At 40.4% G+C, this 123267-nt stretch overlaps 3 protein-coding genes and 1 long non-coding RNA gene across 5 annotated transcripts; 3 read left to right on the forward strand and 1 right to left on the reverse strand.

Moving 5' to 3' along the window:
- Positions 1-6881: 6881 nt before the first annotated feature.
- On the reverse strand, positions 6882-19730 carry LOC124271273. 2 transcript variants are annotated; one of them, XR_006896992.1, is made up of 2 exons: positions 19662-19726; positions 6882-6948 (listed from the first exon to the last, which is right to left on the reverse strand). It is a non-coding gene; the product is annotated as an uncharacterized LOC124271273 (long non-coding RNA). The 2 variants fall into 2 exon arrangements; XR_006896993.1 differs by lacking the exon at positions 6882-6948 and adding an exon at positions 9596-9662 and having other exon boundaries at positions 19662-19730.
- LOC124271272 (interferon-inducible GTPase 5-like) lies at positions 16038-19240 on the forward strand. Its single transcript, XM_046706375.1, has 2 exons — positions 16038-16227; positions 17888-19240. Exon 2 carries the CDS (start codon positions 17888-17890, stop codon positions 19130-19132), a length of 1245 nt encoding a protein of 414 aa, XP_046562331.1. The 5' UTR covers positions 16038-16227; the 3' UTR covers positions 19133-19240.
- A 24115-nt stretch (positions 19731-43845) lies between the features above and the next one.
- Positions 43846-119784, forward strand: LOC124271271 (dynein axonemal heavy chain 8-like). Its single transcript, XM_046706374.1, is given in 45 exon segments — positions 43846-43979; positions 45840-46027; positions 46633-46767; positions 51700-51790; positions 52371-52522; positions 54478-54670; positions 55646-55809; positions 56495-56785; positions 58220-58327; positions 59320-59568; positions 60367-60564; positions 66987-67063; positions 67808-67901; positions 68306-68425; positions 68966-69101; positions 70223-70410; positions 70986-71066; positions 71466-71582; positions 75202-75321; positions 79247-79397; positions 81268-81475; positions 83622-83724; positions 85856-86027; positions 86728-86909; positions 93621-93747; positions 93940-94175; positions 94913-95017; positions 95952-96065; positions 96663-96725; positions 99291-99529; positions 100022-100262; positions 101642-101841; positions 103413-103612; positions 104312-104458; positions 106227-106466; positions 108096-108454; positions 108784-108939; positions 114347-114510; positions 114934-115036; positions 115303-115407; positions 117130-117291; positions 118076-118300; positions 118983-119155; positions 119567-119726; positions 119728-119784. Coding segments are annotated over 44 exon segments (7062 nt in total). The 5' UTR covers positions 43846-43979; positions 45840-45871.
- On the forward strand, positions 62968-64452 carry LOC124271275. Its single transcript, XM_046706376.1, has 3 exons — positions 62968-63190; positions 63445-63592; positions 64222-64452. Exons 1-3 carry the CDS (start codon positions 63079-63081, stop codon positions 64436-64438), a joined length of 477 nt encoding a protein of 158 aa, XP_046562332.1. The 5' UTR covers positions 62968-63078; the 3' UTR covers positions 64439-64452.
- Positions 119785-123267: the final 3483 nt, after the last annotated feature.

The raw sequence follows: 123267 nt of genomic DNA on the forward strand, positions 1-123267 counted from the left end.
GTACATTCACCAGGATATATTCCACTCTGCTGACATTAACTTGCTGTATCAGACACGTGGTACATTCACCAGGACATACCCCACACTGCTGACATTAACCTGCTGTATCAGACACGTGGTACATTCACTAGGATATATTCCACACTGCTGACATTAACCTGCTGTATCAGACACGTGGTACATTCACTAGGATATATTCCACACTGCTGACATTAACCTGCTGTATCAGACACGTGGTACATTCACTAGGATATATTCCACACTGTTGACATTAACTTGCTGTATCAGACACGTGGTACATTTACCAGGAAGTACTCCACACTGTTGACATTAACTTGCTGTATCAGACACGTGGTACATTCAGCAGGATATATTCCACACTGATGACATTAACTCGCTGTATCAGACACGTGGTACATTCACCAGGAAATACCCCACACTCCTGACATTAACTTACTGTATCAGACACGTGGTACATTCACTAGGATATATTCCACACTGTTGACATTAACTTGCTGTATCAGACACGTGGTACATTCACCAGGATATATTCCACACTGCTGACATCAACTTGCTGTATCAGACACGTGGTACATTCACCAGGATATACCCCACACTGCTGACATTAACTTGCTGTATCAGACACGTGGTACATTTACCAGGAAGTACTCCTCACTGCTGACATTAAGTTGTTGTATCAGACACGTGGTACATTTACCAGGAAGTACTCCACACTGTTAACATTAACTTGCTGTATAAGACACGTTGTACATTCACTAGGATATATTCCACTCTGCTGACATTAACTTGCTGTATCAGACACGTGGTACATTCACCAGGACAAACCCCACACTGCTGACATTAACCTGCTGTATCAGACACGTGGTACATTCACTAGGATATATTCCACACTGCTGACATTAACCTGCTGTATCAGACACGTGGTACATTCACTAGGATATATTCCATACTGCTGACATTAACTTATTGTATCAGACGCGTGGTACATTCACCAGGAAGTACTCCACACTGCTGACATTACCTTGCTGTATCAGACGCGTGGTACAATTACCAGGAAGTACTCCACACAGCTGACATTAATTTGCTGTATAAGCCACGTTGTACATTTACCAGGATATATTCCACACTGCTGACATTAACCTGCTGTATCAGACACGTGGTACATTTACCAGGAAGTACTCAACACCGCTGACGTTAACTTGCTGTATCAGACACGTGGTACATTCACCAGGATATATTCCACACTGCTGACATTAACTTGCTGTATCAGACACGTGGTACATTCACCAGGATATATTCCACACTGCTGACATTAACCTGCTGTATCAGACACGTGGTTAATTCACTAGTATATATTCCATACTGCTGACATTAACTTCCTGTATAAGACACGTTGTACATTCACCAGGATATATTCCACACTGCTGACATTAACTTGCTATATCAGACGCGTGGTACATTCATAAGGATATATCCCCCACACTGCTGACATTAACTTGCTGTATAAGACACGTGGTACATTCACCAGGATATACCCCACACTGCTGACATTAACTTCCTGTATCAGACGCGTGGTACATTTACCAGGAGGTATTCCAAACTGCTGACATTAACCTGCAGTATCAGACGCGTGGTACATTTACTAGTAAGTACTCCACACTGCTGACATTAACCTGCTGTATTAGACACGTGGTACATTTACTAGTAAGTACTCCACACTGCTGACATTAACCTGCTGTATTAGACACGTGGTACATTTACTAGGAAGTACTCCACACTGCTGACATTAGCCTGCTGTATCAGACACGTGGTACATTTGCCTGGAAGTAGTCCACACTGCTGACATTAACTTGCTGTATCAGACACGTGGTACATTTACTAGTAAGTACTCCACACTGCTGACATTAACCTGCTGTATCAGACGCGAGGTACATTTACCAGGAAGTACTCCACACTGCTGACATTAACTTGCTGTATCAGACACGTGGTACATTCACCAGGATATATTCCACACTGCTGACATTAACCTGCTGTATCAGACACGTGGTACATTTACCAGGAAGTACTCAACACCGCTGACGTTAACTTGCTGTATCAGACACGTGGTACATTCACCAGGATATATTCCACACTGCTGACATTAACTTGCTGTATCAGACACGTGGTACATTCACCAGGATATATTCCACACTGCTGACATTAACCTGCTGTATCAGACACGTGGTACATTCACTAGTATATATTCCATACTGCTGACATTAACTTCCTGTATAAGACACGTTGTACATTCACCAGGATATATTCCACACTGCTGACATTAACTTGCTATATCAGACGCGTGGTACATTCATAAGGATATACCCCACACTGCTGACATTAACTTGCTGTATCAGACACGTGGTACATTCACCAGGATATACCCCACACTGCTGACATTAACTTCCTGTATCAGACGCGTGGTACATTTACCAGGAGGTATTCCAAACTGCTGACATTAACCTGCTGTATCAGACGCGTGGTACATTTACTAGTAAGTACTCCACACTGCTGACATTAACCTGCTGTATTAGACACGTGGTACATTTACTAGTAAGTACTCCACACTGCTGACATTAACCTGCTGTATTAGACACGTGGTACATTTACTAGGAAGTACTCCACACTGCTGACATTAACCTGCTGTATCAGACACGTGGTACATTTGCCTGGAAGTAGTCCACACTGCTGACATTAACTTGCTGTATCAGACACGTGGTACATTTACTAGTAAGTACTCCACACTGCTGACATTAACCTGCTGTATCAGACGCGAGGTACATTTACCAGGAAGTACTCCACCCTGCTGACATTAACCTCCTGTATCAGACACGTGGTTCATTTACTAGTAAGTACTCCACACTGCTGACATTAACCTGCTGTATCAGACACGTGGTACATTTACTAGTAAGTACTCCACACTGCTGACATTAACTTGCTGCATCAGACACGTGGTACATTTACTAGTAAGTACTCCACACTGCTGACATTAACCTGCTGTATCAGACACGTGGTACATTTACTAGTAAGTACTCCACACTGCTGACATTAACCTGCTGTATCAGACACGTTGTTCATTTACCAGGAAGTACTCCACACTGCTGACATTAACCTGCTGTATCAGACACGTGGTACATTTACCAGGAAGTACTCCACACTGCTGACATTAACCTGCTGTATTAGACATGTGGTACATTTACCAGGAAGTACTCCACACTGCTGACATTAACCTGCTGTATCAGACACGTGGTACATTTACCAGGAAGTACTCAACACTGCTGACATTAACCTGCTGGATTAGACACGTGGTACATTTACCAGGAAGTACTCCACACTGCTGACATTAACCTGCTGTATTAGACATGTGGTACATTTACCAGGAAGTACTCCACACTGCTGACATTAACCTGCTGTATCAGACACGTGGTACATTTACCAGGAAAGACTCCACACTGCTGACATTAACTTGCTGTATCAGACGCGTGGTACATTTACCAGGCAGTACTCCACACTGCTGACATTAAGTTGCTGTATCAGACACGTGGTACATTTACCAGGAAGTCCTCCACACTGCTGACATTAACCTGCTGTATCAGACGCGTGGTACATTTACTAGTAAGTACTCCACACTGCTGACATTAACCTGCTGTATCAGACACGTGGTACATTTACTAGGAAGTACTCCACACTGCTGACATTAACCTGCTGTATCAGACACGTGGTACATTTGCCTTGAAGTACTCCACACTGCTGACATTAACTTGCTGTATCAGACGCGTGGTACATTTATCAGGAAGTACTCCAGACTGCTGACATTAACCTGCTGTATCAGACACGTGGTACATTTACCAGGAAGTACTCCACACTGCTGACATTAACTTGCTGTATAAGACACGTTGTACATTCACCAGGATATGTTCCACACTGCTGACATTAACTTGCTGTATCAGACGCGTGGTACATTCATAAGGATATACCCCACACTGCTGACATTAACTTGCTGTATAAGACACGTGGTACATTCACAAGGATATACCACACACTGCTGACATTAACTTCCTGTATCAGACGCGTGGTACATTTACCAGGAGGTACTCCACACTGCTGACATTACCTTGCTGTATCAGACACGTGGTACATTCACCAGGATATACCCCACACTGCTGACATTAACTTCCTGTATCAAATACGTGGTACATTTACCAGGAAGTATTCCACACTGCTGACATTAATTTGCTGTATCAGACGCGTTGTACATTTACCAGGAAGTACTCCACACTGCTGACATTAAGTTGCTGTATCAGACACGTGGTACATTTGCCAGGACATATTCCACACTGCTGACATTAACCTGCTGTATCAGAAGCGTGGTACATTTACTAGTAAGTACTCCACACTGCTGACATTAACCTGCTGTATCAGACACGTGGTACATTTACTAGTAAGTACTCCACACTGCTGACATTAGCCTGCTGTATCAGACACGTGGTACATTTGCCTGGAAGTACTCCACACTGCTGACATTCACTTGCTGTATCAGACACGTGGTACATTTACCAGGAAGTACTCCACACTGCTGACATTAACCTGCTGTATCAGACGCGAGGTACATTTACCAGTAAGTACTCCACACTGCTGACATTAACCTCCATTATCAGACACGTGGTTCATTTACTAGTAAGTACTCCCCACTGCTGACATTAACCTGCTGTATCAGACACGTGGTACATTTACTAGTAAGTACTCCACACTGCTGACATTAACCTGCTGTATCAGACACGTGGTACATTTACTAGTAAGTACTCCACACTGCTGACATTAACCTGCTGTATCAGACACGTGGTATATTTACTAGTAAGTACTCCACACTGCTGACATTAACCTGCTGTATCAGACACGTGGTACATTTACTAGTAAGTACTCCACACTGCTGACATTAACCTGCTGTATGAGACACCGTGTACATTCACCAGGAAGTAGTCCACACTGCTGACATTATCTTGCTGTATTAGACACGTGGTACATTTACCAGGAAGTACTCCACACTGCTGACATTAACCTGCAGTATCAGACACGTGGTACATTTACCAGGAAGTACTCCACACTGCTGACATTAACTTGCTGTATTAGACACGTGGTACATTTACTAGTAAGTTCTTCACACTGCTGACATTAACCTGCTGTATCAGACGCGTGGTACATTTACCAGGAAGTACTCCACACTCCTGACATTAACCTGCTGTATCAGACGCGTGGTACATTTATCAGGAACTCCACTCACACACTGCTCACATTAACCTGCTGTATCAGACACGTGGTACATTTACCAGGAAGTACTCCACACTGCTGACATTAACTTGCTGTATTAGACACGTTGTACATTTACTGGTAAGTTCTCCACACTGCTGACATTAACCTGCTGTATCAGACACGTGGTACATTTTCCAGAAAGTACTCCACACTGCTGACATTAACGTGCTGTATCAGACGCGTGTAACATTTACCAGGAAGTACTCCACACTGCTGACATAAACTTGCTGTATCAGACGCGTGGTACATTCACTAGGATATACCATACACTGATGACATTAACTTGCTGTATCAGACACGTGGTACATTCACCAGGATATATTCCACACTGCTGACATTAACTTGCTGTATCAGACACGTGGTACATTCACCAGGATATACCCCATACTGCTGACATTAACCTGCTGTATCAGACACGTTGTACATTCACCAGGATATACCCCACACTGCTGACATTAACCTGCTGTATCAGACACGTGGTACGTTCACTAGGATATATTCCACACTGCTGACATTAACTTGCTGTATCAGACACGTGGTACATTCACCAGGATATATTCCACACTGCTGACATTAACTTGCTGTATCAGACACGTGGTACATTCACCAGGATATACCCCACACTGCTGACATTAACTTGCTGTATCAGACGCGTGGTACATTTACCAGGAAGTACTCCACACTGCTGACATTAACTTGCTGTATCAGACACGTTGTACATTTACCAGGAAGTACTCCACACTGTTGACATTAACTTGCAGCATCAGACACGTGGTACATTCACCAGCATATATTCCACACTGCTGACAATAACTTGCTGTATCAGACACGTGGTACATTCACCAGGATATACCCCATACTGCTGACATTAACCTCCTGTATCAAACACGTGGTACATTCACCAGGATATACCCCACACTGCTGACATTAACCTGCTGTATCAGACACGTGGTACATTCACTAGGATATATTCCACACTGCTGACATTAACTTGCTGTATCAGACACGTGGTACATTCACCAGGATATATTCCACACTGCTGACATTAACTTGCTGTATCAGACACGTGGTACATTTACTAGTAAGTACTCCACACTGCTGACATTAACTTGCTGTATCAGACGCGTGGTAAATTTACCTGGAAGTACTCCACACTGCTGACATTAACCTCCTGTATCAGACACGCTGTTCATTTACTAGTAAGTACTCCACACTGCTGACATTAACCTGCTGTATCAGACACGTGGTTCATTTACTAGTAAGTACTCCACACTGCTGACATTAACCTGCTGTATCAGACACGTGGTACATTTACTAGTAAGTACTCCACACTGCTGACATTAACCTGCTGTATCAGACACGTGGTACATTTACTAGTAAGTACTCCACACTGCTGACATTAACCTGCTGTATCAGACACGTGGTACATTTACTAGTAAGTACTCCACACTGCTGACATTAAGTTGCTGTATCAGACACGTTGTACATTTACCAGGAAGTACTCCACACTGCTGACATTAACTTGCTGTATTAGACACGTGGTACATTTACCAGGAAGTACTCCACACTGCTGACATTAACCTGCTGTATCAGACACGTGGTACATTTACCAGGAAGTACTCCACACTGTTGACATTAACTTGCTGTATCAGACGCGTTGTACATTTACCAGGCAGTACTCCACACTGCTGACATTAAGTTGCTGTATCAGACACGTGGTACATTTACCAGGAAGTACTCCACACTGCTGACATTAACCTGCTGTATCAGACGCGTGGTACATTTACTAGTAAGTACTCCACACTGCTGACATTAACCTGCTGTATTAGACACGTGGTACATTTACTAGGAAGTACTCCACACTGCTGACATTAACCTGCTGTATTAGACACGTGGTACATTTACTAGGAAGTACTCCACACTGCTGACATTAACCTGCTGTATCAGACACGTGGTACATTTGCCTGGAAGTACTCCCCACTGCTGACATTAACTTGCTGTATCAGACACGTGGTACATTTACTAGTAAGTACTCCACACTGCTGACATTAACCTGCTGTATCAGACGCGAGGTACATTTACCAGGAAGTACTCCACACTGCTGACATTAACCTCCTGTATCAGACACGTGGTACATTTACTAGTAAGTACTCCACACTGCTGACATTAACCTGCTGTATCAGACGCGTGGTACATTTAGTAGTAAGTACTCCACACTGCTGACATTAACCTGCTGTATCAGACACGTGGTACATTTAGTAGTAAGTACTCCACACTGCTGACATTAACCTGCTGTATCAGACACGTGGTACATTTACTAGTAAGTACTCCACACTGCTGACATTAACCTGCTGTATCAGACACGTTGTTCATTTACCAGGAAGTACTCCACACTGCTGACATTAACCTACTGTATCAGACACGTGGTACATTTACCAGGAAGTACTCCACACTGCTGACATTAACCTGCTGTATTAGACATGTGGTACATTTACCAGGAAGTACTCCACACTGCTGACATTAACCTGCTGTATCAGACACGTGGTACATTTACCAGGAAGTACTCCACACTGCTGACATTAACCTGCTGTATTAGACACGTGGTACATTTACCAGGAAGTACTCCACACTGCTGACATTAACCTGCTGTATTAGACATGTGGTACATTTACCAGGAAGTACTCCACACTGCTGACATTAACCTGCTGTATCGGACACGTGGTACATTTACTAGGAAGTACTCCACACTGCTGACATTAACCTGCTGTATCAGACACGTGGTACATTTGCCTGGAAGTACTCCACACTGCTGACATTAACCTGCTGTATCAGACGCGTGGTACATTTATCAGGAAGTACTCCAGACTGCTGACATTAACCTGCTGTATCAGACACGTGGTACATTTACCAGTAAGTACTCCACACTGCTGACATTAACTTGCTGTATTAGACACGTGGTACATCTACTAGTAAGTTCTCCACACTGCTGACATTAACCTGCTGTATGAGACACGTGGTACATTTACCAGGAAGTACTCCACACTGCTGACATTAACCTGCTGTATCAGACGCGTGGTACATTTACCAGGAAGTACTCCACACTGCTGACATTAACTTGCTGTATAAGACACGTTGTACATTCACCAGGATATGTTCCACACTGCTGACATTAACTTGCTGTATCAGACGCGTGGTACATTCATAAGGATATACCCCACACTGCTGACATTAACCTGCTGTATAAGACACGTGGTACATTCACCAGGATATACCCCACACTGCTGACATTAACTTGCTGTATCAGACGCGTGGTACATTTACCAGGAGGTACTCCACACTGCTGACATTAACTTGCTGTATCAGACACGTGGTACATTCACCAGGATATACCCCACACTGCTGACATTAACTTCCTGTATCAAATACGTGGTACATTTACCAGGAAGTATTCCACACTGCTGACATTAATTTGCTGTATCAGACGCGTTGTACATTTACCAGGAAGTACTCCACACTGCTGACATTAAGTTGCTGTATTAGACACGTGGTACATTTGCCAGGACATATTCCACACTGCTGACATTAACCTGCTGTATCAGAAGCGTGGTACGTTTACCAGGAAGTACTCCACACTGCTCACATTAACCTGCTGTATCAGACACGTGGTACATTTACTAGTAAGTACTCCACACTGCTGACATTAGCCTGCTGTATCAGACACGTGGTACATTTGCCTGGAAGTACTCCACACTGCTGACATTCACTTGCTGTATCAGACACGTGGTACATTTACCAGGAAGTACTCCACACTGCTGACATTAACCTGCTGTATCAGACGCGTGGTACATTTACCAGTAAGTACTCCACACTGCTGACATTAACCTCCATTATCAGACACGTGGTTCATTTACTAGTAAGTACTCCACACTGCTGACATTAACCTGCTGTATCAGACACGTGGTACATTTACTAGTAAGTACTCCACACTGCTGACATTAACCTGCTGTATCAGACACGTGGTACATTTACTAGTAAGTACTCCACACTGCTGACATTAACCTGCTGTATCAGACACGTGGTATATTTACTAGTAAGTACTCCACACTGCTGACATTAACCTGCTGTATCAGACACGTGGTACATTTACTAGTAAGTACTCCACACTGCTGACATTAACCTGCTGTATGAGACACGTTGTACATTCACCAGGAAGTAGTCCACACTGCTGACATTATCTTGCTGTATTAGACACGTGGTACATTTACCAGGAAGTACTCCACACTGCTGACATTAACCTGCAGTATCAGACACGTGGTACATTTACCAGGAAGTACTCCACACTGCTGACATTATCTTGCTGTATTAGACACGTGGTACATTTACTAGTAAGTTCTTCACACTGCTGACATTAACCTGCTGTATCAGACGCGTGGTACATTTACCAGGAAGTACTCCACACTCCTGACATTAACCTGCTGTATCAGACGCGTGGTACATTTATCAGGAAGTACTCCACACTGCTCACATTAACCTGCTGTATCAGACACGTGGTACATTTACCAGGAAGTACTCCACACTGCTGACATTAACTTGCTGTATTAGACACGTTGTACATTTACTAGTAAGTTCTCCACACTGCTGACATTAACCTGCTGTATCAGACACGTGGTACATTTTCCAGAAAGTACTCCACACTGCTGACATTAACGTGCTGTATCAGACGCGTGTAACATTTACCAGGAAGTACTCCACACTGCTGACATTAACTTGCTGTATCAGACACGTGGTACATTCACTAGGATATACCATACACTGATGACATTAACTTGCTGTATCAGACACATGGTACATTCACCAGGATATATTCCACACTGCTGACATTAACTTGCTGTATCAGACACGTGGTACATTCACCAGGATATACCCCATACTGCTGACATTAACCTGCTGTATCAGACACGTTGTACATTCACCAGGATATACCCCACACTGCTGACATTAACCTGCTGTATCAGACACGTGGTACGTTCACTAGGATATATTCCACACTGCTGACATTAACTTGCTGTATCAGACACGTGGTACATTCACCAGGATATATTCCACACTGCTGACATTAACTTGCTGTATCAGACACGTGGTACATTCACCAGGATATACCCCACACTGCTGACATTAACTTGCTGTATCAGACGCGTGGTACATTTACCAGGAAGTACTCCACACTGCTGACATTAACTTGCTGTATCAGACACGTTGTACATTTACCAGGAAGTACTCCACACTGTTGACATTAACTTGCAGCATCAGACACGTGGTACATTCACCAGGATATATTCCACACTGCTGACATTAACTTGCTGTATCAGACACGTGGTACATTCACCAGGATATACCCCATACTGCTGACATTAACCTCCTGTATCAAACACGTGGTACATTCACCAGGATATACCCCACACTGCTGACATTAACCTGCTGTATCAGACACGTGGTACATTCACTAGGATATATTCCACACTGCTGACATTAACTTGCTGTATCAGACACGTGGTACATTCACCAGGATATATTCCACACTGCTGACATTAACTTGCTGTATCAGACACGTGGTACATTTACTAGTAAGTACTCCACACTGCTGACATTAACTTGCTGTATCAGACGCGTGGTACATTTACCTGGAAGTACTCCACACTGCTGACATTGACTTGCTGTATCAGACACGTGGTACATTTACTAGTAAGTACTCCACACTGCTGACATTAACCTGCTGTATAAGACACGTTGTACATTCACCAGGATATATTCCACACTGCTGACATTAACCTGCTGTATCAGACACGTGGTACATTCACTAGGATATATTCCACACTGCTGACATTAACTTGCTGTATCAGACACGTGGTACATTCACCAGGATATACCCCACACTGCTGACATTAACTTGCTGTATCAGACACGTGGTACATTTACTAGTAAGTACTCCACACTGCTGACATTAACTTGCTGTATCAGACACGTGGTACATTTACTAGTAAGTACTCCACACTGCTGACATTAACCTACTGTATCAGACACGTGGTACATTTACTAGTAAGTACTCCACACTGCTGACATTAACCTGCTGTATCAGACACGTGGTACATTTACTAGTAAGTACTCCACATTGCTGACATTAACGTGCTGTATCAGACACGTGGTACATTTACCTGGAAGTACTCCACACTGTTGACATTAACTTGCTGTACATATCAGACACGTGGTTAATTTAATAGTAAGTACTCCACACTGCTGACATTAACCTGCTGTATCAGACGCGTGGTACATTTACCTGGAAGTACTCCACTCTGCTGACATTAACCTGCTGTATCAGACGCGTGGTACATTTCCTAGTAAGTACTCCACACTGCTGACATTAACCTGCTGTATCAGACGCGTGGTACATTTACTAGTAAGTACTCCACACTGCTGACATTACCCTGCTGTATCAGACGCGTGGTACATTTACTAGTAAGTACTCCACACTGCTGACATTAACCTGCTGTATCAGACGCGTGGTACATTTACTAGTAGGTACTCCACACTGCTGACATTAACCTGCTGTATCAGACGCGTGGTACATTTACTAGTAAGTACTCCACACTGCTGACATTAACCTGCTGTATCAGACGCGTGGTACATTTACTAGTAAGTACTCCACACTGCTGACATTAACCTGCTGTATCAGACGTGTGGTACATTTACTAGTAAGTACTCCACACTGCTGACATTAACCTGCTGTATCAGACGCGTGGTACATTTACTAGTAAGTACTCCACACTGCTGACATTAACCTGCTGTATCAGACGCGTGGTACATTTACTAGTAAGTACTCCACACTGCTGACATTAACCTGCTGTATCAGACACGTGGTACATTTACTAGTAAGTACTCCACACTGCTGACATTAACCTGCTGTATCAGACACGCTGTTCATTTACACAGATGACATGGAGGTGCCGTCTCAGATCCTTCTTTTGCGGATTTATGCACAGGTGAGCAAACAGTCAGTGGTTAGGAAATTCAAGATACACGGATCTGTACTCATTGATATGCACCGAACCATACATCAGAACATGAGGAGAATGTCTCAGTCGACAACGACGTGCGTGTTTGTTCATCAATATATCGAGAGCTACACGCGATATGTGCAGTGGACTTGACTTGTGCAGTAGACTTGTACGCAAGAGTCGTCATGTAATGATATGTGTTCTGCCTGAAATGTTTGATTTGTTTGACACCACACACACGCACGGACGTACGTACGAACGCACACAAGGATGCACGCACGCACACACACTGTGTACTAGCCTGCATCTTCGATAATCTCCAGGGTATACGTTACGATCACTCTCCACTCCAGGGTATAGTGGAGAGTGATCGTAACGTATACCCTGGAGATTATCGAGGATGACTACTAGTGGTGGTCCGATTAATTGAAATAATCGAAGATTGGTCGCAGTGGCCAAACGACCAAGCAATCGATCACATTTTCTCATAATCGAACACAAACGATTTTGGAACCGCTGTAATAGAGTTTGAAATACTTGATGATAGAACATATGTAGGACGTTGTCAGGGCCTGAAAACGTGTTTATTTCTAAGAAAACTCACTTCACTTTCTGAAAAGTCATGACTGAATATTTCGTGAAGAATCTGGGAAGTTTATGTTACACTGGAACTGAATCATTTTACACTGGATGTGAAATTTACAAATGTAATTTGTGCAGTTTCAAAAAACAACAACAGAGAACCAGATGTTTTTTCTTTATACCTATCTGCAACTACAACCTGAATAGGAAAATCTAAAAAAATGACGCCAATTTTTTTCGATGATTGGTCGTTGGTATTGAACCAATCATCAATTGTGAGATTTCAACCAATTCCCAACACTAATGACTACCCTGTAGAACTGTGTAAAACTGTGTTTGTTGTGCCGTGTTGTTGTCTTGCATGGCACTGGTTCACCTCCTGATACTTGCTTGTACTGTGTTAACTGGCCATGCACGTGTGACGTTGTCATGTTTCAGTGGCAATGAATACACGAAGCAAGGACTCCAGCAAGGGCTCCCACAGAGACAGCCGTGAGGCTGCCGGGGAAACTCTTTATAACGTGGGAGTGATAGGCAAGTCGGGCAACGGCAAGTCCAGTTTTATCAATGCCTATCTTGGTTTACCACCCAAGGAGGGATACGCAGCCAAGGCTGACGTGGTGGAATGTACATCTACTGACCACCCTTATCACCTACCCGGATCAAATGTTGTGCTATGGGATGTACCCGGATATGACACCCAAAACGTCCCATATGGAGACGAATATCTGAAGAAGATTAACTTTGCAAGTTATGATTTCTACGTGCATGTATCATGCACAAAAATTGAAGACACTGAACTTCTTCTTCACAGCGCTATTGCAGAACAAGGGAAACGCTATTTCTATGTGAGGACGAAGATTGATCGTGACCTTAAAAATCTGAAAAAGGCCCATCCAAGAACATTCAATGCAGATCATGAGAAAGAGGCCATCAGGACGAAGATCGAAGAGTGTTTCCCTGACGTGCCCGTGTTCCTGGTGAGCTGCCCCGAAACAGAGAGCCACGATCTGCCAACTCTCAGGAGTCTTATGGCTGATGGTGCCAACTTCTCACTGAAGTCGCACAGAGACATCGTCAAACGAAAGCTTCAGGGAACTGGTCGAGCAACAAGACCTTTCTTGGAAAATTTCTGTGCACTGCAGTGACTGACGTTCCGTACACTGAACACACGTTTGTATGCCATAGTCACACACGGATTAGAGTTTGGGATAAAATGTAAACAAACTTATGAACAGCCTAAGAGCGTGATATTCTAGAAGAATAAGGAACATTGGGATACCTTAAGGTAGTGTATACAGAAGACGAAAATCATGAAGGTCTTACCCTCCTAGCCTAGCTATAGTTAGACTACGTGCCCCATCACCATGACTACCACTGTGTACTGACTTTACACATAGTGTTTCTTGCATGTAACGCCTGATTTTTGTTGGCTGTTTCAAGCCGCACTCAACAATATTCCAGCCATATGGCGGCGGTCTGTAAATAATCGAGTCTGGACGACCGGACAATCCAGTGATCAACATCATGAGCATCGATCTACGCAAGTGGGATACGATGACATGTGTCACTCGATCTCGTTAGTCGCCTCTTTCACCTGAATAAAGCACACCTGTATTTATATCACACCATCGGCTCCATGTTGTCACTCCCTTCCGAGAACCTTACACAATCCTATTCAAATATTTGTCTACAAAGATCTTGATCAACGCTATGTGTGCCCAGCACAATGACAACATGTCCGTTATTACTGTCATCGTTAAATTTGCATCATTACAATCGATATCACTAAACGTAAGCGATTCTTATGTAAACACGCAGAACACCTCAGTATCATGACACCACCCGACAAGGCTTTTGAAACATTTACCCATGGTGCGCCTTGTAAGCAGTATTGTCAACATACGCAGAACCACATGTTAACTATACCTCTGGATTTGAATAGAGTGAGTGACTGAGTTTAGTGTTACGCCGCACTCAGCAATATTCCAGCTATATGGCAGCAGTCAGTCAATAATCGAGTCTCGACCAGACAATCCAGTGATCAACAGCATGAACATCGATCTGCGCAATTGGGAACCGATGACATGTGTCAACCAAGTCAGCGAGCCTGACCACCCGATCCCGTTAGTCGCCTCTTACGACATGTATGGGTTACTGAAGATCAATATTCTAACAGTGAATGCACATGTGTTTAATGTGGCCATCATTTGTGTTAGGAGTGTTGTGGGGATTTCTACCTCAGTGACTGTAATTGCATGCATTGTTGCTACATCTGTGTGCTCATGGGTCATGCATAACCAACAGATGACAACTACGTTTAATGTAACGCATGAAATGACTGGTAGCGCCTACCCCAAACACGAGATATATTGAACTTACCACCAAACCTATACCAATACAACCCACTGCTGTGAAAACGGTACATAATGTTTACTTTTGCATATCGATGACCGGTGATCATGTCGTCTGACTCTCATTTCCTGTGAATGTGACATCATATTTGTATTGCGGAGACAAGCAGTTAGCCGAGGTAACGTTGTTCACAAATTACACATATGAAAGGTAGAAATGTATCGACTATGGCTTCGTTAACATACGAGTGCATACACAAAGACGGGCATTAAAGTTTAACATGGCAGCATATTTTATGTGTTGCACCTTAAGGTAATACGTCGAATCATGTGCATCTGTGGAAATAGCCAAAGGCAATATTGCGCGAAGACATTGTGAATTAACAAACGTCCATTGTGTTGTGCCACACAGTGCCAGGAAACAACATTGTGATGTTTGTTGATTATATGCGAGTTAATGAACAAGTCGGTATTTGGGTCAGAACATATGTTGGTACATGCATTTACCAAACGTATTATTACATGATAGGATGGCCTTTTTAAGCGAACAAACGTTAAACACTACCAACATGATACCATGCGTCACTCGGATAACCTGCATTTATACTTTGAAGATTGAAATATAATTGCATCTTTAAAGTATGGAACGCTGATATAGAGATGCATATAGCTGGGTTGCCATGCTCAACAGTTGCTGTTATTTTTCTGTCAACAGGTGTAAGATTTTTACTGGATTCCAACTGACGGAAATCCTTTTCTCCCGTCGTGAGGGCACCTGTCAGCTACTAATACCAACACCAGACCAACCTCTGGGGTCAGCGGGGGATTGAAGTGACCTGTTGCACGATTTGACTGTTGGCTGCACTATAAATGTGAGTCCCTTTGAGGATGGTCACTCCAGAACGCACCAGTTTGTGAAGCCTGGGGGATAGCGGGTGTTTGTTTAGTGCAGAGGCCCAGATAAGCTGCGTATCCGGGTAAAATACGCAAAGAAAATTCCCATTTACGCATTGAAAAAAATTGTTGCGTACCAATTACACATTTAAAATGTTAGATACGCAAAAAGTTAAAACAAATGCGTACGGAATATATTTATAAAAATTGTGCGTAATAAAAATGACATCGATTGCTATCAAGTTGTACTGTTAGTATAGGGCAAGTGTTGTACTGTCAGTATAGGATGAGTGATTTCCAGTATAATTAAGTTGGTTTTGATTAGGTATGACATAAGGCAGAACATACCTGCTTAGTATACTTACTCAATGACATAATACTTAGGTGAGTAAAATGACTGAAATACGCACATATTTGAAAGCAGTGGGTAACGGAAATTGAAATACCCACTCAACATTCATAATACCGACTCCAAAATAATACAGTGGGTACAGTACCCACATGAGCTAAATCTTATCTGGAGCTCTGTTAGTGTTTAGTCTATGTAAAAACAGAACTATATAACTCCATTCATATTGGAAATATGTTTCTTTGGGGCAATCTGAGGAAAGCTGAGGAAAATATACACGCTTCGTTCAAAGCTTTTTCACTGCAGAAAGGGCTGAGTGTATGGGTAAATAATGTGGTTCGGGGACTGTTAGGCTAACTTGAAGCAAGCGATCGCACACGGCAAACGTTGATGTCAGGCGACTGTATTACGGTATGGGGAGAAATGCCAGATAAATGAGTATTTAATTGTAAGTTTTTCTTAGCATTGTTATAACTTCAATAATGCCATGTCGTGCATAAGAGATGATACTGTTTTGTTCTGGTTATTTCAATATTCCCTTCTTGACCTGATATGAAAAGGTTTGAAAAGTTTGCTGTTTGCACAAGTCATACGTAATTCTAAAGCGTGGAGCAGCCGGGTTTGCAGTGCTCGTGGTACATTCTCTATGCATTTGAATCGATCTCTTAAAAGGGAACACAATGCTTTTCACCATGATGCTGAGAAAGGGTAGTGAGGAAATAGAATTTCAAGTTTGTATCATATACTCTCCCCAAAAAGATACGCATCATGAAAATAGCAATTTCATGTAGCAATGAATTAAAGATGTTTCAAAATAAACATAAAAATACAGTTGAAATTCCTATATGCGTTTCTTTTTTGGGAGAGTATATATCAAGATTTAATGAAATTGTACATTAAGTCTTACTATTGGAAAAATCTACTAGTTTTCAAACTTGTCCAGCTCTTGAGTATTCAAAATGTTCAGCAACTCTGTAATCTGGGTAAATTCCTATTCAAGGCTTCACAGTTAAGACTAATATTTTACTGTAAAATGTGTTTGTATGTTCTCCTTGTGTTTATATCTTGTACCAAACCAACCACCCTGTCTGTAGTAGGAATGTATATTTTCATGTTCACAACCGATTAGCTACACAGCTAAAGGTAAATAAAGAATTGAATTGAATATAGCAGCGAGAAACGTTGAAAATGTAAGACGAAAAACACACATCAAACTACCTACTAGCATATTTCATTTATTTGTAAAATATATATATATATTTGTAAAGACAAGAGTCAATATGTTACAGATGGACACGTTCGAAGACATAAGTCAAGATGAGATTGACGAAATCCGCCGCCACGTTGATGAACATGGGTTGAGTGGCTTACCAGGAATAGTTCAAGATAAAATGAAGGACTGGAGAAATGTGCCATTGTCTATAGCAGTTGTTGGCGAGGCGGCCGTGGGAAAGTCATCGTTCATCAACAGCATCCGTGGTCTGACAGCAGATGATGAAGGAAGTGCGGCTGTGGGGACAGGGGACACGACACAGGAACCAACCATGTATCGCCATCCCTACAATGAAAAACTGGTGTTCTGGGATCTACCCGGAGTCGGAACACCCAGGTTCCCACAAGACGAGTGGTACCTTGGACGGGTTGGGTACTCAAAATACGACTTCTTCCTCCTGCTGTCGGATGACAGATTCACCTCGAAGGACATCTGGTTGGCACGGGAGATAGAGTCTTTGAAAAAAGATTACTTCTTCATCAGGACAAAGATTGATGATGCTATGGAGAGTGCTGAGAACAGCGAACGCGATTTTTCAGAAGGTAAGGTTCTCGAACGAATCAAGAAGAACTGCTATGACAACTTTAAAGCGGGGCAGTTGGCACAGAGAGCAGTCTACTGCATCGATTGCTATGACAAATTTAAGTGGGACTACACAGAGCTAATGGAAGACATCCTAGTTTCACTACCTGAACTGAAAAGGAATGCACTTGTGCTGTCACTGTCACCACTCACAAAAGGCGTCATCAAGTCTAAGACGATGATTTTAAAGACACGGGCGACAAAGATGGCACTGGTATCTGGAATCCAGGGAGCAGGTACCTCGCTTATACCAATTCCTCTTCTCGGAGGCGCTATCAGTGTATCGCTAGATATTGCCCTTCTAGCCGCAGAGGTCACTTTCTACTTGAAGCAGTATGGACTGGATGATGAATCATTACAGGAACTCTCTTCCAGGACTAATACAACAGTGGAATATTACAGAGATGCCCTGAAAGGAGGGTCCGCCATCATGGCTTCCCGTCAGTCTGTCAAAACATACTTGATGAATGCGATCAAATCTGAGGCAGCAGAGCAAGCTCTCAAGCGAATTCCCATAGAAATGTGCCGTTTTATACCATTTGTAAATGCTCTTGTGGGTGGAGCAGCAAATTTTGCCACAGCCTACTACATGCTGTACCAGATGATCGATGACTTGGAAAAGGATGCCATGAAAGTCCTCGATGCTCTAATTCAGGCTACAAGCTCAGAGGTAGACTAGTAGTAATGTCACGCTTCACCGCGATACCAGGAAGTACTCCACACTGTTGACATTAACTTGCTGTATTAGACACGTGGTACATTTACCAGGAAGTACTCCACACTGTTGACATTAACTTTAATTAGACACGTGGTACATTCACCAGGAAGTACTCCACACTGCTGATATTAACTTGCTGTATCAGACACGTGGTACATTTACCAGGAAGTTCTCCACACTGCTGACATCAACTTGCTGTATACTTTTTTTGGTAGTACATTTACCTGGAAGTACTTCACACTGTTGACATTAACTTGCTGTATTAGACACGTGGTACATTTACCAGGAAGTACTCCACACTGTTGACATTAACTTTAATTAGACACGTGGTACATTCACCAGGAAGTACTCCACACTGCTGATATTAACTTGCTGTATCAGACACGTGGTACATTTACCAGGAAGTTCTCCACACTGCTGACATCAACTTGCTGTATACTTTTTTTGGTAGTACATTTACCAGGAACTTCTCCACACTGCTGACATTAACTTGCTGTATCAGACACGTGGTACATTTACCAGGAAGTTCTCCACACTGCTGACATTAACTTGCTGTATCAGACACGTGGTACATTTACCAGGAAGTTCTCCACACTGCTGACATTAACTTGCTGTATCAGACACGTGGTACATTTACCAGGAAGTTCTCCACACTGCTGACATTAACTTGCTGTATCAGACACGTGGTACATTTACCTGGAAGTACTTCACACTGCTGACATTAACTTGCTGTATCAGACACGTGGTACATTTACCAGGAAGTACTCCACACTGTTGACATTAACTTTAATTAGACACGTGGTACATTCACCAGGAAGTACTCCACACTGCTGATATTAACTTGCTGTATCAGACACGTGGTACATTTACCAGGAAGTACTCCACACTGCTGACATTAACTTGCTGTATAAGACATGTTGTACATTTACCAGGAAGTTCTCCACACTGCTGATATTAACTTGCTGTATGAGACACGTGGTACATTTACCAGGAAGTACTCCACACTGCTGACATTAACTTGCTGTATCAGACACGTGGTACATTTACCAGGAAGTACTCCACACTGCTGACATTAACTTGCTGTATCAGACACGTGATACATTTACCAGGAAGTTCTCAACACTGTTGACATCAACTTGCTGTAAACTTTTTTTCGTTGTACATTTACCAGGAAGTTTTCCACACTGCTGACATTAACTTGCTGTATCAGACACGTTGTACATTTACCAGGAAGTACTCCACACTGTTGACATTAACTTGCTGTATCAGACACGTGGTACATTTACCAGGAAGTACTCCACACTGTTGACATTAACTTGCTGTATGAGACACGTGGTACATTTACCAGGAAGTTCTCCACACTGCTGACATTAACTTGCTGTATCAGACACGTGGTACATTTACCAGGAAGTACTCCACACTGTTGACATTAACTTTAATTAGACACGTGGTACTCTCACCAGGAAGTACTCCACACTGCTTATATTAACTTGCTGTATCAGACACGTGGTACATTTACCAGGAAGTTCTCCACACTGCTGACATTAACTTGCTGTATCAGACACGTTGTACATTTACCAGGAAGTACTCCACACTGTTGACATTAACTTGCTGTATCAGACACGTTGTACATTTACCAGGAAGTACTCCACACTGTTGACATTAACTTGCTGTATTAGACACGTGGTACATTTACCAGGAAGTACTCCACACTGTTGACATTAACTTTAATTAGACACGTGGTACATTCACCAGGAAGTACTCCACACTGCTGATATTAACTTGCTGTATCAGATACGTGGTACATTTACCAGGAAGTTCTCCACACTGTTGACATCAACTTGCTGTATACTTTTTTTGGTTGTACATTTACCAGGAAGTTCTCCACACTGCTGACATTAACTTGCTGTATCAGACACGTGGTACATTTACCAGGAAGTACTCCACACTGCTGACATTAACTTGCTGTATCAGACACGTGATACATTTACCAGGAAGTTCTCCACACTGTTGACATCAACTTGCTGTATACTTTTTTTGGTTGTACATTTACCAGGAAGTACTCCACACTGCTGACATTAACTTGCTGTATCAGACACGTGGTACATTTACCAGGAAGTACTCCACACTGTTGACATTAACTTGCTGTATCAAACACGTGGTACATATACCAGGAAGTACTCCACACTGTTGACATTAACTTGCTGTATGAGACACGTGGTACATTTACCAGGAAGTTCTCCACACTGCTGACATTAACTTGCTGTATCAGACACGTGGTACATTTACCAGGAAGTACTCCACACTGTTGACATTAACTTTAATTAGACACGTGGTACTCTCACCAGGAAGTACTCCACACTGCTGATATTAACTTGCTGTATCAGACACGTGGTACATGTACCAGGAAGTTCTCCACACTGCTGACATTAACTTGCTGTATCAGACACGTTGTACATTTACCAGGAAGTACTCCACACTGTTGACATTAACTTTAATTAGACACGTGGTACTCTCACCAGGAAGTACTCCACACTGTTGACATTAACTTGCTGTATCAGACACGTGGTACATTTACCAGGAAGTACTCCACACTGTTGACATTAACTTGCTGTATTAGACACGTGGTACATTTACCAGGAAGTACTCCACACTGTTGATATTAACTTTAATTAGACACGTGGTACATTCACCAGGAAGTACTCCACACTGCTGATATTAACTTGCTGTATCAGATACGTTGTACATTTACCAGGAAGTTCTCCACACTGTTGACATAAACTTGCTGTATACTTTTTTTGGTTGTACATTTACCAGGAAGTTCTCCACACTGCTGACATTAACTTGCTGTATCAGACACGTGGTACATTTACCAGGAAGTATTCCACACTGCTGACATTAACTTGCTGTATCAGACACGTTGTACATTTACCAGGAAGTACTCCACACTGTTGACATTAACTTGCTGTATGAGACACGTTGTACATTTACCAGGAAGTTCTCCACACTGCTGATATTAACTTGCTGTATCAGACACGTGGTACATTTACCAGGAAGTACTCCACACTGCTGACATTAACTTGCTGTATCAGACACGTGGTACATTTACCAGGAAGTACTCCACACTGCCGATATTAACTTGCTGTATCAGACACGTGATACATTTACCAGGAAGTTCTCAACACTGCTGACATCAACTTGCTGTATACTTTTTTTGGTTGTACATTTACCAGGAAGTTTTCCACACTGCTGACATTAACTTGCTGTATCAGACACGTGGTACATTTACCAGGAAGTACTCCACACTGTTGACATTAACTTGCTGTATCAGACACGTGGTACATTTACCAGGAAGTACTCCACACTGTTGACATTAACTTGCTGTATGAGACACGTGGTACATTTACCAGGAAGTTCTCCACACTGCTGACATTAACTTGCTGTATCAGACACGTGGTACATTTACCAGGAAGTACTCCACACTGTTGACATTAACTTTAATTAGACACGTGGTACTCTCACCAGGAAGTACTCCACACTGTTGACATTAACTTGCTGTATCAGACACGTGGTACATTTACCAGGAAGTTCTCCACACTGCTGACATTAACTTGCTGTATCAGACACGTGGTACATTTACCAGGAAGTACTCCACACTGTTGACATTAACTTGCTGTATTAGACACGTGGTACATTTACCAGGAAGTACTCCACACTGTTGACATTAACTTTAATTAGACACGTGGTACATTTACCAGGAAGTTCTCCACACTGTTGACATCAACTTGCTGTATACTTTTTTTGGTTGTACATTTACCAGGAAGTTCTCCACACTGCTGACATTAACTTGCTGTATCAGACACGTGGTACATTTACCAGGAAGTACTCCACACTGCTGACATTAACTTGCTGTATCAGACACGTGATACATTTACCAGGAAGTTCACAACACTGCTGACATCAACTTGCTGTATACTTTTTTTGGTTGTACATTTACCAGGAAGTTTTCCACACTGCTGACATTAACTTGCTGTATCAGACACGTGGTACATTTACCAGGAAGTACTCCACACTGTTGACATTAACTTGCTGTATCAGACACGTGGTACATTTACCAGGAAGTACTCCACACTGTTGACATTAACTTGCTGTATGAGACACGTGGTACATTTACCAGGAAGTTCTCCACACTGCTGACATTAACTTGCTGTATCAGACACGTGGTACATTTACCAGGAAGTACTCCACACTGTTGACATTAACTTGCTGTATCAGACACGTGGTACATTTACCAGGAAGTTCTCCACACTGCTGACATTAACTTGCTGTATCAGACACGTTGTACATTTACCAGGAAGTACTCCACACTGTTGACATTAACTTGCTGTATCAGACACGTGGTACATTTACCAGGAAGTACTCCACACTGTTGACATTAACTTGCTGTATTAGACACGTGGTACATTTACCAGGAAGTACTCCACACTGTTGATATTAACTTTAATTAGACACGTGGTACATTCACCAGGAAGTACTCCACACTGCTGATATTAACTTGCTGTATCAGATACGTGGTACATTTACCAGGAAGTTCTCCACACTGTTGACATCAACTTGCTGTATACCTTTTTGGGTTGTACATTTACCAGGAAGTTCTCCACACTGCTGACATTAACTTGCTGTATCAGACACGTGGTACATTTACCAGGAAGTCTTCCACACTGTTGACATTAACTTGCTGTATCAGGCACGTTGTACATTTACCAGGAAGTACTCCACACTGTTCACATTAACTTGCTGTATGAGACACGTGGTACATTTACCAGGAAGTACTCCACACTGTTGACATTAACTTGCTGTGTCAGACACGTGGTACATTTACCAGGAAGTACTCCACACTGTTGACATTAACTTTAATTAGACACGTGGTACATTCACCAGGAAGTACTCCACACTGCTGATATTAACTTTTTGTATCAGATACGTTGTACATTTACCAGGAAGTTCTCCACACTGCTGACATTAACTTGCTGTATCAGATACGTTGTACATTTACCAGGAAGTACTCCACACTGTTGACATTAACTTGCTGTATCAGACACGTGGTACATTTACCAGGAAGTACTCCACACTGCTGACATTAACTTGCTGTATCAGACACGTGGTACATTTACCAGGAAGTACTCCACACTGCTGACATCAACTTGCTGTATCAGACACGTGGTACATTCACCAGGAAGTCCTCCACACTGCTGACATTAACTTGCTGTATAAGACATGTTGTACATTTACCAGGAAGTACTCCACACTGCTGATATTAACTTGCTGTATCAGACACGTTGTACATTTACCAGGAAGTTCTCCACACTGTTGACATTAACTTGCTGTATCAGACACGTGGTACATTTACCAGGAAGTACTCCACACTGTTGACATTAACTTGCTGTGTCAGACACGTGGTACATTTACCAGGAAGTACTCCACACTGTTGACATTAACTTGCTGTATCAGACACGTGGTACATTTACCAGGAAGTACTCCACACTGCTGACATTAACTTGCTGTATCAGACACGTGGTACATTTACCAGGACGTTCTCCACACTGCTGACATCAACTTGCTGTATCAGACACGTGGTACATTTACCAGGAAGTACTTCACACTGCCGACATTAACTTGCTGTATCAGACACGTTGTACATTTACCAGGAAGTACTTCACACTGCTGACATTAACTTGCTGTATCAGACACGTTGTACATTTACCAGGAAGTATTCCACTCTGTTGACATTAACTTGCTGTATCAGACACGTTGTACATTTACCAGGAAGTACTCCACACTGTTGACATTAACTTGCTGTATGAGACACGTGGTACATTTACCAGGAAGTACTTCACACTGTTGACATTAACTTGCTGTATCAGACACGTTGTACATTTACCAGGAAGTACTTCACACTGCCGACATTAACTTGCTGTATCAGACACGTTGTACATTTACCAGGAAGTTGTCCACACTGCTGATTTAACCTGCTTTATCAAAGCTTTGCACGATACAAAACTCGATTCATTTGTTTAGTATCGATTCATATTTTGACATATATTGATTATTATTTTGATGTTGCACCGATATTTCATATGTAAAACATTATTTTTCTTAAATACAGTCAGGACATTAAAGTATACACAGTGTTCTCTTGTACGTTTTGACTAGACTTGGTTGATGGATACTGGGATCATACTCAGTCATTTCTTCTCTGGTAATATCTCACAAATGTTTTGGTGGCTGTGAGCTATGGTATGAGCTTTGTATCCAGGTAATGGCAGCTAATTACGTTCAAAATGTCGGAAATGTAGTATCGCGATACGTATCGTATCGTGGCCTCAGTGTCGAAATACGTATCGTATCATCATGCAACTGTATTGTGACATACCTATTAACTAGACTGGGCTGCATGTGAGGTATTGACATTAGTGGTGGTCCGATTAATTGAAATAATCGAAGATTGGTCGCAGTGGCCAAACGATCATATTTTCTTATAATCGAACACAAACGATTTGGGAACCGCTGTAATAGAGTTTGAAATACTTGATGATGGAACATATCTAGGACGTTGTCAGGGCCTGAAAACGTGTTTATTTCTAAGAAAACTCACTTCACTTTCTGACAAGTCATGACTGAATATTTCTTGAAGAATCTGGGAAGTTAATGTTACACTGGAACTGAATCATTTTACACAGGATGTGAAATCTGCAAATGTAATTTGTGCAGTTTCTAAAAACAACAACAGAGAACCAAATGTTTTTTTCTTTATACTTATCTGCAACTACAACCTGAATAGGAAAATCTAAAAAATGACGCTAACCAAATTATTTTTCGATGAATGGTCGTTGGTATTGAACCAATCATCAATTGTGAGATTTCAACCAATTCCCAACACTAGTTGACATATATTGTCACATTTTTTGTTATTTTTGTAAGTGTGGATTGCTCACACATTGTTTCTGAGTCATTTGTGCTGATAAGGACATGTCACAAATATTGGGGTTCTGGGAAAAGCGACACTATGTATGATTGTACTCCTACATGTTGGAACGTTTGATCACACTGTTTCATGCCGAGTATTTTTTCATGTATCTTATAACTTCAATAAAGGTATTTGAGGGACTTCAACTTTGGTATTTCTTTGATCATGGCTGTTAGTGACTTGGGATAGCCACAACATGCAAAACACAGTTATTTTTGGTCCAAGTCAGGATGTTTCACTTAGTTAATCTAACATAACTGTACATGAATATTGCCTGTCACGTCATGGCTGATACAAATTGCATTTTAAGATCATGAACACTTAAAGTGAGTGATGACACACTGCACGTATCACAAGTCAGGATCAGTCAGTGCGATTTCGAAATAAAATGTCGTGTTTACACTACATTCATGATCGCAGCGAATATGATCAGAGATGAGTGACATATGATGAGGGTATATAGGAGTTCCACAGTGGAAAGCGGCTCAAAGCTTAGGAATATTCTGGTCATGTGGAATCAAAGAATTCTACAACAGCAATGATTAAACATTCATACACAAAATCAACGAAAGGCACATGGGATGATTCTGTCAAGTGAGTGTCAAAATCAGATGTAAATTTTTCTGAGAAACAGATGACGATATGATCTTTCATTTGTTAAAACAGTTATTTGACTGAAAACGTTTCACTGTTTCTCAGCGATGAATTAGGCATCACAGAAACTTGAGAACAGATTGTATTGAATATGTGAGACTGGAATCTGAAACAGAACTAGGATTTCTACAAATGAGATAAAATGTGAGGTGAGTACAGCAGAAGGTGAAGACACAGACAGAATATATTATTTAACAAGACTGGGATATTTGCCAGAATTCTTGAAAAGAAAAGTAAAGATTTGTTATTTATTACATCAGTAGCTATCATATGCCAGGGTTATGTATTTTCCACGATACCTTTAAAAGCAATTCATTTGTGATATCAAATAAGTAGAAAAGATATGTTTTCTCAAAGAAAACATGACATCCATTATCAATAGAGTGAGATCATAATTTGTGTAGAATGGAGCGGTTATCCAGTCAAGGTCAAGACATGTGCCTCCATCAGGGTCATTCACAGAAACCGCATATATTTGTGAAATCAAATAAGTAGTAAGTACACTAAAAACAGATTTTCACAAATTGACAAACATTAACTGACGGCCATTCACCACAGTTAGTGGATGTCCACAGCTGGAATAGGCTATGTATATTGTGGATATGAATCCCCCATGTTGTCATTTTGTGCTTGCTTTCTATTAATAGATCGTGAAATGAAGGTTACTAGTATTTGAATTTCTGCTATTAACCATGATGTCTTGCAACAAGGTTAAAATCACTTCACTCTAACTTGTACTGGAAGCAGTTCAATATTTGTATGTGGTTATTGCATAATATATGAGACTTTATGTTTTGATTCCTGATTTCTCAGCTTTAAATAGGCAACAGACTGGATATATTTTGTAAAAGGACTTCTCGTCTGGTAGTAACCACAAATTGGCAGTAACTCATTTTATGTGCATATAGCCTGAAATTAACGTTCTATGCAACATAGAACACAGGCATTGCTCCCCAATACAACCGTGAGGTGGTCATGCAAACATCTGACAGGACAGTGTTTCAGTGTAGCATAATAACTAATAACTACAACTTCGAGACTTTTCTAACCTTCAAAGAATTAATTTTAATGAAGCAAAGTTATTCTCATGTAAAACAGAAAACAAAACATAAACAATGGGAACAATAGCATACCTTTAAATATATAAATAAATCCTTAAGTAAATTTAATATCCAACAGTTGAAGTTTTATACTTTTTAATAATATTATTACAGTATATGTACAACTTCACAGTTCATTAGTTTTGAGTATGCCTTAGGATGTGAATTTGTATAAATATATATACATGATTATTTCTACTCACAGCAGGGGGTGATGTTATATCTTCCTTAGAGGTCTTCATCACATCATTATGTAGAGTGACATTATGTGAAGACAAATTCCCTATGTTGTATGTTGTATGTATCTTTGATGGATTTTCTCATTGAGTCTTTCAGATGTTGACATCAGGCATATTTGGTGTAGCACTAAATACATCCCAGTTATGAACAATGTTTGAGATATATTGATTGACTAAATGACTTATGGCGTACCAGTGTACATGTACAAATAAAGCATGAAGAGATATTCATCATTACAGTGCCTGTATGTGTGAAAATAAAGAAAAAGAATCCTTCTTGGTTGAGTTCATTTATTCTTTGGTGTTCAAACACACTGAAGGTCCATTGCTCCAATTCCTTTCCAAAAGTCAAGCAATTTCTTTCTTAATACTAACAGATTAACTGAAACAAAATAAAAGGTGATTTTGAGTTAAATTACTCAAGAAAAAATACCAAAGAAAATGATAGAAATTAGACCTACTAAAAAAACCAACTCAAAGAAATAGAATTTACTGAAAAAATTACAAATGATAAATTCTAAAAAATTACTTTATAACACTTAAAGAAAGATAAAGACATTTACTAAGTATATGAAATTGATTTCCTACCATTATTTTTTGGGTAATGTAGTCCTTGGCTTCTCATCTAAGTGTGCTGCATACTCAGGCAAGCACATGGTCCCAAACCAGTCTAAACTAGAGTAACCCACCCCTGGTTATAGAATTACTAGCCCCTTGATATAAAGTCTAACAGAAACTGAGTAGAAACAGAGAGATGTGAGTTCAAACCCAGAAGTGGAAAACAAAATTTTGGCAAATTAATATTTTACCAAAGTAAAAAAATTGAGAAAAACAAAACTAAAATTAAAACAGAAAATAAAATTTACCAATAATAAAATAAAACAACTTTGGCCATTACAGTGCCAATAACATAATCCCTGGGCATGCAATATTGACGAATATCACATATCAGACCACAATGTGACTTTACGTTAATACTTAGTATCTATCAAAATGTACTGAAATTAGAAACGCAATTAGAAACGAAATTAGAGTTTTTTCTCCCGGATAAACGAAGAAAAGAACTTGTCCTTGCCGACATTAAAATTGCCAATCAAGATGGAAACACAAGAAAAAAACAAAACAGTCTTTCATCATTAAGTTTTAGTGCAATCATAAATTAACGATAACAATTTCGGGGTCCTATTAAAATTTCACACACGCTCAAGATTTTCACACAGTCCATGTCAGTAACGGGTGTGGCCAACATGTGAGTCGAGCACAGGTACACATCTTCGTCTCATCAATAAGATGACCCTATTCGTGAGAGCATAGCGAGTTCCAACTCAGGACTTTATTCGGTTGAGCTTCAGCGGACGGTCTATTTCCTCATCTCGTCCCATAGATCAGCGCTAAATCATAGACATGAATAGTTGGTTGGTTGATTGGATGGTTGTTGTTAGTTTTTTAATGCCGCACTCGGACCACACAATCCAGTGATCAACAGCTTGAGAATCGACCTACTCAACTGGGATACGATGACATTAACATATGCCAATCAAATCAGCGAGCCTGACCACCCGATCCCGTTAGTCGCCTCTTGCGGCAAGGACAAGTTACTGAATTTCTAACCCGGATCTACACGGGTATGGACATGGTTGACTGACTGACTGACTGAGTTTAGTTTTACGCCGCTTTTAGCAATATTCCAGCAACATCACGGCGGGGGACACCAGAAATGGGCTTTACACATTGTACCCATGTCGGGATTCGAACCCGGGTCTTTGGCGTGACGAGCCAACGCTTTAACCACTAGGCTACCCCACCGTCCCTGGACATAGTTGCGGGCTTCATCAAACTGGTAGGGGTGGTTCGGATTCGATTGGTGGCAAAAGGGTTTGGTTGTCATTACGAAGGTGGGGGTTCGACTACCAAAATGGGTACAATATGTGAAGCCCATTTCTGGTGTCCCCTGCCACCATATTGCTGGCATATTGCTGGAATATTGCTGGAATATTGTTGGAATATTGCTGGAATATTGTTGGAATATTGCTGGAATATTGCTGGAATATTGCTGGAATATTGTTGGAATATTGCTGGAATATTGCTGGAATATTGTTGGAATATTGCTGAATTGCCGTTGCTAAAACGGGCGTGAAACCATGCTCGCTAATCAATTGCAAAGTGGTAAGGTCAATGGTTTACATCATCTCAAGCCTTCTTCCACTCAGTTTATCACTCAATGACATACATGGAATATTGTTTCAAACTGTTTGAATCTCTCCTAACTATTGTGTACTAATGTCTAAAGCTGTTGTGTTTTACTTTCAGGCCTGATCCGCTTGGTGTCAAAGCACAGTTCCCAGCTCATCTACACGCGCGCAACAAAACGTCACGCCGAAGACCCGGGTTCGATTCCCCACATGGGTACAATGTGTGAAGCCCATTTCTGGTGTCCCCCGCCGTGATGTTGCTGGAATATTGCTAAAGGCGGGGTAAAACCATACATATACGCCACTCACTCCAAAGGCCCCCGTGTCGAGATTACCCCCTTCTCGAAATGTTTCACAGTACAATGATATATTGTAGTGTGAAGTATTTCGAATCGTGGGTCAACTCAGTTTAAAGACACGAGGGCCAGTGACTCACTCCTCGCCTTTCGGTACCTCGACCTCTTGCATAACACCATACTGGCATACAGTTTCATTCAATACTGACTGATGTAGTTACATTGATTATGAAAGGAAATTACTGGATTCGATTCGATTCTGGAACAAATTATCTGCAGAAGTAAGAAATTTTACTTCAAAAGTTAAATCGAGCATAAAAGTATCCAATAACCCAGCTCCACTGTACTTTTCTTACGGTATTAGACTGACTGACTGACTGAGTTTAGTTTTACGTCGCTTTTAGCAATATTCCATCAATATCACGGCGGGGGGCACCAGAAATGGGCTTCACACATTGTGCCCATGTGGGGAATCGAACCCGGGTCTTTGGCGTGACGAGCCACCGCTTTAACCACTAGGTTACCCCACCGACCCTTACGGTATTAGAAAAATCAACATACCACATACGCAAATACGTCATAGAGCTAGTAGATTCAGTTTCGATCTGTGCAGATAGGGCTAATCACAGATACATCCTGCGCATGTAGTAACTATGGAATACTGTAAGGGACATTCTCGCGATCTCGCATTCTCGCGATCTCGACCTTTCGAAACAAGCTAAAAATGCCAAAAGTACGAGAATGCGAGATCGCGAGAACGCGAGATTTGGCCAAAATCTCGCGTTCTCGCGATCTCGCATTCTCGTGTTTTTGGTACATAGCACTTTTTGTCAAAAGTCGAGATCGCGAGATTGCGACATTTGTACATGCTGTCAAATCTCGCATTCTCGCTATCTCGACTTCCCAGATATGGCCATAAAAACACGAAATCGCGAGAACGCGAGAATGCGACATTGCATTTTCTCGCGTTCTCGCGATCTCGCGATCTCGCGTTTTTGACGTTGTCGGTGCGCATGCGTAATATCATAAGGTCAAGGCGCATGCGTATCTAAGTAGTGCTGTGGTCATGCTTCTTTCATGCTCTTCACTTCCCAACTAGCATTTAGCAAAATTATCACATAGCTTGAAAATGCTATCATGTAATTTACATACAGGATGTGTAGGGTAGTGTATATAAGTCCGTTCCCGTTGTTACAATTTCCTATGTCCTTAAAAATCCTCAACATGTAAAATTCTATTTAAGAAACGAAATTGTGAATATGAATGTCCAATAAAAGTGAAAACATGAAAGTGTCCGGAAGCTGGAAAAAAATATTAACGTCAGTGAGTGATAATATAGTGCTTAAAGCCGCATCATTTCGCAGCTATACCGTCAGTTATACAAATAATCACAGACCAGTGAGTTTCTCCATGATGCAATATCATATACGGCTAGCATAATCATTCAAACAAAATTCTAACCGACCAATTTCTAGCAGTCGGCTAAAACGAGCATGTCTGATGTTTTATTGGACACCATACTCGCTAGTTTAGGCCATAACAAATTAATTAATAGATTTTCTTCCGCTCCCGCCTGACTACAAAACACCCTGTCTTACATTATTATTTCGTCTCCAAGTTCCAAGAAATAGAAATGCATTTGTACCAATAATATTTGTGTTCCTGCGGCAGCCATGATAAAGTGGAGACTACGGGTTATGAGTGAGATATCTGTTTATTTCCATATCGTGGTGGAAGAAGACACCCTGTAATAACAATAATATACACGATATATACAACATAAAATCACATCTGATGAACATGTCATCATAATAAATATAGTGCATAAATGTGCCTATCAAGAGTCATATACCGGTATTACGCGATGCAATATCACACAAATGACTTACGTGATCACATGTTTACAGTGATATACAAAATGAGTGTTGACATAAAGACTTATAATAATACATGGTATAATAATGAAATAGACAATAGATACTGTACTAATAACCCATCCTGTGGGTTACACGAGAATGGGTTTGCACATCCAGCAGCCGAACAGTCATCGCATGCAATAACCCTATATAGGTACCACACACTGATCAAATGTAATCTTTGTCAAGTACATACAATATACATGATAGATGAGATATATCAATCTTACATGATACAGAATATAGTTACCAAACAACAACTACTAGCCAGCATATTGATTACACATGTAGAAAACAAACCATAAGCACATTCATACAAGTTACATGGTATACTGTGTATTGACTTTTATTTTGTTTATCATGGGCATATTTATACCTATTTTGTGTAATGATTAATGTTAGGGTTTAATTTACTATATGTAACAATTAAAATGTATAACAACTAACCTTTGATTCTGACCAAACTGTCACACAGAACTGTACATGAAACACAAAGAGACCCGTGAAGATCTGGGTTAGAATATATCTTCAGTAACCCATGCTTGTCGTAAGAGGCGACTAACGGGATCGGGTGATCAGGCTAGCTGACCTGGTTGACACATGTCATCGGTTCCCAATCGCGCAGATCACTGGATTGTCTAGTCCAGACTCGATTATTTACAGGCCGCCGCCATATAGCTGGAATATTGCTGAGTGCGGCGTAAATCTAAACTCACTCACTGAAACACAAAGTAAAGAGGCAGCTGAACTGACAACTAATTGCAACTTAAATGCATAAAGAATTCGTCGCCTGCGAGACCACTATATCCTGATATAAGATAATGATGATTTGTTATTCATTTATGTACACAATATACAACCACTCGCGCGGTGGGCGAGCTGGTTAAAGCGCCGGCTAGTGATCCAGCGAGGTTGAGGTGTCGGGATCGAGCCCATCTGTGACCGGGTGTAAAAATCTTGCACTCAACTTTGTGTGCAGACTCTTTCTTTGTTGTCACAACCCGAAGTGCACAGTAGACAACCCTGTGCACTTAAAAGAACCCACGAATCAGTTGGTATATGACCAGACGGTGGTCACATGAATACGTGCAAACACTTAGTTGCGGGTACATCAACGTGCAGTCAAATTCGACAAAGTACTGTGACTATGTGTTCCAGTCCACCCAGCTTGGAATGGGTATCTCGTTAGGATGAGAAGGTCACAATAAACTCGGTGCGCCTAGAGGCAGCAAGCGTTGTATACTCCCAAGGGAGTTGAGATTGATCATACTATGTGCCGTTGAGATTGACATCCAAATAAACGAGGAAAAAATATACTATATAGGTTTCTCAAGGGACGCAACTCCATTGCGACGCCTCAGACGACTGAGCTACCCATGATCCCGGTTCAAGATGACTGTATAGGTATTTGGCAGAAAAACGCGAGATCGCGAGATTGCGAGATCGCGAGATCGCCACATTTGTCAAATGTCGCAATCTCGCGTTCTCGCGTTTTTAAAAATCGTTACATAGAACTGTATGGGCAATTGAAACAAAAGCACGAGAACGCGAGAACGCGAGATCGCGAGATTTGTCAAATGTTGCAATCTCGCGTTCTCGCGTTCTCGTGTTTTTGAAAATCGTTACATACAACTGTATGGGCAATTGGCACAAAAGCACGAGAACACGAGATCGCGAGATTTGTCAAATGTCGCAATCTCGCGTTCTCGCGTTCTCGTGTTTTTGAAAATCGTTACATAGAACTGTATGGGCAATTGGCAAAAGCACGAGAACGCGAGATCGCGAGATTTGTCAAATGTCGCAATCTCGCGTTCTCGCGTTCTCGTGTTTTTGAAAATCGTTACATAGAACTGTATGGGCAATTGGCACAAAAACACGAGAACACGAGAACGCGAGATCGCGAGATTTGTCAAATGTCGCAATCTCGCGTTCTCGCGTTCTCGCGTTCTCGTGTTTTTGAAAATCGTTACATAGAACTGTATGGGCAATTGGCACAAAAGCACGAGAACGCGAGATCGCGAGATTTGTCAAATGTCGCAATCTCGCGTTCTCGCGTTCTCGTGTTTTTGAAAATCGTTACATAGAACTGTATCTGCTGCGCCGCCCGCATGCCTAATTGATGGTATAAGTATAGATTGATGAACAAACATGAAATCTTTTTTACTTGATAATATTTCCATCTTCATTACGATGATAGGAAATGAAAACATTTGAAGTTTAACCATCTGCCAGTGGTAAAATGTTAGGACTGAAAAATAACGAAGTCAGTGTACGTCTTTACATTTTGTTTTATAATCATAATTAGTTTATTATAATATTTTGATGCATTTTGAAACTTATTAAGAAGCGCACGAACTGCTTAATACTTATAGTGAATATATAGCGTGACTGTAATATCTAGACATTGTATAGATTGCCAACGTGAATCATATTTCACACACACACGCCCTAAGTGCGACCTAGAGTAAGTTGTATCATTACCAAACCGAAACATGAGTCTCATCAATCAATTCAGACAATGACCTACTTTTCATCCGATTTGAATTTTCTCTTGTGTAAGTGAAATCAGACACTACAAACAACTATGGTTACACTAAATTCCAATTCCTTGTTTCATAAGAAAATGGTATTTACAAATTAATTGTAATTTTAAAGTTTTAAAAAGTCGTATTTCTATATTTTATGTCGAGGTTTAGGCAGCATGTCCTTAACTGAGACGTCACAGACTGCTCCTGTTTAAAGTAAAGGATAAAACACAACTCAGAGATTTTGGTAGCAAATGTAAATCCACGGAGTCGGGAAAATCCCTCGGACCGAAATTTGCTACCAAAACCGAGGAGTGTTTTATCCACCTTATGAACCGTCATCAATGTAAAACACAAATATGTATTATTTTCATTTTGTGTAAATGTTTTGTGTATTACATGTACTGAGCATTGATCAATGTACAACATTGATGGAACAGCCCGCAAATGATGGAACAGCCGGTGTCACCTGGGATGCGACTGGCAGCCAACACCTGCCTTGCACGCGCAATGCACGCGCTACCCGTGTTGTACCCGTTTTCTTAGGAACACATGGTTCATACTGACAAATAATCTCATTCTTGACAGCGATCCTTCGTAGCCTAGTGGATTAAGCCGCCGAGCGAAAGTTTGCGGGTTCGAAACCAGTTATCGCCACTATATATTGGAAATTTTCATAATGTGATATTTTTACGGTCGTAAAAAGTCGCTACAGATCGTAAAATAATCGCAACAGATCTTCATTGAAGCATAACTGGTCGGATATCCAATCGTGAGAATGCGTAACAGATACAATCAGAGCTTATGAAATCGGAAAAGAGCGTCAAGAAGGGGAAAAATATACAAAATGTTCCACCATCATGAAGATCTAATACGATATTTTGGTTCGCGTAAGATCGACATAATTGTGGCGGTTAGTTCCCATATGAGAGAGCTTGTGGGGTGGAGGTGGGGGGATTACCTTCAAGTCGAACAAAGGCAATTCTATGTTTATACAGGCCGAGGTTGATAAGAAAAGTTGAAGTGGTAAAGAAATGAAATAAGTCTAAACTGATATTTGACATTTCATGACATAATTTATTTGGTGTCCCCATTCTTAATCACAACATAAAAACATGTCATATGAAATATCAATATATCAAATATTCCACCAAACATTATCAATTACAAATATAAGAAAGGCAAGATTTATGGACGTCAACATCTTTATTGTGACTAACACGACGTTTCGGAGCGTATGCTTGCTCCTTCACCTGATGAAATGCCCTTCAAAGATTTCATTACAAATACATATTCAATTCTGACATAGTTAAGTAATTACTTAATCAATATCACTATAAAGTCACAATTCATTTTACAGTTATTGCATTATTTTAAGCAAGTTTCTTGTAATACATGTCTAAGTAATACAACATATCAGAGTTGTCAACCACAAGTCTGTGTTTCAGGGTGGACAGTTCTCTTTGGAGGTCTTGATATTTCTTTTTCTTTGGGGGAAGTGTCTGCCTAGCACTGTACCATGTATTGTAACATGTTCAGTTCATTAATGTTTTGCTCCTCCAACAAGAGTTTTATCCTCTTTTTTACTCTGTAATGTATCCTTCAGCACACAAGTACCTACCACCGCGTGAAGTAGGAAGGAACTTGTAATTGAACTGTGCATGAGCCATTGTGAAAATGATACTAGCTATTGTAACTTGATGGTATTTATACAATATGTAAGACATGTATGTACTGAATGACACTGATTGAGTGAACACATTAATCAGTATCATTATAATCTCATTGAGCTAAACCCAAATGGAAATCATAGTCCACAACGTAGTTCAGAATTTCACAGCACCCAGTGACTTAATCCCTTATAACAACACCGGCACAACATCACGAAGACTATACTGTAGCATTAAAATTGTACTTCCCGGGAATACCCCATCGTGGCCTAATCGTGGCCTAGTGTAAACGCAGCATTACATAAACACTAGCTTTTGACAAATCCGCTGTGCATGATAAAATTAATCAATCAGTCAGCGTATTATCGGTTAATCCTTTGATCGATGTTTGTTTTTATAATTCAGGTGATAATTCCTCTTCCTGCACTTCCATGGGCATATTACATAACGTGTAATACATTTGTTGCATCAGACCTTAATTTATAATGTTGAGTATTTACTGAAGACACGAGAATGCCAAATGGGAACATTTGTCGGGCAATCTAAGTGGTGTTACCACTAATGATATCTGTTATTAATTCATTAATATAACTGATCATGAAGTGAATTATAACAAATAACATGTGTATGTTTTATACCACCAAACACGAGTTACGGCTAGGGAGTAGTAGTGGCTGTATTAAACTTATGGCCGACACTGTTTTGAGGATACGAACGGAACTTTATTGTTGCATAAGAAATACATACATGTATTTGAATGTCCCCACACCTCGCAACCATATAACATGATTGGTAGGACCATGCAGTCAAAACATTTAAACAAACAATCGAGAGGAATGTGGCGATTTCTAGCCTTTGAGGGGATAATAAACACGTCTTTTTATGCTTTTCGTCACTTCGCCATTATTCCAGCCATTTAGTGACGAAATCAAGTCTGCATCCATAAACATTTTAAGTCCAAAGTCCAAATGAGTTTTACTTTAAATGCATATTTATTCATGACATTGTTATCTAAAAACAGAAAATGTCATAGCACTTAATGTAAAGGCACTCAATTCGTTATTCGCATTACATAGTTACAATTTATGATACAGATTAACTTCCCTCAGGTAGTTAACAATGAGATGCCCGCTCACGCGGGAAAACAGATATCGGTGGTACATGAGTATAACGAAGGAGTACATTACCAAATGTACAACAAGATGACTAAATGATGCATCAATTAAAGTGTTTACAAACAATCTTAAAATGAACTTAAATTCGGCCATGTAAAGTTCGTTTAACAATGATACTAATTCGTTCCATGAATTAATAAAGCTATAGATAAGTAGGGTCTGAAACTTGAAACAAAAAAAACTTCATCTCAGTTAAGCGGCTCACAGAAGGAGTATTGGGGTCGCGCGCTAATATGAAGTACGGTAATCCAATGATTCATAGCAATTCGCTTTGGTGGCACTTCTAGCACAATTTTGGTTTTCGCTTTACCGGGAATAGGGAATATTGAAATTTCGCTTTCCCGGGCCGACACCGGTTAAAATACTGTAAAATGATTGTCCTCCTGAGAGGGTACGTAAGTCCCAAAAACATTCAAAGTAAATTTTGAACTAAAATGTATGGCTAGATGTGTGTAAATTGCTAACAACTGAAGGGATGATGTACATCCAGCTATAGGGTCCATGCAGGAAGCAAATGTATTGTAAGTCCCAATGGTCCTCAGTATGGTGATCTACCTTCAGTTGTTGGCAATCTATAGCCTGTTTTTATATTGTATTGTCATGTAGTTAAAATGTTTTATATTTAGTTACTAGTTTTAAATTTCTAACTGTGATAATCTAGTTGTTTTACTGTCCTTCGTAGAGAGGTTTTATAATTTACCTTTCATTTATATTAATGTATAACTTGATATAGTCACGATATGGCTGAAATATTGCCAAAGTGACTTTACATTTTAACTCACTCACCCGCTCTGACTGGGTTCGGTATCCGGGTGCTTCGTTTCGAGCGTAGTATACCCAAGTACAAAATAGTGTGTTTTTAAAATCATAGGTGATACTGACAGTGTCTGAAATAAGCCCAAAACCCAGCCAGACATCAGGGCTGGTAACTTCCAAATGTTACCAGCCCAAAATGGATTTAACCAGACCAGACACCAAGATATGTATGGAACATGTAAAAGTTTTACCAGATCATCGGGCTGGCTAGCTGTAAATCTAGACCGTCCGTCAGAAATCTAGCCCGTCTCGGGCGGTGGGATGTGCACTATTTCATACACTGTTAAAAGACATCCTATTTTTACATGAAATGATTAAATCCAGGCATTAGAAAATCCGAAAAGCCTACACTGCTGGGATACTTTATAAGAACTACCGGGTATATCTTCAAATAACGGCATCTGATTTGCATCCGCACTTCCTAATGTCCCGATGTTTATGTTGAAGAAATTCTGCCAAGGTGGACAGTAGCCCAGTGCCCGAGTCCGTCACGGTCGAGGGAGCAGGTACTGACCAGCTTGCAGCTAGGATTTGAAATAAGACTGTTGGCGAGAAACATTAATCCCTCTGGATCAGTGCCCCTTTTAAAATCGTTGCATAGAACTGTATGGGCAATTGGCACAAAAGCACGAGAACGCGAGAACGCGAGATCGCGAGATCGCGAGATTTGTCAAATGTCGCGATCTCGCGTTCTCGTGTTCTCGTGTTTTGTGCCAATTGCCCATACCGTTCTATGTAACGATTTTCAAAAAAAACACGAGAACGCGAGATTGCGAGATTTGACGAAATTTCGCGATCTCGCGATCTCGCGCGTTCATCGTGCTTTTGTGCCAATTACCCATACAGTTCTGTGTAACGATTTTCAAAAAACACGAGAACGCGAGAACGCGAGATTGCGACATTTGACAAATCTCGCGATCTCGCGTTCTCGCGTTCTCGTTTTTTGTGCAAATTGCCCATACAGTTCTGTGTAACGATTTTCAAAACACGAGAACGCGAGAACGCGAGATTGCGACATTTGACAAATCTCGCGATCTCGCGTTCTCGCGTTCTCGTGCTTTTGTGCAAATTGCCCATACAGTTCTGTGTAACGATTTTCAAAAACACGAGAACGAGAACGCGAGAACGCGAGATTGCGACATTTGACAAATCTCGCGATCTCGCGTTCTCGTTTCGTGTTTTTGTGCCAATTGCCCATACAGTTCTATGTAACGATTTTCAAAAACACGAGAACGCGAGAACGCGAGATTGCGACATTTGACAAATCTCGCGATCTCGCGTTCTCGTGTGCTTTTGTGCCAATTACCCATACAGTTCTGTGTAACGATTTTCAAAACACGAGAACGCGAGAACGCGAGATTGCGACATTTGACAAATCTCGCGATCTCGCGTTCTCGCGTTCTCGTGCTTTTGTGCAAATTGCCCATACAGTTCTGTGTAACGATTTTCAAAAAACACGAGAACGCGAGAACGCGAGATTGCGACATTTGACAAATCTCGCGATCTCGCGTTCTCGCGTTTCTCGTGCTTTTTGTGTAAATTGCCCATACAGTTCTGTGTAACGATTTTCAAAAACACGAGAACGCGAGAACGCGAGATTGCGACATTTGACAAATCTCGCGATCTCGCGTTCTCGTGTTCTCGTTTTTTGTGCCAATTGCCCATACAGTTCTATGTAACGATTTTCAAAAAACACGAGAACGCGAGATTGCGACATTTGACAAATCTCGCGATCTCGCGTTCTCGCGTTCTCGTGCTTTGTGCAAATTGCCCATACAGTTCTATGTAACGATTTTCAAAAACACGAGAACGCGAGAACGCGAGATTGCGACATTTGACAAATCTCGCGATCTCGCGTTCTCGTGCTTTTTGCAAATTGCCCATACAGTTCTTTGTAAAGATTTTCAAAACACGAGAACGCGAGAACGCGAGATTGCGACATTTGACTAATCTCGCGATCTCGCGTTCGCGTTCTCGTGCTTTTGTGCCAATTGCCCATACAGTTCTGTGTAACGATTTTCAAAAACACGAGAACGCGAGAACGCGAGATTGCGACATTTGACAAATCTCGCGATCTCGCGATCTCGCGTTTTTCTACCAATTACCTATACAGTCATCTTGAACTGTGATCACGGGTAGCTCAGTCGTGGCAATAGAGTTGCGTCCCTTGAGCGTGCCAAAACCTATGCTGGTGGGTTTCATCCCACATCGAACTGATAATCCGTGATATAACTGAAAGATAAATACTGTTGAAAGTCGTGTTAAGCCAAACTCACTCACTTATTTAGAGCAATGCACGTGCCCCGGGCTGTGAATGGGGTTAATTTCCAATATTAGCATGTCGAGCTTGTGAAGGTAAGGCCGCAATAAATTAATAGACAGAGTTTGATTAATTTCTAAAAAATCATGGGAGGTCGGAAGTATGTTTATTTACATTTAATTTTTGTCTAATCGAACTTTTTAAGGCACCTGTGTACATTTACTGTAGAAGGATTCGATTCACATGCATCATGCATGTTCATCAAGTAAAGAAAGTAGGAATGTAAGAGGGGTGAATTAGGTGGTTGTATATTGTGTACGTAAATGAATAACAAATCATCATTATCTTATATCAGGATATAGTGGTCTCGCAGGCGACGAATTCTTTATGCATTTAAGTTGCAATTAGTTGTCAGTTCAGCTGCCTCTTGTCCTTGTGTTTCAGTGAGTGAGTGATTGAGTTTGGTTTATATGGCGGCTGTATGTAAATAATCGAGTGTGGACCAGACAATCCAGTGATCAACATCATGAGCATCGATCTGCGCGATTGGGAACCGATGATATGTGTAAACCAAGTCAGCGATCCTGACCACCCGATCCCGTTAATCGCCTCTTACGACAAACACGGGTTCCTGAAGATACCTTCTAACCCGGACCTTCACGGGTGTCTTTGTGTTTCATGTACAGTTCTGTGTGACAGTTTGGTCAGAATCAAAGGTTAGTTATTATGCATTATAATATAACATACATAGTAAATTAAACCCTAATATTAATCATTACACAAAATAGGTATTAATATTCCCATGATAACAAATAAAAGTCAATACACAATATGCCATTTAACGTGTATGAATGTGCTAATGGTAGTTTTCTATATGTCCTGTCAATATGCTGGCTAGTAGTTGTTTATTTTCTGTATCATGTAAGATTGATACATCTCATCTACCATGTATATTGTATGTACTTGACAAAGATTCTTATATGGGATTAGTGCATGCGATGACTGTTCGGCTGCTGGATTCGCGAACCCATTCTCGTGTAACCCACAGGATAGGTTATTTGTACAGTATCTATTGTCTATTTCATTATTATACCATGTATTATTATAAGTCTCTATGTCAACACTCATTTTGTATATCACTGTAAACACGTGATCACGTGAGTCACCTGTGTTATATTGCATCGCGTAATACCGGTATATGACTCTTGATAGGCACATTTATGCACTATATTTATTATGATGACATGTTCATCAGATGTGATTTTATGTTGTATATATCGTGTATATTATCGTTATTACAGGGTGTCTTCTTCCACCACGATATGGAAATAAACAGATATCTCACTCATAACCCGTAGTCTGTGGTTAATAACACATTGGAACTCCGCCATATCATGGCTGCCACAGGAACACAACTATTAGCTATACACATGCTTTTCTATTTCTTGGAACTTGAAGACAAAAGCATAGTATAAAGCAGGATGTTTTGTAGTCAGGCGGGAGCGGAAGAAAATCTATTAAAGTAGCGAATATGGTGTCGAGTAAAACATCAGACATGCTCATTTTAGCCGAGTGCTACAAATTGGCCTGTTAGAATTTTGTCTGAATGAATATGCTAGCCGTATATGATATTGCATCATGGAGAAACTCACTGGTCTGTGATTATTTGTATAACTGACGGTGTAGCTGCGAATTAATGCGGCTTTGAGCACTATTTTATCACTCACTGACGTTAATATATATCCAGCTTCCGGACACTTTCATGTTTTCACTTTTATTGACATTCATATTCACAATTTCGTTTGTTAAATTATATTAAACACGTTGAGGATTTTAAGTACATAGGAAAACAATGTAGGAAACAACGGCAGCGGACTTATATACACTACCCTACACATCGTGTATGTAAATTACATAGCATTTTCAAGCTATGTGATAATTTTGCTAAATGCTACTTGGGAAATGAAAAGCACGAAAGAAGCATGACCACAGCACTACTAAGATACGCATGCGCCTTGACCGCGAGATGATATTACGCATGCGCAACGACAGCGTCTAAAACGCGAGATCGCGAGATCGCGAGACGCGAGAATGCGAATTTGACAGCATGTCGCATTCTCGCGATCTCTCTTTGACAAAAGTGATTTCGTGTTTTTGTGGCCATATTTGACAAGTCGAGATTGCGAGAATGCGAGATTTGACAGCACGAGATCGCGAGAATGCGAGATCGCGAGAATCTCGCGATCTCGACTTTGACAAAGTGTAGTACAATCAACCAAAAGACGAGCTATCAAGGTGAGATAAAATGTTCGAGATTACATTATCTGTTCTTTTTTGCAGATGTGATAAAACATAAAATGAAATTATATTAAAAATGCGTAAGTGTATCGCGATCTCGCATTTTCTCGATATACCGTTTGTTTGGCATTTTTAGCTTGTTTCCCAAAGGACGAGATCGCGAGAAATTTGATCGCGAGAATGTGGGGTGGTTTTGGTGATGATATTCCATGGAGAAGACCCCTTGCATGTCATGTACAAAATCAATGACCCCCTCCCCTTCCCATAATTTCTAAGCATAATTTTAAACATAACTGTATGTACAAAATTGCTGACCCCCCTCTCTAGTACGTGTGTACAAAATTGCTGCCCCCAGCTAGCTCCCAGAAAAAAATTGGGTGCCCCCAAATCATCAACACCCCCACCCCACCCCGCCATAAATTATGAACGGTCCCAAACTGAATTTTGTAATTATTCAGGGGGGATAACTCTGAAAGCCTTCCGTGTTTTGCAACAGGTGGCGCACTTGTCAGTGCGGCAGACGTTCAATATTTGTCTGAGAAACGCTTTCAAAAGAACTTTCAAGAAGTATTTGAAATTGAGCTTTCGTGGTACAGAAACTCCCTGGTTGGCAATCTTGTGCCACAAGGACGATACAAGGGTTAGTTGTTTTTTGTATTTTCATGTTTACAAACTTTGAAAGCATCAGCGAAATGTAAAATTACGCATCAACGCTACGCTGGATACAACCGCAAGGAAGGTAGTCCCATTGAATGTGTAAATTTATATATGCAGAGGCCTTCCCATGATTGGTTAAAGTTACTATAGTGAATGCATATTCATATCATGAACTAGTTTTTGTTCTTTGTAAATTTAGTCAATTGCGTTAGTATTCCGATTTGTCAAGTCTACACGGCGCTTCAGTGCGCGTAGTGATACCAACACGTCCTATGTGAACGCTGTTAGACGTGAGAGTCAGTGTAATCGACTTTATCTTTAGCAAACGGTCGTGTGAAATGTCACACATTGGTGATAGTAGGTAAAATCACATTGTTTGGTTGTTTTATTTCTGACTGTAATGCGACTGTTCGGTCATGGAAGCTTGATTTTGTTTCTTGAAATAAGTAAGAATGCAATGTACGGACACCTTCAGCCATATTCCATTATTCAGAGTTTCAGTCAATCTATTTAATTTAATTAGGACTATTTTGAGGGGTTTAGGGTTAAATTGAGTCCACCCAGTTCATCCTCATATTAATAGTTTTTATGTGCTTAGAAACAGTTGCATTTATGTTGCTAATAACATTAACAACAGTTACTGTAAAGCATATCATTAACTTTTATTAATAGACAACTTTATCTTACATGGAGAGCCTTTAGAATTCAGTTCCAAAACTTCTCATGAGGCCATGCCTCTGAGACAGGCAGTTTTGTGAGAAGCTGTAGTAACCACCTTGACTGGAGACCGTATAATAAGATTCAACTTAATTACATTCCCCATTGATTATCTCATGACGCATGACTGTAAAAAAATAAAATGAAACCCAAAACAAACAAAATGTTCTCCCAGCCCAGTAACCTTGCAGATTCCCTATCAAGCATAGCAGAGTTGATGATAAACAGTAAACTATGTTCAGTGTGATCTTGCTCAGGTGATATTGACCTGACAGTCAGATTTGATCCATGAGACATTTTATTGATTTATTAAGACCTGCACAGAGGCAAACATTCCACTCCAAGAATGCAGCAAATGATAGTAAAAGATCCCATTTGAATGAAAACTTACCAGTCCTCAGATTCTTCAAGTATTTTAGAACATTGAAACAATCAAGTTGCGAGCAATGTCACCTATTTGTCCCAAATTGCTTGCAAAAGGTACTTAGTGGGAATCCTATATAAATCCTTGCAGGAAATTTCAGGATAACCTATTTTGAGCCCCAAACAAGATATTCTGTGGCTGATTTTTCTTGTGTTTGGTTTCTGACAATGCATCTTATATAAGTTGCTATTCTACTGAGGGAGATTGTGCGTTATATGTTCAGGTGAATATGTCTCTCCAGTAAGGGGATCAAAGACACACTTTGCGTTGAATTCATGATTTTTCGTATATCCAAATCAGGGATATACCTTGAGTCCTGTGTTTGAGGGTCCCTTGGACTCATACTCTTAATTTTCAGATGTCCTTGACAACAAAATGGGGGTCCCAGACAATATTATTATTAATACTGTTATTGTATTGTGTATCATGATCATCACTTAAATTGTTACAGTAATCAAACTGCAAATGATACCATCACTCAGCTAGTTGCAAACTCAGTGATAACTTATTGTTACTTGACTGGAAATTTTACAAAAAGTATTTGGACTTTTTCTGCGTCCCTGTGGACGCGCTAATAGATTTAGTTGCGTCCAATGTCAATTTTTATGCGTATATGAAGCAGAAATTTGCGTCCCGTAAACCCCTGTCCTAATATATATCTAATATATGTGAAGCCTTAATTCTTTATGAATGCCTTTTCAGATATTATACCAGATTAGTGTTTGTGTGACAAGATGTCGTTCTTGAAAGAGCCCAACAAGGTGGACTTACAGTCTTCCACCCAAGACCTCCTTCAGGAACGGAGTCATAGTACAGCTATGTTTATGCGACAGCGAAGACGGAGTACTGTTGGACAGGTCATGCCGGCGGAAACTATGAAAGAGAAACAGGTGACTGTGTTCTAAATTAAGCATGAAAGGTGTACTGGTACTTGTTATAGCTCTTGTATTAATCATGTGCAGGTCTGGGTTGAAATGAGAGAGAGAAGAGAGACAGGGACTCATGGCCACTTCTCTGTTGAAGACTAGTGATAATCCAGTGGGAATAGCTGTTGGTTCTGTCTTGAATGATAAGTTGGGCATGACAAATGATATCTAGCATTGTCTAATGCCTGTTGTTGTTTTTTATGTAAAAATAGGTCTTTTTTGTGTGCAGGGAAATATAAAATACAAACTTCTGTGTTCTTTATGGCCTGACAATCCAAGACATACCAATAAGAAACAAACTTTCTAATGTTTGGTTTGATGTATCATTTTTTATCAATATCAACTAGTCCAAGCTCATCGATAATCGCTGACATAAGCAAGATCGATCAATTGACCGATTAATACGGATTATTTGATAATAACTCCAGCACTATCATTTGGGCTACTCGACCTTGGTAAAGCCTCTTATTTCCTTTCCTGTTTTGAAGAATGGTTCTTTGACATATTTAATTTTAGAATTTATTCCATTCTGTTTCATAATATTCATGAGTTTTCTATTCACCTACTAGGCCAGGGCCAAAGATAACAGAGAGGCAAGACGGCAGCGTGTGGATAAAGCTTACAAGCATGTGATGATGGTTATTGCCAATTACCTGAATCTGGACACATCAGTGGTGGAGGAGTTTGTGGTGGACTCAGAGAGGGTAGGATGTTGCATTATCATGAATATAATAATTTATTACCTACGAGGGCGAAAAGATTGGGGTTCGTATTTTTTATACAATGCCCTAGGGCAAAATATCACTTTGTCATAGTGACGTGACATCATGAACAATGCTATGACGTCACATTTCTTCTATGACATTGCGTCCTACATTGGCAACGGCAGGTGGCTAGCCTATGTTTGAAAGTAGATTTAGGTGTATTTTTCTCAATTTGACGACTTCAGTAATAAACAGAATATTATGTTCGTGCCCATATCATACTATGTTTACGACACTCACTCGGGAAATACCAACATTTAGGCACTCGTGTCGTAAACATAGTATGACATGGGCACTCGTATAATATCCTCTATGTATGACTTTTGTTAAACTAGGAGTCCCTCCTTGATTCTGCGAGGAATTTCTAAGAATTCCGCAGCAAATTTCAGTAAATTCTGCATCCCATTTTTCAAAATTCTGCAAAAAAATCTGCAGTTAAAAACTTGAACAAAAACACGCAAAATAATCCAATTTCTATCTTCAAACAGATCGATTTTGTAAACATATTTGCAGTGTCAAATTCAGATAATATTGTAAGGTGCTGAAGAAAATATTACCTTATGAATAAATTATCTTTATTCGTGAATATTTTGAAAATATCGTTGCAACAAATTTCTCAGTTCGTTTTTGTGTAACTAATCATACTTTTGATGTTTGCCCCTACTTTTTGCTTAGGTTGATATTCAATCTTGATTCAACCAGAGACCATATAATAGATGGTCTCTGATTCAACTTTCAAAATAAGTAAATTCCGCGGCAGAAAAATATCAAATTTTGAGGGTATTCTGCATGAAAATGCATTTTCCACCGACCATACGTTTTTCTGCGTCAAACGGTAATTTCCATGATTTATTCTGCAACCGCAGAATTGTGGAATCCAGGAGGAACTGAACCAGGACCAGTGGCATATTATCCTTATTTGAGTGTTTTCCTATTGACAGTGGCTGACACTAACCCACAAATACTTTATTTACTCTGGGCGTATAGAGTTTGCCCTGTGTTCACTAGACATGACCTATGATAAAAGGGACTTCAAATCTTGACAGAGAGCATGATAATGGTGTAAAAGATTTGATTTTAATCGGATTGTTTTGAGTACTCTGTAAATTTGTAATGACTTGGGTCAAATCTATTGTGAATTTTTCACCCATGAGTTTACAGCAATATCGTAGGAGGAACACCAGAAATGGGCTGCCCATATATATTGTACTCATGTGACCAATTACCCCATGGTCTTTGAGAATCAATGACCTCTCATATTTCAGCTACCCTTCGACTATCAATTATGTTATTTTGATGTGCCTTTTTTAAAGGGGAAGTTACAATCAGCGAGATGTAACACTAACAGAGTTCATTGATCATATAGGCACCCTGGATCATCATTTTTCACCTGAGACTCCAGGTACCGTATATTACCGTCTATAAACGACCCCATAGATAAGCTGACGCCCAAACTTAACCCTTAAAATCAGTGTAAAAATGGTATGTTTTGTACATAAGCCGATCCCCGCGATGGGGTCCTAATCATAGCAAACATAGACCACAGACAACTGCCAGTTACCAATAATTATAACTTTGGTCCACATTATTGTGGACAGAAAATGGATAATATATTATGTTTCGCTAAATATCATACTTATTGTAGCTGGATGATCACATGTCAACAAACTGGCTTGCTTTTTTTTACCCCATTCAACAATCACGAGCTGATTACCACCTTGTTTTCCATGGACTTCTAGTTTACAGTAACATCGGTAACAATGTGTGAATTTAAATGACTTGCTTATTTTACCCCATTCCATGTGCGTACAACTTCCGCTTACCACGTTCATGAGGGTCCGTATAACCTTAGTGTTGATAATATATATACTAAGCAGCAAAAGAAACGTCAGTTTGGAATTTTCCTTCGAAGAAATGTATTTATGTAACTGTAAACTCATTTAATGTTTTGATTGTATATTTTTAACAACAACTCCAAATTTACCTGAGCAAAGACATTCCTTCCCAAACTCAGAATTGAACCCAGGAAATGGTCTCAAAAACGCAACCTGACCTCGGTGATGGTACGGTGTTCTCCATGTTTTTCATGCAACTCATGGTGCACGTGCTGTTCACAAAACCAGCCCTGTAAAATGCACCTCCAAAACCTGGTTGAAACATTCACATTACAACGTCAGCAGGAAGCCGCGACTCACAACAGCTCAAAATCCCCACGGACAAAATCTCTCTCTCTCTCTCCCCCCCCAAAAAAACCCCAAACAAACAAACAAAACAACAACAACAAACAAACAAAAAACACCCGGACATAATCCCCCCCCATCCTTAACATTAAAACGGACAAAATTCCCCCTACTCATCTTTAGCTTTAGTTTAAAGGTTCTTTAATCCTTGTTATCATGTTTTGATAGAACAGCTTCATTAACAATTGCAGAAGAGTTGGAGAAGATTGTTTTAGCTATGTAAACTGGCACAGAACTGGCAAAAAACGGAATAAATCCCCCCAACTCATCTTTAGCTTGGTTCTCCTGATCTTTGATCAACACTTCATCCCCAGATTTCTTGCATGGCATTGGCCGCTGTATCCGAACTGATGTTTGAACTGATGTTTGATGAAATGATGTGCTATGATCAAATATCATAAATGACAAATGAATAAATGTCACATAATATATGAATAAATATATACTCATATAAATATGTCAAATAAAAATAAATGTGCAATGAATGATGTGAATGCGCTCAAAATATGTGAATCCCTTCATGCAGACATCTGAAACATCTCGCCAGACAGTGGGAACACACGGAAGACCAATCAGTACTGATACAGTACGCGACGTCTTAACAGCGGGAACCTCCATTGCCGTAGACATTACCGTGGACCTATCATACCACCATAACTGGCGATACAGGCAATGGAAAACTGTTCTATTCACAGATGAGAGTCGGTACTGCGTATCAACTGCAGATGGCAGAACAAGAATATGGCCAGCGTTACTCAGACCAATGTGTTATGGAAAGAGACTCATGGGGCAGTGCAAGCATCATGGTATGGGGTGGAATAGGCCTGAACCAGAGAGTGGTTCCTGTGGTGTTCCAGGGAGAGGAGGCAGCATCACAGCGGTGCGCTACATCGACCAAGCTCTCAGACCCCACTTTTCCAGCATGATAATGCCCGGGCCCATACTGCCAGATCTACATGGGACTTCCTACAGCGGAACGGTGTCAACATTATGCAGTGGCCAGCCCTTAGTCCTGATTTAAACCCAATTGAACATCTTTGGAATAAATTTCAGAGGAGACTGAATAATGTCATACCAAAGCCGAACACAGCCGATTTATTGCGCCAGGCTTTTCTCAGAGTCCAGTTCCAGGTGCCAATGGCCTTCATCAAACAATTGGTAAACTCCATGCATAGACGCTGTGCTGCAGTTATTGCCGCTCGTGGTGGTCACACTAGATACTGAAGTCAAGGGTCTGAATGGACTGCAAATGTTTACGTAATGTTTTGAAATTGTGCTGAGTTTTTATCCATTGATGTGTCAAGATATTGTACAAAAAAAAGATTTTTGATCCACTTAATATGTCAATTTCTGTAATGATTTGATTACAGTGCCTATATCTACTTTTGAATTCGTATTGACGGGTTTTTTGGCTGCTTAGTATATTTTACATTATAGAGCAAAAACTGTAATCAAAATTACACAATGCTAGGATATATTTCTTTGGGTTAAATAATAGTACTCTGTATTATATTTTACTGATGACTGTATCGGAATTCATCCCGTTATATTATTGACAAATATTGTACATGTTTGAACTTGATCGCGGGGAAACGTGTGCACAGCTGATTCCTATTTCCGGCTCAAATACACACGGTAATCTTAATCTCTGCAAATAATACAATGCCACGCAAAAACAACTCAGAACTTAAAAGGTAAATAATCTTGTCTAGTGATGTTTAATTGCAAATTTGGCGTCTTTACTGACAAAGTTGTCTTCTGTTGTTTGTTCATGCGAAGTGATACGATGTTGTTTTCTTACCCCTGGAAAAAAGTTTGATGAAACAGTACAGAGCTCCAGATAAGATTTAGCTCATGTGGGTACTGTACCCACTGTATTTTTTTGGAGTGGATATTATGAATGTTGAGTGGGTATTTCATTTTCCGTTACCCACTGCTTTCAAATATGTGCGTATTTCAGTCATTTTACTCACCTAAATATATGCCATTGAGTAAGTTCACTAAGCAGGTATGGTCTGCTTTATGTCATACCTAATCAAAACCAACTTAAATATAATGGAAATGATTTCATAAAAAATCACTCATCCTATACTGACAGTACAACACTTGTCCTATACTAACAGTACAACTTGATAGCAATCGATGTCTTTTTCATTACGCAAGCGATTTTTATAAATATATTCCGTACGCATCTGTTTTAAACTTTTTGTGTATCTAACATTTTAAATGCGCAATTGGTACGCAACAATTATTTTTCAATGCGTAATTCTATGCATATTTTACCCGGATACGCAGCTTATCTGGGCCTCTGCAGTAACTCATAGATAAGCCGACCCCCTTCTACAGACTGCATTTTTTTTATCATCAATATTCGGCTTATAGACGGTAATATACAGTACTCTAATGATATTAATCAGTTAAAAATTTCGTTAACGCGTGGCCTGCAAAGTTTAAATTGGATAATTATGCTTTCACCAGGGTGGCAAACAAGGAGACCTGCATATCTAACACATGTATGCACTTTGAACTTTTTTCTCACATGGTTCCAAGCGCTGAAATAGTGTTCAAAGAGGAAAAAATCTTGTTGCATGCATTTTTCATGCCTTATGTTCATCCTGTTTGATTATTTCAGCACATGGCGCTTTTTGATCGATTTCTTATGAAAAATGGCTCCAAGAGTATCAAGTTCTATTACCAGGAAATGGATGTGCCCCTAGTGGAAGGTACAATAACAAACTCTGATATAGCAATGTAGGGTCTGGTGGTTTCCAGACTGGTGGAAACTTGATGCCATGGTACCCTAATGGCACGTGTGTTGCTTACATTATCTGTCACTATATTATCTGGCATTATTGTTTAAAGGCTGATGTCATATACCTCAAATATTGCTCTGTACTACATGGTCTTAGTAGCTCTTTTAACTGATCACAATGTATTTTATTCAAATTCACACAGTATTTTCTATAAATATAGCTATTTATTGAGTATGATCTCAACTACCCTCCGTAAACATCACAGAAAATAGGGTTGCTGTTTTCTAAACCTCACAATATTATCTTCATATAATGATATTTGATAAGCTGAAATAAATATATCTATAATGGAAGCTAGGTTTTCAGCATGAGAAAGTTACAAGGTACAGGCTGCAGCATCAAGATTTACTTTTGTTGTATTTTTAAGATGACAAGGTATAACAAGGGCCCTTATTGCGTACAATTATTACAAACCTCTGGACGAAACAAGCCCCTTATCCCTCCTCCACCTTTTGAATATTCCAGTTTTACAGTGGGATATTTTTTGCAGATTGAGGGCGTGCTTACCCAGGTGTTCCTAAAGGGGGGCGCACAAACAGACTTATTGTCACAAGTGGAAAGGGTGAAAGTTTGTCTGGAGTTTGTGTGTACTTTCTGAAGTCCAGAATTGATGTTGAACTTACCTTGAAAAACATTTGTGAGGTGAGTGTTCAAGAACAACAAAAAGATGAAATTCTTCAAAGCCATTTAGAAGTTGGTGTAGTAATACAAGACAAATCTTATGGATAACAACTTCTTGTTTTATTTTACACAACGTTTCTGGCTTCCAACATCAGTAATTGGCACAAAAGAAAACTTCTTGAATCAATCAACATAAGAAGATTAGTACCCGAGATCAACAGGGATCAAGGGGTTTACCCCCCTAGCGCCTGGTGCATCACCAAGAAATCATAGACTCTCAAACCACTCTGCTGTGTAAACATACTCTTGTTCTTATTGTAAAAACATACCCTATCATTGTATTCTTCTCTTTCATCTCACTGCATTGTTTGTACATACTTAATTATATCTCCTTCCCCCCTTGTGCTTGTATATACTTATTTACATATCTGGCTTCCTGTACATCAATATATATAACTGTATTGTTCACTATGATCATTATCCACCTAACTAGCCCAGAAACGTGTAAAATAAATCAAGAAGTTGTTATCCATAAGATTTGTCTTGTATAACAAAAGATGGTTTTATGTCTGAAATAGCTTTTCTGTAGATGTCTAGCATACAAATTTATACAGATTTATATGTCTACATTTTCACCAAGTGGAGATTCAAAGGTTGGAGAGAGTCAGCTGATTGGAGGAGGTGACTCCTGGATTAGCTCACTTGGTTGATTGTTTTGTATTTTGTAAACAGATCCATCAGTGTCAAGGTGTTTATGAAAAAACAACATGTCTTATGTGGCCTAGTGCTGTAAAGAAATGTGTTAATTAATAAATGTGATAACTGATATGTTTTGTTATGCTAATGTATAATGGGTATACCTACAGGAATAGGTGTCTACCAGACTCAGTGTCACTCTAAATGTTGTCCTGATGCATCAAAAAGATAATGTTTCAATAAACAAAACAAATTGATGCATTTGTACAATGTTCTTGAGTAACAGTACATTTATTAGTGGCTTCATTTAATAAACATCATGACAAAGTATTTTAGTCACAATTTCTGATTTTGAAGTATACCCTAGAAGCACCAGGAAGTTGTTTTCTCTCAACTGGTATTATAATTATACTGTCACTGCCACTCTGATACTGTTTCACACGTTGATAAATGTGCATGCTGAAAAATATATAACTTTCTCTTCTTGGTGGTTTGCATCTATGATTGTATTCCCAGTTACAGAAAAGAGACTCTAAAGCCAGGGTACCACAGAGTTGGGAACTGAGCATTATATTATTGAATACTTCTGAATACAGACCCAATGAAAGCCATATACACCATTCACAGACACATTCACACATATATTAAGATTGAACAGTTAAAGCACTGATGACCCCATTCCCGGCCCCATGATGATATGGGTTTAGAGTTGGGCTCCAGCAACCCATATTGGCATATTAGAGGTGACACACCGGATTGGATGGTCAGTAGTGTTGGGAATTGGTTAAAATCTCATAATTGATGATTGGTTCATCACATCCGATCAATCATCGAAAATAATTGGTTAGCGTCATTAATGAAATTGTCCTGGTTATTTTTGTTTGCACAAAAACATAAAGAAAGTTTCGCAAATTGCACATCTTTAAAGGATGACTAGTATGTTAGGAACATAAATTTCTTGGGGTCTTTAAGATAAATTCAGTCATGACTTGTGAAAAATATTGTTAATGTAAAAAGTGTTCCAGAATTTTTTGTGTTCGATTATTAGAAAACATGATCGATTGCTTGGTCGTTTAGTTACTGCGACCAATCTTCGATTATTTCAATTAATCGAACCACCACTAATGGTCAGGCTTGTGACTTACTTGTTGTGTCATTGCACCCATATTGTTTAGATCGTTGCTCACATTATCTATTAATGGTTTGGTTCAGACTTCATTTTTTACAATCCATATAATATAGCTTGAATATTGGTACTGTATTCATAACATTCTCTTCAGGAAATCACATTTGGTGTGTTGGATCCAAGTAAACAAGGCCTGTTGGGTGCATTTGAAATGGTCCTAAACAACATCTATCAGCCAGCCTTGAAGACTCTCCACAACTGGGGTGACTTGACAGAATCCAATCAAGGCAGGAAGATCAAGAAACAGTTCCTGGATAACTGTGACAACTTTGTGTCATATCTAAGAAGTAGGTTGTTTCCTAGTTTGGGTACAAGTACAGTGGAAGTCCACTATTCTAGAACCCTTTGCCAGTTGGAATAGGTCTGCAGCAAGCTATGCTTGAAGTAAGAGATTAGAAGAACATTGTTTATTTGAATCCAGTGTACATGTAAACCATGCCTACTTGTGTGAAAAGAAAAAAAAATGTTACAAGCTTCTTGGTTCCAATTATCAATTTGGTCAGTGTTGGCATCAGTGTTCCACTTCTGTTGTGAACCTCAACTTAAAAACATCAGGTGTTGAATAAAACTTGGCACATGAGTTGATTATCATCTTTACTTGTGCCATTTGCTATTTAATTTTTTTTACTGTTATTTATTTTTTATATTTCCACAGAAACAATTTGCATTAAATCTCAAACAACTGTAATTATAACTTTCGTTTCAAGGCCATACCCCTCAAACTAATAAATATTGTTCCAGAAAACTATGTATACATGTGGATGACGACTTAGCATCAATTTAGATCAAACCCACAGTGTGAGTGAGTGAGTTTAGTTTTACACAGCACTCAGCAGTAGTCCAGCTGTATGGTGACGGTCTGTAAATAATCAGCATAGATCTGGGATACAATTAATGACATGCGTCAACCAAGTCAGCGAGTATGACCACCCGGTCCCGTCAGTTGCCTCTTATGACTAGCATGGGTTACTGAAGATCAATTCTAACCCAGATCTTCACGGGTATGAGATCAAACCTATTCCCTTTTCATTATTTACAATTTAGCAAGGAAGGCAGGAGGTACTGGTGACTATAAATATCTTCTTGCTTTGCTTACCAAGGTACAAGAGAATACCTATTAATATTTGATATTTCAAAATCCTGACTGTAAAGCATGGTAAGTGCGACAATGTACATATTTATCATGCCCTGGTACAACCTAATGTTAGCATAAAATAGACAGTTGAAATTAACGTACATATTGTTTTACCTTCAACTTTCAGGTGCTCAGATGCATGTTGAAGAAGTTGTACAACTGGTTGATTGTGACAAAGTGGACATACAAGAAATCAAGTCTGTCAGTGACTGTGTGCAGGCTGCAGCTAACCCTGATATTGTGTCAGTTCTAGAAGATCTGGCTCTGGCCTGGTGCAAGCAGATTGAACAGGTACATGATCAGTGTGCAAAATAGTTTCCAAATTTTGCAAGCCAGTCGGGCTAACTATGCCTGAATGTTACTAGCCCACAAGATAATTCACTAGTCCGGAATTTGAATGTGGACACGGGTTTCATCATTAACTTGCTAATATGATGAACATTTTTATCAGGCCATAATCTTGCATGATTTAAAAGTGTGTTATAACTTAACAAGTCGGAGAGAGTGATATATTTACAAAATGACCCATGAAAATTCACAAGCCAGTCGGGCCAGTAGCTATGGAGATTTACTGACCCGTCTGGAATTTTACTAGTCACGGGCTAGCGCGCCAGTGGCCATTTCGCACACTGTACATGAGTGCTAGTTTTGTAAGGCAAAGGTGAAAAGAGCAAGCCAATGATGAAATTTCCCCCACAGTTTTGTTGGGCTAGCCAAGTGTATACTTGTCATGCCGAAGACCTGGTTTTGATTACTCACGCAGGTTCAAAGAGTGAAGCCAATTTCTTGTGTCTCCTGCCTTGATTTTGCTGGAATATTGCTAAAGCAGCATAAGCCATACTCACCCACACACGTTTGTTTCCATATTTTAGAAACATGTCCAAACATCAATTTAAAACTACATTCAGACTTGAAAAATACATTGACTTACTAACTACTCTAACTAACACTAAAGCCATTCTATTTTGATGTACAGATTCTAGCTGAGAGCGATCAGATGAGAAAGGAGGCTGATGATACTGGCCCTCTAGCTGAGCTGGAACACTGGCGGCAGCTGATGGCTCGGTTCAATGCCCTCCTGGAGCAGATCAAGAGTCACAAGTGTCGTATGGTCATCAATATCATACACATTGCTAGGTCAAAGGTCCTCAAGAAGTGGAAAGAATTGGATAAGCGAATCACAGACAGTGCCAATGAGGCAAAGGATAATGTCAAATACCTTTACACTTTGGAAAAATACTGTGAGCCCCTGTACAGATTTGACCCTGTAAGTAATGGCACAGTTGTTGTTATGGTTGAAGCTCATGATTACCAAAGCAATGATAGCACTAATGTGGCCATAACTTAGACTTGCCTTTTGTGGAATAGGGTCCTAGAAAGTCTACTAGTAGGACCAGCCTGAACATTAATCATGCATACAAACAAACCCCGAAAAAAGTCATCCACCACTTAGGGTACCTTATCATTAACAACTGACTCAGTTTGCTAAGGCCCCAATGGTGATTTTTATTCTAGTCTAGTTATGAAGCCTTTGCGATAATTATGATCTTTGAACTCTCACAGAAAATTCCAACAATTAATGCTTAAGAATCAGAAGGCTTACAAAACTGAAAATTGGACGATTATAGCTATATAAATTTTTGAGGCTTTCAATCTGTTCGAGTTTGGTGTCTCAGAAGATGTGTGTTTTTCTCCTTTTTCAGAATCTGTTGAACCAAATTTTCTGTAACATGACAGAAATATATTGTTCCATTCTAAAGTTGAAGTGTTCTAAAATAAATATCCTTCTTGTATTAAATAGGTCATAACAAATTTGGTTGTTGAACAGTATTTATGAAGAAAGGTTTGAATATTCATATAATATATAATTATTCAACTGAAACAGAATGGATGAAAATGTGAAAAGGTATATTGCCGAGAATGTTATTCCCTCTTAGAATTGATCTTCAGTAACCCATGCTTGTCGAAAGAGGCAACTAACGGGACTGGGTGGTCAGGCTCGCTGACTTGGTTGATGCATGTTATCGTATCCCAGATCGATGCTCATGCTGTTGTTCACTGGGTTGTCTGGTCCAGACTTGATTATTTACAGACCGCCGCCATATAGCTGGAATATTGCAGAGTGTGGCGTATAACTAAACTCACTCAATCACTGTTCCCCTCTTACACTAGCCCAGTGTTCACGAATGGTGTTTTAAAGGAACAGGACATTGGGTCCTGAAAGTTTCAGATGTCTGTCTGACCCATTGAAAATTCACAGGACCCATAGAATAAAATTAAACACATTTCAGATTTAACATTTCTTATAATTGGCAATGAAAGTATGAACAAACATAAGATTTATAAACAGCAAACAGGTGTCACATGTCCCATATAACAACTTCAGTCAAAGTCATTGTGAAATATACAGTCAGACGCTTGGGCCGGGGGGTTGTAGACTTCTATCAGACTGTTGGCGTAGAGGGTCAGACGCTATTCGTGAACACTGCTAGCCACATCAAGACAGTAATTTAAATAGATTAGAGTAGGTCCCTTGTAACCTTTCATCATAGCCAGATAGACAATATCATTTCATCTGGACTAGTCCGCAAACAGCAGTGAAATATTCTTGGAAAAATAGTTTCATTTGTGTGTGAACTTCAAAGCATGTCCATGTCTTTATGTATTGCATATTTTATGCAAATATATTTTATGTTTCCAGGTGTCAATGATAGACTGTCTTCCTGGCCTGATCAATGCCATTCGAATGATACACAACATCTCACGATACTACAATACATCAGAGAGGATGACATCACTCTTTATAAAGGTAGCAGAACTGACTTTCAATCTCATCACACTTTCATTTGGCACAACAACAGGCCTAGTACAGATTTCTGTCCTTATTTAGAAGTTAGTTTACAGCTAAATCTTTTTATCAGAACCGTTGGTTGGTGATGAAACTGATGCTACAATTAGGGTGAACAGAATGAGGCAAAAGATAATTCTGTTCTCTATTTTCCTATTGGATATGTTTTGTGAAATGTGATAATATCTGTTAACTGTTTGTAGCTCCTGCATGGGAACAAAACCACACACTGCAGCAACCATGGATTTTGTTCTTGTATGAGGGAAAAGTGTTTTATGGTTTTTGCAGTTCTCAGTTGATAGTAGTGATCTTGAACTTATTTCCAGAATCATAAAAGGCATTTTACTAATTTGCTGTTTGTCAGCCAGATATCTACAGAACCTCTGCATTTACCTGGTCTTAATGCTGATTGTATTTTCAGTTGGTCATAGTTATGAACATCTATAGAATCTCTGCATGGACTTTGTTCCATAACTTGCTGATCAGATTAGACTGAAATTAAAGATGAGATACTTTCCAATGCCACAATTACTCTGTCCTGGTTGCAGCGGGCATTTAACCTAATTAGTTACAATACTTTTATTAAGTAACGTTTTCTTGTCAGTGTTTATACCTAATCATGCAAGTCAAGTAGTCTTTCTGCTACAATTAAAGATTTAGGGTATCCCTTGATACAAATACAGTAGAGGCAATCTTTTTTTAGTGTGTCTTGAAAAGGCCTTCAGTTGGTATTTGCCTTGAAAAGGCCTTGAAAATATAAAAGGTGACATGAAAAGATTTGATGTGTTCCACCTTGACTACACATCAATTATTTGTTACATATTTATATTGGACTAGTAGTCCTTGACTAGTACGAGTAACCACACCCATGCATACACATTGCTAAATATGTAATAGTCTTAAACATCTCGTTAAACATTTCACCCCTAGCACTCATTTTATGAATTTTTCAGGTCACCAATCAAATGGTGAAGACATGTAAGACATTCATCACTGATGATGGCATGTACAGAATCTGGGATCAGCCTTGTCAGGAGTTGTTCATGAAGCTAGAGAGCTGTGTGAAGCTGTACCAGACATATCAGTCAGCCTTCCAACGAACCAAACAAAAGATAGAAGACACACCAGGAGAGAAGCCCTTTGAATTCTCAGAGATGTACATCTTTGGGAAGTTTAACACATTCTGCAAGAGATTGCAGAAGGTGATTCTAATGAAAGGAGTTAATTGCAGTTTGAGACTTATCCCCTGGACAAATGCCTGTATCCATCAAAATTATGTTTGGCTAAGTAAAATCAAGTTGTACAGCCCATGTTATCACATTAATATCTACTGAGAATTAGTGGTGGTCCGATTAATTGAAATAACCGAAGATTGGTCGCAGTGGCCAAACGACCAAGCAATCGATCACATTTTCTCATAATCGAACACAAACGATTTTGGAATCGCTGTAATAGAGTTTGAAATACTTGATGATGGAACATATCTAGGACGTTGTCAGGGCCTGAAAACGTGTTTATTTCTAAGAAAACTCACTTCACTTTCTGACAAGTCATGACTGAATATTTCTTAAAGAATCTGGGAAGTTAATGTTACACTGGAACTGAATCATTTTACACTGGATGTTACACAACAGAGAACCAAATGTTTTTTTCTTTATACTTATCTGCAACTACAACCTGAATAGGAAAATCTAAAAAATGACGCTAACCAATTTTTTTTGATGATTGGTCGTTGGTATTGAGCCAATCATCAATTGTGAGATTTCAACCAGTTCCCAACACTACTGAGAATGATGCTAACACAAGTCGACAAGACTTTAAAGTTTTGGTACAGACTGTAAGTGTAGTTTGAGATTTTTATTTAATGTTCAACATCACTCTAAGGGATGTTCAAGCAGCTGGTAAATAATCAATACTGGGCCAAAAAGACTGCATCCATTTGATCCGATTAGGGAACTGAAAATAAGTTCAGGTATGAGTCTGCAAAGTTTTTGTTTCAGATCATTACATTGTTGAGGCACATAGATGATTTCTCAACCCTGTCTGAGTCAAAGATTGAAGGCATTGAGCCTTTTGCTGCTCGTTTTCAACAAATATTAGGCACTATCAAGAAGAAACCCTATGATATTCTGGACCAAAGGAAAGTGGACTTTGACAATGACTTTGAAGACTTCTGCAGATTGGTAGGAGAGCTGGAGGTAGGGACATACTGATATTAATTTCACACTTGCAGGTATTCACACAATGTTCCCCAATGGGTCTTCAGTGGGTGAGAAAATATTTAATAATCTAAGACCTGGGTAATTTCAGCCTTTCTTCCCACATGCTGTAATATTACAATATTTTTCAATCAGCAAAAAACAACCTCACACAGAGACACATTAGGGTTTGAAAGTTCAAAAGTCTTGAAATTAAAATACTTTGATATGATATATTGAGCTGTAATCTCAGCCAAAAGGCAATAAGTATGAGAATCAAGAATATTTGAAAAGCTACCAATGAACTTGTTTGATTACAAAATTTTGCCCATGCTAATTGCTTACATCATGGTTTAGACTAAATTCAGAAGATTGAAGATTTATTGAAAATTCAAATCTCACTAAATACCTGTGGCGGTATTCTAAAAAAGTCTTAGATTTTTCTTAAGTTTTGTCTTAAGTTTTGAAAAATTAACTTAGCTAAGTCCGAAACTTAAGTTCGTATTCATAAAGTGACTTAGTCAAAAACTTAGCTTAGTCGGAGGTTAAGTCGATCAGAAACTTAAGTTCATAGCCGATATGCGTGCGCATCGTTGCTAATGGGAAAATACCAGCAACGGAAAACTTCCGGTGGAATTCTTTGATGCAAGAAAATGAAAAGTGACGTCCAGCGGGGATTCATTTCTGTCATCGTACCACAGACGACAACACAGCTATCAAAATGGCAGAAACTGGGACCAATGATGCAAAGAAAAGAAAACTGAATTGGAGTAAGGACGAATGTCTGCAGTTAACAGAAATAGTAAAGCAAAGGAAGACTTTGATAGAGGGAAAATTTGGGCCCGGTTTGACTTTGGCACACAGACAGGAGGCGTGGCAGGTGAGTGCATTCAATGTGAATAAGAACGCCGAATTAGGCTGGGTCTGACAACAATTATTTATTAATAATTACCTAATAACAACTGATGGTACATTGTACGGTAAGACTTCTGCCCGTATCCCCCCTAAATCTTGACGATGAGGAAAAACATTTCTTTGAGTGGCATTCTTACAAGGTGAAAATGCCTTTCAGTGTGTTCAGATACAATTAAAAAAAAACATGTTTAAACCCATCCTTACCACATGTGGACTATATATTCAGGTCATATGATTTGATTAGAATGAAATTTCAGGGGGGATACGGGCGGAAGTCTTTCCCATTGTACAATTGAAAGTTCTATGAACCTTCAATTTCATTCATTGGTCTAGAACTTTACAGGCACCTTTTAATACAGCTGAGTAGTGTTTGTAAAAATATATTTTTATGAAAAATGAAATATCTATACTAGTAAAGATCTAAATGTATTATAGTATATATGTTAGGTCACTTCTGATTTTCCCTTAGTTAAAAAACCCATGAAATCGTTGACATAATAAACATTACCATTGCACAGTTTTAATACAAGTGAAAAGAACAACAATTATTTTACTGTGATACAGACAAACCCTATCATCCTGGCAGCACTTTTGTAATGTCTGTTTCATTGGAAAATAATCAACAATATCATTCCATGTAAAATGCTGTTCCAATAAATGTATCAGATTCTTCTTTATGTGAAGATTAATATGTAGAGGATAGAGGATTTTTGTTGTTGTTAAGTCTCTAAAGTCTTCCTAACAAAGTATATCCTTTCTTTTTAAACTTATGCACTGTGCAATTATTTATTTATAATTGAAGATGATTTTAGGCTACTTATAAAGATTTTCTTGTTTCTCATTAAACTGCCCAACCCTAAAATTTGACTTGACCTAAAGATGTTGTAAATGTTTTACTTTGGCTCTCAAAATGTGCATGAATATTTGACAATTCTAAGTTTTAATTTTCCATTGGAGAAAAGGTGTTAAATTACCACATAAATCAAGGCTTTTTTGTCATGAAATAAATAAAAAGTAAAAATAAAATCTGCCTCTCAGACCAATATTTTTTTTAAAAAGTGATGAGAAACAGGAATATTTTGTTGTGTGACGTAACATAAATACACTAATTTTATTATTTAATTAAGATTAAGATTTTAATAATAGTGACAAACTACAATGCCTAAAGCTAAACATAATGTAAATCAGAATTATTTCATGTCTGTCTACTTATGTTATGTTGACAAATGACAGACAATTATGATTACAAACCCCTGACCATGTGGCCATGCTTGGTCATTTCTTGGCCATGATTGGTCATGGTCATTTACACATCAACCAAATCATGTATTACCTGTTGCTATTAGACTTCTTAAAGAACAGTAATCTATTAATTGAATGCTATATATTTAACAATGATTAAATTCAATTGCTTAAAACAATATTATTTGTTACCTTCAATTTGTGTCTGTGTTTGTTCATTGATTTTCAAAACCTTGGCATAAAATTAATTTATAGTGTTGATGATTTTTTGTTATAGAATGTAATAAAACAAGCGGTTCCAAAAACAGTATGAGTTTAACAGAATGAATCTTTTTCAGAGTATAACTGACAGCCTAAATGCTGGGGCTTGTGAAAAGGACCAAAGAAGAAATCGAAAAGAAGTGGAAGAATATGAAAAGCAGCAGAAAGAAGAGTTACTCAACCTTCCACAGGGCGACAACAACAACTGGTATGTATCAAACAATTATTAATGATTTTTCATCACAATATAATTTAATTACGTTAGCACAGAAATAAAATACATTTGTATAACTTTTAACAATGTTGAGAACTTATAAGTTGATATCATTTGTGATGTAAGAATTGTATTTCTTTTTAAAATGTTTTAAGCATGTGTAACATATAGATTATACAGAACCTTATTTGACTATAAAAGTCACTATCTATGTATTATGAAATTGATGAATAGGATTTGTTTTTCAGGCGGCGGTCCTCCACCGACACCACTCAGCCCCGTTACTGACAATGTCATTGACGTCATTGGCAGAGAAAATGAAATCCTAAGAGGGATTAATCAGACCATGGACTCCACAATGCTGCAAATCTTGAATATGCAACCAGTCCAAAAAGGGTATGTGACATAGGAAATTACATGTGTCAATACAGAAATGTAAAAATAACATATTCTGATTTAAAAAACACAACCTTAAATGAATCAATTAGAGATAAGAATATCAAAAAGTATACACAAGTGTATAATGTAATGAAGTAACAGTTAACTTTGCAACAAATATCGATATTCATTATTATGAATTTAATATTGATTCGGGATGGGATTTGGTGATTAGCGTGTACATCTACATCTACGGATCAAGATGTATGTGGATCAAATCCCAATTATAGTTGTATCGTACTTAATGCCACATCTCTAATTATAAAATTATTAGAATGCATACCTGCTTTTTCGTTTAGTATGATAGTTTCAAAAGCATGGAAATCAATAATTTGACAAAACAAACAATCACAAAATATATCTTTGATGAAAGGTTCTAACATAAATTCCAATAGTTTAATCTATGACAGTTTAATCTATGAAACAATCTGTTTCATTGTTCCCTGTCAAATTTGACAAATAATTTACACTTCAATCAAAAGAATTATATTCAGAGTTTGTTGGACTGAAAAGAGAAGAAAAACACATTCCACTTTGTTTTGTTTTTTAATTCTGTATTTCAGTTTCACATTCTTTATCCTTTGCAGATTTTGTGAACAAGTTTGTGAACCAGCACAGGTATTTCACATTCCAAGTCCATCACCTCAATTACCTCAGCTCTATCAACAGGTCCCACCACAACCTCAGCTGCCTCAGCCACTTCAGCCACTTCATGCTCTGATGAGAGAAAGACTGCAGTTAGAGGTGGAATGTCTTAAGTTAAAGAAGCGTTACCTCAAGCAGAAACTTAATATGGAAGAGTGATTCACAGTTATAATACCTGCCTTTGATTAAACTTTGAAACTGAACAAATTGTATGTTTTCATTCCAAAAGAACTTATTTCTTGCTCAATTGGTATGCAAGATTTAGGAATGCCATGCAGTCTGCGAATTTAGGATTTTTTCAGCATATCCAAGCCTACAAATTCCTTCAAATGATGATCTTTTAATTTCATCACTGGGGAAATTTACAAGGATTCACTATTGCATATTTGAAATTTAATCATTTGGTAATTTTTGGAGAAAAAGGGGGACGATATCCTGGAAAACAGCTTATTTTGCACTTTGTCATGATATATTGCAAAAATGAAACTTTTTGTTTCTGTTTGATTAACAAGAAGAAAGAAACTAATTAAAAAGACATTTTTGACAAACTCAGAAGGAAAGTTTGTAATTGCAAACTGATGCCGGTATCTAACTCCCATGCTACCCTGTGCAGGCAGCACTAGTTGTCCATTTTGTGGGGGAGGGTTGACCCTGTGGTTGCCATCGAGATTTGGAAGCGGAATATTCCTGGTTTTGCAAATATTATGCAGTACAGCACATGCAGTGATGACCTAAATGGAAAGCCAGTTTTATAAAGTTATAAATCACATGAATTTCTTGCTCATAATTTTTTCAGCTCTTAACTTCACAATTAATGATGTTATCATTCTTATTACAAATTACATTTACAACAAATTGTTGCATAAAACATTTTCACATAAAAACCTGTATATATATACCTTTCAAATAATACATAACATGTTCTTGACTGAAAAATACTGTATTGCCACAAACAGATCCATGGTCATTACTTATATACATTTTAAAATGATACATTGCATAAAAGCAAATGAAAGAAAAATATGTAATTACTTTGCATGCTCTTTCTGGTGAAAGTCTCATCTCCCCATGAAGGACACTGAACCTTCTTTTCAATTGGCCAAATCCCCTTTCCACTGAACTTCTTGTTCTCTTATGTGATCTGGAAAGAGATATGTGTTGATAGCTTAATAATCTACAGGATTAACCAGAGACAAATAATAATAATAATAACATAAAATTTCAAATCGCTATAAGTAATTCTAATTTATTCAAGTAATAGGACTTTTTTCAAAACTGTTTAAAGTGAAAATGACTAATCAGTCTGGTTATTATTAGATCTAAATAAGCATCTAAATTTTCCACCACAATCTTCTTTTAGACACACCCCATTTCAGCTTTGTACATTACCCTAACTCTAATTAGATAAACTTTGGACGACTGTTCGGTGTTTACAGTAAAGTTACCTGTTGTGATTTGTCTGGTGGCCGGGTTGTGGTCGCAGGTAGGGTGTCAGGAGCCATCTCTTTGAAGGGTATCCGCTGTCTCTGAGTAGATGAGCGCCGGCTGGCAGGTTATTCCCCTCAATCAAGCGGTGCAGTCCGCTTTGTGTCAATATCCGACTGTCTTGCGTTGAACCTGGCCACCGTGCAACTGTGTCAGTTATTTTGTCGTCAGCATCAAACACTGCCTGTTGAAAATACAATGTTCTAAGGTAAGGATACACGATGTGAATATTTACCAACATGACAGCTTGAAAAACCTTTACATAAGTAATGAAGATAGCTGTTTTATTTGAAGCAATTTGATAAACTCATAAGAATTGACGTGTGATTAGAAAGATAAGTTATAGGTCCCTACCTGTGTGTTGATACTGTGGTAGTGATGTCTATTTACATAAACATGCTCGTTGACACGAGGATCCTGAATCTGCACATGAGTGCAGTCAATAACACCAATAACTCAGGGGAAATGGGCCACCTGATAGAACGCCATTTGATTCCTGTGGATCTCGTTGGGTTGTGTCGGAAAACGAACAAATCTAGTGAGAATCCGGTGCGATGACAGTTCACTGACAGTCTCATGTACAGCACGGGACACAGTAGGCTGACTAACTCCATGGTCATCACCATTACATAGCTGGAATTTTCCTGTTGCTAGGAAGCGCAATGTCAAAAGTGTTTTCACAGTGGCATCGACTGCATGATTTCTTGCTGTGTTAGGCTGAATGGCATTCGAGATTAAATCAATTACAAACTGTATGTCCGCCCCTGTCTAAACGATACCGTTTAATGAGTTCTTCACCACTAAGGTCCTCAAAACGGTTACTTCTTGGACAGTAAATTCTTCTATTGGCATGTCTGGCGGCCATTTTTGTCAACTGACTTAAGTTACATACATAGAGTTAAGCCTAGCCAACAGCAGGCTTAGGATTTAAGTCGAAAATTACACAAACTTAAGTCTAATACTTTTTGTGAATATGACTAAGAAAAAACATAAGTCTTAAGTTTTTATTGGGAACTTAAGTCATTTTTTAGACTTATGTCCTTTTAAGAATACCGCCCCTGGCCTGCAAAGATGTCAACATGTTTTCTATAGTATAAACACAGCTAAAAAAAATGTACAATATTTTGGTTTAGACAGTCCCCTTTAACATGTTTAACCATGGAATGGGAAGTTATTTATTTGTTATTAAGAATGTGGAAAGTCATCTGTTCTGTGCCTACAGATAAACATCCAAACCTTCATGGATGGCTGTTTCAAGAGAGTCAGTTCTACCTCGATGGCCCTGGAACTCCTCTCAAGGTACAGTCAAAATTTCACTGAAGTTAGTGATTTTACTTGATATCTTACCTGAAGGTCATGAACTTTCATCTGCATGGTGTAACTGAAGGATTCCGAGAGAGTTGAACAGATCAGATGTCAGAGTATCAATTTCCCAGCATATTAAATTAAACAAATAGAGACCAACATGACACAAGAGTTTGCTTTTTATGCAACCCCTGTTAGTGTGACAATGCAATAGAGGTCAGAAATGCAGGGTTTATATAAATGTCCACAACGATATCAGACACAACCTTTATTATACACTATGATAAGATATAGAAATGGCTACATTATACAAAGCTTGTGACAAAACTGGGGCTAAACGACCTGATGTATGTAACAAATGAGAATTGAAAGTTAAAACTAGTCCTCTTGTCCTCCAGCATTGGTCCTGTTGTTCACAAACACTAGTCCTCCCATTTCAATCAATACCCTGTAGGTATTCCAAGTTAAATAGGACACAAATAACCTATACTTGTTGGATCAGATGCTCAGGCTAAGTGTCTTGGTTGATAGAAAATCATCATTTCAGACTGCTGTGATAAAGCTGGAGTATTGCAGAATGTCAAGGAACAATCAGATTATTTTGTCAGAGACAATTACATCGTCAGACAATTTTCAGAAATAGTGTAACTACATTTCATACAGACCAGCTGACATTAGCATCAACACTGTAATATCTATGGCATTTTTAAAAAACAAAATCATCTTTTAATTTTTCAGTTTTGAGAAACTGAACATTGCAAAGCTGAATATTGAAGAGAAATATTCATCAATACTGGCAAAGTATGGAGGAGAGGTTGAAGATATACGCAAGGTGACATCAATATTTATGTAGATATGTCAAGTCATACATTATAAGTAATGCTTACTGGAAGTTAGTCAACACACTGAAGGTTAGACATTTTGAGACACTATAACTAATTGCCACTTTTTAATCTGTTAGTTGTACTGTTAGTATTTAAATATTCCTACTGATATAGTACAATTGCAGATAAAACAATAGTTGCAATGTATCAATAGTATAGTTCAATATATCATTACACTTCTATAACATAAACCACTTGCCAGAAATGAGCTGTGGACTAGATAGATATGACCAGTGGTATTCAACAATTGTATTGTATTGAATTGGTTTAGTTTGTGTGGTATTTTGATTCAGCCCTTGTAGATAATGTAGAAATTGGTTGCGTTAAATCTTTTTTCATTCTCCATTTACAGTTGTACCAGAAATATCGGGATGACCCTCCCATCCCCAGAAACATGCCACCTGTGGCAGGGAGAATCACCTGGATCCGCCAGCTATTTCAGCGGATACATGACCCCATGGACATCTTCAGGGTAGGAAAGCATTCAGTTGTTGAAGGTGATGTGTTCCTTAGATCATATTCAAATAATATCTGAGATTTTATCATGGGTCATTAAACTGATAGATCAGAGATAGATCAGAGATAGTACTGTTTGTTGTTGTTTTTTCAGGGCTGGGGGACCAGTCCCATCCGGGATTCAAAACCAAACCCTCAGAGTCAGGCTCCTAATCGCCAGCACACAATGTCAGTCACCTAACCCGCTCAGCCAACGCTACTTCCACAAAAATGGAAGTCAGACAACTGGTAGTCTAGACTCCTCTCCCCCCCCCCCCCCGAGAAGTGTAAAGTGGCACAGCTCCCACTTTCTAGAATGGCATTGTGTAATCATTGCTTTCGGCCGTGGGAGCTGTGCCAATTTACACTTCTCAGAGGGGTATACAAATTCCGCAGTCTAGAATACCAGTTGTCCGACTAGAATTTGTACTTTACTAAGAAAGTGTAATACCAAATATGACGTATGTTACATTTGACCACTTTCTAAAATGGCATTGTGTATTCATGTTGCATATAGGTACATCCGACATGCTTATCTTCGGACGATGCTAAGAAAATCATTAGGAACTACAACAGAGTGGCCAAGGTGCTAGTGGAGTATGAAATACTCTACCATTCTGCTTGGGTGAAGTCTGTGGAACTAGCTAATGGATGTAAGTACATAGCCTCCAGTGAAGCCTGCATCTTTTGTGCTTGTCCAAAGCCCAGTAAATATTCCATCCAATACACAAACTGAAACACTAGATTTTGATTTATCTAATAAGAAACAATCGATATTTGGAGAGCCATGTTTTATGTACTGTCATAAAGTTTCAATTCAAAGTAGGAAATTCCTTCCTGAAAGAAACATGAGGCATCATACATAATTTGTATCCTATTTGCTGTTGGTACAATGGTCAAAGATCGAAGGACTTGCAGATATAGAGACCTAAGGAATTCCTTAAAAGCCTGAATCTTGGAAATAATAATTTGATTAGTACACTCAACTAGAAATTGTTCTGCCATATAGTAACACTAAAATCTACATAAATGATAAATAATACCAAGAAACAAATCTGGATTAAGAAAGCAGTTTGTGGGCTGACATGTCTTCCATGTTCAGTTTATATCTAGGCTTATGTAAACAATCTTCTTTTCTTATATTGTGTGATCAGTGTTTTAACCAGTTGAAATGCTGATCACATAATGAAATAGAAAACATGTCAGGCCACAAGTTTTTGTAATGTCTCAAAGTGCCAGGGATTCATTTAGGATTTACATTAATGTATATCGCCCATAGAACTTAGAAACCTACTGCCTTATGTATCAATATGATTGCATGAGTTGAGTTTCATACGACTCAGCAATTTTCCAGATATGGGAACCAAATCGAGTCTGGACCAGACAATCCAGTAATCAACAGCATGAGCCGATTGCGCGGATTGGGAACCGATGACCTGTGTTAACCAAGTCAGCAAGCCTGACCACCCAATCCCATTAGTCGCCTCTTACGACAAGCATTGATTACTGAAGGCCAATATTCTAACCCAGACCTTCACGGGTCTGTTTCAGTATAAATAATGTTGATGTAAATGTAACTAATTCTTTCATAGGTGGTGTCTGCTAGTTTCTGATTCATTTGATCATGCATAATCTATCTCTCATTTGACATTTTGACTCAAATATTTAGATGGCTTTGCTTAGTGGTTACATGATTATCAATGCACTTCTGTCAGCAACAAAACTCATTAAGATGCTTGTATCATCCTTAATTGTAGTTTTTGTCTTCTTTCAGATTTGCAGGTTCCTGTGCTTGTCCGCAACCCAACAACAGACACATATTTAACCAACTTTGACCCATACATATTTGAGGTGATCAAGGAAGCTGAATATATGGTAAAGCTTGACTTGGACATTCCTGATGCAGCCAAATTGCTCATTCATTCCACAGAACAGCTCCGGACAATTCTCAACCAGATACAGGTACATTTCGACATTCGACAATAACCGACATATTTATCCATAAAAACATTGCATCCATTAGAACTGTATACTGTATTTCCTCAAACTCTGGGTGTCTAATACAGGCCAGCCTCTAATAGATAGATGTAAACGGGGGAAAAAAGAGAGTATTTCATCAAGTTATAGTCAGTTCGTTATTTGCTGGTGATATGTCAAAGTAGATTTATACAAACTTGATCAATTATGAGCAGGAGTACCACTTATATTTGCCACATAGATCTGGAAGATGATTTTGTTTTGTGTGAAATACTATTCAGGTGAGTGCTATTTCAATCTAATGTTAGAATTCCTATTTCCATCTCTCTGTCACTGTAGCGCAGGGCTCCGACCTAGGATGGAAGCAGTCAGGTCCAAATCCTGCCTTTTCATTCTGCATTATATTCAAAATCAATTTATTGGTTTGGCTCAGATTTAACATAGTGCTCTTCCTTTTATTTTCCCTGATGACAGTATCAGATAAAATGTGTCATGAGCAGATACTTCTGAAAATGTCTCTATGTTTTGACATTATATTTTCTTATTTGTCCATTTTCAAGATGCTGCTTGATGAAAATACATCCTTGAGATCCCAAATACCCAACATCTTCCTTGTCTTGTTGGGCCCATCACTGAAAAAGGTAAATTGATGAGGACAGCATCTCATTTGTGTGTCTTTAGATATATATACTGACAAGTTGATTCCAGTAGTGATATTCCATTTTTTACTTTTATCAATGCCCAGTGTGGATTCTATTTGGAGTTGGTCATCCTTACAATTTACACCTCTAAATATCCAACATTGCTAAACTGGCAAGTAACTGACATGAAAGTTCTCATTAAGTTCAAGACCCTACCCACAGAGCAATCTTAAAAATACAGTTAATGAATTTGAGTTATTGTCATCCAAAGGCAAGGATTTTTGATGGGATAGGGCCCAGGATAAAATTGCAATCAACAGTTTTAATGCTATGGTGATTGTAACAGCCATACTTTAACACAGACATATGATAGTTGTGGCGCTAATATTCTGCCTTCAGGTTGATGTAGCCATGCAGCCAGGACTTGTGTCGCACTGTTGGACATCACTAAGTCTGCCTCAGTTTATTGCTCGAGTTTCCTCTGCCTTGAAGGATTTGCACCTGGTTGTCAAACAGGTATACATAACTTCAATGCACGCCTATCACTATATATATATATGGGTCATTTTCAAAATTGGTAGGATTTTCAATTCTGTATTACAGAAAAATCAATCTCTTGAAAATTGATTTAGTTTTTATTCAAATGAAATCTCAAATACTTAATTATTCAATAATACAAACATGCAGGCTCAAATTTACTAATTGACCTTCTAATTGATACATAAGTAATTAATAGGGTGAGGGAAAGTCCTGACCGTTACCATTTCTTAATCAGAATAAGGATTTTGAGTTATAATTCATAAAAATCTTTTAAAGATGGCATGCACAGCTTTTACACTGACTTAATCAAACTTGAAAGTAAAAACTATTATCATGAATCTTGAAAGTGTTATTTTGTATCTTTCATTTATTTACCACAAAATAATTGCATTTTTCTAAAACATTATTATGCATAGAGCTTTCAACAGGTAAAATTGTCTAAAATAAACATCAGCTACTAAGCCGAGGACATCTTTTGATGACACTAGCATAAAGAGGAGTGTTTCATGTATTATCATGAATTAATTACAGCAGTCAATTAACACCAGTAACGGTTAGGACAATAGTGGTAACGGTTTGGACAGGAATGGTAACGGGCTGGACATAAACCTTAAAAAATTTAATTCAACATAGAAACAGGTAACATGAAGGGAAAAAATGATATCATTTACTTCAATTGCTAACCCTATTTTGAACAGACAGTGAAATGTGTATTAGAAATTGCAACTTGTAACAAATGTGACATGTTTTCTTCCATGCTGTGGTAACGGTTTGGACATTTGTTATATCAATATGAAACTTGTGAATGAATTTAGGCTTTTGAATAAAACAAACTGTAGCTTCTAAAGAATAGAAAAACACACCTGTCTAGGGTTGAAAATCACTTATAATCTAAAGAAGAGTGCAATTGGGGAACGAAAATTGAATGAATAGTAACGGTTGTGACATCATTGGTAACGGTCAGGACATCAGTGTAACAAACAAATGTTATCCCTCTAAAAAGTTGGAAAAGATTAAATTCTGAAAGGTACTGCAACAACTATGATACTGTACACATGGTCATGCTACACAGGCCACTGCATAGATATCATTTTGCTGTTGATACTATGGTGCAATATTAGTCTCCACGAAATATACTTCTTTCATTCACTCGGATACCTTTAGTTTTTGTTAATCGTGAGATGGTAACACATATTAACATATTAGCACCTAGCAAATATTCAAAGTAAATGGTAGCCTTACATATCTCACAGTTAAAGTTAAAACAGTTTAAATCTTTAAAGGTTGGAATACTGAAAGTTGTTTACCGTTACTACATTTTGTCCAAAATTTTACCATAGATGTCCTAACCGTTACCTTTAATTTATAAAGACTATAGATCTTATAGAAAATAGAAACTTAATGTATTAAATTCGTTTTGGTTTTTATTATTTAAAGCAGATAGATAAGTAAACAGAAAATTATTATCACACCATGGAACATATTCTTTAAAATTGAAATTTATTAAAGATATGTCCAGACCGTTACTATTATTTGTCCAAACCGTTACTAGAGACTTTTTTTTTATGCTACTACATCAAAACTCCTTTGAACAGTAAAATTCCATGCTTAAACTTATCTTAACCCTTAAAGTAATTATAAATTTGTTATATTTCAAATATTAATGAACAAGTTTTTGAAATACAAATCATTTTGTCCAGACCGTTACAAGGACTGTCCAAACCGTTACTTTGCAGAATGGTAACCGTTTGGACAGTAATGGTCAAGACAATTTGTAAGTAAATCTAAAATAAAAAAATGAATGATCCCTAAAAGATTTCAAAGGACATGCCTTCCACCTCTTCCATTTCTGGGTAACATATCCATTGAAATTTAAAAAATCAAAGGGATATATTTGACACAAAATACATTGGTAACGGTCTGGACAATTAAGGTTGACACATAACATTTATACGTATTTGATGGTGTCAATGTTCTGCAAAATGTGTTGAATTTCATTATTTCATCTGCTGTCACATGCACAGGGGCTAGCTCAAGCAGACACAGGAAGTAGTATTACAATCCAGCTCCAGGGGGGAAATTATTGCTGGAATTTCATACACTGGTAACGGTCAGGACACAGAATCACAGGACAAGCATGTTACAATTTGTAGAAAAAAACTTTTTTAAGTTAAAAAAAAATTAAATGCAGTTTGAGTATGCCTGTTCAATCCTAATTGGCATAATATGAATTAGTTTGTTTATTTGCATTTAAATTTACATTATTTGTGAACATTGATATTAGGACCATCACCTCCGGACAGAGCAAATCTGCCAATTTTGACCCTAAAATGTGGCTAAATATAAATTTCAAAATGACAAGACTAATGATATACCACATATACTGACTAGTAAACATCTAAATATGTTTTCTAGCACAAAAAAATCCTTTTAAGTTAACAGAGTTTTTTTTTATTTGGAACGGACAGAAAATCCTACCAATTTTGAAAATGACCCATATATCAATCTCAAGATCCTAGGGACAACAAATGATGCTCTCACTTGAGAAAATATTTTGCTCTGTCTTTGTTTATGCTCATGATAATGACAAGGAGCAAAAGATAGAAGTACGGTTTGTTTCCATATCTGTAGCAAACATCTGTTGGCGAAGTAGTGTTTGCACTTGAGCATGAAAGGTTTGAATAATACTGTTGAACTCTCTTTTCAGATTTAGAAGAAATGAATGTGTATATAATCCAGCTATAGTGTTATCACCATTTCATTGCTTCCATTATGAGTCTTATCTCCACACCTGTATCAGAAAGTCATGACAGTTGGGTAGTTGTTTGCATATCAGTTTATTTTTTATAGTTTAACAGAGCAGCATGGGAAAATGTTTTTTGCATGCCCTGAATTTGGAGATCTTTTCATATTCCTTAATTTTGAACTTAATCAGATATCTCTGACCTACTTTAACCAAACCCAACTTACAAAAAACTGCACAGTGCAAAATCTCATGACTGTGCAGGTTGTGTGTGTGTGTCAGATGGTATGGTGATTTTGGCATGTCAAGAACAGTTAAGACATCACTGTGCTGAACTTTTGTAGATCTTTATATTGAAACCAGAAACATAATATATATTTTGGCCTAAGGTCAGAAGCTTAGTTTTAATTTTAAAATTTGTAACTTTCACATTAGACTGTTGTCCTGTCAGCTTGATCAGATGGAAACATTCCAGTGTCCATTTTTACAGAACAACACACAAGCTCAGTCAGCATATTTCATTCTGTTCATGTGATATCATGTTGCAAATTTACTGCATCTCAGTAATGAAAACAATGGAACAGCAGCTATTCTCTTATTTTGTGAAAATTCCAGAAAACTACTGCTCTGTAAGACCAAAGAGTAATAAACAACACTTGAAGTGAGATATGTAAAATGTTGGAAACAATATTTGTGCTTATTGAGTTTATGAAAAATGACATGGGTTCTCATGGTACCACAGGTTCTCATCCCATGAAGGGAGACACCTTTTGAAGAATTCTATACTGTATACTATCTATATTTATCAAGGTGTTTTTGTCATTTATGCATTTTGTAATTGATATTATTCAGGTGAATGACATCAAAGTGACACGAATCGACAAGATCCTAACGGACGTGAGTGAGAGTCTGTTGTGCGATCTCCCAGACAGGTCCCCATGGGCTTTGAAAGAGTTTCTACACAACATGGAAGTATGTTTACTAATGGTCTAGCATCACACAAACATAATCAGGAATTCTATAAATTCTCTCTAGCCCATACATCCTAGCCAGTTTCACAAATGTTAACAGTAGTCCAAGGGCTGGTAGAAATTTGAACATTTGAGGGTTTTTTTTCTATATCTTGCTAGTATTTAGGCTTATTGACTATCACTTTAACAATTTTGTAGATGGCAGTTGTGTGGAAAATCTTCTGACCACTGAAAATACATTTTTTACCATGCTAATGCCAATTACTCAGTGTTGTAGTTAAGTCTAAGTAAACTTAGGCCCAGTATTGTTCGTTAGACTGCTATACTGAGTCTAACAAACCCTAGGCGAAGGTCATGTCAGCTAACCTTTGAGCCACCTATGACTGTCCAATCAAACGCGAGCTGGCCCAACGGATTTAACCAATCAGACAACTGCTGCTATTTAGGGTTCGACGGGACCTACAAAATGTTTTTGGATTTCCTCTTCCCCGGTTGCTGACACCGATCTCTCAACAAACGAAAATCCTCATAAAACACAGGTATTTAACCTGTGGTATATACGCTTGGGTTTTCTGATGACATGGTTACTATTAGCTAAAGGAATATTGCTGAGAGCGGCGTAAAACTTAACTCACTCACTATTAGCTTAAATTTCCGCAAGATGACATCCTGGAATATTGACAAAAACGCTATTTTCAGCGACTGTTTACTCAGTTGTGAATAATGACATTGTTCCAAGTACAAAAGTTTTTGAGGTAAAAGTTCAAACAGTATGTGGGAATGTTAACTTTTGCGATTTGGTTAGCTTTGTTCTCATTGGTCAATTCAAAAGGACCTTCTATTTGGGTTCGTTAGACTCAGTATAGCAGTGTAACAAATATTACTGAGTTTATTTATTATGCATGCCAGTTTTGTATATTCCCAGCAAAACTATGCTGGTTCTAAAGAGGTAAACAAATGGCAATGACAGTTGATAGAATGTCATTGTACCCAAATGGTGTGTATTTTTGCTCACAATATTGATCACTGTTTTTTCTTTCTTGATTAAATATTTTATAGGCAGCTGTCATATACCTGGACCCCCTTGTTTAGCGTAATGATGTATAGCTTTACCCTGAACTATTATAGTTAGAGCATTGGGTTTGTGAGGAACTGGGTTAGAATAACAGGGCTCTAGTTTACAATTCCTCGGGAGTTCAAATGACTCATGGGTCTTAGTGTTTAGTAATCATCAGAAATAAATGAGATTCTTAAAAACTCTTAACAAATTTCAGTTAGTTTTCCCATATTTTCTTTTGATTGGCTAGCTGCAGTATTTATTGAAATTGTAGTCCCCAAGATCTGTTCTCATTTTCAAAGTAAGTAGATGAAACTGAATTGCTTTAATTTGGAATAACAAGGAAATGGACATAATATAGAGACCCTCCAGACTGTTTTGTAGTGTTGGGAATTGGTTAAAATCTCATAATTGATGATTGCTTCATTACAACCGATCAATAATCGAACATAATTGGTTAACGTCATTTATGAAATTTTCCTGGTTATTTTTGTTGATGCACAAAACCATAAAGAAAAAACATGTAGTTCTTTTGGGGGATTTTTTTGGCAAATTTCACATCTTGAAAGGATGACTAGTATGTTAGGAACATAAATTTCTTGGGGTCTTTAAGATAAATTCAATCATGACTTGGAACGAGTTTGTAGTGCTCATGAAATGTAACTGACAAAACCAACCTTGTGAAAAATATTCTTAATGCAAAAAGTGTTCCAGAATTGTTTGTGTTTGATTATGAAATAACATGATTGATTGCTTGGTTGTTTAGTCACTGCGACCAATCTTCGATTATTTCCATTAATCGGACCACCACTACTGTTTTGTATCAACAAACTTTGTTATCATCAGCCAACATGTTTTTTAATGTTATATGAATAATGAATCATTGAAAATAGAATTGTGAGTACAATGCTGAAAATAATGTGTCAATTAGGCAGAATTTCTGCATAATCAGCGTTTGAAATTCATGCTAGTCAGTTGGACTGTTACGATTCACTTGGTATTCAGTGAATAAAACCATATCCCTTCATGAATTCAGTTCATCATTACCAATTAGTAGAATCGAATGAATTTCTTAAAAGGAGTGTTTTTGCTTAAATTTGGTGTTATTTATCAGAGTGAGATATGCAAAATGGAATGTATCCAAACCAGGCAAGATAATACTAAACATTCTTCTATACTTAATTCGAAATTAATGTGGTCACTTATCATTCTGATAAATTAACACTGTCATCATGGGCAAAACACATCAAAGAATATACTTTTTTATTGTTTCATTGAATACATTGAATAATACATCAACTGCTGACATGTTATTGTATTCATTACTCTATATTCATATTCGTTACCCAATATTTGTGACATGTATCATATTCATCTCATAATGGATTCGTCCTACTAGTCAGCTAGTCTGAGACTACAATGAGTGCTGCGTACAAGTGAAAATCCAGTAATCTTACTACTACCAGTAGCATTACAGGGTGATATTCCTGAACCAGAGCTCAGTGCATCAATTTTGCTTCAAAATATAACTGAATAAAGCTGATGTAATATGTAAAATGGGTAAACATTTGTTTTGTTAGATGCTAGATTCAAACACTGAGAATTACTGAACTGTTCTTGAAATATGTCAAACTTCTAAGGCTGATCATGTGGAAATCTGGAATACATCCCCAGAACACATTTGTTGGTTATGATGTCTGACTACATTTGGTTCTTTGATTTGGCTCAATGACTGGTCCAGGGGACTGGGCTTATTCATTGATCATCTGGCCCAGGATTCATTACGTGTGAGCTGCAACTAGACACAGAAATGTAGCAAACGGTATCCTCCCAAAATGCAGACTCGTTAAAACAACACTTGTTATGGTTGGTTGCATCCTTAATTAGTAGGCTCTACCCTTGATTAAGAAAAATGGTATCACCCATGTAACGAGTTTTGACAATGTAGCAAGTGATCCTTTATTTCATTTCATTTCTTCTCTGGCTCTCTTCCTTATGACGCTGACAAATCTCACTGTTCAGTCATTGTTAGGTGGATGGTTGTGTTCTGACGTGCCTCGAACATAGTCTCTGACTGTTGTGCATTTGCCACTGCATGATCCGTCCACACACCTCCAGTACTAAGGGTGAAACGATACACCGATGTTCCCTGTACCGCGATGCATGACCCACAATACGATACCACATTCAAAAACATCCTTACATTGATAAGCCATGATATGTTATAGTATTAAATTTGCATTTGTGTGACATTCTTACTTGTAACACTATCTAAACTTTTGTTCTAGACTGAAAGCATGATCGAAGTGTTTTGGTCGGTTGAACAGTTTATTCTCGAATTTGTAGGGGTGGGTATTGCAGAGAATTTTCATATTGCGATATATTGCGATGCGAAATCATATATTGCGATATGTATTGCCATATATTGCAAGAAGTTTTTTTAAACAAAAAACTACTTATAATGGAGTTAATACTTGACTTATGAGGCAAAAACACAACAAAATCACTATGCTTGATTCAGCTTTAATAAAAACATTTAATCATGACAAAATAAATAATATTTGTCACAAATGAAACAAGGAAAAGAAAAAATTAGCATCAAGACAGTGGTTACTAGTTTGAACTACTTTCACCACTCTCAAAAAAAAAAATGACCTGAGATTTTAGACAGCAACTTGACCTGGTCAGGACATATCAGAGTAGACCAGGCCATTCATTAATTAGGGGTGACCAGCATGGCCCAATTAATTAGTGTGCTACTTTTTTCTGCATTTTGGGAGGTCTGCGTTTTGGGAGGTCTGCGTCATGGAGTAAACCTAGCAAACTATAAACATAAATGTAATCAGAGATTGTGTATTGGACATTTCAGAGCTACTGTGAAAGAACATCCCAAGACTTGAACAGACTGAGTCAGACAGTAGAGGATTCAGTGATTGAACTGATCCGGATCTTTATGAACAAAGCCAAACTTGAAGGCTCCTCAGTCACTTTTGATGGACCAGAGGAAGATGTTGACGCCTGTGAGTAATACACTACTCAATGTTTACTAAGGGACCGTACCTAATTTATGGCCTGGGGATGATGATTTTAAGGGGGTAGGGGTCACCCAGTTTATTCTGGGGAGATAGGGGACATTCAATTTTGTACACATGTATTGAGAGGGTGTCATTGATTTTGTACATGACATGCAGGGGGGTCACTTACTTTGGTGTGTGGGTGTGTGTGTGTGTGTGTGTGTGTTATTTCAGTCACAACTTATAACACATTTTCATGTCTGCAACTTTTTGAAGCATATTACATAAGACATTAATTTGACCAAAAGGGTTACTTGTAATTTTTGTAATGTAAAGATTACATGTATCGGTAGGAAATACTGTAGCAGAAAATCTCAATTACCCACTGAACATTTTGTGAAGGTATTGCTATCATTGGAATATAGTCTGTCTATACTTAAAGGTCACATGCAACCAAAAAACCAACATAATTAAAACACAATTATCACTTATTCATGACATATAATATACATTGCTGATTATGGAAAAAACAAAAAAACAAAATTATAAGTGTAGTTGCAAATCAAAAGTGCAATATTTTGTACTTGGGTTTACTTCCCTCGAAACGAAACACCCGGGATACTGAACCCAGTCAGAGCGGGTGGGTGTGCACTTAAGTGGAACGAAGGCTTTCATTGGCTGGTTCATTTGCCGATACACTCTTTGTGTGTGTATAGAGATGTTGGGCTTTGTAAATACATGCTCATTTTTTATGTATAACATTTTGCAATCAACAGACACCTTAACATGTCATGTGTACAAGTATCACACCTGCCTTTTTGTGTAATAACATAATGTGACAGAGACAGAACTCGGGTGAACGAGCCATAATCAATGCGTTTTGTTTGTAGTGTATAGCCTGATTGGTGTTAAGTTCAAATTGCATGTGGTCAGTGATCGAAGTTGTGTATTGCATATTGTCATGAGCAGACAGGCAGGCAGACACATCGGTGTCAATAAAACAGACACTGAGTTTGTCTGTGACAGAGGCATATCTATATCACAGTTAGAAATTCTGACAATGCTAAATAATGGCATTGATATTAAGTATCGCACTGAGAAAGTGACTCGGTAAGAAGAACGTGTGGTGAAATAGTCAAATGAAATTATATGAACAGTTAAATCGGTAATCTCCTGTCATAACATATAGAAAGCTCACGACTGTGAAAAATAGCTCACATCAAAGTCTACACCGAGTACTCACCGCCAGCGAAGGTTTTCCGTCTTGAAATATCGAACGCCTCACTAGTTGACACATAGCTGAGTAGATCTAGATCCTTAACCTATTCACTGCGCATGCGCCATGAGCAGAGTACAGCGCAGCACAGCTGTTGAAACCACTTTTCACACCAGCTGGGGTGAATTTAGTGAATCATTTGAACTCGTGTTATTTTTCAACCTTGAAAAGTTGAATTTCCATTTTTGATCATTTGTTACTTTAAGTCCATACTGAAAGTTATCAGAATCTGTAAAGTTGTGTTTTACGTTGCATGTGACATTTAAACATTTTAGGGCCGGTGGGGTAGCCTAATGGTTAAAGCGTTCGCTCATCATGCCAAAAGCACCGGGTTCGATACCCCACATGGGCACAATGTGTGAAGCCCATTTCTGGTGTCCTCCGCCGTGATATTGCTGGATTATATTGCTAAAAGCGGCGTAAAACCCAACTCACTTACTCACTCACTTAAAACAATTCATGATAGATGGGAGGCGTTCTGTTAAACTATTAAATTTTCTTCAATATCATATTTATTGAAAGCATGGGTTTTTTTATTTACTGAACCTAAGCAGGGGGATCCTCTGATGGTTATATATAACTATTGCCATCTTGTTTCAGCGGATGGTGAGCTTGTGATGAGTGTTCCCATAGAGACTGCAAGTCGTGATTCTGAGATGAAACGAGAGGAGTTTGACATTAGCACTGAGCAACAGATCAAGGAGGCTTGTGAGGAACTATTTGAACATTTCAACCACAGACTGCTTGATGCTCTGCTGCGTGCTACCAGACATTCACTTGATGTCATGCGTAAGAGATTCTTCTCTGGGTAAGTTTTGATTTATGACCATGCCAGCTTCAGCTGGTACTCCAACCACTTGGGTAGATGAAAGCAGGGCTCCAGATAAGGGCTGTATCGGCATATGTACGGACAAAAAATATGCATGATACGGTAGGAAATAATTTAGAAAACGTAGCAGATATGCACCACAGCAATGGTGTACGGTCTTAGAATCATGTACAGACGTATTTATCTGAAATATTATTGTTTTATTGTTTATTGACCATATATGAAACGAAAATCCTGTACTCCTGTATTGAAAAAATAAGGAGTACATACTCCTGATGTTGAAAAATTATCTGGAGCCCTGTGAAAGGGAGGACAAACTGCTTGTTTGCTGAAATGTAATTGTCTGAAAATTACAGTGGAAGATCTTACTGAAATGGTACCTAAATGGACATTCTACAGGTACACTTTAATTTGTTATAGTTATATGTAATCATAGTTTAATGACAGCATTTTCAACTCATTTTGATGTTCTGGTGCAACTGAACAAAACAGGTTTAGGGTAAAAAGGCTTGGAAACCAGAAACACTCACATTTATTTGCCCTCGGGAACATCTACACATGCAGTATTACTGTGAATTTTAAGGACACATATATGATCTCTTGTTCCTCAAATATATGAGGTTAGTGAAATGAGAATCGTGGCAAATTTATGTGGAGGAGAGTAGCCTGGTAAGACAGCGTTTACTTAGAGGTTTGTCACTTAGTCATGACCAGCAGACAGGAATCGTGTACATACTAATTGTAATGTGTTCATACACTGGATATGACATAGCTCTATCCTGATATAGCTCTATTCCTGATTTACATTTGTAGTACAAGGGGAGAACATAAGACATATATGATCCTCTGTACAAAGCATAGGTCGCAAATGAGGTGAAGTTCAGCAATGTTGTTTGAATGGCTGACTCCTGAGAGTTTCTAGGGCTTAGGACCTGCCCCACACGAAAGTCAGCAGTTAATGGGTACCTGGTAGTATGAGATAGTAATGAGGCTGTTAATCTTCTAGCATCTCCTTCAGGTGCTGAAACTGATCCATCAACTCAGGTTGTATTACTGTATAGTTTGGCATGAAATGCATGTGGACCCTTTTTTTTGTAAATATCTCTTCATCCAATGACCCAATCGATCTCAAACTGTGCAAGTGGATGTTTGGTCAGACAACCTAATCACATTGTAAATCACCGATTTTATGCATTTGTATTAAAGAATCTGTCTATGTAACTGTCAACAAAATAAACAGCAGACTGCTTGCAGAGGGAGGGAGCCAATGACCTGTAACAGCGGCAGTGTTGGGTCATAAAGGTAAATGCACGTGCAGTTCATGATAGTTACCTGTGCACTGCACAGTGATAGACCGTTTGGATCATTCACACTGACTACTTCTAGCTGTCATCATGAAAGCTTATTCAGATGATGCTAAACGTTTAATTAGAAATGTGTTGAATTTTTTTTTAAAAAGGGAGCAAACGTAGCAAACCGATTTATAAGGTGTCGGATTACATGAAACGTACAATTTTGGCTCTTGGCATGAAAAAGAACATCGTGCTAAAAATTGTGAAAAATAAACCAACAACCAATAAACAAAACCTTGTACACAAAGGTAGGCATCCAAAGTTAGATTCTTTTGACATCAGGGTCATCAGACATGTCATTCGCCGGCTATTTGCTAGAAATGAACACCTCTTCATACCTGTCACGTGCCTAGCTGACCTACATTAACGAACGTTGACCTTTATGACCCAACACTGCCGCTGTTACAGGTCATTGGCTCCCTCCCTCTGCAAGCAGTTTGCGTTCTGCTGTTTATTTTGTTGACAGTTACATAGACAGATTCTTTAATACAAATGCATAAAATCGGTGATTTACAATGTGATTAGGTTGTCTGACCAAACATCCACTTGCACAGTTTGAGATCGATTGGGTCATTGGATGAAGAGATATTTACAAAAAAAGGGGTCCACATGCATTTCATGCCAAACTATAGTGCTAATGCCCTTGTTGTGGGAAAATATGGAGCAATTTAATTTTATTATATGTTCGTAGTAGTAGTAGTAGTAGTAGTAGTAGTAGTAGTAGTAGTAGGAGTAATAATAGAAGTAGTATCTTTATGGTGGCTCTATTTCAGTGGTCGACGACCTAGTTTGAGTCACTTTGAGGACATGAAAAGTTCAGTTCAGGACAAAGCGTCTTTCTTCACAGCAGATATCACCTTAGCCATCCCAAATGTTGTGAGTATTCCACAGAGATTTCTTACCACACATCCCATGCTAACAAAATACTTTATCTTTCACCACCAGTTAATTCTGACCCAGGTTAGCGAAGTCACTGGTAGCACAGTCTGCCAATATGATTGTATGATCATTTCCCTTGGTAACCTATGTCACGATGCATGTCAGTTGTCATCGCCTCCTACAGTAAACTGCTCCGTAGCACCCCGTTTCTTGCTTTGCTTTTGCTTCACTCGGCTAACATCACTTGGGGAAACATTATGGACCGTTAATCATTTTGTTTCCGAGCATAACTCAAAGACCGCTCTCGATATTTTTCATCCAAAATTGGTAGATATGTCAAACATAACCTAAAGTGGTGCCTTTGCTATATTTACAGATTATTGTCATTTTTATTTTCTCGGTTTCCATGGAAACGTTTTGGACTTAGTCTTAAAGAAGGGTGGGCTTCGTTTCCGGAGCATAACTCAAGAACCGTTCAATATTTTTCAACAAAACTTGGTAGATATATCAAACAGATCCTTAAGTGGTGCCTTTTGCTATTTACAGATGTTTGGCATTTTTATTTTTCCCGGTTTCCATGGAAACGATTCAGACTTAGTCCCAAAAGTGAGGGGTGGGCTTCGTTTCCGGAGCATAACTCAAGAACCGTTCAATATTTTTCAACAAAACTTAGTAGATATATCAAACAGATCCTAAAGTGGTGCCTTTTGCTATTTGCAGATTTTTGGCATTTTTATTTTTCCTGGTTTCCATGGAAACATTTTGGACTTAGTCTCAAAAAGTAAGGATTGCTTTCGTTTCCGGAGCATAACTCAAGAACCGTTCAATATTTTTCAACAAAACTTTGTAGATATATCAAACAGATCCTAAAGTGGTGCCTTTTGCTATTTGCAGATTTTTGGCATTTTTATTTTTCCTGGTTTCCATGGAAACATTTTGGACTTAGTCTCAAAAAGTAAGGATTGCTTTCGCTTCCGAGCATAACTCAAGAACCGCTTGATATTTTTCAACAAAACTTGGTAGATATATCAAACAGATCCTAAAGTGGTGCCTTTTGCTATTTGCAGATTTTGGCATTTTTATTTTTCCTGGTTTCCATGGAAACGATTCAGACTTAGTCCCAAAAGTGAGGGTGGGCTTGTTTCGAGCACAACTCGAAAACTTCTCTATATCTTTCAGCAAAACTTGGCAGATATGTGAGGCAGATCTTGAAGTGGTGCCTTTTGCTATTTGCAGATATTTGTGATTTATTATTTTCTGTTTCCACGGAAATGATTCAGACTTATTCTCAAAAGGAAGGGGTGGGTTTTGCTTCCGAGCATAACTCAAGAACCGCTAAATATTTTTCAACAAGACTTGGTAGATATATCAATCAGATCCTAAAGTGGTGCCTTTTGCTATTTACAGATTTTGGCATTTTTACTTTTCCCGGTTTCCATGGAAACGATTCGGACTTAGTCTCAAAAGTGAGGGGTGGGCTTGCTTCGGAGCATAACTCAAGAACCGCTCAATATTTTTCAACAGAACTTGGTAGATGTATGAAACAGAACCTTAAGTGGTGCCTTTGCTATTTGCCGATTTTTGGCATTTTTATTTTTCCTGGTTTCCATGGAAACATTTTGGACTTAGTCTCAAAAGTAATCATTGCTTTCGCTTTCCGAGCACAACTCAAAACCGTGATAATATTTTTCAACAAAACTTGGTAGATATATCAATCAGATCCTAAAGTGGTGCCTTTTGCTATTTGCAGATATTTGTGATTTATTATTTTCTCAGTTTCCATGGAAACAATTTGGACTTAGTCTCAAAAGGGAGGGGTAGGTTTTGTTTCCGGGAGCACAACGCGAAAACTTCTTAATATCTTTCAGCAAAACTTAGCAGATATGTGAGGCAGATCCTAAAGTGGTGCCTTTTGCTATTTGCAGATTTTTGTCATTTATTTTTTTCATGATTTCCATGGAAACGATTTGCACTTAGTCTAAAATCAAGCTAGACTTTAAGTAACTGTCAGATGATTTGTTCTTTCAAAGATGTGGGGGCCGGGGGGATATGTCATCTTCTGATGACTCTTGTTTAGAAACACTTAATACCACCAGTCATTGTAAGGCATCATCTTTTGTACCTGCAGGTGATGCAACCAAGCCTGGATGACCTTCAACATGCTCTTAACAAGGCTACGCAATTTGTATTGGACATCAGTAAAGGTGTCGAACAGTGGACTAGATACAAGCAAGGCATAGCTAACCTTCTCAAGCAGCCCTGTGCAACTGATGAAAGCAATGGGGAGAACTCTCAGCAAGGTACGCTTCCGGTATTTTGGCAGCAAGCAACACAGATGCACATTACAAATTAAGGATAACAGTACAAGGCCCAAGTCTTGTAAAATTCTTCAGTTCTAAAGTGGCTTTTAGTATTTCAGTAATATCACAGCAGGGACACAAGAAATAGGCTTCACACAATACAAATAGGTCATGATCATATCCTGCTTTTTGGGTGGTGAGGGCTTTAAACTCCAGGCTACACCACCGTCTGTTTTGTACTAGAATCTTTTACTTTTAATAATTAAGGGTTATAACAAGGACTTCTTGACTTTTATTCTGAATTTGTAACACTCTTTTAGCAATTAAATGTGGGTTAGGAAACTAAGTGTACTTGGTAGGAGTTTGGGAAAAATGTGTTTTGTTCAAATTTAGGATTTTTTATATAATTTTCTCTGTGTTGTAATCTGGCATCATAAAATTTTAGTGAAGTTATTGAAAAGGAAGGGTTCTGGGTAATTTCTCTTTATTGGTACTGTTGTACCAGGACTCTGTCATCTCATTCATAATACCTATGCTAACATAAATTGAGAAATAGTTTATTCAAATTCTTGGATTTTTATTGATACTCTACTGAACTGGGGCAAAATAAAGGTCCTTGAGAAGGTCCAGATAGATCCTTTCTGTCTAAAGGAATATACATTTCACGTTCTACTTACAAAGTGATTTTCTTCTCGAGCAGTGAAGTTTGCTACATCTAAGAAAAACTACTACAAGAATGTAGTTGACAACAAGGATATTTCCAAGTATGTGATGATGTTGTCATCGGCCACCAGTAACCTGAAGCCGGAGGTGACTCAGGCGTTGCAGAGATACACTGACTTCTCCTTCCTATGGGAGCAGGACCGAGACCAGTCTGTGGCCGTGAGTTACTTACCTACGGCTGAAATGTTCCCCTCTGTCCCAAGTGATTTGAAGCATAACCATAGATCATTAGATGACTTATCTATTTATGATAACTGTACAAGTCAAGGGTCCATGACGCAGTGCCACAAAGCAATCTAAGTACGATAGTCAGGACTCCTATACGCATAGCTCTTTGGAGCATGAGCATGGAAAACATTTCCACAGGAAAGCTTAAGGACCCTGCTCAATTTATAATCTTAGGCTCATCCTGAGCTGCATGCTGGACTTTGCTTATTGTCTTCTTTTAAATTTAATGTCATAACATAGTGGAACAGCTTGTCATACTCCAGTCCAAATAAGATTTCCCAGAAGGTCAAACCTGTGCAGAAATTATTACAATCATTATGTCCATTCACGAACTCACCACTAAATTTTTCCTTATGCTCATGCTCTTTTTTGTCTTCTTCTTCTTTAGTCACTTGTATCTCCTTATTTGAAGCTCCCTTCAAAATAAAAATCACTAATTGGGAGAGTTGCCTTGTCTCCCCTGGCGGGAAAAGGTGTCGCCACCCTCTGGCCATGTGCTTCACTCTCCTTCTTCGCCCAGTGAGCAGGATGTGAGAGCCTTGTGTCTCCTTACACACATATCCTTTGATAATCTCTTAGTTTTACCTCTCATAGGTTACTATAGAGGTATAGCTAGTATCCTTTACTATTTGTATTGATTAATTATCGTATTTCTACTGTTTATTCACGGTATTCGCGGATTGTTCAGCTAGCTTTACGCTCATGAAAATCTGTACGATTTGTAGATTACGCTTTTCTGCCTCCGATCCACATGTAATATGCCCTAGTTGTTCTACCGTGTGCTTAATTCACGTTGCAGTTACTGCATTAATTTATCTCATTCTGCATTTAATAAATATCATCTTTATGCCTTAAGACGTGCTGCAGATAGATCACGCAAACAAGGGCAAACATGGCAGAGAGTCCAGATATTCCTTCCAGTCAGCTGCTAGCGATCGACCCTCTCCCGCCTGGTGTTCTGCTAGAGACCCCTGCGCAGAGGAACGTGGGACGCAGTCCGTTACCTCGAAGAAACGACCGCCTCCCCAGACATCCCGGCCATTGCAGACTAAGTCTAAGAGGGCCTCATCGCCGCCTCAACGCAGATTGAGGACACCAGGGCAGCGCAGACTTCCAAAGGGAAATTCACGAAGACAGCAAGAACTTTCAGCCGAGATCGCTCCAGCAGCAGAGTTGGGCCTCTACGATGATCAGCCGATAATCATCCCCGACTTTACGGCAGAAGAAGCGACCGTGTCAGCGACTGTGACTTCTGCAGAGATCTCCATGCAGCCTGATGCTTCTACACCGACGCCAGACGCCATTGATGTGAACCCCATCGCAGAAAAGACGCCGACGACTTCGCCACAGATCATCCCAGAAGACATGATGCGCAGATTATGAACATCATGGAGGACCACTACAAACCGCGCTAGCAGGGTCCGAGCCTTCGGAAGGCTCCAACGAGACAGCACCCCAGAGGCACCCCCGCCAACGTAGCAGCCAAGACGATGTCACCTTCGCAAGGAAGTCCCGCGACCACCTTGACGAAGGACCTAGATGTACAGCCTTCGCTCGCTGGGCGGAGAGATCATCACCATCTTCGATTTCATCTCTAGATATGGACTCAGACCATCAGACATCACGGAAGCCTTTCAAGGTCATATCATCGATCCCCGGACGACCGACGCGAATGAAGCTTCGCTAAGGCATTCGCGAAAGACATATGATTCCAGATCTTCATCGTCTAGAAGAACATCGAGGGACTGCCGAAGAGCTTCAAGCGAAGCTATCAACATTCACCTCACAAGTCTCTCTAGAAGATCATCCCATAGACGCATCTCCACCCGCTCATCACCAGGTCGACACCCATCAGATCTCCACATAGAGCGACAACAAGTCAACTAGATCGCCACAAACCTCATCAGATATTCAGACAGCTACACGCAGTCCCAAGAGCATCTACAATTTATTAATGATGATGGTTTTGAGGATGATGGAGGAATCATATTTTCTGATGCAGAGATACGGTATTGATGGTCAATAACCTAGATCTCACATCACCATCTAAAAGTGGCAATACAGCTCAGACGTATTTGATGAAGGAAGATGATCCAGATGCAATCACTCTACCCCCGATCGACCCTGATTGGTGCAGTGCCACAGAATCTAGATGCAGCTTTCCAGAAAGCTACGAAAGTTCAGATACCACATCTACCCAACTTTCAAGCCAAGAAGTTCTCCACGATAACATGGACTCCTTCTACAAGGCCCAGGACATCGATGAGAACTATAAGATCATCAGCGATGTAAAGAACAAGATTTACAAGATGGATGATCGCAAGTTGGCTCATATAGAAACCATGACGAGACGTGATGTTCTTTGGGTTAAATAGATCTAGGACGCATCAATGAGACTCTTATTACTAGATTCCGGATTCCACGACGGAAGATGATAGAATGATTTATTCTGCCTTACTTATGCAAAAGAAAGATCAGCAGTTTTTAACGGATCATCTTACATCTGTTTCAGCAGCATTGACCTTAGCTCGTCGTCAAGGCCTCCTCGCCTCCTGTAATTGGGGAGAACTTTACAGCCCCACTTTATACAGCCCCGCATAATCGACAACATCCATCTTTGACGGAGAAATCGACAAGGTCGCCAAGGAAGTCTCTAAGGATTCCAGGGAAGTCCTTATGATTAGATCGATGGACACACTAGCCAGCGCCATTCGTCAGACTTCACAAAGATACTCAGGCAGATCTAAGTTCACGGGCCTACAAAGAGCAAGAGACAGGAAGATAGCCAGCTCTAGAGGTAAGATTCTTTTTCGTCGCCCATATGGCAACTATAGAGGAGGATCAGGAAGAGGCAGGACACCCAGAGGTTCCCGCAATTATAGACGCTGAAACACAGGTTCGGAACGACTGGAGTCTTCCACCCCCAGCCGTTCCAGTACAACCAGCTCAAGTGGGTGGACGCCCAACTACACTGGGAAAACTGGGGAATACTGCAAGATCCTTACGCCTCCAACATTATTCAACACGGATTTCGTGATCCTCTACAGGACAAGCCTCCGCTGACAATCAAACCCCCCAAGTTCGATTTACAAGCGCAACAACTACCAAAGATAAAAGAGGCTGTCTCATCACTCCTATCCAAACAGGCCATAGAAGTAATAGATCAAGCAAACGTCGAACCAGGTTTCTACTCCCCAGTTTTCCTAGTTCCCAAGAAAAACTCCACGGAGAAATACAGACTCATCTACAACATGAGCTTTTTCAACAAGAACTATCTACGCGAAACCACCGGTTTCGCGCATGATACATTTACCTCAGTTACGCCAGATGATTCGTCCCTATGGACTACATGGGCAGCATAGATCTACAGGATGCCTACTTGCACATCCCCATTCATCCCGATTCCAGGAAATACCTACGATTTACTCTAGAAGGGCTACATTACCAGTGGAAAAAACTCCCATTCGAATATCATCAGCCCCTGGCTATTCACGAGGATAACGAAAACCGATTATCAAATTTCTACATCGCCAAGGGCTACGAGCGAGCGCTTTTACCTCGACGCACGGGATACAAGTAGATCAAGATCCACTGCGCCTCAAACTACAGTTAAACTACATCATAAAGCTACTAACACAACTAGGTTGGTTAGTAAACTTACGCTAAGTCGGACCTAGTACCATCGCAAGACCTACAGTTCCTAGGTATTCGATTCATCACAAATCGCGAACCGTGATATGGTACCAGAAGACCGCTGGCTCAAGATACAACAGACCATTCCACCAGCTCTACTCTCTCCGCTACCACTGCGACAATGGCAGAGCCTACTAGGTCTTTCACATCAGCCCAAGACATGACTGTCACAGGCAGATTACAGTTACGTCCCCTACAGGTCCTCATCAACGCACATCTCAACGATGTACAACCATTCAGTCTACCGAAACATCTCAGACCACATCTACTATGGTGGACCAAGAAATCGAATGTCTGCGAAGGGATTTGTTTAGCAGAGCAGGAATACAAAACCCATCTGTATGTAGACGCTGTCACTCCAAGGTTGGGGAGCTCATCTCACCAACCACACGATATCAGGGTTATGGAATCAGCAAGAATGCAAACTCCATATAAACAGTCTAGAAATGAAAGCTGTAATCAACGCCATTCTACATTGGAGCACATTTCTACAAAATGCGCCTAATGATCCATACAGACAATTCGACAGTGGCGTTCTACATAAACAAGCAAGGCTCAACGAGATCGATGAACCTTTTGAACCTAAGCTTTCAACTGTTCGATTTAATACAAGATCTAAATCTACATGTCAAAGCAGTGCACATTCCCGGAGCCAGAAATATACTAGCAGACGCTCTCTCTCGGCCTCATCTACCATCACCGACAGAGTGGATGATCAACCGGGAAATTTTTGCACAGATAATCAAGCAATTAGGAGCCGCTAATAGACCTATTCGCCACGCGATTCAACAATCAGCTACCGACATTCGTGTCACCAGTCCCAGACCCCCAAGCTTGGGCAACGGACGCTCTAAGTCTATCATGGGAAGGCCTCAATGCGTACGCGTTTCCGCCGCCAGCAATAATACCTCAAGTATTACAGAAAATCAGACAAACACAGAGCCTACAACTCACTTTGGTCGCGCCCTACTGGCCGGCCAGAACGTGGTTTCCCATACTAATTCAAGAAATCGGTCAACCAACACTGGAGCTACCCAAGCGCGCAAACCTGTTAATTCATCCTCACACCAAACAAGTGCACGGAAACCCAGCAATGTTCCAACTACACGTATGGACTGTATACAAATGTGTTTAAACAAGAGAGGATATTCTGCCAGGGCGGCAAAAGCAGTCACGCTTGCCTTACGTTACTCAACTCGTAACTTGTACGACGACAAGTGGCACAGTTTCGAAAATTATGCAACAAAGAAAGGGTTTACAGCAAGAGAGGCTTCACAACCTCAAGTGGCAGACTATTTGTGTTACCTACGCCAAAACAAACATTTAAAAGGTTCAACGATATCAACATATCTTGCCGCTTTAGCTCTGTAATCACCATGAGAACGGGTGTCAATTTGACAAGATCTCCAGAGTTACTGGCCTTACTACGAGCTTTCCGATTGGAGGACCAAAAGCGGAAGTTCCACGCCCCAGCTTGGGATCTGAATGTAGTGTTACAACACCTCACGAGTGAGGTCTATGAACCCTTGGAATCGACAAACTTTGAATTTCTCTCACAGAAAACATTGTTTCTGCTATCGCTAGCCACAGCAGCAAGAATGTCTGAAATTCACGCTCTGGATTACGAGAGGATACAGTTTGATGACAATCATAACACAGCGCACCTCGGATTAAGATGGGATTTCATTGCAAAGAATCAACTGCCAGGTCAACCAGACAGATTATTCCACATCCCGGCGCTTATCCTCTATTCTCGGATCACAAGATACACAAGACCTATCACTGTGTCCGTAAGAGCGCTCAAAGTTTATTTACGACGATCCAAAATAAGGAGAAGATTTCTCAAACGTTTATTCATCCCATTATCGCCACGAATCAAACAGAAGTGTCACGGACCACAATATCTATTTGGATAAGGACTGTCATTCTCCGTGCCTACAAGGCAGCAGGCTTGGACCCACCAACAGCATCAAATCCACATGAGATCAGGGCACTGGCCTCTACCCTCGCCCTACACGGTAACTGTTCCTTGAACACGATTATGGAAGGATGCTATTGGAAATCTAACATGGTATTTGCTAATCACTACCTAAGAGACATCACTACAGAAGATGTCTCTGGCATTCACCATTTCGGACCACTGGTCCTCGCTCAGCAACTGACAGTCCCTCAGAGGGTTAAAATATTAGCCTCACAAGATTAATATGTATTTTATACATACTCATCTAGCTTATAACTCTAAGGAGTTTTAGGGCTATGTATATATGTTCAGCTTAAGTATTCTACCTTAAGCATATACTTGGATATAGTCAATTTCAGTGCCTCTATCAGAGTCACCTATATATATATATATATAATTTATATGTATTGTTCAATATATTCATAATGTAATTCCCCTTAATGGCTTTATATAACCTATGGTTTTCTTTATACAGGAAACATCCTAAATCTAAGACTTCATGAAGTTCTCTGAGGGGATATTACAGTATATCTATACAAAATCACTAATTATAAATCCAAAGTATTCTGTTACCCACCTCCGTTCCGTAGGATGCTACAAGCAAAAGAGCATGAGTCAGGATAAGGAAAAATATGTAATTTTTAGAGTAAAATTGATATTTTATACTTATCCTGACTCATGAGGTTAGCCCTCCCATCCTCCCCACATAACACTTTGGATTTCCCTGTAAATTCAAGTGTTGGGCTCGCTAAATCAGGAGAGAGTGGAGCACATGGCCAGAGGGTGGCGACACCTTTTCCCGCCAGGGGAGACAAAGGGGAGCAACTCGTGGTGAGTACCAATTAGTGATTTTATTTTGAAGGGAGCTTCAAATAAGGAGATACAAGTGTTCCACTATGTTCGCAAGAAGAAGAAGACAAGCAAAAGAGCATGAGTCAGGATAAGTATAAAATATCAATTTTACTCTAAAAATTACATTTTTGTTTCAGGAATTTTTGTCAACAGATCCCATTATTTCTGAGTACAAAGCCAAAATAGCAATGTTCAAGAAACTGGAAAACTCCATTGAAGACATCAATGTATCAGAAGTTGTTGGACCTATAGAACTCTTCACTGGTACAGTATTAGCTGTCATTTAGGATCTAAAGAAGCAAATATGATTATTTTCATGTAGTAGATATGTTTTCTTTTCAATATGCAGAATTCACTATTTTACAATTTCATTTTGAACAATATTGCAATTGATTACATACTTTCATAACCTCCAAAACATGTGCCTGATATAAACATGTTCATTTTATCTTACAGAACCTCTGAAACTGGCCCTAAGAGTTGAAATCAAGGCCTGGAAGCTGTTGTTTGGGAAAGAGTTGAATAGCAAATACCGTGACAAGATGGAGGACATATTGGTGTTTGTGGAGGAATACACTAAGAGACTGACACGACCAATCCGAGACCTTGATGATGTCCGACAGGCAATGACTGCACTCGCTGATATCCGAGAAAATCACATCAGGATAGACATGTCTCTTGGACCTATTGAGGTAGATAACATCATTACTCTGACATAGTACTCTTGCTTTGCTTCTAGTAATTACATCAATGCTAGAATAGTAACATTTATGGTGGAGATTCCAAGTAATAATGTTGGTTGACAGGAATGTTGGTTGTAAGTGGTAATGCCATGGATCAGATAGTAGTAGACTCAGACTCAGTGATTGCATGTCATCATATCCCAATATTGTGGATTCCTGCACATGGTCTCAGTCACTTGTTCTTCTGTTCGAGACTCGCTTGTTTATAGACTGCCTTGACATTCCTGAGTTAGGGTTTAAAAAAGGGAAAAAAATGCATTAGGTTTCCAAATTCAGCATGCACAAACATGATCTATCAAACAGTTGCCGCCTGTGTACATAACTGTAAAAGGTTCCATAAAGCAACTTCTCAAACTAGATGTTATGTTTTAAGTGTAAATGATAAATAGAGAACAATTTTCCATAAGACATACCCATAGGTTCAGATGTGTAAGAAAAATGTCATGTTGTGGAAACAACATTCAATATTCAGAATTGATATTTGACAACAAAGGATTGTATGTGTAAGTATATTTCTGGGAAAATACTTTTGCTTTTGTTTTTTACATCTGATATGATATATCCAAATTATATAGATGAATACTCACATTTTCGATTGATGTTTCTCTCATCCAGACTTGATTACCTTCAGCAGACAATGTATATTGCAGGAATAAACAAGGCTCACTTGTTTTCTCTATTTGTAGGAGTCATACAATCTTCTTCAAGACTTTGAAGTAATTGTTTACAAAGAAGAAAATGACAAGGTGGATTCTCTTCGATATTCCTTCCAAAAGGCCCTCAGTAAGGCTGTAAGTGTTTACTTTTAACCTTGATAATGTTTTTGTTTTTAAAGAGTAGCCAAGAGGATAACTAAAACTAATAAGAATAACTAATGATTGGATTTTTACTTATCCTCATCACAATTTAGAAGTACATGTCAATTGAATTAGTGTGAATTTCAGGGATCCTCCTCCAGGTCTTACTGTTTTATAGTAGAGGGGGTGGTTGAGTTTGACGGTGCATATGGCAGGATATTTTTGAAAGTGTCATTTGTATAAGAAATTAGTGGGAAAATGTAAATGTACATTCTTACAAAAACAAAATTAATAGTTCTTCTCTGGTCAAGCTGGATGTCTTTAAGCAAACATTGTTTGGTCTTTCTGTCACAGAAAAAGAAGACACTTTAAATCTTAGATATTTTGTTCATCATGGACTTCAGTTACCACCTTCATTCACACGACTAAGGTATATAGCAGCAATACAAAAGTGTTGTACACCTATCAGTCTTCAAGATTAGGAGGTGCCAGAGGTCGTTTAGGTTTTGCAGTGTCATTCGAATCAAGTGATCCCCTAAATTATCAACGTTTGACTAGAGCTGTCATACACCTCTAAGTTGAGTTTCAATATATCAACTAAAATTAACAAAAGTTTTTCTGCTTTTGTATGGATACACACTTCCTTTGTCTACCATATAATCAACCTAATGCTTCCCATTGTTCACCTTATTCCAACCAATGAAAATGTTCTGATTGCAGTAAATTTGTAATTTAGCAAAGACATTCATAAACGTTTCATCAACCCATTATCAACATTGAAATGATATACAACAGCATTCCCACTTTTATCATTACAGTTATAACAATAACTGCTTGTGCTTACTTTGACAAAAGTCCTTCTGTCATGATTCACTAAATAACAAGCAAGATTATGTTATGATGTATGTTATGTTTCCATACAATGTAGAGTCAAGTGCAAGATGAACTTGTGAATGTACAACCAGGCTTCAAGACAGAGCTTCTGACGTCTGTTGAAGTGTTTCATGTTGATGTGGAGAGCTTTGAAGAAAGATATAATACTGTGAGTGTGTCATGGGGTCAAAACTTTTCTGAAACTGTATATTCTTGAAACAGCACACAGTATTAGTCAGTTATAAAGTACACAATATTTTATGAATGAATTCTTGACATTGTTACAGTGTCTGTTCAGGAGATGGTATTTGTGCTTGGCTGATTAGATAATGACATAACTGAGATGATCAATGTTACAATGTACCATTCAAGTAGTTTCAAGCAGACCCAGTATTAACTATTTTATCGATCAGTCATAGCCCTCACTGTTCTAGTCAGCAGCATACCAGCTTATCGTTGCTTCAGGATACAGAATTAAACAGTTTTAAACTGCTTCAAAGACATCACAACAATCTGATGTTATTAAAAAAGCAGAAGACACAAACTCTAAGTCTCTTGCATGTGAAAAACAAAAAAAGTGAATTAACAAGGTACAATGATTTTATATAATTTTCAATATCTGCGTCATATTCCTATTTTGAAGTTACAATAGATTCAAAATGCATTTTTGGTCAGAGATCAATATGCATACAATTAATAACATGTACCTGATTTTCAGTGATGATTCAGTTTGCTGAATTTTAGATTGTGCGATTTGTGTGATCAGGGCGGACCTATGACTGAAGGAATATCTCCAGCAGAAGCCAATGATAGACTACAGAGTTTCCAGGTAACTTCTTTTTATCCCCTGCAACAACGAAACAGATTTAGACTGTGACTATGAGGATGTCATCTTGTCTGGAGCAGATCTCCTAAACTGTACATGCTAGCTTCATCAAACTTGGTAATTATGTCAACCATGATCCCTAGATGTGCCTTTTGGGGTTTAGAACCAGATATGAATTTTATTTTTTGCTGTTTCCATGGAAACATGACTTAGGCTGTGGCTATGAGGATGTCATCTTGTCTGGAGCAGATCTCCTAAACTATACATGCTAGCTTCATCAAACTTGGTACACATATCAAGCATGATCCATAGATGTGCCTTTTGGCGGTTAGACCCAGATATGAATTATATTTTTTGCTGTTTTCATGGAAACGTGACTTATGCTGTGACTATGAGGATGTCATCTTGTCCGGAGCAGATCTCCTAATTATACATGCTAGCTTCATCAAACTTGGTACACATATCAAACATGATCCCTAGATGTGGCTTTTGGGGGTTACACCCAGATATGAATTTTATTTTTTACTGTTTCCATGGAAACATGATTTAGGCTGTGACTATGAGGATGTCATCTTGTTTCATTTCCATGGCAACAAGTTAGGCTTCAACTGAATTTGGTGGTAGTGCTCCTTTCTGGAGCAGATCTTAGAAACCTTTCAATACTCTCCTTCCACTTTGCTGTATAAACTCCAAAACATTTGACATAATCGTAACTAGTAGACATATTCATAAAGAGTATTTTGCTGTTGTGTCTAGTTGTGTAATCACAGACTGTGTTAGTTAGACTATTCTACACATGCTACCACACACACTGCTACTCGCCCACAGCGCTCGCTCAATGCTACCGAGACGGCAGTGAGTCGACCCGTGGAGGAAACTACCGAGAGAGCCAGTCAGCCAGTCAGTCGGATATACAAGCCGAGCCGAGCCAAACACTGTGACTCGCCCACAGCGCTCGCTCGGTGATACCCGGACGACGACCCGTGGAGAAAACTGCCAAGAGATACGTTTCATTCATTTTCAGACATCTGTAGCCTCGCTAGTCAGCCTGCCATGCATACGTTGTCAGCCAGCCAGCCAGTCTGCTGTACAAGCGAGTCGAGCCACACACTGCGACTCGCTCACAGCGCTCGCTCGGCGATACCCTGACGACGACCCGTGGAGGAAACTGCCTAGAGATGTATTTCATTCACTTTCAGACATCTGTAGCCTCGCTAGTCAGCCTGCCGTGCATACGTTGTCAGCCAACCAGCCAGCCAGCCAGTCGGCTGTACAAGCCGAGTCGAGGGACACACTGCGACTCACTCACAGCGCTCGCTCAGTGATACCCGGATGACGACCCGTGGAGGAAACTGCCGAGAGATGTATTTCATTCACTTTCAGACATCTGTAGCCCCACTAGTCAGCCTGCCGTGCATACGTTGTCAGCCAGCCAGTCAGTCGGCTGTACAAGCCGAGTCGAGGCACACACTGCAACTCGCTCACAGCGCTCGCTCGGTGATACCTGGATGACGACCCGGGAAGGAAACTGCCGAGAGATGTGTTTCATTCACTTTCAGACATCTGTAGCCTCGTTAGTCAGCCTGCCATGCATCATCATCATAGCTGAGCCGAGAGATACACACACTTATACTCGTCCACGGCGCTCGCTCAAAGCAACCACCGAGACTGTAGCGAGGTGATGACTTCCTAGACCTGCGTTTCATTCAGCTAAAAACACCTCTCGACTCGATAATATATAACAAGTACGACAATACGTTGGATTGATAGCCTTTCGCCGACCAACCCCATGCTCACTAAAAAGTGATTATTTCCTACACTATTTGACTGATTTCCGTGAAATTTTGCATGCATCTCGGCAGATGGTTACGCTATAGCAAAATGGCATTGGGAACACTCTCGATGACTTCATTAGATTAATTAAGACTTAATTACTATGAAAAGTTGGACATTTTGCCTTTTCCCGACCGACCCCATGCTCACTTAATAGTCAAATATTTCAGAAACTATTCTACCGATTTTCGTCAAATTTTGAATGCAACTCAGTTGTAGTATACACAATGGTGGAACGGCGATAGGTTCTCACCAAGGGCTTAATTTTTAAAAATTAAGCCTTTGGTAAGTCCCTATCGCAGTTCAACCATTGTGTATACTACTAAAGATAATTGAAGATTAAATTAGATCTTGATTTCAAGAGTCAAGTTTCTGCTGGATATTGATATACTATTGATAGATCTGAAGGTGATGAGTCTTCATCTGGTCTCATGGAATTACTTGCCTCAGTGACACCACAGCCCCTTTTAATTTGACTAATGTTATATGATAGTAATGGCATTTGTCCACAAAGATGTTGGTAGAGGTAGTGAAAATAGAGTTGCTGTGTTCACATTCAGATGCCTCTGACTTCTCTGTGAATTTTCAGTAGATTTTTAACTGTAGCATATACATTAGCTTGAGCTTATCTCAATACACCAGAAAACAATTAACTACACTCATACTTTGGACTGCTGACCAAATAAAAACTCTGCGTCAATGGAATCATTTACCTAATATGGTCTTGTTCAACAGAGTCAATTTGATGATTTGTGGAGCAAGTACTCTATCTACTCAGCTGGGGAGCAGCTGTTTGGCCTGACAGTCACAGATTACCCAGCTCTTGTCAAGGTGAAGAAGGAGTTGAATCTGCTGCAGAAACTGTATGGTCTCTACAACACGGTCATGACCCTCATCAGTGGATATTTTGACATTCTTTGGGTTGAGGTTGACATTGACAAAATCAATTCAGAATTGTTGGACCTCCAGAACAGGTAAATGTTTTGATGGGTAGCCTTGATTTTGGTGTGCTCCACACCACAAGAGTGAGTAAATAGGGTTTAATGCAACTTCTAGCAACATTCCAGGCTGATATGGTAGGGAATATAGAAAGTAGGGTTCACACATTGCACTCATGTGGGGTGTTAAACCCTGCTTCTGATATTACGCTTCAGTACCACAAGGTTACTCAGCAGTCTGTAAATCTGGATATTGTGACATGAGTTTTTTTCTCAGTCTGTTTGGCAACAATGTATGATGTCAGTGGAACCAAATACTGTGTTTGGTATCCTTTCTTTTTTTGAAATTGTTATAAGTTGTCATTGTGAGATCAAAATCTCTTGATAAATACAATCATATCAAATCCAAACATTTGTAACATTTTATGTGAAAATTACCTTATTGTTTGTAATGTTTCAGGGCTACTTCTTTTAAGGTAATATGGAAATAGTTTATAGTTTCATATAAGAATCACTTGTTCCTTGTAGATGCCGCCGCCTCCCTAAAGGTCTGAAAGAATGGCAGGCGTTTTTAGATTTGAAGAAAAAGATTGATGACTTCAGTGAGTCATGTCCCTTGTTGGAGCTGATGGCTAACAAGGCTATGAAGGAAAGGCACTGGGACAGAATAGCTAAACTCACAGGACACACATTTGACTTTGACTCAGATAACTTTACACTGAGAGACATCATGAAGGCTCCTCTACTGAAATACAAGGAGGAGATTGAAGTAGGTAGACAAGTTCCCTTGACATTTACTATTGATTGAAAATGTTTGGATGGCTTATTTCATTAGCTGTGTATGTTCATCAATAGTCTTTTGCATCTTATTGCTAGAATAATATGTTTACTGAAAACACAAAATGAATGTCTTTTTCTTATTGGATAGATCTGAGAGACTCATGTAAGGGAGGTAAATTGGAGCGCCTGTACATTTGTGTGAATGGCAGTTGGTGACATTTAGAATGTAAGGCATGAATGGGGCTGTGTGTGTGGATTGTCATTGTTAGGACATAGAGTTATAAGAAGTACAGTCTGGCCTTTTTACGAAACATTTTCATCTGACAGAAGAGGCTTGGTTTGATTTCTGATCTTGTGAACTTTTCATTGTATGAATATTTTTCTTTATAAGGGTCCTATCTTCTGTTAATCCCAAATTTTAAAAACATGCCATTTAGTTGGGTGAAATGAGTATATCAAGTATTAGATAAAAGTTTGATCTCAATTGGAGAACAGATTTGCTTTAGTTCATTTTTAACTTTCTGCAAGCCCTGTGAATTCAGTTATCACATGCCATCACATTCCAGGGTGACACAAGTGGGAAACTTCACTTTGGGAGAGCTTCCACCTCTGGCTGCAAATGTGTTTATTTTACAATGTTGATAAACATTATGTGTTTTTAGATTTGATGGTGTTGCAGCGTAATGTCATACCTGGAGATAGCATGTAAAATTTATAAGTTCTGCCTAAAGTTATAAATACATAATGTCATTCTGAGAGTGGTCAAATGTAAGAGATTTTATATTTGGGATTACACTTTCTTACTGAAGAACAGATTCAAGTACTATTTTGTGTTGATTCCCATGCCTAAAGTTGCCAGTTCCAAAATATTATTTCCTGGCACTGTATACATATAAAGTTTGTAGACCTCCCAAGTAGGGGGGTGTGTATTGCAGAGAATTTTTATATTGCGATATATTGCGATGCGAAAGCATATATTGCGATATGTATTGCATTATATTGCAAGAAATTTTTTTTAACAGAAAATTAATCGAGTTAATGCTTTATTATAAAGCAAAAAACACATCAAATTCACAATGTTTGATTAAGCTTTAATACCAACTTTTAATCATGACAAATTAAAAAATGCTGCCATGCGTAAACCTTTGCCCTAGTATTTGTTCGTTGTTGGGTGTCACCATTTTGCAACAATCGCATGACTTTAATTCTGTAATTTCTTTTCAATGTGAATAGATGTTGCCAACATGAATAATAATAGTGAAGAAAGCAGACTTTCCGGTTTGATGGTGTTACTGACCAGCATGTTGATTTCTCTCAAATATTTTACACTTGAGAAATAATTGCTGTAACCATAAGTGTTGATTCTAGGATGTGTGCATCTCAGCTGTGAAGGAGAAGGATATTGAAGCCAAACTTAAGGCAGTGATCAGTGACTGGAATGGACGAACTATCACTTTTTCCAACTTTAAGGCTCGAGGAGAACTCCTTCTGAAGGGAGGTGATACGACAGAGACCATTTCCTGCCTGGAGGACAGTTTGATGATTCTCAGCTCACTGCTTAGCAACAGGTACTGTAGGGACCAGTTCAAAAGTTGAATGCCAGACAAAACATCTTCAGTTTAGGGGTGCACGATTTATATCTAACAAAATCAACCGAACATTTTTCTCAATGTTTTATGCTGTAACTAAAACAAGCAATAAGTCCTATCCTATTTTTACCACAAGATCATTATCTGTACTTTTCAATGCTCATTTGTCTTTCTTTTTCCAAAAGTTCCAGAATGGCTATCATACCATAATACAACATATGGATGAGTACTAAAATATATTTGTGATTCTTCATGTCAGTATGTTTTTTTAGTATTACAGGTAATTCGACATTTTCAGAATTCTGTTTTTGTGGGCTCTGATTTATGTCTCAAAACTTAAATAATGAAGTATTTAATCCCACATTGATTTGTTTTAACTGATCCTTTTTCATCAGCTGGTATCGAGAAGCTTCAGAAAGTCTGTGTTGTTAAATCAATTATATACATGAGTACAGTTGATAGTGCTTGAATATTGCTGAAAGCAGCATAATACTGCTCGCTCGCTCTCACTCACTCACTCACTCACTCACTCAACCTGTCAACTCTCACACATATTTCACATGTCTCACTATTATAAAGTAGATTTTTGCTCTCTTTCTCTCTTCTTTACACGTCTTACTTCACAAATCTTACGCTTGGAGAGGTTTCTTGTCATTTGAAAGCTTCGCCACAGTTTTAAAATATGGACAATAACAGGAATTCTTTTTCAGAGAGATCGTCCTTGGGGTACATTTTATGCATTTTCCGGCTGAAAAATGTCCTGTGACAGTTGTATCAATGTTTTTTGAATAAAAAGATTGAACAATAAATAAACTCTTTTATTTATTATACGGTCCCTGCCTCACGGAGTTGTAGTGTTTTACCTGGTCAATCTCATTCCGTTTTGGGTTATATGGTTTTGTGTCAACCTGATTTGCATACAACTGGACATGCGCAGTCTGTACAGGAAACTGGGTTGGAAAATAAAAACGTCTACACGTGATGTGGAGAGCAACAAGCGACCAGCCTTGTGTTTTGAATCTTTCATTGGAGGTTAGCTTAAATGCGAACGGGACACAGACTTGCACACAGTACAATTGGCGACGAGGTGAATCGACTACATGATGTCTTCTGTCAAATTGACCGACATTGCTGGGGTTCCGGTTTTCCACTGTTCGAGAGACAGCCAGTCTCGCGCCAAAATGGCGGAGATGGTTCGCGAGCCTTCGAACTTTATTCAGATGGAAAGGGGTCAAGAATGCAGAGCAGAAAAAGGCACTGTTACTTCATACGGCTGGAATGGAAGTGCAAGACATATTCTACACGCTTAGTACCGACAGGTGAGGGTGACGCTTACGAAAACGAAGTATGCACTAAATGAATATTTCCAACCACGTGTGAATGTGCCATATGAGCCGCATGTTTTTCGCGCCATGGGTCAGACGGATGAGACTGTTTCTCAATTCATAACTCGTCTGGCGACAGCAAGCTGACAATTGTGAATTCGGCAATATAGGAGCTGTTGACGAACGAATTCGAGACCAGGTCATTGAAAAGTGTTCCTCTCGCAGGTTGAGGATGAAGTTACTGGAAAAAGGGGGTGACTTAACACTGGACATTTTGGTGTCGACTGCGAGAGCACTGGAGGAATCTGAACTGCAAGCAAAAACTATTGAAGGTCCAAGTGTCGTGAATGCTATGAGGAGTTCCAAACAGTCAGACGGGAGAAAGTCTGGGAAGAAGGGAAACTTTAATGTGAAGAAAAACAGAAGTGACATAACTTGTTACAGATGTGGTAACAAGGGACACTGGTCTAAAGATGAGAGTTGTCCTGCACTCAAAGAGGATGTGTAATCGATGCAAGTTTGTAGGACATTATGAGAAAATGTGCAAGACAAAAATTACAAACAGGGAGAAAGAGAACAGAACATGGCAAAGTAAGACAAGTAAGAGATGAGACACCCAAGGATGAAGATTCTAAAGACAAAGATTTTGTATTTGGCATTGATACTGCGTGCTAGGGAAATGCATGATGGAACAGTTACAGTCACTGTTGGGGAGTATCTTTGAATATGTTGATCGACAGTGGGTCGACATGCAACATTGTGGGACAGAAAACATGGAACATTTTGAAGAATGAGCATATCAAGTGCACATCGGAGAGGACTACGCGGATATTTATCCATATGGGGTAAAAGAACCGTTGCGGGTGTTAGGTATGTTTACCACTGACATTTCAGTAGGTGAAACAACAGTCGACCAAGCTGAATTTATCGTTGTGAAACATGACGGACCTCCTCTCCTTGGAAGGAATCTATCTCAAGAACTAGGAGTTTTGGCTCTTGGACAAAACGTTAACAAGCTAGAATCTCCACGAGACTTTGTAAAAGACTTTCCGGACCTGTTTACTGGATTTGAAAGCTCAAGAATTATCAAATGACAATTCCTATTGATGAGACTGTGGAACCAGTTGTACAGCCACTACGTAGAGTTCCGTATCATCTCCAGGGCAAACTGGAAGAAAAGTTAACGGAATTGGAAGAACTTGACGTCATAGAGAAGGTTACAGGACCAAGTGGTTGGGTGTCACCAATAGTCATTGTACCTAAACCTGGAGGTAAAGACATTCGTGTATGCGTGGATATGAGGACAGCAAACGATGCAGTGAGACGTGTAAGACATCAAATGCCTACTATTGATGATGTGTTACAAGATCTCAACCAAAGTGCAGTGTTCAGTAAACTTGATGTAAAATGGGCGTATCATCAGATTGAACTTTCTAAAGAATCTCGTCACATTACAACATTCAGCACCTCACAAAGGTCTTTACAGGTACAAAAGACTGATGTTTGGTATTTGTTGTGCTCCTGAAATGTATCAAAAGACTCTCCAGCAAGTATTACAGGGATGTGAAGGTGTGAGTAACATTATGGATGACATTATCGTTCACGGTGCTACTACTGAAAGAGCATGACAGGAGAATGGCGAATGTCCTGTCTGTGCTGCAAGAAAAAGGACTGACATTGAATGCTGGAAAGTGTCAATTTAGAATGGAAAATCTACAATTTCTTGGACATGTCTTATCCGAGAAGGGAGTGAGTCCAGCAGAAGATAAAGTCAGAGCAGTTCTCGAGGCTAGAGAACCAAGCAACACAAAAGAAATCAGAAGCTTCTTGGGGCTAGTCAACTTCAATGGGAGGTACATAGAAAACCTTTCGACAGTGTCAGAACCTTTAAGACGTCTGACAAGAAGCAATGTGAAGTTTGTTTGGGGACCTGAACAACAGGCTTCTTTCAATCAGCTGAAGAAATGTTTGACTAGTGCCAACGTACTGGGATACTTTTGATAAGAACGCACCGACACAAGTGATTGCAGACGCAAGTCCTGTTGGAATCGGGGCTGTACTAGTTCAAGAACAACGAGGTGTGCATAGAGTCATATCTTATGCAAGCAAGAGTTTATCAGACATTGAGAGACGGTATTCTCAAACCGAGAAGGAGGCATTGGCTCTTGTGGGTGGGCATGCACGCTTTCACCAATACTTTATATGGTGCACCATTCGAGTTGTTGACGGATCATCGACCGCTGCAATTCATATATGCAAAAAGAGGGAAACCTTGTGCCCGAAAGTGGAACGATGGGTGTTGAGACTACAAGGATATGATTATACCGTGAAATATATCCAAGGTCACAATAACATTGCTGATTGTCTGTCGAGACTGTTAGGAGCAACAGAGAAAGTGAGCACAACCGCATCACAGGAAGCTGACCTGTATGTAACGGTTCGTGACAATTGAATCTACACCTGTGGCGCTTGACGACGCAAACCATAGAGAGATCATCAGATGAGGATGAAGAATTGTGTGATGTGAGAGGGTGTCTGTCGTCAGGAAATGGTATACAGTGGGCAACACAAAGTATGTACCAGTGAGAAATGAACTGTCTGCTATTGGTAAAATTGTGTTGCGTGGTACCAGAATAGTGATTCCTAAGCTGTTGAAGAGAGAATGTGCTTCAATTGGCTCATGAAGGTCATCCGGTATTGTACGGATGAAACAGCGTTTACGTAGCAAAGTATGGTGGCCGGGAATAGATGCCGATGCTGAGAAATTCTGCAGATCATGTCATGGATGTCAAGTGGTGGCTTTGCCAAACTCTCCTCCTCCGCCTATGTGCCGTACACCATTGCCAACATCCCCATGGCGACATCTCGCTGCGGACCTGATGGGACCACTACCTACGGGAGAACACGTATTTGTGGTAGTCGACTATTATAGTCGTTACTTCAAACTTGATGTGATCAAGAACACCACTGCAGAATCTATTGTAGACTGTTTGACAAGAATTTTCACAACTCATGGACTTCCCCTCAGTTTGAAAACAGATAATGGTCCACAATTTACAAGCAAGAACTTTAAAGAGTATCTGCGCCACAATGGCATAGAACATAAAACAAGCACTCCATATTGGCCTCAAGCCAATGGCGAGGTTGAAAGGCAGAATCAGACGATACTGAAAAGGATCAAGATTGCCCAGGTGGAGGGAAAGGACTGGAAACAGGAATTAATTCCATTCCTTATTATGTATCGGACAACCCCTCAAGCGACAACAGGAAAGTCGCCCAGTGAGTTGTTGTTCAGACGAACAGTGCTTAACGAAACTGCCAGAAATCGAAAACATCAATGTGGATGGTGAAGTGCGTGACCATGATAATGAACTGAAATACAAAGGGAAAGTCTACAGTGACAGAAGAAGGCATGCGACACAGTCAACGATTGAGTGTGGTGAAAAAGTTCTGGTGAAGAAACAAGTACATGACAATAAACTTTCTACAAGTTTTCACAAGGAACCATTTACTGTTGTCAACAGGTATGGCAATACAGTAGAAAGTAGGGACTGAAAGTGGTCCGGTATACAGAAGAAATGTGACACATGTAAAGAAATATAATGCAAGAAGTTCTAATGGTGAGAAGGACATTTCCATTGTGCAGCCTGACAGCACTGTACCAACTGACCTTCCTAGTGCAAGGCCACTGCGTTTCAAGTCTGTGCCGACCAAGTACAAGGATTTTGTACTTGGATATCTGAACTGTTGAATTATGTTTCAAAGAATTTTGGACACTAATATATTCAAAGGACTAATTAGTTTTGGGTAGTTTGAAAAGACAGTTTTGTGTGTTTCATTATTTGAATTACTTTTGAACAAGAATGTATTTTAGAAATATCATTCTATCAGCTGGGTGTTGTAGTATTTTCTAAACACCATTGACTGGTTTCTTGATGTATTTCAAAAAGGTGATTGAATTATTTGAGTTGTGGGATTATAAAGAGTGTTAAATGTATTATAAAAAGTGTTAAATGTACGTACTATAACAAACACTTTAGATAAACTTACTTTACTTCAGATTGTTTCTAGATACAGGTAATATCAATATGTTTCAATAGATTTCTGGATGGACAATTATTTGTGAGAACAAATTGTTAAAGTAACATGGTTCTGGTAACAGTTGGTTGTTATGTTTGTTTAAGACAAGTTATCAATTGGTATTATAATTTGGAAACTTGTTGCCATAACCATAAAATGTTCAAGAATAGTATGCAAGGTAAAATCTTGAGATAGATCATAGGTTTATTCTATTTAAGGTAAAAAGGGATGTAGTGTTTTACCTGGTCAATCTCATTCCGTTTTGGGTTATATGGTTTTGTGTCAACCCGATTTGCATACAACTGGACATGCGCAGTCTGTACAGGAAACTGGGTTGGAAAATAAAAGCGTCTACTCAACTGGGTAGGCTCCTAGACCCAGATCATCATTCCTTCTGCTGTCACTGCCATGAACAGACGATGTAATACTTCATGAGCCGGACGCAGCTGAACTTTCTGACGAACCAGAAATTGAATATGTCTCAAACACCACCTGTATGTATGGTCTTTATTTGCTTATGAAAGGAACAGTAAAGCTTTACAGTTGGTTGTTTCATAATTGTGACTTTGTATTAATTCTAATACACTGAACTTTCCCGTGGTTTACGACGTGTTGCTCTGCCATGGCGGGAAGTTTAGTGCGCCATGTGGTCGTAATATTGAGTATTAAAACCAACTATTACTTCCTCCGTGGTAACCTTCACGCATTTTTCAATGTTTTCTACGGTTTATATGCTGCTGGTCCGCTGTTAGCTACATGCTTGCGTGTTTGCTTTCAGGCCTTTTCATCCTGTTCGGTCTGTGGACAGAGTATTCCACGGGCCGACAGGCATGAGCAATGCGCTGCCTGTCTCTAGAGAAGACGGGACACGATGCGGAATCTTGTCCAATATGTCTTGGGTTTTCCCCGGCCCAAAAGAGGAGGGCGGCAGATACGCTTCTTCTACCGGGAGATGCGGAGGCGGTGGGGAACTGACGCAGGTCCCCCGCCTAAGGCTAAAAAGCCGCAAAAAAGAAAAAAATCCCGCGGGCCAAAACCCCTCTCCCGCCAGTACTGGTGGCTTTGACATGTCGATAATGGAAACCTTGTTTCAGCAGCATATGGACTCTGTGAAGTCCCTCGCTCGTGAGTCAGTTGGAGGTCTCCGCCAGGAGTTCCTCGCCACCCGGACGGGGCGGAGAGTCAGGGTGGGATCGCTGGCTCGCTCGATCCCCTCAGCCTTGAGGCGCCTGTTGACCCGCTGCCTCTGGCTTCGGGTCCGGACGCCTCGGCTGCCCCGGGAGGGGAGGTGCTCCCAGTCCCCTCTCGGAGCTGGGCGCAGGGACCGCTGAGTATTCCTGGTGTTCCGTCCCTCGCGCACACCCCCGCCCCATGAGAGCCGGGAGGCACCAGTTCTGCCTGGCCTGCCTCCAGCGCCTCGACCGGGTCCATGCACGCTGCTGGCCGACGCGGAGCAGTCTGTCTGCTCTTCCCTTTCTGTGCTTCCTAGCTAGGGCAGCCCACCGGGTCGGGTTAGGGTCCCTTTCGAGGAGACCCAGCCTCTGACTCCGGCTCGGGCGCCGAGGCAATGGAGCTTGGGGAGGTTGAGGAGCATGACGGAGGCTTCCGCTTTGCTTCGCTCTGGCGGGAGGTCCGCAAAGAATTGCCGAGGGCCTACCCTGCCGCGGTGCCTGTGGGTTGCGTGGACTCGGCTGAGTTCCGCTTTGCCTGGCGAGGCGCTTTGCCCCTCGGCAACCCTCGCAGACGCAGCCCGCGATTTTGCCTTCGCTGGTCTCAGACGGGTTGATCCCCTCTGTCTGGTGCCCGAGTCCGGCCCGACTTGCCGGATCTCGCGGCGGCGCTACCAGCTTGGGGAGGACTCCCTGTTTGTAGTTCCCATCGCTGACGAAAGCGCGTGTTCACTTCGTCGCCTCTGGGGAGGCTCGGCTTCCTCCCGAGCAGCCCGCTGCTCGGCAAGGGCGCCTCACTCCACCTTTTGCCCTCGCTGGCGCTTCTGCGGCACGCGCACCGACCTACGAGGAGGTCTACCGAACGCCGATGCAGCAGGTCAGGGTGGTGGTCCACGAGGCCTACCTCTCCTCGATTCAGAGGTCGGCCCTGGAGGCGGAGGGGCATGCTGGCGACGCCGCCGCGATGTCGCGGCTGTTCCGCCAGCTCGGAAGTGCAGGCCACACCTCGCCGACTCTTTGGCGGTCTGCAGCGCCGACGGTGATGTGCGCAGTCATGGGGATGCGCAAGCTGTGGCTGTCGACGCCTCAGGTACTCGGCAGCGACGCAGCAGACCTTGCTGGCCCTCCCTTTCCGCCTGGGAGCCACCCTCTTCCAGGGGCCCAGCAGGTCATACGGGAGGCTGCTGCTGCAGCTACCTCCTTCAAGGATTCTAAGGCCTTGTTGAGCACCCGCGGGTGTCTCGCCCCCAAGGCCCCGCTCCACCTTCCTCCGCCGGGTGCAGCCTACGCCGAAGTCCGCCGGGCTGGCTTCGCCGCTGGTAGGGGTAGGCGGAGGAACAGGTCCGCCAAGGGTAGGGGCAAGGAGCAGTCCTCGACTAGCTCCCAGCCTTTTCGGCGCTGGAGGTCTGCCCCGACCTCCCGCTAACCCATCAGGCTGCCGCCAAGCCGCGGTGTCACACCCAGTCAGCTCCGCTACTAGGGTCCACGACGCAGCTCCTACCCCATATCCCAGTGGGAGGTCAGCTTCTCTATTCCTGCCGGAATGGGAGAAGGCTACCAACAACGCTTTGGGTGCTGGCCACGGTCAGCATAGGCCATTTACCACTGTGGAAGCGAGGTCCGCCCGACTTCACCGGCATACGCCGCACCGGGTGCCGCCATGTCAGGCCAGGGCGGACATATTGCGCCGACGGTTCAGGCTCTGCTGGACAAGTCCGCAATCGAGCGATTCCACCGGGAGAGGAACAGGCGGGATTTTACTCCACGCACTTCCTCGTCTCCCAAGAAAGACGGCGGTTCCGGTCCGATTCTCAACCTCAAGGGGTTGAATCGCGATGCTAGAAGTACCATCCTTCAAGATGGAGACACGCGCGCCGGTGATCTCATCTGTTCAGCCCGGCGATTGGCTCACGCCAATCGACCTAAAGGATGCGTGATTCTGCATGTACCAATACATCCATCGCTCAAGCAGTACCTTCGGTTCTCTTACGACGGATGTGTTACCAATTCAGGGTGCTCCCCTTCGCATATCGACTGCCCCAAGGGTGTTCACCAAGCTCATGTTAGTCCCAGCTACTCCTAGCTCGCTCGCAAGGAAGGCGTTGTTACCCTTACCTAGACGACTGGTTGCTCGGAGCACTAACTCAGCCAGCGAAGTCAAGATGCTACTCACACAGTGATAGACATTCTAACTCGACTGGGGTGGATCATCAACCTCAAGAACCGACCTGGTACCCACCCAGGACTTGGTTTTTCTTGGAGCGCCGATTCCAAACGTAACAAGGATCTCGTTTCCTTTGTCGCCCGACCGATCACCAGAGTTCGAGATGGTATCTTCATTCCTCTCCCAGCCCCAGGCACCAGCACGGACTTGGCTCCGCCTACTGGGCCATATGGCGGCGACGATCTCTGTAGTGTGGCGGGCGCTGTTGAGGATGCGCCCTATACAGCAAGCTTTGGCTCGCTGTGGACTCACACGGAGGATCTGGAGCGCAGTCTCACAGTCCCCGAAAGTGGTTGACACCTCACCTTCAGTGGTGGACAAATGTCGGAATCTCACCAGGGGATCCCCTTTGAAATCCCCGACGCCAGCTCTCACAGTTCAGACCGATGCGCCCTCACGGGCTGGGGTGTTCTGGCAGTCTGTCGGCATCCCGACTCTGGTCCGAAGTCAAGCCCACCTTCACATCAACGTGTTGGAACTGAGAGCTGTGCGGTTGGTATTCGAGCGCTTCAGAGAGCATGTCCGCGGGCCAGGTAGTCCGCCTTCAGTTGGACAACCAGACGGCCATGTCGCATACATCCTGAAGCAGGGAGGCACGGTGTCCCCAGCGCCTCCGGGAGGCGGGACTTTCTCCTCTGGTGCGATCAGTGCGACTGTCAGGTACTCCCTGTTTATCTCCCCGGGCTGGAGAACGGCGCAGCAGATGCGCTTCTCTCTCGCCGGATCCTGGCCCCGCGACGAAAGTGGGATGCTCGACAGGCAGATTTTCAGAGTAATCTCCCAGTTGTACGGGTCGCTCCAGGTGGATCTGTTTGCGCCCGGGCGGGACGATCAGACACCCGTGTTCTGCTCTCGGATACCGACCCAGGGCGCTGGCTGCCGACGCCTTCCTGCTGGATTGACGGGCAAAGTGCTCATGCTCCCGCCGCTACCACTCATTCCCCGCGGTCCTTTCACAGCTGTCCACCCAGCCAGCTCGGCTACTTGTGCTACTGGCACCGCTTTGGCCGCCACAGAGCTGGTTTCCGTAATTCTCAGGTTTCTGGCTCAGCCTCCTGTTCTATTACCTTTACTTAATCGACATTCTCACTCAGAACGGAGAGCCCCACCCAAATCCACGGATTCAGTGGGTGGCTTGGCCTCTGTCAGGTCTAACCTCGAGGCACGCGGAATTCCTGCAGCAGTTGCAGACACAATTCTGGCTTCGAGGCGGATTCGGACAAACGCTCAGTACGAGGATAGGTGGTCCCGCTTATGCGCCGCTGGTGTTCAGATAGGGCATTGCAGATCCCTTTTCGCGGATTTAGTCCGAAAGTATTGGAGTTTTTGCAAGCTCGCTTGGAAGAAGGCCTGGCGGCTTCGACCATTCGTGGCTACTCCACCGCTATTTCCACTTTTCACACCCCTGTCGATGGTGCTCTTCTGGGCAGCAGCACCTCTCGCATAGCTTTGCTGGCGCTGAACGGATTCGACCGGCGCCAGGCTTAACCAGTCCACCTTGGGATTTGTCAATTGTGCTAGATTGGCTGTCCGTCCAACTTTCTCACACCTATCGGCTATTTCCATTCAGTTGTTAACTTGAAAGCTGTTTTTCTGGTGGCGGTAACATCTGGACGTAGGGTCGGCGATTTACATGCTATGTCGTCCGACCCGGGCGCTGACTGTGTTTCACACGGATCGTGTCAGTATTCGGCCTCCCAGATACTTTACCGACCGGAAGGTCGACATCACGCTTCCATGTGACAGCTCCTATCGAACTTCCTACTCTTACCCAGCCTTCCACATCGGGACCACTCCTACGCAGCACTCACCCGCTGGATGTCCGTGAAGACGCCAAAGTCTATATCAAACTAACGCAGGGAACTGTGCACGGGTACCCAGCTGTTCTGTTGTTACGGTGGCGGAAGGCTGGTGTGCCAGCGCAGCAAGCAGACTTTGTCTCGCTGGCTAGTTTCGTATTTGTGCCGCTTATCAGGCTAAGGGCAAGCCTCCCCTGAGGGGTTGAAGGCTCACTCGGTCAGGGCAGTAGCCGCATCAAAAGCTTTTGCATCGGCACTCCCCATTGAAGAGATCTGCTCTGCCGCTATTTGGAGCCGCCAAGCACGCTTATACGGCATTATCAGCTCGACACGCATTCCCGTAATCGCGGCGAAGCTTTGGTCGCATTGTTCTCTCCAGTGGACAGTGTCCTGCCACCCTGACCGAAAGTGAGTCTTGGTTTATTGGTCTGTTTTGACGCTACTGTACAATATTTGTATTATTGACATGTCTGCTACTGTGAGCTCACTCAGAGAACATGTACCCCCTTCGATTCTCTTAGGAGTTATTTGTCGATTGTGAGCGGTATTGCATTCCCCCCTACGGTGCTCACTAATAGACACTTCGTGGGTGGGGCTTTATTGACATTCACACTATGTGCGTTGTCTCACTATGCTAAATGGAGGTCGCCTTTGAGTACACTTCCTCCCTGTCAGTTCCCTCCCAGCATGCCTCTCGCGGAAGCTTAAACTGGGACAAGTGACAGGTGAGTGTTATGCATGCCTGTTCAATTTTTTTCCATGATACCGATCGCTATATTTGTGTGTGCTTGGACAGAATTCCTCCTCCCTGGCCTCCGGGTCTTTGGGAGTCTGTGTTTATGCATAATATGTACCCCAAGGACGATCTCTCTGAAAAAGAATTAACCAAACCTGAAGAGGTTTTCAATTCTTTGAAGAGAGTCGCCCTGGGTAGGGCCTCCCGCCTCCCCCGCAATTCTGTTCACTGATATATTCAGCAGAAGGAATGATGATACGGGTCTAGGAGCCTACCCAGTTGGTGCGCATGCTAAGGGAGGTAACTCCGTGAGGTAGGGACCGATATAATAAATAAAAGAGTTTATTTATTGTTCAATCTTTTATTCAAAAACATTGATACAACTGTCACAGGACATTTTTCAGCCGGAAAATGCATAATATGTACCCCAAGGACGACTCTCTTCAAAGAATTGAAAACCTCTTCAGGTTTATCCAAATCTTTCAGACTTTTCCTGAAGTTAAAAATTGACATTTCTCACGACAATAAAGGGCCTTATTTTCTTCTTCCTCCCCTTGTGAGGCTCTAAATTAGTCAGATTTCAGTGTTTGTATGTGGTATACAGATATTGTAACCTGTTTTCTTGGCTTTACATCAGATCATTTTTAAAACCTCTTAAACTTGATATAGTGTTCTAACTGTTCTTACAGTGAGGTACAACATGTCATATGTCTACTTATGTTGAACAGAATTAGAGTTAGAAGACTACATATGAATGTATACAGTATTCCAAATATTGTGCTCTTGGCAGGCAATGTTAGAAGTAGATTGTTATTTGATCAAATTAGACAGTGAAATACAAGTTACATTTAACAAAACCAAAACATCAGCTATTACTATTCGGTTTATATCCTGAACTGGGAAGATTTTTCAACTTAGGGAATATTTGCTGACTTTTGCAAAAGACCTGGGGCTGAATATTGGCCACTGTGCAGATTTAGATATATTCCTACTATAACTCAAGTGGAGAAGACAGTGTTACAGAAACTTTTTAGACACATCTGGCATTAGGATAATCATGATTTGATCAACTTTTTTAAAAAAGAAGCATCATTTTTAGGTTGTTTCATTTATGCGTTTCCATCCAGTAGATTTTATCCTTTCTGTTGTAGGAAGCCAAGAGGTTCCAGAATATAGACAAGTCATGGGGCAAGATCATGCAGCGTGCACATGAGGTCACCAATGTTGTCCAGTGCTGTGTTGGGGATGAAACCATGGGACAACTCCTACCTCATCTGCTGGAGCAGCTAGAGCTGTGTCAGAAATCTCTCACAGGGTAAACAAAACATACAGTAGAAAACTAGTGTTGGCATGAACAGCTGATCATGACACACAGTAGGGTTTGAGCACAGATTGTATACTTAAGCTGCAAGGTTTGAAATTACTGGCAAACTTGGAATTACTAGTGTAACCTTGTAGCTACTCCTGCTCAAATGTCACAAAGAGACTTCTATGATTTGATGACTTTGTTGATTGCATGTCATTAAATGCTGAAATTCCTAGACATTGTTCATCAGTCACTGATTTTCCAAGTCCAGATTGATTCTTTAGACTGCCATCATATAGCTGGAATGTTGTTAAGTGTGGCATTAGATAACCAGTAAACGAACAAATGTGTAGAGAAAACTGCTGTGTTTTGAGCTAAAACAATGTACTTCTGACACATTGTGTTTAGACCACCTATAATATTTTTGTACAGGTACTTGGAGAAAAAGAGACTGGTGTTTCCCAGGTTCTTCTTCATCTCAGATCCCTCTTTGCTGGAAATACTTGGACAAGCAAGTGATTCTCACACAATTCAGGTACACTGATTTTTCTCCTCAACATATAGTATGTTGTGTTCCATGTTGGTATGTTTTATTACTCATCAGAAATAATCTTTTGAAAACATTATAAACAAATATTGTTGGAAAACTCTTGACAATTGCTTTCTACAACCAGTTTAAGCCCAGTGAGAGGTAAATCATATGTTTTTATGCAATGTTTGGTATGACTTTCTAATTGTTAATGTTATCATGAATAAGATATATATGCATATGTTGTAAATATCTACTTGTTTGGGTTTCAGTCTCACCTGCTAGGGGTGTTTGAGAATGTCAATGAAGTGGAGTTCCATGAAAAGGACTATGACAGAATCCTGGCCGTTATTTCCAAAGAAGGGGAAAAAATCATAGTATGTTTCTAAAGGATTAGGTGAGGTGTTTAAAAAAATAACACATGCCAGGCATAACTATTATAAATCAGTGGTATGCTTCGGTGTTGACATAACATTGATTATTTATTGGGATTTTGGAGTTAGGATGATGCTGAAATGTTGAATTTATACCAGAATCACAGGATACAATAATCTTTATGTTATTATAAGTCACAGTTTCGACCAATATAATTAGCGTACACCCAGAGACGTAGTCGGTTCAGCCCTCAGTAAAGTGCCATCTCTCTCACAACCATTACCACTGCCACACTATGTCATATAATCACTTCATAATCTCATAGCATCTCTATACATGCACAACATTGAATGTAACAAATGCAAGGATGTGATACCTCTAGCATCAAAAGAAACTGGAAGTAGCAGTGTGGGGAATGAAAAGGGAGATAACTATGTAATTGCATGATGTGCAGGCCACTATTTAATACAGCAAGAAATATACCTTATTGTGGCATGACAGACAAGTGACATCACATTAAGCATTATGCCCTGTGTACCGTATATTACCGTCTATAACCTGACCCCATAGATAAGCCGACCCCCAAACTTGACCCTTAAAATCAGTGTCAAAATAGTATGTTTCGTACCGTACATAAGCCGACCCCCCGCGATGGGGTCCTAATTGTGGCAAACACAGACCACAGACAACTGGCGGTTACCAATAATTATAACTTTGGTCCACATCATTAAAAAAATTCACAATCATGTTGCGTCTACTCACGCATCAAATGAAGTGTAGTTGACAGGAAATGGATAATATATTTTGTTTCGCATACATATTGTAGTTAGACGATAACATGTCAACAAACTGGCTTGCTTATTACCGTCTTGTTTTCCATGGACTGCTAGTTTACAGTAACATCGGTAAAAATGTTTGATTTTAAATGGCTTGCTTTTTTACCCCATTCCATGTCCGTACAACTTACCTAGTTCATGAGGGTCCGTATAACTGTTGTGTTGATTATATATTTTACATTTATAGTGCAAAAACTAATTAGAATTACACAATGCTAGGATATATTTCTTTGGGTTAAAAAATAGTATTCTGTATTATATTTTACTGATGACTGGGCCAGTATTCATCCTGTTATATTATTGTGCATGTTTGAACTTGATCGCCAGGAAACATGTGCACAGCTGAGTGCTATTTCCGGCTCAAATACACGCGGTAAACTTATTCTTAATTAATTTATAGAGCAAAAACTGTAATTAAAATTACACAATGGTAGGATATATTCCTGTGGGTTAAATAATAGTATTCTGTATTATATTTTACTGATGACTGTGCCAGAATTCATCCCGATTGTACGATAAATGTCATAATGACTAATATGTAATAATATGCTGAAATAATGAAAACATACAGGTTAATATGTATTTTATTCATCATTCACACCATAAACGCTGTAATCGTGGCAAACATACTGGCAGATGTACCGGTAACCTGTAACATCATCCTGGCAGGGCACTGGCGAGCTAAAAAGTATTTCCCGTGAAATTGTATCTCATAGATAAGACGACCCCCTTCTACAGACATATTTTTTTGGTCCTCAAAATTCGGCTTATAGACGGTAATCTAATTGGATCAGGTCAGGCTAGTTAACTTGCTTGCACATGACATTGTATCCAAAATGCACATACTGATGCTCACGACTACAACCACTGGGTTTCAATTACTTTCAGCTTGAAAAAAAAGTGATAGCCCAGGGAAATGTTGAGATATGGCTAGGAGATTTGCTGAGGGAACAGATGAAATCACTTCATGGTGTTATCAGAGATGCTTTCAGGACCATTAACGCTCCGGAATTTGAACTTCTTGGATTCCTTAACTCAGTCCCAGCTCAGGTAACAAATCATCAGTCTTGATTGAGACTCAAAACTATTAGTTTGATGAAAAGGTAAGATTAGTTTGAGTTTTCATGCATCACACTGTGTGTTGTATCCACCTTGATAACAAACTGTCGGATATAGCAACCTGATTTTCTTTTCGACATTATATTTCAGTTTAAATTGGTATAGCAAACTGTGGTTACAATGAACAATGTATCTGTGTCTGTTGTCTACATTTTAGTAATTACTTTCATTGTATCAGTAAAGTGTATTAATGTATTTGAAATGATTCAACATGGACAACTGGTCCCCAGCAATCTTATAACGAAACATCTTAGACGATCATGTAGTTAAACATGTGAGTGAGTGTGTTTAGTTTTACGCCGCACTCAGCAATATTCCAGCTATATGGCGGCAGTCTGTAAATAATCGAGTCTGGACCAGACAATCCAGTGATCAACAGCATGAGCATCGATCTGCGCAATTGGGAACCGATGACATATGTCAACCAAGTCAGAGAGCCTGACCACCCGATCCCGTTAGTCTCCTCTTATGACAAGCATGTGTTACTGAAGATCAATATTCTAACCCGGACCTTCACAGGTCTAGTTAAACATGTAGACTTTGGTGTATTCTTGTCATTGTGTTTCAGCATTGTATATTTTTTCTCATAACATCAATCACTGGTTTGTCTTGTCCAGACTTCCTAGTCAGGCTGCCATTACATATATATGTAAATTCTGCTGAATGCAGTGTTACTCAACAAACATAAGACATGACTGCTGTTTCCTTGCTGTAGGTGGGCTTATTGGGTATCCAAATGTTGTGGACCAGGGATGCAGAGGATGCTCTGAGAGTGGCCAGATCAGACAAGAAGATTATGCCAACCACCAATCAGAAGTTCCTTGACCTCCTGAATAAACTCATTGAGCAGACAACTCATGACTTGACCAAGGTGGAGAGAATCAAGTACGAGACTCTTGTTACCATCCATGTGCATCAACGAGACATCTTTGATGATCTGGTTAGTAACCTGCCTTACAGTTGTAAATTCTCACTTCAGAATTAATACAAGTCTGTCAGTCCCTGGATTGCTTGGTGAAGATTTGTCACAGGTCTGCTGTTTAAAACATTTCCGAAACAGAAAAACCAAGTTTTATGGATAGTCAACTTCTTTATTGCAATGAGTGTGACGTTTCAGTGTAGGTACTAACACCGTTATCAAGCAAGTGATAATGCCTCTCAAAGAAGTTATCCGCTGTCTACATGGAGACATGGCAATTAAGTCCATCATCACTTGCTTGATAGCGGTGTTAGTACCTACACCGAAACGACTCATTGAAATAAAGAAGTTGACTATCCATAGAACTTGGTTTTCCTTCATCTATACAACTTCTAAAATGCCTCTCAAAGAAGAATTTCGAAACAATATGAAAGGGAACACCAAATTTGTAGTTGCCATGGCATTTAACACATACATAGTATCCAAAACAGTCTCTATAATGAGCCTTTATTAATTCCATTTGGCTATACTAATTTAAGTTCATTTTCAACACAGATTTACGAAAACCTCTGAGTGGTTCTCTTACAGAGAATATAACAACTTTGACACTGATTGTCTAATTAGAAAGTTTGCCTGACACAAAACCCCTGATACCTATGTGATACTCTGTGCCCTTTTAACTAAGAGGATATTGTATTTGTAGGTGAAACTTCATATCAAGACTCCTTCTGATTTTGAGTGGTTGAAACAAGCAAGATTCTACTTCAAGGAGGAGACTGACCAGTGTATTGTACAGATCACTGATGTAGACAACATCTACCAAAACGAGTTCCTTGGTTGTACTGATAGACTGGTCATTACCCCTCTAACTGACAGGTAACAACATATCTCTCAAATTGTACTGTTTAGTGAAAATTTCCGAGGACTTATCTAGGATTCCAAGCAGAAGTGCCCATGACAAACTGCAAGTCTTCATTGTTATCTTTTTTTAATTTCAAAAGTTCTTTAAGATTGATTTCAAAGCAACCACTAAAATAAGCATTAAAGTCTGTTTTCACTTTATCAGTCCATTTGTCATTGTCATGAAATGCAAGCCAGCCCACAGAGATGAAATGTGTTGGAGTAATATGTTTAAATAATGAAAGAAACATTTAATTTGACATTGACTTGTGGCACTGTGACATTCAAAACAGCCTCATGATGAAAGTAAGATGACAAATTGATCCAGATTATATTGTGATAGGAAATAATGATGAGGGTGTTGATACTGCTCTTTTGGTACTGCAGGTGTTACATCACACTAGCCCAAGCTCTGGGGATGTCTATGGGAGGTGTCTCTGCAGGGTCACCTGCTGGAACTGGCAAGACAGAGACAACTAAAGACATGGGCAAGGCTCTCGGCAAATATGTCGTTGTGTTTAACTGTTCTGATCAGATGGACTTCAGAGGGACTTGGACGTATCTACAAAGGTTTGAATATAATACAAATAGACCCTGAGGCATGACAAAGTTCCATGTTAGGGTACAGTACAACCAGAAATTATTGAGAATTTAAAGATTGTAATTTTTTATATATTTTTCACTCATTACTCACATTATTAAATGTGAATATTAGCAGAACATAACTCCAGATTCAAAGACAGGTGAACAGTTAGTATTTTGTCAAGTCACCATGGGCAGCCATGCAGGCTTCAATCTTGCAGGGCATACTACTGATCAAAGAAGTTAGAAAGTCGTGGTCCATGCTGTCCCAATATCAGACCACCTCTTCTTTCATTTCAGCAATATTTGTCAGATTTTTCTTATTGACACTTTCCTTCATAAGTGCCCAAACATTTTCTATTGATTTAGGTCAGGGCTATAGCTTGGCCAATCTAATAATGTAATATTTTGGGTCCGAAACCATCCCGTGAATGCTTTGAACGATGTTTTGGGTCGTTGTCCTGCTGGAAAATCCAAAATATTTCCATAGAACACGTGAGCAGATGGAAGTAAATGTCCCCTCAAGAACATCTGTGTACCGATCACTGTTCATATTCCCTTCAAATACACAGAGGGGCGTTGCCCCAAACACAGATATGCCACCCCACACATTAGTTCTTTTTCAGAGAGATCTTCCTTGGGGTACATATTATGCATTTTCCGGCTGAAAAATGTCCTGTGACAGTTGTATCAATGTTTTTTGAATAAAAAGATTGAACAATAAATAAACTCTTTTATTTATTATACGGCCCCTACCTCACGGAGTTACCTCCCATTGTGCATGCGTACCAACTGGGTAGGCTCCTAGACCCGTATCATCATTCCTTCTGCTGTCACTGCCATGAACAGTCGTTAGAGAATTCATGAGCCGTACAGTGCTGAACTTTCTTCAAAAGAAAACGACTATGTCTGAGACACCACCTGTATGTATGGTCTTTATTTGCCTATGAAAAGGAAAGCAACAGCAAAGCTTTACAGTTGGTTGTTTCATAATTGTGACTTTGTATTATATTATATTACGCTGAACTTTCCCCGCGGGTTTACGACGTGTTGCTCTGCCATGGCGGAAGTTTAGCGTGCCATGTGGTCGTAATATTGCGTATTGAACCAACTATTACTTCCTCCGTGGTAGCCTTCACGTATTTTCAATGTTTTCTACGTGTATATATGCTGCTGGTCCGCCGTTAGCTACATGCTTGCGGTTTGCTTTCAGGCCTTTTTCATCCTGTTCGGTCTGTGGACAGAGTATTCCACGGGCCACGACAGGCATGACCAGCAAGGCCGCTTGTCTAGAAAAGACTGGCTATGATGCGGACACATGTACCATATGTCTTGGGTTTTCCCCCGGCCCAAAAAGCGGAGGGCGCGGACACGCTTATTTTACAAAGAGATGCGTGAGGCGGGTGGGGAACTGACGCAGGTCCCCCGCCTAAGACTAAGAAACAGTCACGTAAGGGAAAAATCCCAAGCCAAACCCTCTCCCGCTAGTACTGGTGGTTTTGATATGACACTAATGGACAAATTGTTTCAGCAGCATATGGTCTCTGTGAAGTCCCTCGTTCGTGGAGTCATGCTGGAGGTCTCCGCCAGGAGTTCCTCGCCACTCCGGACGGGGCGGAGAGTCAGGGGTGGGATCGCCGGCTCGCTCGATCCCTCAGCCTTGAGGCATCTGTAGACCCGCTGCCTCTGGCTTTCGGGTCCAGATGCCTCGCTGCCCCGAGGGGAGGTGCTCCCAGTCCCTCTCGGGGAGCTGGCGAGGGACCGCTGAGTATTCCTGGTGTTCCCGTCCCTGGGCGCCCTCCCCGCCCCATGAGAGCCGAGGCACCAGTTCTGCCTGGTGTGCCTCCAGCGCCTCGACCGGGTCCGTTGCACGCTTCCAGGCGCCACGCGGGAGCGCTTCTGTCTGCTCTTCCCTCTGTGCTTCCTAGAAGGCCAGCCGCCCACCGGTCGGGTTAGGGTCCTCTTCGGAGGAGACTCCAGCCTCTGACTCCGGCTCGGCGCCGAGTCAATGGAGCTTGGGGAGGTAGAGGAGCATGACGAGGTTTCCGCTTTGCTCGCCTCTGGCGGGAGGTCCGCAAAGAATTGCCGAGGGCCTACCCCTGCCGCGGGTGCCTGTTGGCCGCCGGACTCGGCTGGAGTTCCGCTTTGCCAGGCGAGGCGCTTGCCCTCGGCAGCCCTCGCAGACGCAGCCCTCGATTCTGCCTTCGCTGGTTCAGGACGTGGGTCGAGCCCTCTCGTCTGGTACCCGCGGTTCGGTTCGACTTGCCGGGATTCTTAGTACGGAGGTACCAACTTGGGGAGGACTCCCTGTTCGTTGTTCCCATCGCTGACGAGCGCGCGGTTCACTTCGGCCGCCTCTGGGGAGGCTCAGCTTCCTCCGAGCAGCCCGCTGCTCGGCAAGGGCGCCTCACTCCACCGCTTGCCCTCGCTGGCGCCTCTGCAGCACACGCACCGACCTTACGAGGAGGTCTACCGGAACGCTATGCAGCAGGTCAGGGTGGTGGGTCCACGCAGGCCTACCTCTCCCTCGATTCAGAGGTCGGGCCCTGGAGGCGTGTGAGGAGGGCATGCTGGGCGACGCCACGCATGTCGTGGCTGTTCGGCCAGCTCGGAAGTTCAGGGCACACCTCGCTGGCCGACTCTTTGAGGTCTGCTGGCGCTGACGGTGATGTGCGCAGTCATGGGGATGCGCTAGGCTGTGGCTGTCGACGCCTTCGGGTACTTCGGCAGCGACGCAGCAGACCTTGCTGGCCCTCCCTTCCGCTCTGGGAGCGACCCTTCCAGGGGCCCAGCAGGTCATACGGGAGGCTGCTGCTGCAGCTACCTCCTTCAAGGACTCTAAGGCCTTGTTGGATCACCCAAGGGTGGGTCTCGCCTCGCCTCCTGCTCCACCTTCCTCCGCTGAGTGCGCAGCCTTACACCTCGAGCCTGGCCGGGCTGGCTTCGGGCCGCTGGTAGGTGGTAGGTGGAGGAGCAGGTCTGCCAAGGGTAGGGGCGAGAGCAGTCCTCGACTAGCTCCCAGCCTTTCAAGGGCGCTGGAGGTCTGCCCCACCTCCGCTAACTTCGCATCAGGCTGCCGCCAAGCCGCAGGTCACACTCCAGTCAGCTCCGCTTACCGGGACAACGCGACGCCTCCTTCTACCCTATATCCTAGTGGGGAGTCACTTTTCTCTATTCCTGCCAGAATGGGGAGAAGGCTACCAACAATGCTTTGGTGTTGGGCTACGGTCCGCATCGCTATTTACCACTGTGGGAAGCGTAGGTCCTCTCGACTTCACCGGGCATAATGCCGCGACCCGCGCCGCTATGTCAGGCAAGGGCGGACATATTGGCGCCGAATTTACGGTTCAACGGGAGTGGAACAGCGGGGATTTACTCTATCGCATATCCTCGTCCCCGAAGAAAGACGGCGGGTTCCTCGGCCTCGACTCTCAACCTCAAGGTTGAATCGCGATGCTGCAAGCGTCATCCTTCAAGATGGAGACACCGCGCCGGTGATCTCATCT

The sequence above is a fragment of the Haliotis rubra genome, unplaced genomic scaffold (genome assembly GCF_003918875.1).
Source record: "Haliotis rubra isolate DU_JTF1 unplaced genomic scaffold, ASM391887v1 Scf1591, whole genome shotgun sequence".
Classification (NCBI taxonomy): domain Eukaryota; kingdom Metazoa; phylum Mollusca; class Gastropoda; order Lepetellida; family Haliotidae; genus Haliotis; species Haliotis rubra.

Coding starts and splice junctions, on each gene's coding strand:
- LOC124271272 (XM_046706375.1), top strand. CDS start 17,888: ATGGACACGTTCGAAGACATAAGTCAAGATGAGATTGACGAAATCCGC.
- LOC124271275 (XM_046706376.1), top strand. CDS start 63,079: ATGCTGGGGCTTGTGAAAAGGACCAAAGAAGAAATCGAAAAGAAGTGG. Junction 63,191..63,444: donor CAGGGCGACAACAACAACTG/GTATGTATCAAA, acceptor TTTGTTTTTCAG/GCGGCGGTCCTCCACCGACA. Junction 63,593..64,221: donor ATGCAACCAGTCCAAAAAGG/GTATGTGACATA, acceptor TATCCTTTGCAG/ATTTTGTGAACAAGTTTGTG.